The 114,245-nt window shown below is 25.8% G+C and overlaps 9 protein-coding genes across 17 annotated transcripts; 4 read left to right on the top strand and 5 right to left on the bottom strand.

Annotated features, from left to right (window-relative positions):
* Positions 1-10,445: 10,445 nt before the first annotated feature.
* On the bottom strand, positions 10,446-27,890 carry LOC113551273. Of its 4 annotated transcripts, none has more exons than XM_026953425.1 (23): positions 27,625-27,890; positions 27,427-27,561; positions 25,847-25,885; positions 25,710-25,781; positions 25,075-25,236; positions 24,804-25,007; positions 24,628-24,735; positions 24,383-24,514; positions 20,914-21,637; positions 19,407-19,452; positions 18,442-19,334; positions 18,286-18,369; positions 16,923-16,973; positions 16,374-16,454; positions 15,966-16,300; positions 15,773-15,892; positions 15,208-15,384; positions 13,830-13,994; positions 13,655-13,762; positions 13,165-13,225; positions 12,886-13,004; positions 11,701-12,134; positions 10,446-10,801 (listed from the first exon to the last, which is right to left on the bottom strand). In XM_026953425.1, exons 2-22 carry the CDS (start codon positions 27,550-27,552, stop codon positions 11,994-11,996), a joined length of 3,948 nt encoding a protein of 1,315 aa, XP_026809226.1. In that variant the 5' UTR covers positions 27,553-27,561; positions 27,625-27,890; the 3' UTR covers positions 10,446-10,801; positions 11,701-11,993. The 4 variants fall into 4 exon arrangements, with proteins under 4 accessions (XP_026809226.1, XP_026809225.1, XP_026809227.1 ...); XM_026953424.1 differs by having other exon boundaries at positions 25,069-25,236; positions 27,625-27,873; XM_026953426.1 differs by lacking the exons at positions 11,701-12,134; positions 12,886-13,004; positions 13,165-13,225 and having other exon boundaries at positions 10,446-10,819; positions 25,069-25,236; positions 27,625-27,873.
* LOC113551274 lies at positions 10,818-11,694 on the top strand. 2 transcript variants are annotated; one of them, XM_026953429.1, is made up of 3 exons: positions 10,818-11,010; positions 11,205-11,295; positions 11,496-11,694. In XM_026953429.1, the coding sequence occupies exons 1-3, from the start codon at positions 10,892-10,894 to the stop codon at positions 11,649-11,651; spliced, it is 366 nt and encodes a 121-aa protein (XP_026809230.1). In that variant the 5' UTR covers positions 10,818-10,891; the 3' UTR covers positions 11,652-11,694. The 2 variants fall into 2 exon arrangements, with proteins under 2 accessions (XP_026809230.1, XP_026809229.1); XM_026953428.1 differs by having other exon boundaries at positions 11,190-11,295.
* A 3,684-nt stretch (positions 27,891-31,574) lies between the features above and the next one.
* LOC113553411 lies at positions 31,575-37,120 on the top strand. Its single transcript, XM_026956725.1, has 8 exons — positions 31,575-31,789; positions 31,873-32,007; positions 33,680-33,896; positions 33,975-34,161; positions 34,236-34,345; positions 35,646-35,787; positions 35,857-36,148; positions 37,020-37,120. Exons 1-7 carry the CDS (start codon positions 31,727-31,729, stop codon positions 36,146-36,148), a joined length of 1,146 nt encoding a protein of 381 aa, XP_026812526.1. The 5' UTR covers positions 31,575-31,726; the 3' UTR covers positions 37,020-37,120.
* A 994-nt stretch (positions 37,121-38,114) lies between these two features.
* Positions 38,115-52,153, bottom strand: LOC113554284 ((E3-independent) E2 ubiquitin-conjugating enzyme-like). The gene is made up of 21 exons (XM_026958050.1): positions 51,775-52,153; positions 51,517-51,690; positions 49,027-49,179; positions 48,698-48,853; positions 48,498-48,631; positions 47,319-47,572; positions 45,499-45,621; positions 44,986-45,158; positions 44,430-44,629; positions 44,204-44,369; positions 43,949-44,139; positions 43,611-43,769; positions 43,426-43,544; positions 43,046-43,101; positions 42,686-42,965; positions 41,078-41,238; positions 40,633-40,897; positions 40,419-40,575; positions 39,097-39,162; positions 38,963-39,018; positions 38,115-38,408 (listed from the first exon to the last, which is right to left on the bottom strand). The coding sequence occupies exons 1-21, from the start codon at positions 51,979-51,981 to the stop codon at positions 38,287-38,289; spliced, it is 3,372 nt and encodes a 1,123-aa protein (XP_026813851.1). The 5' UTR covers positions 51,982-52,153; the 3' UTR covers positions 38,115-38,286.
* A 3,188-nt stretch (positions 52,154-55,341) lies between these two features.
* LOC113554253 (pre-mRNA-processing factor 6) lies at positions 55,342-59,028 on the bottom strand. The gene is given in 3 exon segments (XM_026958007.2): positions 55,342-57,821; positions 58,384-58,654; positions 58,657-59,028. Coding segments are annotated over 3 exon segments (2,790 nt in total). The 5' UTR covers positions 58,832-59,028; the 3' UTR covers positions 55,342-55,477.
* Positions 59,029-59,236: 208 nt separating this feature from the next.
* On the top strand, positions 59,237-72,010 carry LOC113555186 (protein HGV2-like). 2 transcript variants are annotated; one of them, XM_026959557.1, is made up of 3 exons: positions 59,237-59,493; positions 70,462-71,387; positions 71,444-72,009. In XM_026959557.1, exons 2-3 carry the CDS (start codon positions 70,468-70,470, stop codon positions 71,889-71,891), a joined length of 1,368 nt encoding a protein of 455 aa, XP_026815358.1. In that variant the 5' UTR covers positions 59,237-59,493; positions 70,462-70,467; the 3' UTR covers positions 71,892-72,009. The 2 variants fall into 2 exon arrangements, with proteins under 2 accessions (XP_026815358.1, XP_026815359.1); XM_026959558.1 differs by lacking the exon at positions 59,237-59,493 and adding an exon at positions 70,193-70,318 and having other exon boundaries at positions 71,444-72,010.
* On the bottom strand, positions 62,768-69,947 carry LOC113555187. Of its 4 annotated transcripts, none has more exons than XM_026959563.1 (6): positions 69,770-69,947; positions 68,365-68,504; positions 68,014-68,296; positions 66,424-66,549; positions 64,219-64,356; positions 62,768-63,184 (listed from the first exon to the last, which is right to left on the bottom strand). In XM_026959563.1, exons 2-6 carry the CDS (start codon positions 68,422-68,424, stop codon positions 62,901-62,903), a joined length of 891 nt encoding a protein of 296 aa, XP_026815364.1. In that variant the 5' UTR covers positions 68,425-68,504; positions 69,770-69,947; the 3' UTR covers positions 62,768-62,900. The 4 variants fall into 4 exon arrangements, with proteins under 4 accessions (XP_026815364.1, XP_026815360.1, XP_026815362.1 ...); XM_026959559.1 differs by having other exon boundaries at positions 62,772-63,184; positions 68,365-68,555; XM_026959561.1 differs by having other exon boundaries at positions 62,901-63,184; positions 68,365-68,559.
* A 987-nt stretch (positions 72,011-72,997) lies between the features above and the next one.
* Positions 72,998-79,880, top strand: LOC113555188 (glutaminyl-peptide cyclotransferase-like). Its single transcript, XM_026959564.1, has 6 exons — positions 72,998-73,592; positions 76,097-76,228; positions 76,310-76,576; positions 79,083-79,238; positions 79,329-79,539; positions 79,604-79,880. Exons 1-6 carry the CDS (start codon positions 73,509-73,511, stop codon positions 79,750-79,752), a joined length of 999 nt encoding a protein of 332 aa, XP_026815365.1. The 5' UTR covers positions 72,998-73,508; the 3' UTR covers positions 79,753-79,880.
* Positions 79,881-80,214: 334 nt separating this feature from the next.
* Positions 80,215-111,082, bottom strand: LOC113552780 (dynein heavy chain 7, axonemal-like). Its single transcript, XM_026955705.1, has 47 exons — positions 111,017-111,082; positions 109,244-109,476; positions 107,715-107,871; positions 107,015-107,164; positions 106,760-106,945; positions 106,325-106,695; positions 105,478-105,997; positions 105,216-105,419; positions 104,852-105,141; positions 104,661-104,783; positions 104,418-104,571; positions 103,695-104,358; positions 103,521-103,636; positions 103,187-103,465; positions 102,881-103,111; positions 102,618-102,783; positions 102,414-102,559; positions 101,736-101,984; positions 101,112-101,444; positions 100,850-101,029; positions 100,662-100,793; positions 100,174-100,602; positions 99,650-100,098; positions 99,419-99,566; positions 99,140-99,352; positions 98,753-99,067; positions 98,581-98,697; positions 95,866-96,006; positions 95,359-95,517; positions 94,874-95,103; positions 93,839-94,815; positions 93,549-93,777; positions 93,304-93,457; positions 93,107-93,240; positions 92,595-92,786; positions 92,113-92,518; positions 91,865-92,047; positions 89,413-89,596; positions 89,202-89,353; positions 88,259-88,408; positions 87,661-87,812; positions 87,206-87,585; positions 86,969-87,135; positions 83,299-83,533; positions 82,807-82,958; positions 82,602-82,739; positions 80,215-80,633 (listed from the first exon to the last, which is right to left on the bottom strand). The coding sequence occupies exons 2-47, from the start codon at positions 109,456-109,458 to the stop codon at positions 80,280-80,282; spliced, it is 11,406 nt and encodes a 3,801-aa protein (XP_026811506.1). The 5' UTR covers positions 109,459-109,476; positions 111,017-111,082; the 3' UTR covers positions 80,215-80,279.
* Positions 111,083-114,245: the final 3,163 nt, after the last annotated feature.

The following is a 114,245-nucleotide window of genomic DNA, read 5'->3' as shown; positions in this document are numbered from 1 at the left end:
TCAAGGGTTAATTTAGGCATGAAATTAGTTTATGATACATTTCAATAAGTATATTATACTAAAAAATCTATACTTATTTTTAAAATATTCCGGACAAAAAGTACTACAAGTATTTTTTTTTAACCTAAGATCGGTAGTATCGTTAGTACCAAATTGTTATTGTTGTAAGTGGGTAGTTTTTCACTTTGCACAACAATAATATTATCAGTCATTTATTTTTAATCTGAAATTCACAATTTTACCGTTAGGTAGATGTACACTACATCAAAATGTTCGCCTTTTTGTGTCGAACGGCTGACTTTATTTTCAACAATAGAAACTACGAAAACTAATTTGTGCCTTTTTTGGGATTTGGTAAACCATTTTTTTATGTGGAAATGTGCAGTTTGTGTATACGTCTTGGGATTTAGATTAACAAATAAACTTGTTTAGAATATTGTCGCTCATTGCCATGGCAAATGATTTCGAAATCACCCGGACGACGAGCACAGCGTTGTTTATTACAAGCCAGCAAGTACCTGTATGTCCATCAATTCTAATCGCGGTCGACATTAGGATTTTGTGGGCCCGTTTATTTTTCCGAACATTATTATTTATCGATAAATTATTATATTATCTAGCAATATCATAATAATTGATTGTGGTAATTTAGTATATGATATTACTTTTCATACAGATCTCGAAATAGTCGAAAAAGTACCAATATAAATAATGGTATACTCATATTTATTTTTATTACATATGCTAATGTGAATTATAAGTTTAAATTTTTACATGAAATGTTATTAAATATCAAACTGCCATATTAAGTTAAACATAAATCTGTAATAATTTAATTTTTCACTCCAAACTTATTACTAAAAGGTCCATTTTTCATTCATGATTTTTATTTCACGCGTGCAGATTGGTAATAATATTATATATGCTAACCGTTCCTCTAATTATTAATATATTGTTTAACGATTTTCTGCAACTATTTGTACATAATTGCATTATTTAAATTCAAATGCAGTAAAAATATATTAAAACAATTGAACATTAGTACTTACGAATAACGTATTCCTACAAATGACTGTTTATCGCATAACACGGAAACAAAAAAAAATATGTATTAACGCAAATATTTAATATAGATCTGATGTGACGATCAGTGTTCGCTCAAACGCAACAAACCAACCACTGACGCACTGCCCGAACGGTATCAGACTTATATCACTATTTAATAATACATACGAGTACAAGTAATGTTATGTGCAGGCAACATAATATGTTAAAGATCAAAAAATATGGATACCTGATGCCTTCCCTAATCGCGGAAGTCTGCCTGGGGTGGGTCTTGCTACGACAGAGAAAAGACAGTGAATGTCAATGCTGGTCGTTTCGCCGGGCCTTTTATACCCGATTCATTATCGATTACACAGGACCGGTATCGTGTTCTGTGATTGATAACAAGAAACCGTAGAAACCCCAATAGTGCAATCGCCGATAAATGCACAATTTAAATAAAAGTTATTATAAGAATAAAATAATTATAGTAATAATAAAAATAGTAATATTAATAATAATAATAAGATTAGGAATAAGAATAATAAAAATGATAATAATAAAAAGGAAAAGAAGAATCTAGAACCTTACCCGTGCATCTCCCCACACCGAACGGAAAAATCCCCCCTCTCGGACAAAAAATTAAAAGTTAAAATATTAAACAAATAAACAATTATTTATTATCACTTTTCACGTATTGGTGTTTATATGTAATAATACATGATAAGTTTTTGTAGGTGTATTGATGAGTTATTATAATAACATGTTATATATCTATATAAATCGTAATTTAAATTATAATATCATTGGATGATGTGTTATAAATAAATAAGTGTTTCTTTATTTTAAAATATTTTTATATAATAAATTTAATGAATTTTGGAGATTATGGATGGCTGAAGGTGATGTGGGGGGCTTTGTTCCGCGTAGTAATGTGATATTGAATTTTGTATGGAACGCTCGTTCATCCAACATCCACAGAGTCCCTCTTCTAGTTTTTTTTCAAATCAAGCACTGTATAACACTAATGATATAAATTACAGAAAGTGGCCAATGACTAATATAGTCGAAGCCTTGTATTTATAATAAAAAAAGTAAAAATAAATTATAGAAAACCAAAAAGTATCAAAGAACAATATTCAAGTAGAATATCCATCCTGTATACAGATACAAAATAATTTATTAAATTTAGAAATATAATAACCTAACCTTTTTTTTTTTTCTAAAATTCTATGATAAACATTTACATTAGTTTAAAAAATAACATACATGTTTAATAAAAACAAGTGAAATTTAACGCTCGAATGTGCATGGAATTGACTTATTCGGTGATTAAAACAAGTCTATAGTTTTATGTGTGTGTAAATTGTGTTAATGTTAATAAATAATCCCGATAGGCGATAATAGTTAGATATTAATTTATCAAATTCGTGGTACATTTTATATATGAATTTAACCCCGGCGTTGATGTCAGTTCAACTACAAGACTTAGCCTTAGCTCAAAATAGACGTTCAAATGTGTATAACATTGATAATCGTTGTATAGTTAAAACAACTCCAAGTTTCTATGCGTGCGTAAATGTAAAAATACTTCCTTAATTTTTTTTTTCGTGTTAACCTGATCATTTTATGTAAGTACTTGGAATTTAAATTCTAACTTCCCACCAATACCAATAATTATTAAGTATTAATTATTGATATGCATTATAGAAATATACTTAAATGTTTTATTTATAACGAAACATGTCTTTATTTTACAATTTTTAGTTATGAAATCATATTAATATAATATTATAGATTATAAAGTATTTATTTTATTGTCTTTAATGTATAGGATTTTTAAATGTTGTTTACAAAGTTCGAATTTTAAAAGTTTTAATAAAAATTATTTTTAGGCACTTTCATTTCTTTAAGGTATAACTTTTAATTTAAAAGTGAATTCAACACTATTTAATTTGCTTCACGATAAAACATCGGTGTAGTGTAGACTTTGACTTTATAGAGACAACATATTATATGATAATTGATAGGTTTGAATTTTTTTAATCTGATTTGGAATTTTTGTTCATAAGATATTTTATCAATGAAATCATTTCTGAATACCTATATTTATTAACTGCATCGGACGAGCACAACATTTTTCTAGCAATATAATCTTCAATGCCGTTTGTTTGACAGACTTTCATATTATTTTGTTTCTGCTAATAGTTAAAATTATAGACAATTTTATTAACTATTCTTTATAGATTGCTACAACATATTTTGAAAAACTAAATTTTTCATTTTTAATTAATCATTATAATTTATAGTTTTTATTAATTTATATAAATTAAAAATCGAAGTACTCATTTTGATATATAATATAGTAGTGTCAAAATGCATATTAACATTGAGTATAAGTCACTTTAATATAAATATGTTAGATTACATACATCAATCCAAAACTAAAATCATTGCCTACGAAAAACGCTTCTGAGAGGGAATATATACATTACTTGCATATAAAAATATTTTATCGCATATTTTTATTGGCAATATGCTATATTTGTAATATAGCGGCTAAAATTAATTTTTGCATAAAACAAATTTCAATAGCTGTATACAATACATATTATAATATAATACTTAATTTATTATTATAACATTATTTCGTATAATATGTTATTTTTATCTCAATGACTATAGCAGTTATTAAATTATAAGTCAACACCGACGTATTATAGACCAATAAATAAACCAAACTACCAAATAGATAAGCAATTTTTTTTATTATTAAAAAGAATAATATACATTTGTTTGTACAATAAGTAATTTTTATATTAAATTAAATAGCGAGAAATTACAGGTGGTTACTAGTTGCGTCCTGCGGTAAAAATTTCTTCCGAACTGCGGCCCGAGTTTTTTTGGGGTACATACGAATTGTGGCCCAACTTTTTTTGGGTTACATATGAACTGCGGCCCGAAATTTAAATTTAAATTAATTGAAGTATGTAAATTAAATTAAAATTAAAAAGGCTTCATTTTCCTAATTTCCTTCACATTTGTATACAGACTAAGAATTGTCTGTAGCATCAGTAGATACTACAGGTGAGTTAAAAATGATGTTTTGTTTTTTTTTAAATGTAAACATATATGATATTTATTGAAGTTAAAAATATAACTTATAAATTATAAATATAATTTAGAAAAATTCATATCATTCGTAGGTATTAAGGTACTGGTAAAAACTTGTATGATAGTATTTGTATAAATTCAAGTTTGTCAATTTGGTTTTCTTCTAACGTTCCAACCGTTTTATAGCATTTCTAATAAATATTTCTTTTCCAATTATATTTTTTAAGTAAGTGCTTTTTAATTTTATATAGGTATCCTTTTGTTTCAGAACATTGATGAATATAAAACTATTAGGATGAGCGCTATAGAACAAAGTGTTGAATTTCGAATGATCTAGAATTTAAAAAAAACTTAGGCCACAACTCATCTGTACCCAAAATAAACACGGGCCGCAATTCGGATTAGACCTTTTTTTGTTGATATCTCTGGGACGCAACTAGTATGCAGCCGAAATTATAAGGTGAGATAAGTTACTCATATAGCACAACCTCACAGATAAAATAAGTATAGGTCTCTAGGCCAAGACCCTTTTAATCTTCTTAGGAGATTGTCAGGAATTACAAGGGAAGATAATCGAGTTATTAGTGGATTTTTACGGTGAATTAGCTTTGAATGGAATGAGAGGAAGTGAAATTTAGTCAATTGAGATAGTATTGGGATTTTTAGATCGTTATGAAGATTGGCGTTTTTGATGTAACATATAGAACAGAAATGATTTGATGAAGACATATAGACCATATGTCTATCTAAGCTTTTTGATCTAAAAAGCTTAGATAGTTTTCAGGTTGTTGAAATCTTAACTTGAAATACTCATATAAAAATAATTACGCATTTGTAATTTGTAATTTTTTATATTTTTAGTTTTGTTTTAGAATAACTTATTAAAAGCGTTTAAATAAATATCGAGCCTTTTAGTTATTATTTAAATTAAAAATGTTAATGATTTTTAACTAAAAAATAATTCGTGTAATATTACATAATATTATATATTTTAATATTTTTAGATCACGTGGTATATCATATATGAAATCTGCGCACGGATATGTATATTGTGTATAAATAAATAATAAAATCTTCTGCATTAATCTCCACCGAAATTAATATAAATTTAAGATACTTAATTCATTTTCTCAGTTTATCGTATACTTGCATGAAATACGTAAATATAATAAATATAATTGAAACGAAATAATCGAGTTATTAAACCGTGCAGTAACTGTAGCTGTAATCAAATGTTAATAATCCTAAAACTCGGTAGGTCGCTACAATAATTTGCCAATCCGGCACTGACTGTCTAAGTATATAACTGCTGTATTTTTAATAAAAACAACATAAATTTGGTAAATTTCTCTTACGCTAAACTAAAAATAAATCGAAATTAAAGACTTAAAAAAGAATAGGTATTATTTTAGTATAGTTATCGCTTAACCGTGGGAAAGAATATTCATTTCTAAATATACTCTAAAAAAATTGTAAAAGTAAGTACCAGAAGTACCTACTTTATACTTACGAACAATTTATTTACACCCAATACATCTAAAACACGATTTTCCAAGAAATCTTGAGCATCAGTTGAATTAGTAACCTAATAAATATTATATAGATTAATACAAAAAAAAATATTTATATTAAAATAAGAACTAATTTCGATTCAATGTTATATGTAAAATCTACCAAATCATATAAATAATATTATTTTTCAACAAACTATTATAGCATATCAATTATATTATATAATACTTTTATGGTGTTGAAATAAGTTTGTCTGAATACTGGATTTAAGCTATCGCGTACTATTTCCGTGATTGAAGTAGCAATTATCTGGCAAAGTTCTCCATCATTTTTTTTTTTTTTTTTAGAAAATAACTTAGACATTTTATTTATTTTTACAGTATTAAAAGCACATTAGTTGTACAAAACAAATTACTTATTAAATTTGTTTATATAAATTATAACATATAAAAAAAACTAAGTAGTTATGGCTAATTTAAATGCATTGATTTATGATTTTATTAAAATATATCTTATTCCTTTAACACGGTTATGGTTCATCAGACACTAACCACAATATAATGTAAGTGCACCAAATTAACCGCTATCAAATACAATTTGTATTACTTATCCTAACCTAACCTTAACTACAAAAACCATAATATCGAATACCTAATTATTACCGGTAATCGGTAGCTGACAAATTGATTTTGGGTTATCAACTATTCCATTCTGATAAGATTTTAAACTAGATACGTCCAACGTCCAAGACATATTTTAGATTTTAGATCTTAAAAAAATATGATCCCTAATCAGTAATCATACAATTAAATTGCAATTTATAGATGTATTTCGTGTTGGATCACGAAAATCAAATAGGTACGTTGTTTTGTTTATATATTATTTAGGATTGTCATTGGTTATAGAAAAAATATTTTAAAAAAATGGTATGAATTAGCCGACTCACTTTGAATTACTACTATAGGATCGTTTTTAAATTAAAAGAAATAATATTTCATTAATTGTTTGTCATAAAAATTTACAATAATAGTAAATATTCATATGTTTATAGATTATTGACTGAAAACTACTACACCAATGTTGACAGAGATTGTTCTCAGAGATATCAGTGTTAAGAAAGTTATTTAGAGGGTATTTTGAACTACGTTTGACAATACACCAAGTTTTATACCTATTTTATATAGTTATATCTTGTATCCTACCTCTTATCTGCCACAGGCGTGTTAGTTAGATTGGTTCACAAAGCAAAGTATACTGATGCCGATGGCGATTTACCCGTGAACTGAGATAGGTAGAACCTACACTGAAATCGACTACACCAATAATGTGCCATATTTTATATGTTTGATTATTTTATTCCAAGGAAGTCGGGTAATACAGCTAATATTTAAAATATTTTAGTACATTATACATGCTTTAATGCATTTATATATTTGTGCTCTAGTATACTTTTCCTCATATTATGCATTTGTGCTCTAGTGCAAAATGTCCACCACAACAATACAACAAAGCCAAGTACAATACCTACTGATTACATGATGGTAACATGGTAAAGAAATCGCTAGAAAAATTTCATGATGGTCCACATTACACTTTGAAATGAGTACCTACCAAAAACATTGAACATTTCATTTTACTACATAATGACCAAAACAATATATCTATTGATAGGTTACTATAATAATCGTTTTCCAAGGGACTTGTAGAACTATTTTACTAATAGTTAATATGGTATTATGTCCTATACATAAATTATATAGTATAAGACATTCGTTATTCCAAAAACAAAAAAAAAAGCAAGCAAGTGGGTATTGCTCTGCTGTATAGTATAGAGGTGGAGAGTAGGTCACTATAATGAATGTGTTAAATTTGAATGCAATTATGACAGGTATCATAGTATACGAATCTGAACGTATACGAGTTGTCAGTCTAGAATAATTAGTAGGATTTATTATATTATTAACTATATTTAAATTGTAATATATCGTTATTTTACGCGATTTCGTAAAAAGTTAAATTTCATACGCTCATAAATTTTTTTTTGTATTGACGCTAAAATTTTTCTTGACAGTTTGAAGAAAATGATATGGAAAACCTTGTGTTGGGTTTTTTAACCTTAGGTATAAATCACAAAATGTTATTAATTTTCAATTTCAACATTCCTTGCAAATTTTCGCGATTTTGACATATTTCGTAAACATTTTAACTTTAAATGCTTATAAATAAAAATTATGACTAACGATTTTTAATTTATTTTTAATATGAGAAGTACAATAAACTTTGTACTAAATTTTAAAAGTTTACAATAAGATCATAAAGTAAAAAGTTACATTTGTACATAATTTCTAGTAGAATTAAAAACAAAATATAGATTAAATTAAACAGGTAATATTGATTGGTACTTGACTAAATAAATGGGAATAGAATAATTATAGTCTATAGGCCCAAAGACAGCTCACGGATACCTTTACATTGCATTGCATTTATAAATGATTTAAAATCCTATCTTCGGATTTAGTTTGAAGGCACTCTAAGTCTATGTGTTTCATTGGTTGTTTTGTGTTGTCTAACTGAACACCGAAGGTCCTATTTAGTTTGTCTTAAAATAACAAGGTTAGTTGTCGTGTCCGTTATATCTATCTTTAAATGAAGTGATTCGCTTGTCTCCCAAATGTTAAGACGGAAAGCTATAATTATATAGCCTTATTCGTAGGTATTTAGGGTTAAATATCATTATTCACTTGTAACAGCATAGGCGTGCGCAGCCTCCGGCTTCAGGGGCAGCAAAAGATTAATTCAGCTATCTTCAAATTCACTATTAAAACCGGTCTATAGTTTTACTTTTTTTACTATTGAGTACTGGGTTTAGGTATCAAAATTAAAATTGTATTAGTTATTTGTTTTTTTGGATAAAAAGTTGTACAGTAAGATACTAAGCCACTAAAAGGTGTACTTTTCCACAAGCCCATAATTAATATTTATTATTTATAATATAATAAATATTTACGATTAAAAATCATGGCTATTTTATCTTAATAGTAGACTGCAGGTCTATTAGTTTTATACTAATAAATTCTATAATCATAAAATATTTATCTATACTTTACCAAAAAAAAAAAAAAAAATCATTTGTGGAAATATAATTTTACTGAGGCCCATTATTGAATATTTGCCGGCCCCGGTACCCCCAAAGAAAGTCCAGGAGTAGCATATGCTACCTCTGTTGCCCCCGTGCGCACGCCTATGTGTAACAGTACCTCTTTAATTTGGTTAATTCTATAAAAGACTGCCTTATCTTACCTCTTTATTTGACTTGATAGTTGATTTGTGATATAAGATCGATATGTATATCGCATAAATAAAATTGTTTAAGGTTTTTTTTTGTTGGTATAATTGCTGTGTATATATATTGAGGAGAAATGACAATGAACTTCGAAAGAGATTGTAATCTATAATTTTATTGTACTCCTAATTTTTTATCTACATAACAGATAAGTCAATCTGTATAATCAGTATTGGATAGTATAATCGACCTGATATATCTTTTGATTCTCCTCGTACATGGTACATCTACATACTAATACTTTAGTATATTCAATTTATTAATTATACATAATTATTTACTAATTTATAAATTCATGAAGTCATTGACCCCATTACCTATGGCAGTCAAATTGTATGCAGTGGTTAGTGGTATGGATTTTAACCTAAAGGGGCTGAAAAATAAAAACGTATAATAAGGGAGGCTAAAAGTGTCGATGGTAGGTTATGCCCTTCATCTAGTTGGACCTACTACTTCTGCAAGTCTATGAAGATTTATACTATTACAATCTAACCCAGGGGCGTCATTTAGGGGGAGGGTGCAGGAATAGCATTTGCCCGACCGGTGGCCGAATATAAACGGGTCGGGTTTTCTATAATCTTAATTCAACTGACTATTCTAAAATATACTATATATTATAGAAGTCTGTGTTATATCATAATATAATTAATACATACGTACTTAATACCTATAAGGACTGAGCCTTAAAAAAAAAGTAAAAAGGGCTAAATCGGTTTTTTTTTTGGTAGAAGTTTTCGGATCGGGCTTGGGCTTTTTCTCCAGAAATATTTTAAATTAGACCAAACCGGGATTTTTTTTTATGAAAAAATGTTTTGGACTGGATCGGACCAGACTAATAAAAATATATTTTTGGACCGAAACGGATTTTTTAAGAACAGGATGATTTTTGGCCTTTTCGGGCCGGGCAGTAAATTTATGACCTTTGCAGATCTATAGTTGATGTGAGTAAGATTTTTATGTTTTAATAAGTAATATGTTAACAAAATTGGATACAGTTTGTGTTATATAAATTATAAAAAAAATATGTGAAAATGAGAGTTGGGTTACCTAGCGAGCGCCTTCATTTTTATATTTACTTTTTTATAGTTATGATACACGCCAAATATACTCAATAGATGGCAACGTTGCACAATTTTCACATTTCACCTGATCTGAATCGGGTGCATACGGGCTATGATTTGGAGCGCAAATGTGCTACGATAAATAGGTTCGGGCGCAAATGAGTTGCGTCGTTTTGTACGAGACACAGACGTACTTTTCAAGTTAGTATTTATAAATTATAAGTATTAAACAAAATATTTTATTACTTTATATTTACTTAGAAATTGTAAACATTTAATAAAACAAATTTACTATAAATTTGCACTTTATCAAGGCATCAACGCATGTGCTGAAACAATTTAAGGTAAAATTGTAAAAAAAAAAAAACAAATTACGAAATGAAATATTTTTTTACTTAAATAATAATAACACAAATTGTCAAGAAATAAACATATTCACAGACTAAGTCGGTACAATTAAAATTTAGCTGAAAAAAAAAATAAAGCTAACGGTTTATAATAAGACTATTATTATAATTGGGAACATAATTAAGAAGACACCATTCGGCATACTTTACAGTCATGGCTGTTGACTCTTTAAATTGCATACACCTGCGCAAGTGCAACGCATAAAAATAATATGTAGTTATTGTGCCGGAGATGTTCGAAAGTCCGTCAAGATTATCTTATTCACCCAGCGACAAGCTTTGAACTCGTCGGGTCCCAGATATTTTTCAATAATCTTTTTCTGAAACAAAACAAAAAACTGCACCGATTAGTATAATAATACAAATAAAAAAGTGTTCATCAGACCAGCAGACTCGTAGAATCCACTGTTATGTCGTTGTCAACTACCAATTCACATAATATTTCAAACAGTCAAGGAACAGAAGGAACTTACAATGTCAACTACGGTTATTTATTGCCGCTGAACATGGGGCACGCGTATAGTACCAAGTAAGCAACATAAATTATATAATATAATACCTATATTTTATTTTAAGATAAAGTAACTATTAATAATATTTTCAATAGTCAGTACGAATATTAGTAGTAGTAATAATAATAATAATAATAATAATAATAATAATAACTATATATTATAATGTATTAATCACATATATTAATATAAATAGTAATTTTTCCAAAAGAAAACAAAATCGAAGCATTCGGCGTTCGACATCAACAACGTCATCTGCATTAGCGTTGCTGGCTTTTCTATTTTTTTTGAACATACTACAGGTAATACCAATAATAATAATAATAATCATACCTAATAAAAATTATACGCAACTGATCTGCTTATTTTATAATAATATGGATATGTAAAATATATAATATATTAAATACATATATATATATATATATATATATATAAGTGTGATAAATGCGTAACAGAAGTGGAAACTTGAATAGTTTTATTTTTTTGGTTTGGGCTTTAGAGATCGTTGGATGACAATAAACAAGGACCAGTGTTGATGACGCGCATAACAAAGCAGGCAGTAATACGACCGCGCAATGATTTCATTGAAGACAAACAAACATTTACTCATGATAATGTTATGGTTACAAAATTTGAAAACATTTATAATAAGTAGGTATTTTAAATAAAAATTATATTAATGGAATGAAATTGTGTATACTTACTGGTGTTAAGTTATAAGGTGATTAAATTTAATCCATTGTTTGATTTCTTGATTTCTTTATTTTATAGTATTGTTACAACTCAAACGAATATAATATAAAGTATGTAATATATATTTTTATATATACTATTGTATTCAGTATACCAAATAAAAGTAGATTAACAAAGGCATACAAATAGGTCTTAAATAATTTTTTTTTCAGTTATAAACAATAAAATATATACATTTAAAAATAATAAAAATAAATTTTGTTTAAAAAGTTAAACACATTAAAATATTTACATAATGAATTGATTATATATATTTTGTTTGTGTTAATTTGCTTTCACCTTGATCTCGGCCTAACATCCGATTCCAATCTGTTTGCCCAACAACAAAGCCTATAGCACGCATTTTTTCCTGTTCGCGCCGTTCTTCCATATCAGCCCAACGAACCTACACAGAAGTAAATGTTGAAGCAAGTAAAAAATGTATTAGCATTATATAGTTATCAGTTTATTTCTGTAAACATTGAGTAAAGATTACTTTGAAAAATTTAAGCGGTGTGTCTATTGATTAGAAATTGAATCTAATTTATCCCTTAAAACAGATTACTACTTGTAAAATTGTCTTACAGTTAAATTATTAAATTATGTACATATAACAAAATATAAATTATTGTAATTTAGGTTTATGGGATTCAAATTAAAATATTAATTATAAAAAATTCCCTTTTGTTCAAGTCATTGTGGTCCAAATTTGCAACACACAGACTACTTCCAGCCCTCGGAATTATAAACATGTATATTTTAATATTTAAAAAATTAAATAAATATTAAAGTTACATTGAGAATGACAATTAGAATAAATTAAAATTTCAAAATATTTATATATTATGAATAAGCAGGTATATAGGGGGGGAAGTTTCAGTCACTTCCCCGCATAAAAATAAATAACAATGATTAATGTCAGTTTTTGTTATTAACCCCCTCACAAATTTTATTTGTACGCGAGTTTGATTATGAATATATAATTAACAAAGTATTAGTAATTATGTACATAATATTTATATTGTTTACATACAAATAAAAATATTAATAATTTCATAATACAATTAAAATGAATGTATGAATTGATCAATTAAAATTTAAAATTATTGAACTAATGTGGTCGAAGTTATATAAATATTAAATTACATGATACATACCCTTTTTTTTCCATCATTTACGACTACTTGTTCACTAACGGAGTCATTATCTTCAGGTATTTGCAGCCATTCTTTAATTGAACTTTCTGCTTTTTTCTTACATAGACCATCCAATCTTTCTATAATACATTTATAATTTAAGTATTCAAATTGAATGTTCAATAATTGTAAAAGAGTAATTTGAATTATATTACTAATGCTTTTAATATATTTAAAAAAAAAAACATAAATGTTAAATTCATAAAGAAATGACAAAAAAAATAAAATAATGAAACGTACTCATCTTTTCTTCTTGTGGAATAGTATCAGTCCATTTGCAAGACAATAATTTCATGACGTCCTGTAGAAATATTAGCAACCAAAAAAAATAGTATAATATAAATGGTATCTTCTTGTTTTACAGTTTTTACAAGATGCCATGTTTTTAACAAACATTTTTATGTATTTTATTTATACAAATAAAAATAAACACTAATTTGAAACTAATTATGATATTCTTATGAAAATAAATATTTGGGGATACGTACACGAATGGTTAAATATAATTGTTCACACATTACAAGTGAAATTTTTTTTTATTTATTATTATTATTATTATTATTATTATTATAATAAACATGAACATTTGACGCAATTAATATTTTTGTTATTTAGCTTAGTAAAACATAAAATTTAGAATAGTACTCATGATTTTTCTTCTTCAATAATATTTTGTACATTATCATAATAAATGTTTTATTTTTAATAAATTTTATAAAATAGTAGTTACCTCTTCTTCAAATTCAATATTTCTATTCTCTTCAGAACTTCTGTCGTCAATGGCCTCATCGCCTTTATCCACTTCCATTTCAATATCTGAGACATCTTCCATTTCCATCTAAATTAATAATAGATTATGTCTTTAATACATTAAAGATATAAAATAGTATTTTAAATTTTAGTACCTCGTTTTCTGAAGGTGAAAGTAATGACCTTATATCCAACAGTATTTGATCAGAAGGTGTTTTAACCCAAGATCTCATTATACTATTAATATCATGAGCTGTTCTATTATGAATATTATGTTTGATACACAAATCAATATCAGATTCTAATTCAATAATATAGACCTAAATAGGTATATTGAATTAATAAGAATATAATTTTATCACTAAACACTTACAACAATGATAAAATATTTCAAATTTGATCATTTTTGTAGAAAAAAAATAAAATAATAAGAGATTATTAAATTATGTACCTAAGGAATTTTTTATTCTAAAATAAATCTAATAGATTTCTATAGGTACACAAATATATTATACTTAAGATTAGTTTTGTTTTAAAAATAGGTCTGGGACAGGGGCGTGCTCACAAGGGGTTTACCTCCCCCCATCATAGGATGATTTATACCAAGGTGTTACTAATAAATAACAATATACATAACTAATATACAATTTTTTTTTAAACAAAATTAATGATTTAATATTATAATAATTAACAAGCACTTGCAGGTAAATGCAAGAATATATACATATATATATTATTAAATCATCTGAGTATTAGTCAAAAATACATATCCTCTCTCCTCTTTCAAAAAAGTTGAGCACACCACTGAGGCAAGATGTATAAAAACCACGGTACAACATAATAAGAAATAATATTTAAGGGTTAGGCCGATATAACCTTTTAACGATACTCTGATATACTTAAAAATAATATAATTAGCAAAAACTGTAAATTTATGTTAAAATAAAACTGAAACCAATAAATGATATCTGATAACAATTATGTTGCATATTTGCCTTGATTATTGATAAAAATATATAAATTAGTCATTATTAATTAAATATTCTTTACATATCAGTTTATAATAATTCCCTTTAAAGTACTAACAAAAATAATAAAATAATATTAATAATAAATAATTATTTTCCTTATTAATCAAATTATTAATTAAATAATGAACATATAGAAACTTTCAAAATAAATATTTTTCAAATAAATAAAAAACAAATAACAAATAAGTAATAACTATGTCCATCTTAACAGTTTTAAACATAGCACAATTAAAAATAAGAAAAAAGGTAAAAACCAATTAAAACAATTAATATTGTAAACTAAAAAAATGTAAGTTATTTATATAAAAAATATAGGTAGTTTAAATATTTTGTTTAATTGTGATATATTGCTATCAGACTTATCAATAAATAATTGTAAGCATAAATATTTATGATATTATAATATTGGTTTTGGAAACAACTAATAACAATAAGACCAATACCACTAATATTGAGTATCGCTTCAAGAATCGGCCCATCCCTAAATGAATAATACACTTACAGTAAACCCATTCATTCGGGAAATCTCTATTATTTCTTTATAATATGACACTTTATTATTAATGGCATCAATAATATAAAATGAAAAATAATTTTCCAAAATTTTTTTTTTAAATGCTTTTATAAAGGACGTTCGGTATAAATTTTCATTGGCAGAATCATGTTCATATTCCATAACCTAAAAAATTAGAATGCACATAATCAATAAAAAAATATTTGTTATTGTTTTTATATTATCATTAATCATTATTAGTTATTAGTAAAATATATAAATTACATTTTGCTGTAGTTGTGATGTTTTTTTATTAATTTAAAAACACAAAACAAAATCATTTTAAATTTAATTAAATATAAGTATATTACAAAATATAGAGTAGATTAATTTTTAAACATAGGGTAATTTAAATGTGATAGCTATATAATTATTTGTGACATTCCCAGCTGAAATAAGTAAAACCATACAAATATGCTCTAAAAAATAGCAAAAAATGCCCTAATACTTTTTTTGTTTTTTACATAATTTGGTAATTTATTACTAAAAACAGTTCTTATACTAATTATATTACCTTTCTTTCTACTTTTTTGTTGGTTTCTGGATCAATTTCAATTTTTGTTACTTCTGTCATGAAATAATCGTCTAATGATAATATTCTAGGAGCTTGACCTCCCATTGCTAGTTCTTTCTCCTACAAAAGAAAAAATCAAAAAATTTAAAAAACTTAATAATATAATAATATAATAAATTCATAATTTACAAACTTTGATTAGTTTTGCAACGTGTGATTTTCCTGAGCCGGGTAAACCTCTTAGTATTATAACTATTTTAGATGGTCTATTAAATCGACCAGGTGGACATAATAATGTCTCAATGGTTAATAACTGTCGATTAGATGATTTTTCTATTTCATTGACCTGAGACACTTTAGGTGGAGATGACGCACATTTATCAATAATTTCAATATTAGGCTGCCGTTCTTTTTCCTTATCCTTCTCATCATCCAAAATTGTTGTAGTATCTCTTGTAATAGATGTTTCTTCAATAATTTCATCTTTTTTATTATCAACATTTGATTCCACTTTATCTGAAGAAATATCTAAAAATTATATAATACAAATTATTTTTATTTCATTTCGTAGTTTATATTTTTATAAGATATATCAACAGACCATTTACGCTCACTGTTGGGTTCATAACTAATGTTTCTTTATTTTTATTTAAATCATCATCAGTATGATCTTGGATAGAATCTAAGAAAAAAAAAAATACTTAAATCTTATTAAGTCATGGGTAATATTGCTTATTTCAATTATAATATTATACTATAATAACCGTATATTTATCACAAATATATAGACTGCTAGTAATAAAACTTAAACCATTTTAAAGCAATTTTATATTGATAGGATGTAACTACATAAAATATTAATTTTGAAAATCAAAATATCTTTATAATAGTATTAAGAAGACACTATTCTCCTACGTATCTATGTCTTACAAAAGTAGAACATAGCAAATTTGTGTTTAATTTGTGAATTGGATAATGTTCAAACTTAAAGGTAAAATCATATGTAATCACTTGTAGATGGTTTTTTTTATATTTTAGAATTATAGCCTATAGGTATGTAAAAAATTAAAATATAAAAATGCTAATAATTCATTTAAAGACTATAAATTTGTAGATTATTTGTTTTAAATTTGAAATTAACAAAAATTACCTTCTTGTTCAATTAAATCCCTTGTACGATTTGAATTTCTTCTGCTATAACCTGAAATTTTTTTTTTATTATATTGTTTAACATACCAATAATATTTTTACTTAATTTTATTAAATAATTAGATAGAATTAATAGAAATGGATAAAACCAGTCATATATATATATACTCACATTCAATATGTATTAAGTTGTAAAAATAAGTTTAATAGAACATCTTTTCCATCATGAAACTCATTTGATTTGTGAAAATTTAATTATCAACTAAGTCCTACCTGTTTGAGTTTGAGCTAATACAATTATGTCCAAATAAGTGTTAAATTAGTAGACTTGCCTAAATAGTTATGGTAGGCACGGCAAAAAATTTTAAGACCTTTGTTAAAGTGATTTATCTGATGATATTTTATGATAGCCACATTAAAAAAGCCCTTCTCCCCTAAGTTTTAAGAAAAATAACTATACAATAATTAATAATTTGCAACCCTCATATCAATGTTTGTCAACAATTAAACGAATGCTTCATTTTTATGATATTTCACTTAGATATATATACATAGATCAATGATTCCCAACGTGGGCGCTACCGCCCCCTTGTGGTCATTTTATATTTTGAAGGGGGCGTTTTTATGAGGGGTCGCTAATCTATCATTTAAATTTTTTTTGTTTATAACTGATTGTAATGAAATATATAACTGTGTAGAATAAAAACTCATTTAAAATACCAAATGTAATCCACAAAATTATGTAGGTATAATATGTATAGAATATAGACACTTAAATAACATCAAAATAATTATCTTATATTCTTATCGGACTATAGATTCTAGATACTAGGCAGGTACTTGACGTTATTATTGTCTTATCGGAGTTAACGTATAGATTCCGATTAGCGGCTAATCAATAGTCAGATATCATTTCGTTAGCAGGAAACCATCAACCTCAAGGCAGTCATTAGTCACATAAGTATTTATCAAATTATATAATTCATATTATTAGTAGGTATTTAAATTTAAAATTAACTAAATTGTAGCGTTAAAATGTTAAATGATATTTTGTCTTAAATTAAATAGCTTATTAAAAAAATAAAACGTTTATAATTTTAAAAAATTGATGGGGAGGAGGGGCGGTGTGAGATTTTTGAAACCTAAAAGGGGCGTCGAGTAAAAAAAGGTTGGAACACTGACATAGATGATGAGACTTATGTCTTTTACAGATTTATACATAATATACTACTGTTATATATACAAGAATTATATGCATTTGCTATAAAATAATAGGAGTTGAATTCATAAGCAGTCTAGATTTTTAATTTATCCATTTCTATACTAACTTTTTATTTAATATGTTAAATGATAGTTGTACAAACCTCTATCTTGCCATGGTAGTATGCGTTTACCTCCATGTTTATAATCATAAATTCTAATGGGAACCACAGTTTCCATTGATAACCCTAAGCATAAATATATTTAAAAAAGTACACTAATTAGTTAATATATAAATATTAAATTTAATGTAACATTACCTGGAATTACTTTTAATGTAGGTAAATGACGATAATCAAATATTTTAACTGGATCGATTGGCTGTGCTTCTTCATATAGTTGTTTTGTAGTAGGAAGTGGAACTATTAAATCTTTAATTGGTTCTTCACTTTTAGTATAGTTGTCATCCCATTCTATATTGGGTTTATTGGTATTGTTACCGAAATGTCCTCTTGAAAGTGATCCATCTCTGAATGAATTAAAATTTCCCCTTGAGAAGGGTGCCCCTCTAGAAGAATTATAATTACCTCTTGAAGGTGGCCCACCTCTAAATGAGTCATAATTTCCTCTTGAGGATGGCCTACCTCTGAAGGAGTCAAAATTTCCTCTTGAGAGAGGCCTATCTTGAGATGATTCATAATTTTCTCTTGGAGGTGGCCCACTTTTAGTTAGTTCATAATTACCTTTTTGCGAAATAAAATTATTTTCATCAATAATGGGTTTATTTGAATACTCTTCAATATTATTATTTGAAAGTGATGTTCCCATGGAAAATCTTTGATCTGTATTTCTTGTATTAATTTGAGTTTTAAAGTAATCATCTTCATTATTTTTTAATGTTGGCATTTCTTGAGAATAATTTTGATTAATATTCCTAGAAAATTGGGAATTTGATAGGACATATTTATTTTCAGTATTTCTCATGATTTGAGATTCTCTTGATTGACGTAAGTAATCATCATTAAAATGTCTTGTATCTGATTGTTCTCTAGAATAATGATTTTCATTATACATATTTTTGTGTTGTTTATTTGAAAACTGTTCGTCTTCATTTTGATCATCAAATGATTCTGAACTAAATTTTTTATGTGCCTCCATATATTCATTTTCTGGATCATCTTCTTCGTCAGCAATATTCCAGTTTCTTTCATATCTAACAAATCAAAAATAAACATCAACTTATTAGATATTATTTCATTATTTTACTAAATATTTAAATTAATACCTATCTGGTGCATCATTCTTAGTTTCCGAAAAGTTTCCTGTGTCATCTAAAATAATTAAAGAATAAATAATTATTTTAAAATTACTTAACAACAGTGGCGTGTTTACAGGGTATGCCGACTAGGCCCGGGCCTATTCAATTTTTATTTGACTGTTTGGTTTTTTTTTTTTTATCAAAAATAAAAATGTTACTATTAAATATTAATTATTCAACATTATTATCATACCCATATCCCATACAATAAGATAAATCTTCCCTAATAAACAGTAATAGTTATAAACACACTAACACGCTACAGAACAAAACTGGCCTACTCAATTATTTTTTTTTTTTTATTTTCAAATAATTATAATTTTTGTACTTAATAATTTTCCTGTTATTTGATAAATTCATAAAAAATATAAGGTAACTATATAATATTAAAGCATTATGATTTATAAATGTTATAGAAAAATCTGCTTCATTCATGTTTTAATAATATTATTAATTAAAAAGAAGATGTTATTTTAAAACAAAAAATTATTATATTTACCAAATCTATAAATAATATAATAAAATATATAAATATTAGATTCTGAACTAAGTGAGAAATGTATTGATTTTACAATGATGTATGTTTTTTTTTTTGTGCCTGTAATCACGTTTTAGAGTAGAAATAATGCTTTGATTTTTGACTTCAGCCAGCCCCTCTTTGAAAAGAAAAAAATTTCCAGTAATTTTCAAAAGAGTTCAGAAAAACCTAAAAAAGTGATAGAAAAACGAGAATTTTTAGGCATAATCAGTTTTTGACAAAATCAATTTTTTTTATTTTGCTGTAACTCGAAAACGAATCATTATATATACTTAACATTTTCACAAAATGTTTATATAAGTGTTATCTATTTATGATTAAATATTTCAATTTTTATTTATTAATTTATATTAAAATTTTATATCAAAATATTTTGACCTTTTTTAAGCTATTCATAGACAATTGAAATTTTTGATGTTTCTAAGTTTTTTTTTTTTAATACCAAAGTCAAAAATGAAAGCACTAAAATTAATACATCCATCACTCTGACCTCTGACTCTGTTCAGAATCTAAAATAATGACATTGAAATTTTAGAGTTATATTATTATCCATGTTTGATTAAAAAAAAAACAATAATTATTATGTATTAAAAAAAATAATATGGAGGTTGAATCAATATTTGGAATTCAAAAATATCCATGTAAAAAATGTCTAACTATTGTTACTATTGTAACTCGACTATTTTTAGGCTTAGAGAGTTGGTTTAACCTCTTTACACTGTAGTGTAAGCAGTATATAACGTTGGCAATATTTGATTAGAATAATAAATTTTAAATCTAAATGCATGATTTATACATAAAATGTAATAGTAGTCTAATCACTTTTTCATACTAATATCTAATTATATTCAACATGACATTTTTCTAACATAAATTATTTAGAACAAACTATAAATGCATAATTTTTAATTTTATCTATTACAATATACATCTTACCTAATGAAATGGGTTTAACTAAGTTCAGGCTCAACAAAGAAGGTGGCTTTGAAGGTGTTGTGTTCAAACATGGTTTTGATTGTTGATAAGGAGTGTTAGATTTTTCTGGTAATCTGCTGAAATTGTTAAAGTCGGAGACATTTCCTTGGTTATAACCGTGGAAGTTACTTGATGATGAATTAAAATTTCTGTTATATGATTGATCATCGGGGAGTTTATTACACAGTGAACTAGTTTCGCTTGATAGTTTATTATAGGATCCTTCCAATAATGGTCTTCTATAATTAATACTAGATGAATTTTGTGAACTGTTATAATTTGAATTAGGCTTATCTCCATCATATGATAGTCGAGAATCAACATCAGTTTGTTGACTAAAGCTAGATATTGAGCTGTTATCAACATCTGGTGGTAATTGATTATGATATGCTCCAGGATTATTATATTTTGACCAATTAGAAGAATTTTGGTACATAGATATAGGTGGTTGATTCATTTTGTCATGAGATATATTAATTGGATGTGAGTTTAATGTTGAAAGGTTTATAATACTTTTTGGAAAATTAAATGGCTTGTCATCTGGTGTTTGAATTGGTCTAATTTGATTTTGTGGAAGAATTCTTGATACATTTAGAAATCCCTTTGATGAATTTTCATTATTACTAGCTAAATCCAATCCAGGTATTTGATTTTCAGATTTTGATGATGTTGTTAAATTATTATGCTATACAAAAAAATTAAAAATACATTATTTATGAACTGTTTTAAGTTTTCAAGCATTTTAACTTATGCAGGCCATAAAATATATTACAGATCTTGTTTAAGATTTATTTATTTATATCAAAAATTAATTGTAAGCAATGATTTATCATAGAAAAAGTACAAAATAAAATTTTGTGTTTGTAAAAGTTCAAATGTATTTTTGAAATATTTCCCTCAGTTAGTTTTCACTTTGCAAAATAAAATATACATTGCTAGAAAAACCAAAAACTATTCTATTTTTTGTTACAACATTTTTTTATCCTCCCCCCTGCATAAAAAAATACATCAATGTCAAAATACAGACATTATTCATTAAAAAGTGGTAACAACATGAAATAAGGTGATAATCATCCCCTCTTAACTAACTATTAATTGTTTCATAATTTTCAATTTTTTTAATAAAAAAAAAAAGTTATTTATGAGTCATCAGAATGTTTAACTTGAAAATAATTTACAACTAAAAGTTGAATAGGCTTTTACATTTATGTATACTCATATATTCTACTCGTATTTCCTATAACTATACTTCTCATAGCCCTACAATAATGGGCAGTAATATAGAGTAACCATAAAAATAAAATAAAAATATGGAACATTTTAATTACCCATCTAAATATAATAATATAAAATTTTCAATCATGTTTTGATGCAGCTGATAATGCCAATAAATAGTTTTTCACTGTTTTAGTATGTTTTTTTTTTATCTAAACATTTACCATGTTCTATAAAAAATACTGATTCACATATTGTACCAAATATTTACCCAACTTCATCAGCATCTTTTAAAAAAGATATTATAGTCCACAACACGTACACATTTGATAATAAACTGACTGCGGCAGGTGGGATTGTACTTAATTAGATGATGACCAGTATAATAATAATAATATTATGTACGTTTTACGTTTTGAATAACAATATGATATTAAGTTTTATATTTTCTACCCGCAACAATTATAGTCAAAACAAGAATACAAAAATATCATCAAGAAATATTAAATTTGAATATTCTATTGAATATTGACATACAAAATATCATAGAAAAAAACGATTTTTTTAAAAACGGAATTAACATGGGACAGGCTTAAAAAAATGTGAAGAAAATGTGTCTAGTATAATTTTTGTCAAGGGGTAAAGGGGACACAAAATTGAAATACGGGACATATGGTCACCCTATAGAAATACAACATATAAAAAAGTTTAGAAAAAACAAAATTTTAATCTAACTAAATAAATTTGATAAATATAACTATTTGATTAGTTCTGCAACTTGGTATATATTGGTGGGTGTGCAAGCAAATAATATAGGGCCCATAGCCAAGGACCTAATAGTTATACCTAATAGTTCCTTAAAAAAATATAACTTGCTGTTTGTAGCTATGTACATGATTATATACAGATGGACGAGGAGCAAAATTAGCTGAAGCTCCTAAAGCCTATAGGTTTGGTTTTTTTATCTCATTGGGATAAAATTGAGAATTTAGGAAATATCAATGTTTTGTATAAAACTATTAATATGAAAATATCTTTCATGTACCATTATTTTTTAAGCATAATGCTCACCCAGTTTTTATGCTTAAATTATGCATATATTCAAATTCTGATTTTTTGAATTTTTAAATGTTATTAAAGACAATATTTTTGAGTACTTAGATTTTTCACAACATTTAAGGAGTATCCTGTGGCGATAACAACTTAATTTTTTTAAATGAGAACATAATACATGTTTTATGTTTTAAAACAAAATGTGATCGGGTAATTTTTCTGAAAATGTTTATGTATTGTACTTGTAATTAGAACAAAAACTTCTAGAGTTACCTATTTTACTTTAAATACTAAGAAATAAAGATAAATGATAATTGTCCATGTTTTTAAAATTGTCAGGTTGCAAAATTAATCCATAAGCATTTAGTAATAAGCAAAAATTATTAACGAATATTTTATATTGCATACCAAATTATTTTTAGTATAATAGATTATTATCTTTATTCCTTAGTATTTAAAGTAGAATAATTCCGGAAGTTTTCGTTCATATTTTGGTTACAATACGTCAACATTTTCAAAAAAATTACCTGACTCACATTTTGCTTTAAAACATAATTTATGCTCTCATTTGAAAAACCAATGTTTTTATCCCCATAGGATATTCTTTAAATGTTGTGAAAAATCTAAGTACTCAAAACTATCATCTTTAATTACATTTAAAAATTCCAATAATCAGAATTTGAAAGTATACATCGTTTAAGCATAAAAATGGGGTGAGCATATTTAAAAAGTTACCTTATTATTATTATATAGCATACTTAAATGAAACGTGTTGTGGCGGGTAGCGCGGTGCGATAAACTATTAGACATACGTTAATTTTATACAAAATCCTTCTATTTTTAGATAATAAATAAATAATTGAATAATAAAAACACAAAATTTTTATTATTAATATTATTAAATAATAATGCTCCTATAGTCTAAAAATTTCTTATTCTGATGAGACATTATATATAATAAATTGTAACTATAATAAAATATAGAAAAACAGTTCCAAATAGTTCAGCCACAGACCTATTGTAATAAATTAATTTGGAGCCCGGGGGTATTTTACATCCCTAGCATCCCCAGTAGTTGCGGCACTGTGTTTGTCATTAAACAAAAAAATGAATATTATATTTAAACTAAAAAATATAATAAAAATTGTAATTTAATAATTACTGATTGATGTAATGGAGGTGGTGGTCCTGGAGGTGGTTCATTAGTTAAATTTGAAACATTTGACATCGTGGGATTGTAACCTAATCTTTGCTGGGGTAGTAATTTATTTTCTTCCACTTGAATAGCTTCTTTCTATTATATACAAAAAAATATTGTTAAATACTATTTAAAAATTGTAGTGAGTTTTATCAATATCATAATAATAATTACATTATTTTAGTATTAATAGTAACTAATAAGTTTACCTTCTTTTCAACTAATTTTAGTTCCCTCTTTTTTTTTAATACTTCACACTTCTGTTTTAAATGATCACGCCAATTTATCCATTTTTTTTCATACTCTAAATACTGAACCTAATTAAACACAATTATATTAGTATAAATTTAAATACAATTTCAAAACACGATTAAAAACATTTTACTTTATCTGGATGGTTTTTATTTTGTTCTTTCCACTTAAGAAATTGTTCTTCCCATGATTTAAACTGTTCCTCAAATAAAGCCTCAGTTTCATCACTTAATTCAATTTCTTTTTTATTGTTGCCTATATCAATTTTTATTTTTTTTTCACTTTGAAATTCAGGTTCTAATCCTCGTTTCATTCCAACTTCATTATTTATTGTGTTCTAATAATAACATTTATTATCATTATAGTTCTTAAAAAAAAAAATATGCCATGGTGTTTACGATTACTTGTAGAGATTGATTAGATAGTGGTAAGGGTGGTCCTGGTTGATGATAAGAATAGTGTTGATTTTGAAATGCAATTGGAGGGGGTTGTGACAGTGGTAATGATTGACTTGGAGGCATTGGAGGAGGCACTGGTTGTGTAGTTGCTGAAGAAATTTGTCCAGTCTAGTAAAAATTGAATAAATAAAATACTATAGAAAAATAAAATATTGTCAATATTAAAAAGATTAAATTAATTAAATAATGTATGGGCCTGGCTTTTAACAACATATAAGATACATATAAAATATTTTATTATTTTAACTGTATCCCATATAACAATTAATAAATAAGCAGATAAATATGTAATAATTACATTGTTTATGTATAATAATATGTTGGTTAAACAAAAATATAATGCTAGTAATTTGAAAAACTATTGTATTTTTAAATTATCTATAATTAAAAGCACATTTTCATTTAAATTTATTTATATATAGTATAAAATAAATAATGTAACAAAGTAGATACTTCAAAAACAAAACAACCGTTTTCAGAAATGATATACTGATATTGATTCATGTATATACAATTTTAAAATACTTTACAAAACCTATTTGAGAAATAAATGATTGATAATATATTTTTAAATAACAAACCTGTTGTTGCCATTGTTGAAATTGTTGTTGCCATACCTCCCATCTTTTCCATTCTTGCCATTTTTGCACCATCTGAAATAAAATAATAAAACAAACTAATTAATTGTAAGGTTTAAAAATTAGTATATCTAACTTACAGCAGGATCTATTGCATTTGGTTGAAGTGGTTGATTCATCTATAAATTGGAATACATAATATATTTTTGTACTTATACAATTAAAGAATTAAATACTATTTAAGTATATATGACCTTTAGATTGATACAAGCAACTAGTTTAATTTTTGTAGTATATAAAATGGAAGTTTTATAAGTTTAGATACCACAAAAAAAAAAAATTGTTTTTATTTTCTATTTGATAATTAAATCTACAATTAATAGGTATAAGATAAGAAAGTATGTGGATCAATAGTGAGATATGGGAGATTGCCTAATATTAGACCTAGGGACCAAAGTATGAATATGAGTGCTAATGTAAGCTAATTATGTTTTATTTTAATTTATGATATAATCAAAGCCAGAGGCGCAACTAGAAAAAAAAATTGGGTGTAGGGAGTAGTTATAACCCCTTAACTTTCCCTGATTGTACCACTGGCTTTAACTATATCATAAAAATTAAAATTAAATATAATAAGAGATTTCTGCACAATGTTAGTTATTTGTCAATATTTTTTCTAATTATGCTCATATTTGTATTAAATATCTATAAATATCAAATACTAAGTAAATTTGTTTTAGAAATAATGTAAAATCATTATTTTATTTCATTTAAATATAAACTAAATATGGCAAAAACCTATAGGTGCACAACTAAAAATTCTGCAATACAAACAACAAAACATAAGGACTTAGATAATACTTTTATAATTTATTCTAATATTAAAAATAACAGAATGGATTATTCTAAACGTAAAATTTTCTATGATAGTGACAACATAAGCAGGTATAAATATATTAAATTGATATGATAGTAAATGTAATACTTATGTTAGTCTTAACATATAATGTAATATATATTATTATATATCAGTATTTTTTTTTTTGTAAAGATATTAAACAATTATTATTTAAGCAAGAAAGAACTTAATTAAAAAAAAACATTACTTTAATAGGTATTCATAAAATATTACCTATTATATAAGCGCAAGTGTAGAGGAGCAGGGGGGGGCAACTACCCTCTTCATTTGGTGGTGCTTTTTTGAAAATGTATTTTAGAGAAGTAAATGGTTATTTTTTAAAAAAAAATTTGGTGAATACTGTTATCTCACAATGTAAATTATATTTTCTATTTTTATTTGATATATTTTATTATACTTTATATATGTGAGCACAACGTAAATTTTTTTTTTAATATGTGGGTATTGAATGCTTTTGTTTTGCTCCCCTATAATTTGAATTAGTTTGCGCCTCTGTGTATAAGTTGGAATTTTTACATAAATTTGCTAGCTTTTTGATCACATAAAAAGTGTTTATAATGTTTTGAAATGTAAGCTATACGTCTATACTTCTATCTGAAGACCATAGAAAATGAAAATTATTGAGTATTAGACCACCACCCTTTTTAACAAATTTCTGAATAGGTCAATATATAAATAATCTAATATATAAATAAGAAAGAAATTAGAATAAACCATCTTTTTTTGTTTTAATTTTACTAAATAAAGTGTAAGCAATATAATGAATAACATTTGTTGTATAATTAAAGAACTATTACTTACAGAAATATTTTGCATAGTATTTGCACCAAAAAATGAATAAGTCTGCATATTGTTTTCATAACTGTTAACTATAGGCTTAGTAGATGTAGGCGGTGGAACTGAAGTAGTCCATGGCGTTGGATACATTTTGTTTTACTATAAATACATATTGATACATTTAAAATATAAATAAAATAATTATTATTGGAAGATACTTACAATAATTATTGTCTGTTATAATTTTTGTAGTCTGACAGTCTAGGTATAACTTAAATATTTTAGATTAGTATTTGTTTAGTACACATTCATTATTGAAAATAAACGTCATAATATTTGACGTTTGTATATGTAATAGAAGACTAGCTATGTAATTTCCATTATTTATTATCTAAAAATCAAAATTTGGAAAACTTTATTCAGCGATTTATGATGTACACTATAACTAAACAGTAAACGAACGACAATTAATAAGAATGAAAAACCAAGTACCAAGATGAATAAATTCAATGTTTGTGTTTAAAAGTAAGATACCTATAACCACATCTACCAGGATTTTGGTTTTCTATAAATTTGATAACAGAAAATAATAAACCCATAGAGGCATAGGCCCACAAATCTATAAAATATTTTATATATCTGTGCATACACCATAGAAAAGATATACACCTTATACATTATAGTACGGTCTTATATTAGGTCTCATATGATCTAAGGGTCTATGAATATATATAAGAACAAACCATAGATAATAAATAATAATAATTTATTATCTACGGAATAAATAGAAAAATTAAACAGTGATATCGTAATAATATTAAAATTTATTATAATAATTGTTGTGTTAAAAAAGGAGCGCCGCGCTAGAATTTAAATTTTTTAAAGGGGAAAAAAGGACGCCAATATATTTTTGCACCTAGGGCGCCAAAATTGTAAATACGCCTGTGTACACATCAAACTGTATTGAAGTATCCAGTAATATTACTTTATTGGAATTTATCTAGTTTAGCGCCAACTAACTTTTCAATTTTTTTTTATTGAGATCTACGTAAATCAACGTTTTAAAAATGATGATGCAAAAAATATTTTTTCAATAATCATTATTATAATCTTATGAAGTTCATGATTTATAGGTTTTTATTACGCATGCGTACAACGCTCTAGTTTACCTACTGCGTATTTTATGATATTTTTTGTTATAGAACATACCTACTATATACCTACATATTATTTTGACCTATAAAAGATGATGATGCTAATGATGCAATCAAAATTTGTCAATCGAACTTTATTGTTTCGAAGCTATATAGTATTTAGCAGATCCCTATTTTACGTTTTTTTACGTATGCGCTAAGAAGTCACTCTCTAAGCTTTCCGACTCTAAACTTTAATTATCGCAAATTAATTTTAAATTGTTCGCATTATTTAAAAACTAACCATCTTGAGTAAAGTATAATAAACAGTCACTCCTTACGCCTACCGGCTTCATTCACTATATTCGAGATGTATTGACTATATATTTTCGGTATTAATATTAAAAAAAAAAAAATTGTTGGATTTTTTAATTCCCGCTTTTACCCATGAAATAATTGCTCTAAAACATTGTAGTGATACAAACATGACAATTACCCTATCCTCATGCCTCAAATGTATACTTTAAAATTTAAACCAATTAAACTACTCTTTCAACAGTTTCAACTCTTTTCTTCTTACAAAAAAAGACGGTTCTCTCTAGAATGCAATTCACCGGTGCCTAAAGCAAAAATCTAAATGCTCTCCCCTAAAAAATAGGACGGTACTGGATGCAAGCCTTATAAGGAGAAAGCGTATGTTTATCATAATTGCAAAGCAGTTTAATATAGTTTAAATAGGTGTACAGACATACAGTGAAAACTTAAACTCTTTATAACGAATTTAAAGGGACCAAGAGATTTCTTACGTTATAGAGACTAGAGAGTTTTCGTAATAAAGAGGGTATAAGTATTTTATAATAGGTTATAAATCAAACCAACCATTATAATTTAATATTTACGTTATATAGAGTTTTTCGTTGTAACGAATTTCGTTATAAAGTTTTTTCTGTAATTGATAAATAACGGTAAGGTTTTCGCGCGCAGGGCGCAGATAGCAGTTATTTTCAGTACTTATAATCTTTCTATAACCGATGAAAAGGACGAATCATCACATTATAAGGTCACGTATAGAACGCAGAACTCATACGTATTTGTGACAGCGTGGCACAAGACGACAAGACGTATAACTTTCTTGTGTGCCCTGCCAGAGATAAAGGATAGCCAGATAATAGTCTCTGCTACCAAGGATAAAGCTAATTTCTTATAGAAATGTAAAGGCCTTTGATAAAGTCGCCAACCACTCTGATCAGCACGACCTGACGTCTTTTTAACCAATGCATGCTCACATTGCTCATCAGTGACATTAGCAACACCTTTGAATACTATAGATCCTGCCATGCAGTGACTACTGAGCCTTTTTTTTAACGAGTTAAAACTGTGTTGTATTTTTTTGAATTCAAGTGTTTAGAGAGGTTCTTATTTGTGTCCAGTGGCGAACACTCAAGTATAAATAGGGGTAGCTAGCACGTTCAATGGAAAATATGCCACTCACCCACGACCCACCAAATCGCTTTCAAAAACTAAAAATAAATTGAAATTAGTACAATAATGCTTTTTCTAATATTCTGCTATTATTGGCAAATATATTAGGTAATTATTACCGTGTCTGCTGTGTCAATTTAAGTATCATTTTTGCACGAAAGTACCATTACACTTTCAAGCCAAACAATTTAGAGGTAGCACTCAGTAGCAAATGCTACCCTAGAACCCTCTAGTGTGCGCCACTGTTTTTGTCCCCTTACTATATTATTACTTAACATATTATACACAGCTACGACTCTACGACCTATGAGTTAGGTAAGGTGCATCATGATTATTATATACTATATACATATACTTTATATTATTATAATTTTAATTTTTTTTAACTATACTATATTTTTAACTATAAATATATTATACATAAAAAAAATAGTCACAGGATAAAATATTTTTGTATTCTTGAAGTGATGAAATTTTATCGACTATTTATATTACAAGACATAATTCGACTATAGGTGATGCCGGTGATACAAATTTGTTGAATATTTTTACAATTTCAATATCGCGCGCTAATTATCAATATTATTCACAGTGATTTATTATAATATTGTATGTTTATAAAATAAATGTCATTACTTTTTTTAAATTTCAATTACAAGACTAATTATTTGGTATTTTAATTAACAATTTTATTAATTATTATGGCAACTTTTAATGAGATAGCATGGGAATAATCTCCCAGACTTGCAGACGCTATTATACTTGGCTTTGACTTTATTTTAGACATTTTAATTTTGTGTTTTTTTTTTTTATTTATTTTTACCAAAATTATAACAATAATAAGTATTAAATATTAATGAATTGAAAAAAAAAGGAATAAAAATCCCCAAACAACATTCATTGGAAAAAAAAGCCCCATCATAGGAAAATAAGTCCAGTACCAGCTAAGTACATTATTCGTTATTTTATTATGATTTACATAATTAAATATAATCATTAATCATTACATTTATCTATGTAACACTTCTTTAGCATATCTAAGTATATAGCTGCAATCTGCATTTAATATTGTCGTTAATATTGTCATTTGTACCTACATAATTTAAAAAAAAATTGAGGATAAAAATTTAAAATAATTGTTTATCATTTGTATTATAAAATTAAAAAATGATTATTAATAATAAATTATTAAAAATAAATTATTTAAATTATATATATACAAATGACGAATGAGCAATGGCAATTATCGACAATGTTAAATACAGACTGCAGCTATTATACTTATGGATATGTTAGAAGTGTAAAGTATAAATAAGTGTTACATAGATAAATGTAATGATTATACTTAATTATGTAAATCATAATAAAATAACAAATAATGTATTTAGTTGGTACGGGGCTTTTTTTCCGAATACCAATGAATTAAAGACTAAAGTTACTAATAAACTAATGTTGGGCACGAATAATATCGTGATGTTGGGTAAAATTATCTTATCACTAAGCTATTATTTACTTATATATTTGTGATAACTGATAGATGATAGCAGATGGCGATGGGCTATTGCCTATTTGTTATTTGCTAATGTAACTACCTATATAAGATTCATTTTTCTTAATTCTTTGGGTTACATAAATTATTTTTTTTGAATTTAATTTTTTTTGTTTTAAATAGTTGATACTTGAACACAATTAACTCCCTTTATTTAAAAATGGCTGGGTGTTCTAGAGACAGTCAAAATGTTGATTCTGACAATATTCAAACCAATTTGCAGGTAAATTATTATTTTCCTATTCCAGTGTTCAGTGTTCTTGAAATTAAAAAAAATATTACCATTTTTTTATGCTTATAATATAGAGATCATCTTGTTGTTATGTGTGCAATGGTTACTATGGATCATGTTTTGACGAACAAATTTGTCAAACATGTCATTTGTTTCTTTTTTCTGAAGAGCTCACACAAGCTGTCCAAGAAGATGTGCATAATACGATGGTAATAAAGTTTTTTATAATAATAATATTAATTTATGAGTAAAATAAGTACAGATTAAATGTGTTTGTTAGGTAAATAACAAAATAAGTTATATTATTTAACTTTTGTTTATTGTCGTGTAATGTGTATTACTTCTATGGTAAATGAGTGTTTTGTCCCCATCGTTTTGAGTATAATACTGTTCCATTCCCAAATTATGTGATACAATTATTTGTCTTAATATATTTTTATGTATTGTAAAACTATAGATGTACTACTGTAAAACTGATAATAAATATCAATTTTTCATAGAAGTTTATAATGTACACAATACACAAATATAAAAATCACAGATATATATATATATATATTTATATATCTGTGATAAAAATACAGTAGCCTTTGTTAATTCCATATACATGTGACTAGAGAATTACCTAATTGAAGCTAAATATAAACTGATAAAAATGTGCTATGTTACATTGTTATGTACTAATAAGACGCAAAGGATAAATTCGGGCATGGTGTGCTCTCAAAAAAATCTGAAGAAGATCTCACATACAATAATCTTTTTTGATGATAACAAATCCAAATAAAAAAAAGAGTACTTTTATTTGCTTCAGAAGCATTTATTGGTATTCTATCTATCTATTAATAAGTATAAGTGTATTGATGGAACCTTTAATATGTGCCCCAAACAATTCTACCAAAATATCTTTTACATACCATTAAGATCGCTAATATGCCAATAGTATATGCTTTATAGACTTAAAGTTTACAACTTTATTTATTATTATCAATTTACTTATTTACAACTAATTTAATATTATTAATATTTATTAAAATAACGTATATTTTATTTATTTAAAAATTTGAGGATAAAACAGTAAATGTAGTAGTGATAAAAATACGTAGATGTACATAATCTAAAACACTAGTGAAATTATGTATTTTTAATTATGAGATAGATGGAATTAGTATTATAATATTTTAAATAATATATTAACTTTTTTAAAGAATAAAAACTTGTCTATTATGAATATGTGTATAAAAAACATTATAAAGAAAATCTGAAATATGTTTTGAAGTAACCAAAAATGTATCACTTTTTTGGTGTTATTCATACTTCTTAATGGATATTAGGCACGAATAGTATATTAAGTTTTGAAACAAGCTTTTATAAATCACTTTATTCTTGTAAGTGTATCCATGAAAGGGTAGTTAGTAAGTAATTTGTAAAACCAATTAAAAATTAATATTTGAAATAGGATCAAGTACTTTAAGACTTGAAGTGTTCTAAACTAACTACCTGGTAGTTAAGTGCATATTCATAAAAGCATATTTATGTATTTTTGGAAGTGAAACTTCTTTACAGAGGGTACAAATAAAAAGATAACGGTCGGCATCATGGTTATTATTATTATTATTTTATTAGTTACAAATAAATAATAAAAAATTACTTATCATAATAAATTATAAAATTAAAAAATTAAAAAATATACAGTTCTATTGAAAATAAAATTGTAAAATGTGTTATTTTTATTTTATTCCAATACACACCTAATATCAGTTCCATGACTGAAAGAAGTTTTACTTCATCGCACGTACTTGTTACATGCACAGTTTTTTAAAATTAATTTTTGATTTTTTGTTAAATGTTTTCTTTAAAATAAATGTTTGATTAAATATTAAGGGAGTTGAGGATGGAGATAGTGGAAATGATGAACCAGCAGATATATTTTATAATGGTTTTCAACGACCAGTTCAAGATGTACCACTTGACGCGCGTGAACAAGCTGCTCCTTCACAAGATCTTGCACGACGAATTCAGTTATTATCAGAATTATCAGCTCTACGTACTCAACCCTTTGATGATGATAGTGATTATTTCCAAGAACTTCCTCCAGAAGGTAAATTTTTCATAGTCTATATCCTTATTATAATATTTATTTATTTAATAATGTTTATGATATTATTATTTTTGACAGTGTTATTAACTGTATTTTCATATTTGGATGACTTTAGTCTGTGGTGTGTAAGTAAGGTATGTACTCGTTGGAATCAATTGTTACGTTCACATATTCCACAAACATGGCGTAGGTTTGTAGTTAATTGTTGGCCTCTTTACCAGCCATTAAAACCTGTTGATGATTGGCTTTCAGTTAGTTCAGCTTTGTAAGTATGCCTCTTTGTTGTGTATATCAAAAAATAAATTAGTTTTAGTGAATGTTTATTTGTTAATTTAATAGATTTGCTAGTTCATCATGCTTATTATGTATTCGTCGAATGTATTATCGCCCACATGCTGAATGTCAAGAAAATTCATGGAGAAGAAGACGATTACGGCATGAAGTTAAAAGTTAGTATTTATTAGTTATATTTATATTAAACTAATAAACCATAAAGTTATTTTATGGATATTGTAATTTTTGTCAATGAATTGTTGATAAGAAAAACAAAAATAATGTAAATACAATACTAAAATTATAACATAATAAATTAATAATTGATTAAAGTTTTTGAATTCCTTACGACCATAATTATTGAAAGTACCTTTTGTATAAAATATATTAATTTTTAGTATTTTTTTTTTAATACTTAATAAAACTAACACATATAATTATTCTTTATATATTTAATTTATTTAGTCATTAAAATCCTCTGTTAAATATTTAAAATACAGTGAAAACTCTTTATAATGATTCTGAAGGGAATCTCTTTCGTTTAAAGAGAGTTTTCGTAATATAGAGGGTTAAAAAAAAACCAAAATTTTTGTTAGAAATTACGTCGATAATAAAATAATGGTATTATTATGATATTAAAAGTAGATAATAAAAGAATGTAATCGTTCTTGGAAATGTCAGCATTTTTGCTGATTATTTTTATAATTTATAATATTTAACAGGAAATTATGTTATGAAACATAAAAAAATTGTTTCATCACTGAGAGTGACTATACATTATAGAGAATGAATTGACTAATGGATTATAAAGCAAACCAACCATTATTATGTAATGTTTACATTATTCAGAGTTTTTCGTTTTAAAGAGTTTTCACTGTATATGTATAAAATATGTATAGTACAAAAATTTAATTTGAGAATTTGTATCAAAGTTATATTGTTTAATATACTCCTAAAATACGTTGGGAGTGCTAATTTTGTTAGTAGGTTGACCTGTTACCAATATTTCATATTTCTTATTGAAAATTCTTTTCTTCTTATAGTCTTCATTATGTTAATACGCTTTCATATAAATTCCACATTGTCTGAGGGAATCACGCAACACTGATTTTCTGACCAAAATATGAATCTTCTAATGTTTAAACTAAATCAATAAGTTCGGTAAGTTCTGAAAAAATATTTAGTGCATTTTCAAGATCTTTAATAGGAACAAAAGCTAATGTAATACATACACATGTAAGGAAAATAAGTTACATATTTTATTATTGAAACATCCATGTATACTTAACATGAACAAACTAATATTATTAAAACTAAGTTTACTTTATGTAAGGTACATTTCTATTGTGTTATAAAATTATAAACAAAAATAATTTTCACCATAACATGTATTTTTTGTTTTATTGCTGAAACGTTCCTATTCTTACATTTTATATTTTTTGAAATAAAATGAATCTTATTTTTATTTTTGTTCAGATTTAAAGACTGATCCACCTGAAGGTATTAGAGCAATATCTCTGGATAATCATTGGTGTCACTGGCAAGCCACAATTTTAGGACCGGCTGGTAGCCCTTTTGAAGGAGGAAAATTTTTTCTATACATACAAATACCTTATGGGTAAGTTGAGGTAATCTTACTAAAATATTATTGAAAATTACTAGTAATTTTAATTGTTATTTGTTTTAGTTATCCAATGACTCCTCCAGTGGTTAGATTTTTAACTAAAATATTTCATCCTAATATTTCTCGTCATGGAGACATTGGTATAGATTCACTCCATTATAATTGGAGTTTAGCATTGACTATTGCTAAAGTATTGATTTCTATTCAGTCACTGCTAACTGATCCATTTTGTGATGTATGTATGGAACCTGACATTGCACGTCTCTACAACAATGATCGACAGACATACAATACTATTGCACGATATTGGACTCATCGATTTGCTATGAACGATATATTAACATGGACTAATTAAGTAATTAATTTTAATTTTTAATTTTATTTTTATCACATATTAAGATCTGGTTGCCAATTACCATACTAAAATTATGATCATAGCTTGTAAAGCAGTGTTAAACAAGTTACATTAAATTTTAAGAATGGATAAATATCAGTGAAGTAATTTAATATGTTATAAATATATGGAAAAATGTAAGCTTCTTGATTAAATTTGTTATAATTTTTATTTTTATGTCTAAACTAATGTATTATAAATTATAATGTTATAGTGTAAAATTAAATAGCTTTAAAGATATTAATATGACAGGTTAATTAAATTAGATGTCACAGTTAAAATTGATCAATATTTCAATCTATGTAACGTAAGAAAGATATAAAATGTAATTATTTTTATTTTCTGATGATATATTTTAATTTTTAATACATATTTTGTATGAAATATACCAATATATAAATTGATTATGAATGATACTTAATTATTAATCATAGAGTTAATTATATGATTATTTATATGTTCCTCCTCCAAAACTCACTTCTTTAACATTGTTAGGTAAATGAATAATATTATCAAATATTATTGATAATATTGTGTCATACATATAAGTAAATCTAATAGTAAGCCATTATTTGCTAACTTTTTTTCGTACACTTAATTGTTTTGATGAGAAAATATAATACATGGGCTAAATTTTTTTCATTAACAAGCCTTCTAGGAGTGTACATGAAAGAAGACCACTCTCTGGTTCTGACTAATGGTAGTTGTTTTTTTTTTTTTTTTGACGCTGTTAACTGGAATAGCTTATTCTTACTTGATGGGTGAATTTTTAGTCGTTATATAGGTTTCTGGCATGAATGCATGATGGTAATTAGTTTTCTCTGTGTTTTAGGTTTGACCAGATTGAGAGACTAGTTCAATGACTGGGTATTTAAAATTTATAACTGAAGTAAATTTTCAAATAAAGTTTTCATTTATAAATTCTAGGTTCAAAGTATAATTGTTGAATTATATATATATAAATGTATATTGCAATAATAATAAATATGCAATTAAGATTATTAACATTAAAAAACAACTGTACTCAATAATATTTTTTTTTGCAATTATTATCCATAACAATAATAATTATGTATTCAAAAGTTAACAAAATTCACAACATTCAATTCAAACTCATGTATTTAATATATATATATGTATATAAAATATAAATAAGATGTTCAAAGAAAAATGTATTTTGTAGTTGTATTGATATTTAAGCTCTAACAAAGATATAAATTATTACAATAATATATATATACAGTGTTAACTGTAAAGGGTTAAGGTATATTCATAGCCCATAGGTGTAGTCTGGGGTAAATTTTTGGGGAAGAAAAGATTGTGGCTAAAATAAGTCTGTTAGGCATTAAAAAAAGGGAGCTTTACCCTCATTCCACAGTAGTATTCCTTCTAATATATAATCAGTATATCAGTGAATGATATTATTGATATTTTTAATATTAATGAAAAAAGAAATTATACAATAATATTACAATGCATTGTGCTTTTTTATTGTTTATGTTAAAAAAAATTTAATTTTAATGTATACCAGGAGGAGGGAAAAATTCTATTGCCCCCTAAGTCAAAAATTGGAGAGGCAGTTGCTTCTCTTGTCTCCTAAAAATTACACCAATAGCTAAATGAAAAAAAAAAACAATTTGGGAGTTTAGTATTTATACGTTACTATAATTAAGTAAAAAAAATATTTAATTTTACATATTTCAAAAGCCTATAATGTAATATATTTAAGGCATAAAACAAAATTAACAATAGTTTACAAATAATGTACATGACAAAATAAAAAAAAAATTTAAACAATACAACAAATGGAATAAAAATATTTAACAATATTTATTTTACTATAGTTAAAAACTGTTATACATGTAGTATACATTTTCTATAATCACATATTATTTGTTTTCTCATCTAAATATGAAATAGTTGGAGAATAACAGGCAATATAACTTTTAATAAATAATACATAAATATGTTGAAAGCTAGAGAAGTTGAACATAAAAAAAAATAAGTTTAAAAATAGTAGGTATATAGAAACAATAATTTTAATATGAAACTCATATGTTTTCCTTTAAATAGGATAAAGCAATAAGAATTACTTATAATTAATTAAACATGATATTCATAGAAATCAATACTTCTTTGTAATCTTTCAGTGCTTTGATGATTGATAAGCAGAAACCCTTGGAAAGAGGTAATAATGGATATCCAGGAACAAGTTTTTCATCTATAAATTCATTAAAAAAAAATATTGATATGATTATACAAATATTAAATAGCATAATTTGAAGTAAACTACAGTATTAATAAATACTGAACAAATCATTTTTTGTAAATGGAGATCTAAAATTCCAAAATTCTAAGAATGAGGGGGGGTATTTTATGTGATGTTACTAAATTTTATGGAATTTACAGTAAAACATTACATGATAAAAAACTCGTTTTTATGATATTATTTACTTAAAAAAAAAAAATGTTATGTGAAATACTTTTTGATTTTGAATGTAAAAACATTACATTAAACATCATATTTTAAATTATAATGTCTTAAAATCATAAATCATAAATAAAAATAGGAACTATTTTAGAAATAGATTTAGATAATATTTGTTGGGAGTTGGGACTATTACTACTGTTTAATATTTTGTGATATTAGAATATTACAAAAGTCTGTTTTACAATAAGTGACCATTATTCATAGTTAAACACTATAAGGGTCTTATTTAAACACATCTGTTGTGAAAAAATAATATTATTGATGAAAATTAGCTATTACATTACCTTCTGTTAATTCTCTTTCAGACATTTTAATCCAATTTTCAATTGTATTAATTAATCTAAAAATGTTCATAAATATATCATAAAAAAATTATTTAAATAATTTTATTATAAAGTTTAAACATATAAAAACATACTTTGGACCATGTGTTTTTACGTGTTCCAGTATTTCTTCTTTAAAATACCCTGTATTTTTAATATCCCTAAAATACAAAATAAAAATAATATTAAAATTAATAATGATAATTTTATGTTGATATAAAAATAATAGGTGTTCTCTAAAGAGGATCTTTTTTTGTAATCTCAAATAACTGGTAATTATTATTTTGGAGTGATTTTTAGTTTTTCATGCACTTACTTGTATCAAATGTTAAATTTTTTATGATAATTGATTAGTTAATTTTATTTTTAATTGAATATTAATCATTTGAAAAATGTATTATATTTCACATTGGCTCAAACATTAAAACCGAAAGAATTATAAATTTCCAAAAATAGCCATAGATGCTTATGTTTATTAAATATTTTTCAAAACTAACAATAACTTAAAGCAAGGTTGCCAACCTATTCAAACAAGTGGACTACTTTCAAAATTAGAAGTCTCTGGTGATCAACATCTAGGATAATTTAGGTCTTTAGAAGGAGATTTATTTGATAAGCAAAAAAAAGATCTAAATTTATAACAATAATCCAATATTCTAATAGAACAGATAAAAAGTAAAAAAAAAAAAATGGATGTTTAGTTTGATGTTTGAAAATTAAAAGCGTGTCTCGGCATAATCATAACACTTATCTTTCATGTCATTAAAAAAAAACTCCTATTTCAAATTAAAATTATAAATTTTGAATTCATTTTAAAGTTGTAAAAATTTAAAATCCTAAATAAAATCAGTAAAAACAAAAATTTATGAAATATACAATACATGAGACTAATTGACAGTCATGTTATAAGTTATAACAGACAATAATAAATTATTGACTATCCTGATTGACCGATAATAGTAAATTTTTAGAATACAATATAGCAATTTGTATTATTCATTTATTTATTACCCAATTGACCGATAGTAGTAAAATTAATTTTTATTAAGATTGATCAGTAGATAGCAATCAACTGTTTGGCGATCACTGATTTAAAATATTATGCAACATATCAATGTCTATTTTGACTCCTAAGAGTGATTATTTATAATAATTTTATTTTCACATAACTTTAATCTAATCTTTACCTTAACTTAATAAAAAATTAAAATAATATTTAATCCTTTGATTATGGCTGTTGCATATATACAAAATCAAAAAAAACATCACTAAGATTCCACTGTCGCATAGCTTTTTTTTTTTTATTAAAAATTTATAGAATAGAAATATCCAATAAAATTAATTTAATGCAGTACAGCCAGGTATAGTCATATTTTAATATAGAAGTCAAAAGGTTAAATTTTTTTAATAAACTTACGAATAATGCATTAAGTTTAACATATTTGTCATTGATTGCACTACTTTGATCAGAGCCATTTCATTGTAAACACGAGAGTTTTCTTTTGCAAGCTTTTGACCACGTTGAGAATCAAATCCAGCTTCATTATAATATGGCTCACTCACCAATATCAGTCCTGAAACAATTATATAATATTAATATTGAAGTAGGTATAAAATTGCATTTTTATCACCTTGTATTGATACTAGAAGCTGTAATAAATTAGAATCATTAGGTGACCATAATTCAACACCATGACCAGACCAAGTACCTAAAAGACTAAGGCATACTTTTCCATCTTCGTATAGATTTGGATTCAATCGGTCATCACAATAACTATAATAATGACAGAGAGGAGGTTGAATTGGATAGGTAGGTGGAATTTTGACATCAAATAAAAACAAACCACCAGCATATGGAGTTTTTTCTGGTCCTCTAATCATTATAGAAAACAAATCCTAAAATAACAAAATAATTAAGGTACACATTAAAAGAATATACTATTATATTTTTAACTTCATCTAATAATTATTATTCCTATTATTTAAATAATAATTAACAATGCTAAAAATAATAAGCTTATTTATTTTTGTATAGTTTTTTTTTTCTACACATAATAATAAAATATTATTAATTACCACGCGATTTTCAAAAGTTTTCACCCAAATTCCTGCTGGTAAACTTTTTTGAAGTATTTGGATGTCTTTGGCAATAACTTTTGGTAATGATGAATGTAAATTATCCTTATCATTTATATATTTGTGTGAATTATCCCTAAGTGTATCAACCACATCAAAAACTATAAAAAAAATTAATAAAATTGAAAAACAGCCAATTTAATTTTCTACTTCAGATTTTATTATTTGAATAACAAACATAGAATCATTTTATATAATGTCTAATAGGATGCTAACCATGCATGTGTTGTCCTACCTTAAAAACCCTGCATTTAACATTATTTTATTCCAATTTAAAGAATATTAACTACAGACATAAATTTTACCGCTATCACTAACATTATTAATTTCTATATGCAATGTAATTTTCATATAATTCAACAGCATAAGAAATGTATGGGAAAAATTAATTTAAAATTACCAAATTAGGAAATTATTAATAACATTAACCACAAATTTTATACTTAGAAAAATAGAAACTGATGAATTTCGCTTTAAACACTTATGATTGGTTTTATAAATGGGTTAATGATTTATCATTGCATTAAAATTTAATACTCCTACCATATTGCATATTTGAAACTTTATTTAAAGCTGAGTTTTTGTGTTTTATAATTTTACTAAGGTAAACAATATTTTCTTTAATTTTTTAGTCATATTAATAGAAATAATCAAAATGTTTTAGATCTAATGAATGAAGCAAATATTAACACACTTAATTTATTTTTTAGAACATTTTTATGATAGAGTTTATGTTGTAGCCTAGTTGTAACCTCTCAGCTGAACGGAGTATATTCAAATTTATCTTTAATTTTCACTAAAATTAAAATGTAATTGGTTGTGGTAAATCATGGAAATGTTCTAATGTGTACAGTAGAAGTTGCTTAATGGGAACAAATAGCTTATTTGTTATTTGACTGCTTGTCCTAAACAAATTTATTCATTACATTATATGTATATCAGTTTATTGGGATAGTCAGATAATGGAAACAGATAGATCACTGCCTAATATGTCCCAATTAAGCGGACACTACACTCGCATGTATTGTCTACATCTTACACAAGTAAAACAGAAAAAGCTGTTTTACGCGGGATAGAACCACTCAGGATGTAGTGTTAAGAATACAAATTGATATACAATATAGTTGAGAAAATTATCTATGAAATATTTTTTTTATTTTTTCAATATTGGTATAAAAAAAAAATTATTCAAATTTAAAAATAATGGATTTTGAAACAATAAGAACTTCTTTTCATATAAGTGATATCAAAAAATAAAAATGATGTAATAATAATATAATAATATTATATTGTATATTAATTTGGAATCTTAAATATTAATATAGCCCGAGTGGTTCTATTTCGCACAAAACAGTTTATGCTATGTTTTACATGTGTAAGACGGAGACAACACATGTGTGCGTAGCTTCTTCTTAGTCTAATGTTAATTGAGAAGTAATGTTTTTGTTTGATACACATAAAAAATTATACATGAAAAGTAAAAAACAAAACATGTTCTATTTTAAGTTTGAATTTATGTATAATATAGGTATTTTCAGTTATACAAACCTCCAGCTTCTTCGGGTTTGGTTATAACTTGGAAAACTGGTTCTGTAACTGTTTCTACTTTAATAATACGACATTCGGTAGAATCGAATTCAATTACAGGAAGTGCTGACGTTGGCTCAGTTATATCCATTATTTCAATACCAAAATCATCATGTTCATTTTGGTTTTTTGTATCATAATTTTTTTGTACTACTTCATATAAACCATATGATTCATTGAAAGCTCGATTAACTTTCTTTATGAAATCTGATACAAATTGTTTTAATTTAGTTACACTGTCCTACAAATAAATAAGTTATTATAAAAATTAAACATAAAATACTAAATAGCATGAACTTAAATATTATTTAATTTACTTACTTTAATTAAAGTCTCATATGATAGCTCTTCTTCTTCAGCTCTTTCACTTTTATTATCTATAAATACAGTAACGTACATTTAAATATAAGAAAACTTAGATAATGTATCAAGAATGGAGCCATTATTTATCATGTTTTGTAAATATGCAACTTTTAATAATCTGACTTATTATTACACAATAGTTAGGTATGAACAATACACAAATTATCTATCAATCATTTTGAAATTATTTAATTTTATGTCAAAATTACTTGCGCATGCCTGTACAGTAATAATGCTATCAATCTAGTTCTGTCAGCTAATTATGGCTCCATCTATATAATATCATATATAATATAAATAACGTGATCTAAGAAATTAAAAACAATAAAATACAATACCTATTCTTGAGATTATTTTGTTTATTAATTTGGAGATATTATCCATGAGATCCTTATACCATGTTTCTATTTCTTTATATTCTGAAGTTGGTAAACACGAACTAATGTTAAATCCTAACCTATGTATCAGTATACCGTTTTTATATTTAAAATTGTAAAATAATTTTAAGATCCAATGACATTACCTATATTGTTCCAAAGCTTTTTTTAATTTAATAACTTTATCCATGTCACAATTTTGTTCAACAGCATCTAAGAATAAATTTATACTTGTAGCAGATTGTTTTAGTAATTGTAGTAATAATTTTGGATATCTCTGATCATCTTCTCGGTCACAGCTTTTACTATATTACATAAACAAATATAATATGAAAACAAAATTACTTGGAAAATTTATTAATTAGAATATATATTAATGAGATACTTATAATTAAATTCTGTGTTTAAAATTAATTTATGCAAATAGATAGTAATGTTATTTAGGTTGTTATAACTTAGGTAAATATAAGTTTAATTTAATTACTTAGATGACCCAGGACTGGTTACAGACATCCAATCTTCAGATAAGTCATCTTCGACAGCAAGAGGTGCATCATCATCTTCATCCTCATATTCTTCATCTTGAAAACTGAAGCCATCATCATTCACTTTGACAACAAACAATTCTTGAGGCCAACATTCGGTTTTTTCACCATTCACCCACATCACTAAAATCTAAATATTTAAAATAATACATAAATAATAAATATAAATAAATGAATAATATGAAAAAAATTACCCTGCCATCAGGCCCTGCACTTAAAACTTGTCCGGCAGTTAAGGTATTTAAACCAGGGTTCATATCAGGATTAATGTGTATAATAAGACAACCAGATTTAAAATGAAAATCAGGATGATCTCGTAAGTCATATACACTAAAATAAGTTTTTTCAATAGGATTTGGCCTACAAAAACAGTTTGATTAAGTATTGATTTTAAAAAATATTATTATAATTAATTCATACAATGAAGGATTTTCAGGATAAACTTTAAACCATTGTATATGAGCAGTGCGTTCTGCGTGGTCAACAGATTCTACAACACCATAAACATCAGATGAAGGATTTTTATCAGTAACAAAATCGCCAGGAAAAAACTCAAGATCATCAAGAGTTTGTACTGGGTAGAGATCAGTAGAAGAAACTCCAGTTTCTCTAGTACCATCCTATAAACAAATAGGTTCAGTATTATAAAAATTTTATCTAAATAAAAAAATACTAGATACATATATAAATAAACTGAGCATTAGAAATTATCCCATTTCCTATACTTGTTATCCAGTTTCCCCTTTATATTGGGATTTATCACATAGTGATGTTCTGCAATTTAATTTGATATGTTGTACTCCAAGTAGATCTCCAATCTAAGATATTATGTTCTGTGACTAGTGATTAGTTATCTTTGGTTGGTATTAATTATAGTTGGGAATCTCTATGTTAAGATTGTACAAATCAAAAACTGAATTTGGTTAGTGCTCAGTATATTATTGTTTGGAGTATAAAAATGAATTTATTTACATACCTGCCATATAACATCTACCATAGATTTTGTGTAACAAATCTCAACTACAACTTTGGAATTCGGTTTAGTTTTTACTTTGGGTACATTGAATTGTTTACTTTTTTTAATTAATGATTTCCACATACGGTTTCTCTTTAGTCGGTTTGATTTTAATATATGTACACAATTATTGCCTAAAGAACATATTAGTAATTGGTTATAATTTAAAAAAAAAAACAGTATAGTATGTAATAGATAATAAATGTGTATTATATCTTATTATAAAAAACAAAATATATATTATAAAATATGATTTTTTAAAACATGCATGTAATGCTTGTCCATAACTGAAAGTCTGTTACAGATAGGTCAAAATACATGGGAATACTTTTTACCGTGAAACTATCATATAATTTATTAATAAAAATGTTGTTTTTTAACAACTTGAAACTATATAAAAATCAAAATTTGAATATATACATAATTTAAGCATAATATATATTACCAAATAGTTTTATAATTATAATTTTTTACCTGTTGTACTTGTGGATGATTTAAATTCACATTTTTTGGATAATATTGCTAATTTATTTACGAATCTATTATTTCTTTGTAATTGCATTGTTGGCACATTTCTATTAGATACATTTTGTGTACCTATAAAACATTCAACACTATATTAATTATTCTGATATATACTCTATAACAGGGGTAGCCAAACCGCAGCTCGCGTCATAGACTTTTGCAACTCGCATCGCATCTTATCATAACATTTTTACAAAAAAAATTTTTTAATATGAATTTATGTAAATGAAAGTATAATTTACAATATCATATATATATATAAATTATATAATAATAGGATCTTATTTTTTTACATTTTGGCTTTTCCATGTTTATTAATATATTTGGTGGCCCGAGTCTCTTCTCGCTGGCCACCCCTGCTCTATAATATATTATATCAAGGTGTCTTTGAAAAATATAATTCATTGTTTAGTTAATTAATGTTAATTGGCAGTCATTTTAATTAAATATGAAAATAACAAGCCAAATAATTATAATAGTTATTAGTTAATACCTTAACTCAGTGTTTCTCAACCGGTGTGCTGCAAGTCGCAACCGTGGTACACGCGTTAAGTATAATTAGGTGTTAAAAATACAAATTTCTCAGTAAAAATGTTGTTTTTTGAGTTCCATCAAAATGTATGGTTATAAGAAATGTGCCGTGAGCATAAAAAGGCTGAGAAACACTGCCTTAATTATTACAATTTTAGCGTTATTTACAATAATAAAATAAAATATTTAATTAATTTAAGGTGCAAAAAATGTTGATGGATCATTGAGATTAATTAAGCAAGTTTCAAAAATGTCACTTCATTTTTTTGAAAAATTCTAGATTCTGAATAAAGTAAAGGGTGTATGAATTTTACCTTAGCATAAGATAGCAATCTAATCGTATATATTGTACAAATTTGAAGACAATAAAAATTATGTTGAGCAAAGCTCAGAAATTTTATATTTTAAATAGGTATTTGTATAGAAATAACAATAACATACCAAGAATCATAAATAATAAAATATAATATAATAACAACAAAAGTGTATAATTAAAATAAAATTTAAATATAGATTAAAATAATAGTTTTGCGAAATGAGCTGAAATTATTATTATATCAAGCAAATTACGTTTAAAATTGAAGAGGAGAGAAAATTGCAGATTGAGGTTATATTTATTGTGATTTAAAATACTAAAAGCTACTGATAGGATATGTATGGTTGATTCGAAATTATAGATGAATTCAAAAAATTTAATTATAGTGGGATAAAAAAATGATAAAAAGTATAGTTAAGTTAAAAACTCAGTTTTTTCAATCTTTAAATTTTTTTTTTTTTGTATTAGTGAATCAATGAGAAAATAAAAAAGTACATTATATATTTTTACTTGCATTTGTAAAAATTTTTATTTTTACTCAATTAATAAATAGTGGTATAATACTTTAATCTTAAGAGACTTGGAAAAGTTACAAAGTTTATATGCTCCGGCCCACGAGAGAGCACTACTCCTTTATGCATACAAATGATTGATATCCGGGGTTTTGTACCCACATTTCTCCCACTCTACCACCTAGTTCTGCCGTAAATACGTGGGAATTCGCGAGAACGGACGAATTTTGGTCGCCGCCCAGAAGTGATCTCTCGTGAGCCGGAGTGTGGTCTAATTTTGATAATTTTTTTTATACTAAAAAATATAAATTTTTAAATAATTATCAAATATTAACTGAAAACTACCATCAAAATAAAAAATAAACACCAATATTATATAAATTTAATATATTATAAAGTATAATACATACTTAATAAGTCATCTATATGATCCAACTCATTACAATTTGTATTTTTTAATGATTTTTTGGAACCTAACAGTTTGTTGTAATGCTTATCTTTATTTGTTTTACTATTCAATGAACCTGGTCCAATATTAAAAGCTTCCATACATTTAGATCGCCACTGTTTCATTGTCATTAAATTATCTGTATCTTTAATTGTATACCAATGTGTATCTCCCACTTGAATTGAACATGACTCAAATAAATCAATTGTTTTTAGTCTATAAATATAAAAACAGTTAAAAAGACCTAAAACACTTAAAATAATAAGATTTTCTAATTTTTATGATGATTAAAATAAATAACTAAAATATTAGTCATAATAAAATTTAAATTAATCTAAGGATATCATAAATATTTCAAACAAGACATCAACTATAAATAATCATATTATAATAAAGAATAAGTTATATTTTGTAATCATTAATCCAACATAACCTTACAAAGTGCATACAATTTTATTTTCTATAATAGCCTATAATTATATCTTATACTGCAGTAAACAGTATACAACAAAATAATCTGGTACTTATTATATAATACTCTGGGGTAGAGCTATACAGAGATAAGGATGGACAAGTGCCCCTTAAAAATTTGATTTTGCTCCTCTATTACCCCCCTATAAATAAATGTTAAAAATATGTAAGTAAATAAAGAAATTTTAAATCATTATTATTCATTTAAAGAGTTTTTAGACTTAAGAGTCTCAAGTTATATTATTTTAAGTTGAACTTATTTTCAAATTAAATATGCTTTTTTTGCACATTTAGAAGTAAAAATACTCAATTAAGTTAATACTAACTACACACCTTCTAAAATCTCATACAAATAAAAAAATAAAATGGAGGAAAATTCAAAGTTTTACTATAGTACTTTTGTGATAATAATATAGTAGGTATATTTTTTGATTATTTATTTAGAAATATAACATATTATACTCAAAACATTTTTAGCAATACTTTCCTGAAAATATGATATAAAAAATTAATGGGTGATCGAGTTTGACTATACATAAATGCCTCAATAAAAAAAAATATTGGTCTGGTATCCCCCTCTCCAATAAAAAATATCTGGCGTCGCCACTGGTAAAACTTAATACATTTATAAGACAATATATAATAAATATTAATCTTCTTTAGTACTCACTTTTTCAAATCATCACCAGAAAATACTCTTTCTGGCCAAGTTCCTACACGTGGCTTTGTTTTACTTGATGTTTGACAGTACCATTCAACTTCAACTGATGATACAATAAGATCTTGAACATAAACTTTGACCCACTACAATTTATGAATATAGTATAATTAGAACATCAAAATTAATTTATATAATTACTATTTTATTACCTTGGTTCCAAATTTATAGCTGATTTTCTTCTTATAATTATGCCATAGACATTTCATTAAGTTACTGATGGTTAAAAATTTTGCACTTTCTAGGGAATCTAGACACATTTTTAATTTTTGCCCATGATAAAATACATTGTCATCAATGGAAAAACTCTAAAATTTTATGAACATTAGAATTAAAATAAATTTGTTTTTATACTCTTTTATAAATGGTAATAACATAATGAACAATAAAAGGGAAATGTAAAAAATTGTATAATTTTAAGTATTCTGCAATTTTAATTTTTCTATAATATACTAAATTATTAATACAAATTTTGACTTACATCACTTGAAGATAGACTTATAAAGTCTCTTCGATATGGATCCTCTAACGTAAAAATAGATCCATCTTGTGAAACAAATGTAACTTTACATTTGATATCATAAATTCCACCGACCCATGATTCATAAAAAACTGAGGAATCAATTCCAAAGGGCTATAAATAAAATGTATTAGTCAATAATAGGTACTTCTAAAATTTGTATTAGTGAATTAACCAAGAACTATTATTTTTTATTAAAATAATAATTAATGATATCAATAAAAAAATTGCTTCCATAATATATTGTGTATCTTAAAAATATATACTACAAACATCTAGGTATCGAAATGTGTCACAATATGAAATCGAAAAATAAAATAAAAACTAGCATCAATAAACAAAAAAAGATTATTTATATAATGAACCAATTACGAGAGATAATAAAATACAAAAATATAAGAACGATATATTTAACTTTCTTTGAGTTCCTAATTACTTATGGAATAATTAGTTTGGGCGGAGTTTATGGTAATGCTCTAACACAGCTTCAAAAATGCCATAATACAATTATAAAAGTAACAAGTAAAAGAGATTGAAGATATTTTACTAAGAAATTATTTGAAGAGTTTAATATTTTCAATACAAATATTTTTCTAAAACATATACCATATATCTAATAAAACATTAACTATTAACCCCATAAAACATACTACACAATATTAGACATGTAACTATTAAATTCTATGTTGAATGCCTAAAAAAAACCAGCTATTGCAAGACATTAGAATTTGAAGACACAAATACACAAGTGATGTTTGAAATATGACTTTTCATATGTTCAAAAAATACCTTAATCACTGGCTTCAATGTGAATTTGATGCAACAAACACTATGCTTTATATTCATATACCTAAATTATTTAGCTTATATTATCATATTTGTTAAAATTATTTCTCTTTTTTAAATTATAATTGATAATATTTTAATATGTATTTAATAACAACATTTGAAAACAATTTACTTCTGGACCTCCGCATGAGTATCCACTCAGTGAGGCCAAGTAATCTTTTTTGATACTACATAAAATAAAAAGATGGGCAAATGGGTATCGCTCTGCTGTATAATAGAGATGGAGAGTAGGTCACTATAATGGATATGTTAAATTTGAATGCAATAACAGGTATCATTGTATACGAAAAACGATTCTGAACGGAGATGATTTGTCAGTCTAGGATAATTAGTAGGATATATAGTATTACTTATATTTAAATTGTAATATATCGTTGTTTTACTTGATTTTGTAAAAAAATAAATTTCATACTCTCATAAATTTTTTTCTATATTGACGCTGGAGTTTTTTTGTAGTTATTTGAAGAAAAAGTTATGGAGAACTTGTGTTGGTTTTCTTAACCTTAGATATAAATTACAAAAATGTTATGAATTTTCAACTTCAAAATTCCTTGCAAATTTTCACAATTTTGAATTTTGACATTTATTTTCTAAACATTTGAACTTTAAATGCTTATAAACAAAAATTGTGACTAACGATTTTTGATTTGTTTTTACTACGATAATATAATATGTATAACTTATAATAAACCGTCTATTAAATTTTAAATATTTTTTGGAAAGTTAATTTTTTTTTTAATCGGCATTTCAAGAAAAAAATTTTAGAGAAAAATCGAAAATTTCAATGGTCTATAAATAGTTTAAAATTCTAAATATTTTGAAAATTTATTCGTAAATAGACAACGCTAATATAAACATTTTGTAAAAATTTCAAGTATTTACAATGATTCATTTTTGAGTTACAGCAAAATCAAAAAATTGATTTTGTCAAAAAGTGGTAATGCGTAACAATTCCATTACTTTTTCAGTGTTTTTTTTTAACGTTTTTGAAAACTTATTGGACATTTTTTACTTTAGACCCCCCAAAGTACCAACTAGATTCAATTTCTTTTTCAAAGAGGGGCTAAAGTCAAAAATAAAAGCACTATAACTATTCTACAACGTCATGACAGATAAAAAAAAAACAAATACATCGTTGTAAAATCAATACATTTATCATCCCGTTCAGAATCTAAAATATTCTTTTCACAGAAAATATAAATAAGACCTATAAAATAATTATAATAAATATACTAATGGGATGGTTGGAAAATTTAAGGAATACAATAATTGATTTTATTATTTTATAAAGTTAATGATTAACATTTATGATAATATAAAGTTATTGTCTGTCACAAGTTGATATAAATATAAGAGAAGTATAAGAAGAGGTTAGTATTGAGTTGTGTAGGTTACTAAAATTGAAAATTAATTCATAATTTGTTTTTGAAAGACAGTTATAAAAAAGATAATCACTTAAAAAGAATTTATACTTATGATAAAGAAAAAGACTTAGTCTTAGTCTAATAATAAAATAGTACTTCTTAAAGCTAAATACTCCAGTAAAATCAAAAAACTTTAATAGGTATGTGATAATATTTAAAATATAAAATAGGTACATACTTTAGTGTGAGTAAAGTTTCGGGAATTGACATTTTCTATTATTTTGTTAGTATTAAGTATTTTTACTGTGGCATATATATCAATGTTTTCACAATATCCAAACTGACTAGGTTTGCCTTCACTAACTTTACGTACTACATCACCAGGCATTAATGATCGATCCATCAACACAACCTAGGAAATTAAAAAAAAAAAGTAAGGCTCTAGTTTCACTAGTTTCAACACTTAAATTGTTGATATATAAAAAAAATAATTTACTTTATCATCAGAAATAATTTCTTCAGCACCACTTGGATGCCAGATCACTTTGATCTCACTATGATTTTTGTATGAGCTCTTCTTCAACTCGGTTTCAGATCTCGATCTGTTTGTCGTTAAAACTAAACCATACTTGACTAGACCAGATTTTGAAGAAACCATGGCCACTTCATCTTCGTAAAAGAATTTTTCATCATCTTTTTCCATTATTTTATTATACGTAAATAAAAGCGGGTTGGATGAAAGTCCTAAACCGGCTTACATCAACGCACAATGTTTGTTATTACTTTTATAAAATAAAAGTAGGAGACATACGACTTAATTAGTAAAATATATAGAAATCCCTGATTGCCAATCTAAAAACAATTTTGGGTCTAAATCTAAATGATTTTATGATTCAGAAATACTGATAAACGTTACTATTATTATTTTTGAGTGATGCAATGAATAATCATATGGTCACATTGATTTGACATTTTCCACCAATCATATCGAACTACAAGGATACTGCATGCTATTTATTATGAATATATTTTTGGCGCTCAATTTTAAAATATAATAAGTCATCATTTTACTCTCAGTCTAGTTTTTTACTTTCAATTAATTCCATTTATGTGTTACACTGATCTTTATTAAATTATGTAACTGTTTTTTATTATTATCTAATAACAATTGTATTTGGCACTTCAAGACTATTAAAAAAAAAATCTGCTGTATAATTTTGGAACCTAGGACATTTTCTCTGCCATCCCCGTACATCCCTTCCATAAACAAACAGAACAATTTCCCACTGGATAAAAAGCTAAAAGTAAAAATATTAAACAATAATATACAATCAATAAATGTACAAATTAATTTTACATTATAATTATGTTTATTTTATTATATATATTATATTAAATTAGTATATAAATATAATTCAAAAATAAGGCCTAATAACAGTATTGCCAAATGGCCCAAATACCAATACAAAACTTACTAATGTAAAATATATATAATAAAAATATTAATCAATATACAATCACAAATGCAAAAAAATACACTTGATATTAAAATACAAAGTTAAATACCTAATATAAATCAAAAAACGGTAAAACCTAACTAATATGTTTTATTATGGTAAGATAGGACAAGGAAATCAAAAAATTTAGAGTATAATTATTGGAAAAACTTTGGCATAACTTTTTTAAACTGTCATCATTAGCAAAATTATTACGAAAATCTCCTACTCTACAATTTAAAATATTTTAGTAATGCATTTGAGTTGCTCATCTGTAGAGTTTCAATAAAAAACCAAATATTTGGATGATTAATTCGCATTACCTAGTGTAGTAAATTTATTATTCCACTTTTCCGAAATATTGTTTGTTCTACCTATATCTGTTTTAGATTACTTCCTTTAGATACGTTCCACGTGGAACGCGAATGACGATAGTTGATACTTTGATAGATGCCCGTATACTTCGGGTAAAACCAAAGAATCTATTTTCCAACCCAATATTTATATACCCTATATATTATTAATTGTTATGAATACTATATAAATATATAATGCATTAATGCGTAGGTTGTAGGTATAAAATATAAATGTATAATATATTATTATTATGTATGTAGATAGGTAATAAATAATAATGCATAATATTTATTATTTCTAAATTTTTATTAGATTATACCATGAAATATACGTCTAAAATCATTGATCAAAGCTATTTCCAACTTCCCAGATAATGTTTTTTTCGTTAGTAGGTATAATAAAACATATTATAAATATAGTTATATATAAATATATAATAGGTACGTATCGGCGTATGTGGGTATTCAATTATACAATTATGCTTGTAATTCAGAATAATTCTATATTTCTTACATTTCTATGATGTCGTTATAGATTACCTACGGTTACACTTAGTACAATATTTTATAATATTATATCTTCAATGGATGACAAACGATTAAGTAATTTAATGGTCATAGCGATAGAAAAAGAAGATAACAAAATAAATTTAGACGAAGTAGCAGATAGATTTTCTAAAATAAAAACTAGATGATATAAGCAGTATACTAGAATAGCATAATTAATTTTAAAAAACTAATGTATTTTGTATAAAATATTGTATTATTATTTATTATAATATGTTATAATAAATAAATAAAATATATTAATTTTATTTGGAATAAATTGCATTGATTAAATATAAGTACCTATACTAAATATTTTTGTATCTACTTATAATTCCAAAAGGCAAATAAATTATTAATGAATAATTTGAATTTATTAAAATATACCCTTCTGTATTTAATATTTAGAAAAAATTGGCCTGCTTAAATTTTGGCACCCTATTATAAAACTCAAATGGTGCCATTGAGTTCTTGTAACACTTTTTAATACTACATATTAGTTTAACTTTTTGGATATAAGCACCTAAACTTGATCTACAAAATGATACTATAACACTAAACAGTTCACAGTAATGTGTACCATCTAAAAGTATAAACACAACTTTGTTGAAGCACAGAAATATACCTTATATTGGTGTGTTCAAGATATGGGTAAATCCAGATATCTGAGATATCATTACTGGTAGCATTGGTTTATAAATATATAGTATTTTCCTCATCAAAAGTATTTCAACAAGTGTCTATTCCATTTTGTAATTTTTAAATGTTAATAAGTTAGATTAACAGAAATAATAACATATTTAAAACTTAAAACACAAAAATGTTGTAAAATAATATTTTTCAAATATCTATATTATATGCAATGTATTCATATGTATGACGTATGTTGTATGTATAATAATTATATAATACACAGATTATCCCATAAGGATTTACCCATAGCAACAGCTTTTTATTATTATTTTTTTGGGCTGGGAGAGGGTGAAAAATTTATGTAAACGAAATCAAGCTTTTTGTTCTTATTTGCTAAATCATCAATCCCTTTGATGGGTGGGTGGAAACCCCCAACTATTTGAACTATATCAAAATAACGGAGACATCATAATTATGTTTGTTTTTCTGAAATTTTTGATATTTCAACATTTTATTTTCATAAGCACAATGATTTTAAGTATTTTTTTTATTTTGTACTATTATATGGACACAAACCTGCGGGCCACATGTTTGATAACATTGGCACTTATATGGTATTAAATAGTTCACAATGATTTTCAAAACTACAAAAAAATATTAAAAATCATGAGATTAATGAAAATAAAATGTTGAAATGTCGAAATGTTCAGAAAAATAAACTACAAAATAGCTCTTTGTTTTTAAAAAAAAAAAAATTTTAAATGAAAATTATTTTTTTAGCTTTATCACCAAAACATTAAATTAAATCAGAATATTAAAAACTTGTAGCCCTTATCATTATGAGTTTCTTAAAATAAAAACAAAATTATGATATCTCCATTATTTTAGGAGATATAGATATAGCAATAGGTTAAATCCTCACGAGAAATTGTATATACATATATTATTAAATAATTTTGTTTAAAGTTGATAAAATTGTTAATTACATTATTCAAATGTTATACTCATTTTTATTTTTATAATTTTCTACACAATTATTTCAAACTGAATATAATCTCACTCTTTAATAACATCAGAATAACTTAATAAAAAAATTAATTTTTAGTAATTATTTACATTTTACATACTAATCCAGTCTATAAAAGAACAAATATTAAAATTATGTTACTTAAATAGGGATAGGTAAATCTTTAGCAACTAACATTAAAACATTTTCAGTTGTAAGTCTCCAGTTATCAATGTTTTTTGATACAATACACCATGCTTCACCATGATGAGGTTCTGCTGCAATACACCTCTTTTTAATATCCTGTTGTACTTCTTCAGTTCCATGTAATACTTCAAATCTATAGAAATATGCCCAAGCATCTCCAAAATCTGGATCAATTTTCACAGTTCTATTAAACCATTCACGGCATTTTTGTAATTTACGTTCACTCCAAAATAATTTGGAGACAGCCAAAAGTACATTTACATCATGTTCGCATTTCTTTAAAGCATCTACACTTTTTGTTTTACGTTGTGGTCTTGCTTCTAAAAATATAGCTTCTGACCATAGTATACCTGCATTTGGACATTCTTGTAATGCTTTGGCCATCATTGTGTTTGCTATATCTCTCATACCTGCACGAAATTCTATACGTATAGCTTCTAACCATAGTTCTGGATTATGTGGATTTTTCAAACGACCTTTTTCCAATACTGATCTTGCTTTGGTTAACATTTTTCTTTTCTCATCTAATCTGGCTAACCAGATCCATAAAGGAATAGAACTAGGACATTTCTTCAATGCAGAATTAAAAGTTTCATGTGCTCTATCTACATCTTCTTGTTGTTCTTCAATCTGGCCTTTCATTAACCATAATTTAGCATAATCTGGAAATTTAACAAGAGCTTCCTCAAGAATTTGTAAAGCTGTATCTAAATTGTTCAAACACCATTCAAGTTTAGCAGATTTCATCATTACTCTTGGAGTTGGGGCTGAAGCTCTGGCTTTAGATAATAAACGTCTTGCACGATCAAATTCTGAATTCTCAGACTCTAATTTGACAGCAGCAAGCCAAATTTCTTCTGAGTTTGGATTTGCTTGAAATGCTAAAGATAAAATACCACGAGCAGCTGGTACGTCACCAGCTAACCATTTTGATTTGGCTCCCATCAACCATAATACTTCAGATTTTGGACAATGAGCAACAGCTTTTTGTAACAATGTTTCTAAAGAATCTCTTGTGCCATGATTTTTTTCAAAATAAGCAGCTCTCAACCAAATAGATTTTTTACTAGGAAACGCAGCTAATGAATGAGAAAAAATGGCTCTTGCACACTCATAAGCAAATTGACTAGCGCAAGAATCAGCATCCTCCATCCAAGTATGTTTACGATCTTCATCTTCTATTCCATATCCAATTATAGCTTTAATAAGAGCTTGACAAGTTTTTACTGAACCACATTTTTCAGCTTCTATAGCTTCTTTAATCCATTGTTCTCTGTTAATTTCAACACCATTAGCACTTAATGAAGATATAGCGCGGTCTATGATTTTTTCTACCATATTGATATTACCATTAGCTTCTTCTAATTTAGCAGCAGTAGTCCAAATTTGTCTGTCAGTAGGAATATTTTCACGAGCTTTATTTAAAACTTTACGTGCATTTTCATATGTTTCTAATCGAGCTAAAGCTAACCATAGATCAACACTAGTAGGACAACATTCAACAGCACGACTTAATAAAATCCGAGCATCTTCTGGATCTTCCAACTCAATAGCTGCTTTCCATAATCTAACTGAATTTGGAATATGTTCTAAGGCTTTTCTGTAAACTTTTCTTTTACCTTTAGTTTCAGATTCTAAGTCAGCAGCTTTAATCCAAATACGAACTGATGTTGGAATGTGCCTAACAGCTTGGGCGATAACAGCTTTGGCAGTTTCTGGAGGTTGTAAACGAGCAGCTTCGAGCCATAGATCTTCAGATTTTGGATTATCTTCACAACCTTTCATTATAACGTTACGGGCAGCTTGAATTTTTCCTGTTACTTCTTCAAGACGAGCTGATGCTATCCAAGCTGGTGGATGATTAGGATTAGTCTCTCGAACAGACTTTAACAATAATCTAGCTTTTTTTATGTCATTAATATCTCCCCCATATGTTGGTATCATACTATGTAAATCAGTCAAATACCCTTTAGGATCAACAACTGTTTGTCCTTCAACAGAGTCAGATACTTGGTTGAGTTTTACATTCATTAAAGTATTACGAGCTTGTCCCATTTTTCTTAAATCTAAGTCTCCAGATGGAGTTAACATTCCAGGTGTAACGGTACCATGTGGATATTGACTCATCAGACCACTTGCTGAATCAATAGAAGAAGTACTTTCACCACCAAGACTTCTTGAAAGTACAGTATCAGGTAGAGGTGTGAATTTTTCAGCCCTAGGGTTCCTTTGTTTACGATTTCTAGCATCACCAACCTCTGGAATATTGCGCCATTCGTCTTCACTAACCATAGTTAATCTAAAAAATAATACAGTCTTAGAAAGTTATAAAAACAAAGTTTTAAATATATGGCTTATAATGCTGGAAGAGTTAAACCAACAAAAACAAAAAAAATATTTTATTAAAATACATATAATAGAATAGAATATTTTAAAACAAAATAAAGCCCACTATCTATTATCGTATGCCAGTTGATAGCAAATTATTTTATCAAACATAAAAATGTAATTATTAATTTCAAGACTGAAATAGTTAATTCAAAAAATTATTAATTAGTGAGTTAAAGTGCTTTTAAACTATACCAACGTATTAATTATTATACATATGAATATATAATCAGTTGTGGTTAAGAATTTTTTCTATGAAGCAATTATTTATCCAATCACCAATTGTTCTCATGAATATGTAGAGGGCTAATTCCCACTCAACCTCAATTCATAAAAGTACACAAATTATAAACGAGTCTTGGATTATTAAGATACCTACCCCATATTTTTTTTTTTTTGTCACTTCATAAGAAGGCTATTCTTGCCACCATTGAATATAGTTATTTATATAATATATACATATATTAATTTACCCTCTTTTTAAATCACTGAATTGTTGTTGAATCTTTGGTCGTTCTTGTCGATATTTCTCTAATTCTTCTTTTAATCGTTTTTCTCTGTATTCTTTACGTTTCTCGTCCATTCGTTTATCAATTTCTTCATAAATCATATCTGCTTCTTCGTCATCTTTATCGTACGGATCCTTACTGAATAATGAACCACCATAACCACTAAATTCATCATAGTTAGAATCATTCAAATCTTCATCATCGTCTTCTTCTTCATCTTTTTTTTTTTTTTTGTGGGTGGTGCATGTCGATCGTCGGAAACATCATTGGCATCTCGTGCTGGACCGATATCAGACCGTGTTGTAAATCCTGTAGCACCTCGACCAACACCAGCAACATATCCAAGAGGCGCAGGAATACCAATAAAATGTTTTTTTACCTTACTCACTAATGCGGCTGGTGGTGCTGCCATTATAATAATTTAATTTAAAGTTTTTTTAACCTTAGAGTTTTAACCGACAAACATTCAGATTTCAAAATTTAGAACTAAGATTTTAGTAATTCTAGTGATTCCACTATTCCAGTATCCTACTATTACAATTCTTGCTGTTAATTTTCACTAAATTCTGTCTTGGTGTTGGTCGTATTCATTATCCACTGACCACTATAAAAATTGATACTTCAATACTATCAAACTATGAGTTTTGTTGTTGTTGATAAAATAAACTAACTATTGGTTTTTAATCCAAGAATAAAGGCTTATTCCATGATTCTTTAACCTTGAATTGAAAAGTTTATAAATTATCTTTAGTTAATCCCGCATTTTTTCATTCGTTAAATTATGTTAGGTTATCCGACATCCGTTATCTTTTTCATTTAACTTTGATCTAATTCATAGTGATATAGCGGGTTTTTCCTTCTTTAAAATTTCGTTGGTTTAGCGATTATCATTATCGTAATATCCGTTATTATTAATATTTATTTTATTTATTCTGTTATAGACACTGGCCACTGGGCGCTATTCTTATAATTCTTACTTGCAGTGTACCTTTTTGTGGTAAACTCCTTTTAAGTTTAAACTTAATATTTATTGTTCAAGTAATATATTTTTGTCAAAGGATCTTCTCTTGATTGGTAAGTCACTTATTAGTTTTTCAATCATCAACAGATAGTTAGCTTTTAAAATAACTACCTATATTAAATATCTAGTAATAAAATACGTACTCTGATATTAAACATGTGGTTTTGTAGTTAGTAGATTCATCAATTTTCCATATTTTTTTTTGGCTTAATTCAACAAAAAATTAACATAACTATTATATTTAGCGTAATACCAATTTTAGTTTTCTTAATTTTTTCACAATATTAATAGGACGTTATACTCGCAATTCGCATGTGTTTTCTCTGTCTTACTAACGTGCATTATAGCAAATTTGTGTTCAGCAGAACACATTTTGCAATGTTAGTTTTAATATTAGAATAAATTTACCTATTATAAAATTTAAAGGTAAAAATATAACTTAGAAAATGTCATATTATGATTTTTAAGTGTGTTATAGCTATGTAAAATACTACAACTTTAAGATGATAATATCAATAATTGTATATGACCTTTTCCAGTAAATATTCTTAATTTTAAATCTGATAATAGGTCAATTTATTTTAATATTCAAGCTAACATCTCAAAATGTGTTTTACTGAATGCAAATTTCCTGATGTACGTTAGTAAGATAGAGACAATACATGCATGGGTATAACGTCCTTTTAGGCAAATTTTTATACTTAGGTAAGTACTTACTATTATTTTACTTCAAAATCTCATTTGTAGTAAAAGATTTATACCTTTCTCATATACTTTTATGTTGCTATTTACAAATAATAATTTGTGAACCAATATGTTTTTGTGTTATTGTATAAAATATATTATTCCATTTGCATATACTTATGACTCAATCAATTTAGCGACATAAGTTCTTACCCATTAATTGATTTTCTTCATAATGAGTGGTAAGTGTAATAAATATTGGTTTTAATTTAGCTTTTGATTTACCAATTTAGAATGATAAATATATAATAATGATAATAGTAGGTATATACAGTGTTTACTAAAATGTTATTAATATTAAAAAATAATATTAGATTATAGCTTGGGACTTGATTCCTCTATAAATATTTAAAAAAATCCATGTGAACATAAATAAATGTAAATGCTCAAAAATATGCTGCTTAAATTTTGCAGAAGAAAAGAACAATAAAAATATGACAAAACTGCTAAGTTAAACTTAGTATTATTATTCATCACTTAAATAAAAATGAATTAAATCTCACCTAAAATATTCTACAAATCTTAAAGAAAATAAAATGTAAATGCAAGAAGCCGAGAAGTTCCAATCCTTAGTTATAATAAATACCACATCAACAAATTAAAGGATTTGTGACAAAAAATATCTGTTGTGAATGTTTTATAGATAATTTTAATTCTGTCAAAATAAATCATTAGATGTTTTGTAAGCAAATAAATATGTAAGCACTCAAAAATAAACTACGTATTGCACAGAAATATCGGATTGAATATTGTGATTTTTTAATGTAAAATAAAATCAATTTATCATAAGGATAACTACCTGTAGCACTTAATATTTTAATAAAAATACCCAAACTTCAGGGGACGCTTCACACATTCACCATGCAGGTTGTTTCCATTCTATTAATGTGCCAAACTAGCATTTGAGCAGATCATTTTGTGTTTGTTTCTTATTAAATATAGTAAGTTGATTTTTAGTAGAGGTCTTCAATCTTTTTTGTGGCAGATCAAATCTGAGATGTGCTTGGGAATCGCAGGCTTAGTTTTTATTTTAATCTTTTAGTAGGAAATTAATAACTTAAAAACAAAATATTAATTAGCTTGGTGGGTTTTGTAGGTTGGAGTCTCCTAATTTATAGTAGGTCTCAGTCACAAAATATGAAAGTGGCCTTTGCAGCTGATTCATACATACCATTTGCAACTATTTGTACTTAAAATTGTACTGTCACACTGTGTCCTATTTGCTCATACAAAAAAATAGTGCTGACCTAATAGGTGTTCACAATAGTACCTTAAGCATTCAGAGGTACAATTTTTTTATTTTTTTATTCAATTGCCACTACTAAAAAACGGCCATTCGGTGTATGACAGGTGGGATCATTTCTTATATCCATAATTATAGTATTAAAAATGTATAAACTTGTGATGCTCTTTTAGAACTAAAATTTACTGAAATTACATTTCCCCAATTCATACCAAGACTAATCATAAGGCAAACAAAACCAATTTCACCAGAAATCTTAAGTAAGTGAGATATAACTTATAGGCAGGGGTGTTCCCATAGGGTATAATACATATATGCTGTATACTTTCAAGATTTTTTTTCAATATTATGGGTATACTGCGTATGCTTTTAATTTCAATATTTTCCCATATTATTGACACGCCTTTTACCATCTTAACTTCTATAGACCATAAGAAAAATATTATTGTATTAAATGTTTATATTTGATGATATAGTATACTCTCAAAAAAATAAATGGCAACACCACTGCTTTTAGCTTTGTAAAATATTACAATTTTAGTATGTTTATTTCTCATTTAAAAATAACTAAAAGTAATTTCACAAGTCTTTTATTACCTTATATTATTTGAGATATTATAAAATGTTATAGTACATACAATGTATTCTTTATCATATGAGAGTAACCTCACGCAAAGATTGATTTTTGTCCAATTTGGTTAGACCATACCTTTAGATAAATTGGTTGTTAGCTTTCATTTGTTACGATCTATTGCAGTCAAAAATTGTAATGTTCATTTTAGAAAAATGCATTATTTGAATATTTAAATTTTATTTCCTTATAAGACTTAAAATAAATAATCCATTTGCCTCATCTTCAAGTCAGTGTTAACGATAAAAAGGATAACAAAAAGCATTCTATTAAAATGTTAAGAATAGAAAGTAAAACTTTGTCTTTATAATTTGTCTTTATTTTTTGATTCAGTAAATTAAATTAAAATTGTACTTGTTTAAAAATCCTTAAGTAGTACTAACTTTTAAATTATTCTAAATCAAAAAATTATAATAGCATTGTATTAAGTTCAAATATTCTGTTGATTGGCAATTCTAATTTATGAATTAAAGCTTGTACGCAAATCTCATAAGATTTCATATTTGAATAAAGTACTATATAATTATAAAATACAGTATCAATAACTAATAAATATTAATTAATTTAATATAATATTATATTATGCTTTATGTTTTCAAATAGATAATAAAAAATATATATTTGTATTAATAATTTTGGACAATAAATTATTGTTATAGATGAAAATGTACGATAATGCAGAATCCAAGTATATATAACTTCAATATTTAAAAAAAAATAGCCTAACCATGGTTATTTTATAAATATATAAAATACATTAAATATAATAATTATTAATTATCCGATTAATATGTTTAATAAGTAAGTTATTTGAATATGGATTGAACATAATAGTATCAGTACTATTTTATGGTAGATCTCATTATCTTAGATAAAATAATCCACAGACAGCTAGTTAAAATACATAAAATAACAGCTACCCATCCTATATTTACACTCCAGCCTAGTGAATATATTCTAGCAGTTAGTAATTGTTCCCAAAAATGTATTGTTTGACACATATTTCCACTGGCATTGATCATACCATCTATAAGTGCTAGTGATTGATTGCAATTATTCTGGCTATGTGTTTTTCTTGAATGATGTTTATTGTGCATTATTCCCAATGTGAACAAACCAAATGTTGCTATAAAATAACAATTTATAATTTTACATTAAATACTTAATAATTCTTTTACTGTAAAACACTCATTATTTCAAAAACATAAGAATTATTTGATAATATTTTTTTATATATATTTAGAATTTTAAATCTTCAAAATAGTATGATACTTACAAAGATTATGTTTAAATTAAAATGTTTTAATAGAAGTATGAATACTGGAAAACCTAATTTTTACTGATTAAAGTAACATTATTCTATCTTTTACCGATTTATATTGGTAAGTATTTTAACAAAATTTTAGTATGGTTAGTATATTAAAAAAATAACCTTACTTTTATACAATATATTGTATTATAACTTAGAAAATATAATTCAAATCAAACGAAAGTGAAATAACTAAATCTTATACAAATTTTTTCTATAATATTTATTGATCATAATATTTTTTTTTTTTAATTATAAAAATTATTTCATTTTTCATTTAAGTTATGAATAAATTATTATTATATATTTTCATTTCAACATACTTAAAAATTTTAGAAAAATATAATCCAACAATTGTATAATTCATTTTTACTGATTTGTTATGAGATTCCCTTACATTTACAATATAATATTTAATTTTTATTAACATTTGAGAAGATATATAGTTGTATCATATCATCAAAAGTATTTATTGAAATAGTTTTTTATTTAATTTTGGTTTATTATGTTATTATTTTTGCTCTTCTTATTTAAATACTTACATACAAAATTGAATTATAGAACATTCAGATTTTATTTATATATCTTTTACATTTATCATAGAAATTTGTTTATCTTAATATTCACATTTTTACCTATTGTTACATCCTAAAATTTAACTTTATAAAACTATGAAAGTCTTTAATTTAGACATAGTGATAAATAACAGTGTTTTAATAACTTAGATTTTACTTAATCATACTTTTACCAAAACATTGTATTCTTTAAATTCTTTTTTCAATATATTTTAGAGTGTAACTTGAAATTTTATAATTTACGTGAAATGTATGAGTTGACATTTTAAATATTACCTGCTAATAAATACATTACAGCAGTGATTAACATAGCACTAATTTGATGACGAAAAATTGAAAAAAGTCCAATCAATGATGCAGAAATAACTATTATAATGCATACCAGTGCACATGATATTGACACATTTTGCATTCCTTAAACATAATATAATAAGTACTTCATAAAATATTTCATAACAATCTTTATTAGATAATAATAGATAATATTTTGTTTTTCATTAATGAAATAATATTACAAATTATAATTTATAATCTTTTTTTTTAACATTTGTCTATTTGCAAGAAGTTTCTGTCCATACTTTAGGTAGAAAAATGTCTTGTTTGTTAATGTCTACATATTTTTTTTATTGCCCAATCATAAAATTTATCTGGGTGATCATTGTTTGGTTGTGTTGTACAACATTTTGGGTTTAAATATATCAAGCTAAAACAGTAATGCATCCACTTCACACACACAATTTCTTTATCAATTTGGAGCACAAGTCTCTCAATTATGCACCTCTATGCCTGCAATAATGACAATCGTCTATAATTTAATTTTAATCACAAGTATTTTTCAACCTTTTCTAAGTGAGTAACAATTTGTTTTGTTTGAATTAAATACCAACTTCATTACATCATATAATGACAATTATAGGTAGTCAAACCATAAAATTTAATTTAATTTGGCGACAAAAGTTATAAAATCATCAAATGAGCATGTCGATTAATTAATAAGTGTATGAATTTTTTAAAATATAATATATGAATAAATTTAAATTGTCTCTATTAAGAAATTTTTTTCGAGGAATTAATATAAATGTATTATAGTACCGAAATGTTTCTAGTGGAATTTACATTTTATGTAAATGTAATACGGAATATAATATGGTAGCTAAGTGCTTTTAGACGAATTAACATTTGCTCATTTTTAGTTCCAGTATGAACTATTTGTGAATAACATCGTATTGCATATAATATAAAAAAATTTGCCTATGTATTATGTGTTATGTTTGATATTTTTACACGGATATAAGAACAACTTATGTGGGATATTGTATTACATTTTGATCAGTGAATAATTATTATCGTTATTTATAGAAGAAAAAGATGAAAATTGAAAACTAAATAGTTTAAATAGAAAAGGTCAAAATATTTTGAAAATTTTACAATGTGTAAGAAACGCTAACATTAATAACATTTGTTAAAATTTCAAGTTCCTAAGTTTCTTTGAGTTTTTCACTCAAAAAACAAAATCAATTGATTTCGTCAAAAGTGGGTCTTCTTGAAAATTCCCATTTTTATTTAATATTTTGTTCATTCTCCAATTATTTTGAAAACTATTGGGAATTTTTAGTTTTGACCTCTCCGATGTATAAACTACATCCAATTTTCTATCAGAAATCATAATTTGAAGATCGAAGTATTTTAATAACTACTATTGTGTACACAAACACATCATTGTAAAATCTAAAAATGTATGAGCGCATTAATCGTGTTTTCTGTGTTTACATAGACTATTTTTTATTAGATAGCTTAAATTATATTTATCTTAGTTCTTTAATTTCAATTATTGATTTTTTTATAAAATTAATAAAAAAAAGTTCTTAATAAAATTGTCATATTTTGAAATTCCAAATTATTATATAATTGACCTACATTGTAACTTGATTAGCATTATGTATGAACACAAAAATAATTAAATCTAAGTCTTCAAAATCCTATCTCCGAGAATCTTAAATAGTGAAATGCTAGGTTTTTATATATATATATCATTGTTTTAAATTTGTACCTTTTTTTAATTAAAAATATGTACATAACTCAGAGTATTTATTGAAATTCAAGTAATAAAATATTATTTAATCTGTGTATGTATGTTTGTATTTTTTTGCGTGAATAATTAATATGCATGGACTATTCTGTTGTACCAATTAAAGCATGATATTTATTAACAAACACATAATTTAAATGTGTATATATATTTATTTAGGTATACGGTATACCTGAGTAAACTTAATAGTTGCGTGACTTATTTACTTCACTATTTTTTTTTCATGTAACGATTTTTATATTTATACATATGTATATAATACAAAAAGTATGAATTTTAAAACTATTAATTTTACTATAAATTTAACTTTTTATTTATTTTATTTAGCTTGAAAACAAAAATAATTTTGTATATTTGATACACTTAAAAAAATTAAAGGTATTGTTACTTACTATGATGCCAGTCTGGTTTAAAATATTCTTCTTCTGGAGGTTCTTCCGCTAAATAATTTACACATTTGGGTAACACCGATCCCTTTTTATTGTTCGATTCTTGATACAGTTGTACCAACTGATCTTCTAATTATTGACAAAATTGTTAATTCTAAATTCTCATAAAAATTTAGATGAATATTTTAAAATTAGATTGAATAGTTGAGGTACATAATAATATATCGTTGTATTATTATATTGCAATATATTTACGGAAGTTTTTATGATTTGAGTGCTTGGTACCTTAGTCATAGGCGTGTGCAGGATTTTGTGTCTGGTGCAGCATACATTTTTAACCGGTCCTAAAGAACAGTAAGCAGCCCACTTATTCTCTTTATATAGCCTCCCCCTTGAATTCTGTTTAGCCCCACTGTGTAAAAATTTAATATTTTATAAGTTCATATAATCACTTGTGTACCCAAATCATTATAGGATATTCCCCCTCCCACCCATATAAATTCATCACTCTATGACTGCCTATTATAGTTATAAGAAATATAGTAAATTGTAAATAAAAATTAATAATATTTTTATGTAATTTAATAATATATTACTCTATTCTTTTATAAATATATTTAACATCACATAGGTAATAAATTAATATTTACAAGCATATAGTAATTAATAATAGGTATTACATTACTCATAATATTGGAACTCTTAGAAGTTAGATACGTAAAATAAAAATAAATAATAAACTCAATGTGTTTAAAATTATTAATTCTATGTATACCTTTCAAATAAATATCTACTAGCCCACTAAATCCAAAATAAATTGTCAGGTGCAGCGATAGCAGTATTCGCTGCACCCGTGCGCACGCCTATGACCTTAGTTAACAATATAAGAAATTAATTATATATTAATCAATATAAGAAGAATTGGTTACAATATAATATGTTATAAATTATGATGTATATTTATTTGTGCTACAACTGCTATTGCACGACATTCCGTGACCTTGCAATCTATCTATACTTTGACTAGCGTTAAATATTTTAATTATTGTACCCGAAAAAATATTAATATTATACGATGTTAACGAATTTATTTTAGATTTTAATTAAAGTGAATTATGTGTTGATGTTGCATTGTGACTATTATTTTTTATTAGAAAAAAGAAAAACATAATTTTTTTTTTTGAAATTTGCGCTTTTAATTTCATTTGATTATCAAAATTAAAAAGAGACTTAACTTGACTTAAAACATTCGTTGAATATCAATTTGTCATTTTGGTACTGCAAGTATAATTTAGCTATCATATATTATAGCACAATTAAGAGAATTAGCTCAAAATAATACTAAAATTGGCCCCTGCGGTTTTATTTCATTAATACTCTTAATTGTATTTCTTACGGTTTAACAAGTAATCAATATAAATTGTTTAAAAACTGCAAAACCCAGAGATCTTGTTAGAAAATAATAAAAAGGAGTATTGTTGTTTATAAATCCATTAAGTGGCGCTATCTTGTCCTATCCTTCATTTCTTTTCAAATTTGTTTTAATAGTTTCAATGTATACGTGTGTTATACTCTGATTATTAGGCAAAGTACCTGTTAGAGAAATACATAAAGTCCAAATTCCACCATACATTGGCGCAAGTATAACTGTAGTTGTTTCTTCCGTTAGATGTAATAGTGAGTGTATGTCGTACAAATCCGTTTGATGATATTGATTTGCTGTAGCCAAAACTAATAAGGCATCTCCATTATTTACCGGAGATGGCTTTGTCGCATTAATTGTTATTTTTAATGTGTTTCCATTTACTAGCCATTCGGTATTGACATTATTAAACCATTTAGACGATTTATTTTGTGTTTTCAACACTGATATTGCCTAAAAATAAATTTATATTATATTTCGAGTAAATTAAATTAGTTAACATTAAATTCTTGAAAACTTGCCTCTTGAAAATCCCATTCCATATTTTCCCAGTGGTTAGTCCAAATTGATGTGCATAACATAAATGTTGTACACGATGAAAGTATGAGCGTGATTGTGAGGAAAAGTGTGACTGGTTGTACAGATAAGCATCCTTGTGCTTCTGTTGGCCAATAATGAACCGTCACAGTATCCATATTCTATATTTTTAAAACTACCTTTATGTATCAGTACGATATCCGTATTTTATACTTTTAAAACTACATTTTGTAGCAATGTATCATATCTTAATTGATTTTATAAAATTATTGTTTAAAATAACGAACTTGAATGGTATTTAAATACAAATAAACCTATTAAAAGTAATTTTTTGTGTGATTTACATTATCGTGAATTTTATTATGGCCTGCAGGAACATGTTAATTTAAGGACTGCCTAGCAAATCAAAAAAAAAAAATAACCGAATAATCAAGAAATTAATTCAATTTTACGTAAAGTACTTGTATTTTGCCTTTAAATAAATATAAAGATTGTTTCTCTAACCTATATATTATTTTAAATGTTAGGTTAGGCTATATGAGCTAAATATAGAGTACTATAATATGTTAATATATCTGCTTAAATATTAAGTACAGACACGTGACATGTATTTTTATTTTAAAACTTATCACAAGCGACTTATCATGTTCTATCACATTGTTAAACATCTTTATTATTATATTGTATATAATATACAATTACAAGTAGAGCACCACTATAGGTTCGTTTCTTTACTTCATCATTTATTAACGATTTGTACATTTTTAAATATATATTATTCGTGCTGTAGGATATATTATTTTGAAAAAATTACTGTTTAATAATATTTGTTTCATTACTAAAACATTTCTTAATAGGTAAATATGATATATTATATACCATTATACTTAAATAGAGTTTAGTTCGGTATTGTAATTTCCACTTCCCGTGAAATAATTAAAAAAAAAAAAAATATGTGCCAGCTCCATATTATCCCTCAATTAATTAAACTTACAAACCGTAGGTCTACTAAGATTAGATTAAAATTGTAATATAGATAATCATAGATTTTACTGTTCACTTTTTTCATTCTTAAAATATACGTTAATAATATAAAATGTTGTTATGATAAGTATCTGAACTTAATGTAAGTAATTCTGTCGTATAAATAATTGAATGCTTACTCGATTATATGCGCGAATGCCAGATTTTTGTATAACTTTAAAAGCTTGTAAATAATGAATGTGTTAAAATAAATATATTTATAAATAACATGTACGCATATACCTTAAATGTGAGTTTGTATTTTAATTTATGAGGTTTGAATGTTCGATATTAAATATCGTTTTTATTGTTTTCTAGCGGTCTTTTGAATGAAATTAATAATATTTATGAAAAACGTGGCCTTACCAATTAATATAATTTCGTTATTATTAATACATTGGACGTAGGTTTATCTGTATCAATCCAAATTTTAAATTAAATTGCGCTCCTGAAAAGGATTTTAAAACTATATAATGCACGAACTAAGCAATAATAACTAAATGCTGAGTAGACTGTTAGACTCCAGTGTGCGTGAAAGCACGTTTGACCCGATCTATAATATCTGGAACTGGGGTATAAAGGGCGCCAAGCTCTAATAAACATTTTCGACTACAAGTATAGCCAACATAAAAAAAAATGTATACAATAAAAATGTATTTATTGGTCAAAACATTTTTAAGGTACACCGTGTACGTTAGATTAAAGTTTTATAAACTGAGTAACTATATAATCTTACCTCAGAATATCACTTAACTTATATTTTATATAATTAATTAATGTATATAAATCATAATACAGTTCTAAATACTTTTAAGATTTGTAATAAATTAACGAGCTTAAATTTAAGCGAATTATAAATGGCTGTAAAAGTATTAAATTACGTTAGCTGTTATTAAATATATTAAATAATTTTAGGTAGGTTATTTATCCTTCAAAATAAATATATTATTACAATTATTATAAAAATAACTTGTCATATCTATATTGATTAATGATTATGAAATTATAGAATAATATTTTAACAGATTACTAAGCACATTTTTTTTTTTTTTTTTTAGATTAAAATGCCTTCTGAAGTAGTACAGAAAGAAGCTGAGATTGGTGTTGAAGAGAAAGATATTATTGAAAAAATCGATACAAAAACGGAGACAAAAGAAAATGGTTCGCAAGAAACCAAAACTGATGAAATTCAAACAATTGATAAATCAGAAGAATCTAAAATCAATGAAGAAGAATTATCTGAAAGTGAAAACAAAGAAAACGAAGAACCTACTGCTGAAGATATTGAGTTGCAAAAAAAGCGTGCTGAACAACTTTTAACTGATGGAAAACGTCATTTAATAATTAAAGATTTCCAAGTAGCTGTTGATGTTTTAAGCGAAGCGTGCAGTTTATTTGGAACCATATATAGTGAATTGGATGAAAAATGTGCAGAAGCTTATTTCAATTATGGATGTGCCCTTCTTGAACTTAGTAAGAATCAAATAAGTCCTGTTGGACTAGAAGAAAAAGACGAGGAAGAAAATGACGATGAAACTTCAACTGAAGAAATGGATTCAAATAATGTGACAAACGAGGATAATAAAGTTTCTATAACTGATGTCATTAATGAAGTAGAAAAAGAAGAAACGGACAATGTTGATGACAACAAATCAACTGAAAAAAAAGAAAATTTACCTGAGGAAACATTGGTTGATGTAAAAGAAAATGAAGTTGGAGAAGAACAGTCCATTGAAAAAGAAAATTTGTCTGTCGATGAAGGAGAAAAACCAGATGAAGAAGATGTTGGAGAAGATGATGTTAATGATTTACAGATTGCTTGGGAAATGCTTGATTTGGCAAAAGTGATTTATAAAAACAAAGATACAGAAGAATCAAAACTTAAACTTGCTGAAGTATTAATGAAATGTGGAGAAGTAAGCATTGAAGATGAAAAATTTGATACAGCTATTCAAGACATGACGGAGTCCTTGGAAATCCGAAGGTGAGTTGTTTTTAAAAATTATTAGAAAGATAAAATAATAAGTTACATTTTTATAGGTTATTATTACCAGAGGACAGTCGTATCATTGCTGAGACTTTATTTCAATTGGGTATAGCACAGGAGTTAGGTGGAAGTGGTGAACAAGCAATTGAGTTGTTATCTGAAGCTGTAACCGTTTTAAATCATAAAATTAAAACTTTGGAAAATATGAACAATGACAGTGACATAATCAAAGCAGAAATTGCTGAAGTTAAATCTATTATTCCCGAAATACAAGAAAAAATTGTAGATATCAAAGAACGTAAAAAGGCTGCTGTAAGTGCATTGTTAGCTGCTGTAGGTGCTTCCAACTTGGCTACAACAAATGGTGAAACATCATCAACAATCAAACAGGCATCCAATATCAGTCATTTGGTACGCAAAAGACCTAAACAGGAAGAAACAGCAGATGCAGCTCCAAATAAGGTTCCTAAACTTGAAGAATCCTCAAATGTCAAGCAATAATTTGGAATCTATATATTTATTTAATTTATTATAATATTCCTCCAGTTTTAAATCGTTGGATTAATTTTTATTTTTTAACACTCAAAATTAAGTACTTTGTATTTTAATTAATTAAGTGAATTATTTTTGTATTTTTTTTTCTTTAAATTAAGGTTACTTTACAAACAAATAAAAATCAAGACTGTCCTATCATTTTTTTTAAGTACTCTTTATTTTCCTAAGCACTTTAAAAATTACAATTCAGCTTAATATTATTTACAGATATCTTAAATTGTTTATAAACGTTCTATGATTCTACCAATAGCCTATCTATTTTTGAATTTGACATCAACAAAAAATTTATGTAAATCTAATTATATTAGTTCCATTTCCACTCATCTCATATGCATACATTCATTACTATTACAATTTTAATTTCACTTTTGGATATTATTTTACACTACTTTAAAAATAACACCATTTTTCAAGATTTAGTAGTAGTTACATTTACGATATTTTCTAATAACCAATTATCTTTTGCAATTATTTTTTTTTAATCTGATTATTTTTTTAAAAGCAAATATTTTTAGTTTTTCAGATTTATATCTGCCTTAGATTATCTAATATGTGATAAATTCCTGTTTCCCAAGTCATTTGATAAATTTAATTAGAATAAATTTTCTATTGGTTAACGTTCAACATCTATTAAATGTTAGAATAAATTTCTTAGTGTATAAAAATGTTGTCTTAAAAACGTGCATACTTCTAAAGTATTTAATTAAAATATAAGAATTACAGACAAACTGCGTAAATAGGTGCAAATAGGTATTATAAGTACATGCACTTTACTCCTTAGTCATTATAAAAAAATTAAGCTAATTCGGTAGATTAGTGGAACCAATATTTAATGAACTTTAAGGTAACTCATTTTAATTGTAAAACCTGATTGCTAACTGATACAACTAATTTTATTATTGATAGATTGTCTATTTGTCTCTTATACATAAGAAATACAATATATAATTTTTAAGGGGCGAAGCCCCCCCTTATTTGCGCCACTGTATAAATTATAATTCTTTTAATAAATATTTGAAATTTGAATATTTTCATGAATTTTTCTAGTAATTTAGATCCCGAAACAACTTGGTCCCCTATGGTCAACTAGTTCCTCGTGGTTACTTAGATCTTGAGGATCTAGTTAACCGAGGATCTAGATGGCCGTTCACCATTTTTTGGTGTAGGTGGTTGTAGGCGCGTGACGTAATGCGCAGACTTGGACTAAATCCGAATATTTACGATATACCATATTGCATATGATATGAGTTATCAGTGATGCGATTATTGTGTAACAATTTCCTCTTCCGAAATCTGGGTTTCGCAATTCAATATGTTGAATCTGTTGAGAGGTACCTTATTTACCTTTTGCCTATCTAATTTCAAATTAACAATGGTACACCGTTCATTGTACACTTTTATTTTTTGCCTTATGAGTTGTGGACTTATGGTTGTACTCACTCGAACGAAATCATAGTATCTTACTGCGAACGTTCATTACTGTTGTTTAGTATTAATGTCCAAAACGAGTGTTGATTTTGTAATTTATATTATTAACTAACTATATTTTCTTTTTATTTGAAAATGTCATTGTTCAGATTTACTTTCGTAGTAATTCAAATCATTGCAATTGTATCGTCACAGAAAGTCAGTTCCAGAAATAAGCAAGTAAGATTGGTGATCCAATTTTTCATTGCTAATATTTGTATTTTATTGTTCTATTTTATAATTATATACTAATATAAGTATTAATTTGTTTTAATATTCCTATTATAATTTTTTTTTTTTTTAATTATTTAAATAATCTATTTTCTCTTTTTTTAATAACATAGATAATAGACTATTATACAGTATGATTGAGCATTAACAATTATATATTAACACTTCGCTGTGCTATTATACTTAATAATTATAATTATATATACATTCTTAATATTTTAATATTGGGTTATATAAAAAATTGATATATTTAATGGACCTATACCAACCATGGGTTATTAAATTGTGTTTAATAGACTATTAACTCACTATTAATTTATTAAATATTCAGTGATTGTTCATGTAACCTAGAATAATTTAAAATAAGTAATAACCAATGTTAACGATAATAAAATAAATATTTGGTTGGAATAAGTTGTACAACAACTGAAAACTGTCCATACAACTAAACAGTAGGTATAATTATCAGAAAACTTACTTACATTTGTAAATTATAATAATATTTAATATATATAATAATTATATATATTTTATACCATTCTATAGTTATTTTTATCACTATTAGCTTCAATATCAAATAATACCTACACAATAAATACATACATAATTTTATTTATGATTAACTTAACCAATCAATTAAGTTTTAAGTAGACAGATATAATGTTTATTTAATATGCCTGATTGTGTATTATTGGATTAATTAAAAATAGATACCTACCATTGATTATAGTTCATTATTTATAACTTTTACATGTATAACTGGTATTCAAAAAAAGTCTAGATAATAAAGACCAATTTTTTCTTGTGCTTTTTTATTTATTTATTTATATATCAAATTAAACTTCCATATCTAATCCATAAAAATTCAGTGACAGTTTATACATGTTATATTAGGAACAAAAAAGCCTAAAATGTCATTAATTGAAGTTGACCAATAAATCACAAAATAACAAATACATGGTTATATATTTTATGTTTTTATTTTGAGCCACTTGTTAATTTAAAAAAATGTTGAAATGAAGTGTATTAGTTTTTTAAGCAGGTGATTATTTTTAGTAATTGATAAGTGAACATTTAAATCAAAAACAAACATGATTATTATATAACTGATATATGTGTATGCTTTCAGAATTTGTGATTTAATGAATTGTTAATTAAAAAAAAAAATCATAAATTTAGATACAAATTAAAATATATTGCAAACAAAGCTATGGCTGGTAACAGTTAGTAATACTTATAAAATATTATTTGTTGGTTATGTAAATGTTTTCTAAAAAAACCAGTATTTTTTTATTAAAATTAATTTATATTCATAATGCAGTACTTCAGTGTTTGTAAAATTTATTATACAATTGTTATTTACACATTTTTTTTTTTATATTAGTTTACTATACCTTTTATTATATTAATACAGAATAATTTTATAAATTATGCAGAAATGATAATTTTTTGATTGGAAAACTGCAGAAAAATGAAGTTAATAATTGATATTAAGAGGACGCCATACCCGTATGTGTTGTCTCTGTCTTACTAACGTACATCATAACAAATTTTTGTTCAGTAGAATACATTTTGTGGCGTTAGCTTTAATATTAGAGTAAATTTACCTATTATCAAATGTAAAGGTAAGAATATTATCTAGACAAAGACATATGCTTTTAATGATATTATTATTTTAAAGTGAGTTAAAGCTATGTAAAATATAACAAATTTAAAATGTTCATAACTCACTTTAAAATGATAATATCATTAAAATCATTTGTCATTGTTTAGATAATATTCTTACCTTTAAATTTGATAATAGGTAAATTTACTCTAATATTAAAGCTAACGTCACAAAATGTATTTTACTGAATGAAAATTTGTTATGATGTACGTTAATAAGACAGAGACAACACATGCGGGTATGGTGTCTTCTTAATAGAAAATAAACAAATAATACTTCTACTTATATTTTTGTGGGTTGATGCTTTTATAGATAAAACTATTTTAGTGTAAATTACCTACTGTATGTTTCTTGGAATTCAATTTAAAAATTTCATATTATTTGAAAATATAAATTATTGTTCTTAACATCCCAGTAGTCAGTTTTCAGTGTTGTGTAAGTTACTTTACTCAGTATTCAAGGAAAAGATTAATAAAGTTACTTTACTTGTTACTTAGGGATAATAATAATGAAATAATTTTACTTGTTTTCTCAATTACAACTGTAATAAAATTACTTTACCTTTCAACATTACATTTATAATATATGAAAAAAAAAATCTGAAAATATTATTTATTAGGTACAAATTAAAATTAAATAATTTATTGATCAACAAATTGTGATAATAAGGACTAAAAATGTTAAAATTTGCTAAATTTTTTGCAAGTTTAACACTCAACCAAAATATATTATTAATTAGCATAAAATTATTAGGTTAACTTAATATTATGAGTTTTTAAAAATTTAGAGCACTGCTATTTCTCAAGATACTACTTATAAATTATGTCACATGGGAATTGAACAACATTTTAAGCCAATCTTAGATGAAATGTTAATTGAAAGAGTAGTTGGGACAAATAATCACGAATTTATAAAAACGGTAAATTAAAACAATAAATAATTAATTACATCATATTATGAAGTTTATTTGAATTTTTTTTATTTTACTAAATATTTATAGTACATCGCAGAAGAAATGAAGATTAATGGTTGGGCAGTGGAACTAGATGAATTTAAAGCCTTTACACCAAAAGGTGTGTACAATATGACTAATGTTGTAGCTACTCTAAACCCTATGGCTGATCGGTATATAGTTATTGCTTGCCATTACGATTCAAAATTAATGGATTTTTATTTTGTCGGCGCTACTGATTCAGCAGTACCTTGTGCTATGATGATATATATGGCAAAATCATTAAATCAACGACTTGAAACCTTTAAAAACACTGTGAGTATATACAAGTTAAAAATATAACTACAGAGAAACATATATTATCAATCTCATAAGTAACAAAAAAAATTCATATTGTAAAGAAATTCATAGAAGAAATGAAATTAATTTGGTTCTAATTTAGTTCAGTTTTCAAAAATATTTTGTTTAACAGAAAATTTTACTGTATTATAATTTATATTTATACAAATAAACAATTATCGTCCAAATTTTAAATTAGTACCTAGGTACTTCAGTTAAATAATTTTAGAATTTTATGTATTTTATGAAATTATTCAAATTAGGTCTTATTTTTGTTATTAATCTAACTGTAACTAATGCATATGATTGGTAATAATAAAATACATTTAGCAAATATTCAATTGCCTGTAAATTAAGGAAGCACTGCAACTGTGGATATACAAATTCTACAGTTAAACTATTAAATGATTGAAAAAAAAAATATAAAATGAAACACAAATATTATAATAATTATATTATTATAAAAATATATACGTATACAAAAAAAAAAATTGTACCACTAAGAAAAAGAAATAATTTTACTTTCAAAAGTATATTATTAAGACTTGAGGATGTCACATCCGCATGTGTTGTCTCTATCTTACAAGTACGTAACATAGCGAATTTACGCTCAGCAGATTACATTTAGCTCCATCAGTTCAAAAATTAGAGTGAATCGACCTATTATGAAACACATGTACACATGTTGATTTTTTACGATAGTTCAATTTTTAGCAAATTATACGTGTATAACATAGCGTAAATTAAAAATGCTTATAACTCACTATTAAAAACTTAATAATCGTAGTATGCATGTCTATTCATTTAAATAATAAATAAAATTTAAAAAAAAATTTTAATTTATATAATACCTTCTTTACAATATTTAAATATAAATACCAGCAAAAATTTGTCACATATAAATAATTAAAATTTTCTTGCATATTTTCCGCGTATTTGCATATTTGTTGCATTTTTTTTACGATTTTGACTGCTTATTATATATGGCATATATTGATACATTTTAGTGCATAAAGATCCACGCTCTACTTATAACCATGTAAATTATAATATTAATAAAATAACCCTATAAGAAGCCCTAGGTTGTATTCTTACCTTTAAGTTTAGTAGATAATTGGAAAATTTACTCTAATATTAAAGCTAACAACATAAAATGGTTCTGCTAAACGCAAGTTTACTATGTTTTGCATTAGTAAGACAGACAATACATGTGGATGTAGAATTGTCTTACTAATATACTATTGAAAATAAATTATTTTCTTTTTAGAAATTCTTATGTAGCGTTCGGAAGTCTGTTTTATTTATATTCAAAAAAAAGAAAGTATTTATTTCATATTTTTTAGTTGGTTAAGTTTAATAGGAAAAGCTTTGGTAGACTTATTAAACATGCTGCTCGTAAAAGTCATCAAAGATTAGTTAACGACCAGTGTAAACAAAATACTAACAAAAATATTCAAAGTAAATTCCAAAATGAAAGCTTGGAATATTGTGCTCTGCTCATTATCTTAGTTTGATACGTATACATTTTTATTATATATTCTTTTATTTATCGGTTCAAAAATGGTAAAGTTATAAATAAATAATCTTTCTACTTTTTTGAATTCAATATGTTCTATAAAAAAATGCATCAAGTATATAGTATTTTTATTTTTACATGTATTTACTAGTATATGTTCATAAAAAAATTGTTGTCAAATATTTTTATTATTTGTAGTATTATGTATTGTATATCATATGTAATTTCATAGATTATTGAGAGTTTACTGTTTACCCTTATTTTTTTTTTACAGAGAATTATAAGTTAGTATTCAAATAACCAAAAGTAAGTAGTCAATTTCAGACTGGTTAGGCTTTAAAACTGTTTAGAGCTAGTGTATATTATGTTACAGTTAAAACCCGAAATCCGTCATAACTATAATTTCCACAAATCCCTTTAATCAATTCTGGTTTTGACTAGCTAAAACTAGAAATAACAAAGTCCATCACTATTAAAACTATAGTTCTAACTTACCATGAGCGCCCACGGGAAATTTATCAGGGAGGAGCATAATAAAATCAAATACCAAAAAATACATTAAAAAAAATTTAATCCTTGTAAACTACAAAATGTATTAGAATTATGTGAAATCAAGTACCAACCTCACATACTTAAGTAAAAATATTGATGAAATGTTTATAAATCAAAATAAAAGTTAAAATATTCAATATTATATTTGAATTTAAGGGAAGGGGCAAATGCCCCGTCTTGCCTCCCCCCTCCGAGCGCCCATGTAACTTTTGTTTTATTAGAACTAGTTATTTCGAAAATATATTGGTGAAAAATATAATTATCAAGTGAAAATCTGTAATTTTTATATTGATAGCTTAAACTAGTTTTAAATAGGGAAAATTTTTTTTAAAAGTATATATTATTAATATACATATATAATAATAAATTGATATTTTAGTTTACATTTTAAGTATGTTATTTAAAATATTTTAGCCTTTAAGCTTGATGATGGTATTTTTTGATGGGGAAGAAGCTTTTGTAGAATGGTCAGATTCAGATTCTCTTTATGGTTCACGACATTTAGCTTCAAAGATGGAAAATACCAAGTTTCTACATAATGGTCGACAATTAAATCAATTATATAGAATAGTAAGTTATTTATTATTTTCATCACTTAATAAGTATGTGGTTAAACATTTTATTGAACTCTTCTATTATTATATATATTTATTTTTTCAGGAATTTTTAATGCTATTAGATTTGTTAGGTACCAAAAATCCAAAATTCTATAACTATTTTCTAGAAACTGCTGATCTATATCGATCTTTGATAAAATCTGAAACAATTTTAAACAAGACTGGTTGTCTAAATGAACATACTGATACCTATTTCCGTCCAATGTCTGCATTCGTTCAAATTGATGATGATCATATGCCATTTTATCAAAGAGGTAAATACTAAAATATAAATACATCTCTAAAGTAATATGTTCTAATCAGATGTTTGTTTTTTAGGAATTGAAGTGGTTCATATGATTCCAAATCCATTTCCAAATGTTTGGCATAAAAAAAGTGATAATAAAGATGCATTACACATGCCAACAATATTGAATTTAATAAAAATTGTTCAAGTATTTATAGTTAGTTATTTGGAAAATCAATGAAAATATTATTTTGGGTTTCTTCCTAGTATCTCATTTATACATCTTTTTTATATTTTTTGACTGTTGAATATTTGTTTTTATTAATTTTTTTTATATTATTTTTAATTTTACATTCATAATACATTTATTTAATATAATATACCTACTTATCTGTATAATTGTTGGAAATTAAAATATTATTTTAAAAATTGTTTGTCATTTATCAGTCATGAAATCTAATATACACATTTTAATCTTATTTTATACAAATTCAATGATAAACATTATGTCATTATAACAACAAATAATGATTTTGAGCGAAAACAGTATAAACAGATGGTAACATAGGTTATCAAACAATTATATTGATAATAATATCATTTTCTATGTAGTTCCAAGTTATTTTTAAAGTACTGTTTATTTTTTACTTTTGACCCCCCCCCACACAAAAAAAAAAGTACCAACTAAATCAATTTTGCTACTGTATTTAGACAAAAAACTCAACATATATCATTATAATATCAATACATTCATGGCTATTTATAGATTTATTGTGATAGTTGACATAATAGAGCAACTCCTCTCATTATCCAGTGTTCTGGTTGTTTAATTGTTGGTATCAATAAAGCAATAACAAAGTTAGTTGAATGCCCTGTAGTAGATAATGTGCCTTTTCTTTCAGCTGTTTTGTACATAGGACACAAATAAACAGTATCAAATTTCAAATGTTCTTTTTTTATTGGTATCATATGAATGATGGGCATTTTGTAGTAAAGTTGTTTTGACTTTGATTCTTTGAGACTCGATTTTTTATTACTCCACCTTGCTCCATCCAAAAATAGACCATATACATAAACACCATTTTCTGGAGCTGAATTTACAATCAATTTTCTGTCCATTATCTAGAAACATAATTTATACGTATAATTAAATCGTAAAAACAATACTACCGGTACTTAAAATGCAAGAAGTGATATTCTATATTATTACTCCACAATATGAGTATCATAATTCATAATTTAAAAAAATTTAAAAACTTTTATACTTGAATATTGCCATTAATTAATCAGGTATCTAATTTATGACAAACAAATCTGTCACAAATCATAATAAACTTTAACTTATATTCACTACTATAAACCTTGTTAACTGTACTACCAATTCAAAGTATTTAATAATTTAATCATGTTCTATTTATAATACTCAAATAAGAATTACTTCAGGCGACAGGTTGGTACATAGCAGTTAAATAAGTGTGGCTAACACGTGCCAAGTGTTATGCCCTCGGGAATGACTATTATTCTCACAACTGTCTAGTTTACATCTTACACAGTTAAGACATTTATCGGTTGCAGGTAAATGTTGGGTTAAGTATAGTAACAAAAAACAATTTGAAAATACTTTATTGCTGAATTAAGTTATTGTTATTTAAGTTAAGGATATAGTATATGCAATATGCATATGTTGAATTATTTGAGACTAATTTTACCCTATGACCTATTACAGAAATGAGAGATCTTGATATTCTTATATCAGTTATATCTTGTATTTAGATACTTTTTTTTAGGTATAGGTAATTTAGTTGCATTAACCCTTTTTGACAAAAACTTATTTTTTCATAGTAATAACAGAAAGTTACATCTTAATTTTGCCAAAAAAAGCAAAGATAGATAATTTTATTATGTAGAAACTAGATACAATAATATCTATAGATTATTTCAGTGGTTTAAACCGTATGCAGGCGGAAGTGGAAAGGTAATGGTGATAAATTTGGTGAATTTTTGTGGTGTATATCGATGTTATCGGTGTATATTGTTTGTTTATTTATTATTTTATTGAAATGTCTATATCCTAATGAGTTATGATATTCCAAAAAATAAAAGTTATTACTTATTACCTACCTACTTGAAAATTTGATGTTGTTCAATTTGATTTTTCATTCATCTTCAATAGTTCAAGTTTGTGACCTACCTACATTATAACTAATTTATGTAATATATTAAATTTGAAAAAACTCGTTTTTTAAATTTATATTTTAAAATAATAAAAATTAACTTGTATTCTAATTTAGTTTGTTTTTGTATTCAAATAACATAACTTTAACTAGTTGAAAAAATGACTAAATTGCACAGCTTTGAGAAATCTGTTTTGTATAAAACAAATTATTTTTGTATTTTGTAACAAAAAAAGATTATTCTATAATTTAACGCAGAAAATGGTATACTTCTCTATGTTATTGGTCTTTTAGATATAAATAATTGTTTTTATAATATGGAATTTTGACAAAGATATATTGTCAGTAGTAGTCTCTCTAAGACCTAAGTTGTAATATTATAATTTATAAGTATGTGTAACTAAAAAGTATAGTAAATTTAAATGAATTATATTGAAATATTTTACACGATAATAATTTTATTTACAAAAAAAATCTATTTTGTATTTAAAGATAAGCATTGATGTGTCTAGTATGTATCTTAATAGTTACACATTTTTCAAGTATTTTATCTATTCCTTCTTTATGATAAATTTTGATTTAATTTGAAATTATTTGAAATACTACCACCAGAAGTAGTGTAGCCATGAGGGAAGGGCCATTCCTCAACCCCCCTTCATCGGCTGTATCAACTTAATACAAAAATGAACTGTTATTGTTAATTATTATTTTTTTTTTAGTATTTTTGTTTGCTCCCCCTAATTTTAAAATACTGGCTATGCCACTGACTACCAGTACCAACAGTTTATAATTATCAACTTCAGATTCTAAGCTTGTAAGCGCTTTTGGTATTAAAACTATGTGTTTCATATGTACATTCAGCTTTTTATTTAGTTACATCTTCAATATGCCTTTAAGTTTAAAAGTGTGTATTTACCTTATAATCAAAGGTCAGCAAATCTATAGGTATTTGAAATTTTCTTGCAAAATTTTGTTGAGATCCGGTTAAAAATGCTTGTGTAAAATAGAAGCCGGAAATCCAAAATGAATTTGGAATACCGTTAATATACCATTTCTAAAATAAATTTAATTTTTAATTTTCAAAATAATAAAATAATGATATAATCATTAATTTGACTTACCTGCAAAAATGCCATTCGCTGCAAAAAATCTTTAATATAACTTCCCAGTGGTTTTAGTGATGGATACGAACTGTTAGCCCAAACCACTGGAATTTTGCCTATTAAGATACTATGATAAACTTCTTCTAGTTCATTAGACATTAAAATTAATCCTAGACATAAAATAATGATTTAAGTTTTATACTTCAAAAACTAAGAATTTTTATTCTGTAAATATTAATGCTAGATATAATATTAATTACCTATTGATATTGAATTACTCTAAATAGATGTATCTAATATTTTTATTGATAACCAAATATTTTTAAATATTAAACAAGAAATTGTAGATTTATTTTGTTTTTAAATGGTTACTATTCCGATAAAAATGTTTTTTAATAAAAATAATGGAAAAATATGATTTAAGTAAAATAATTTTAAATATACATAATAAAAAAAAATCAATAGGTAAATAAAATTAAACAGTAACGTAAATATCAAGTTCAATAGTACCTTTTACACTTCTTTGCAAGTTTGTCAAGCTGAATTTAATAACGTCCAATAATTTATTAAACCGACCCATTTCCTGTACCAGAACTGTATTCATAGACTGATTGTAAGTGGTAGGATATTTTTCCAGAGCGAGTGTTACATCAAATTTGTTTGGTAATTTATTAAGTATGTCCATAGAAAATGTTAAAATCAGATCTTCGGACGATACTCCTTTGGCGCCGGTAGTTTTCGAATTCTAAAACCACAAAACTTAAATATAAATATATACATAACGATCTTAATATCAATTATTCTTATCTGCGGCTTTCTTTACAAGGAAGTACGTTATTAAATATTTAGTAATCTAATTAATTTATTAAAATATTGAATAAGCCATCCATCTTCTTCGTGTAACACATTTTTGGGTATGGAATAGCAATACACGAACGAGTGGAATTTTAAAAATGTTTTATTATTAATGTTACATTAATTAAATCGTACAGTTTTGTCATAGTGGAACCGATCTTGATAGCTGGATTTCGTGGAAAGATGTGCAGAAAGATCGATATTTTTTGTGCCGCGAAGCGTCCATTAATATAGAAACGTGCTGAAGAAGTGGTGTATATATTATTAGACATTCTTACAACTTTTAGTGCGCCTTCAATTTTACTAAATGATAACGGCCGAGAATTTGCGAATACAGTTGTTAAAGAACTTTGTGCCATGTGGCCAGAACTCAAAATAGTCAACGGTAAACTATGCCATTCACAACGTCAAGGTTCAATTGAAAGAACCAACAAAGACATAGAAAATATTTTAAATCAAAAAATGGAAGGAAGGAATTAAGTTAATGCAGTTTATGTGAACCGTGGTTTTCAACAGGTATATATGCAGGTATGTAATTATTAAATGTTAAAATAATATCACCGTGTTTAATGTTTAAACTATTATGTATTGTACATTATTTATTATTATTATTTTTTATCTAATAGTTTAAAAACTTTAGTTTTAATAATTAAAATTTAAATAATTTAATGATAATAATATATCATTGATTAAATTTACATTTATTCTATATTTTGATATATAATGAGTGATTCGCTTAACAAACAACACTCATTATATCAAAATTTATTAACATCTTTGAAAAAAAAATGTATACTTTATTTCCAGTTAAAATAAAATTTTTATCGCTATTAATTGTTTTATTTTTTGAATGACAGCCTACATTTTTAATTTCATATTTTGAAGCTTTATACTTTTTCTTTTTGGAGTATTTCTATTCATAAAAATTGAAATTCAGAGAGTAATTTATAAATTATAACTGTTAAAATAATTTTAAGTTAGGTTTTAATTTCACTGTTAAACATAACAATTCTTACTCTCCTTACTATAAAAGAAAAGCGGGAGTACCTTTACTCTATAATATTTACATTTTACACATCAAATATTCCCAAAACAAACCTTACAACTCTAGCGACATATGCAGACGATACCGCTATACTAGCATCAAACAAAGACTCTAACATAGCCACCTAAGATATACAATGTCATTTAAATCAAATTTCCCACTGGACTCAAAAATGGAAAATTTAGATAAATTAATCTAAATATGTTCAAATAAAAGTTTCTCTTTGTAAAAACGAATGCTCACAACTGTCGCTCAATAATGTATCAATTCCTATCCAAAATGCAACTAAATACCTAGGAGTTCATCTAGATAAAATACATACTTGGGCCCAACACATTAAACACAAAAGAAAACAATCAAACACACGCCTATATCTCTTTCGTCCTTTATTGTCTCTTTCAATGTGTTTAAAAAACAAAATATTAATATACAAGACGATTATTACCCCCTTCAAATCTGGGGCCAAGCCAAACCATCTAATATAAGACCCATTCAAGTTTTCCAGTCTGTATGTCTTAGACAAATAACTGGAGCCCCATGGTATATGACCAATGACGTACTTCACAAGGATCTTCAAATGACAACAGTAAATGAAATAGCAACTCGACAGTTCGACACTACAAGACATTCTATTCCAAACTCCATTCAAACCAAACCCCTCTTATTTCCCGCATGTCCTCTATAACTATCCCCAGCAACTCTCCATGGATATTAAAAAGAAAATGGCCAAGAGAAAAAAAAAATGGTCCTTGCCTAACAAATAAAAAAATTGGACTTATTAAATAATACGTCCGAATTTCGATTTTTATGTATTGAAATATTTCAAAAAATATTCTGTTTTAAAAAATAAAATAAAAAATGTGAGTTGTTATTTAAAAAAGGAAAAACTTTAAAAAAATGTCTGGAAAGAAATTATACCAAAAAATATTTTCAAAAACATTAATATATTTCAAAATAATGAGTGTTTTTTGATAAAAGAATCACTCTATATATCTTTTAATCAATGCACCATTAATACATACTGATATAGTGATATTAATAAAATTACAATTTTAACAAAGAATTAAAATTATAAAGTAAGTTTTGGGTAATGCGTACGCTACAATATGGCCAATATTATGTTTAATAAGGTAAAAAACAGGAGTACAGGATTGTATTTTATTAGCAGCCAACAACTAAGTATCGTCCCTTAAGCCTTTAGAGGTCTAAATCTGAGCTAGTAGAATTTGATGTAAAAAAACTAACCTAGACATTATATAAGTAAAAGAAAAACATGTACAAAACATATTTTAAATAATACAGAAATAATAGGTATAGTGAACAAAATTACAGTTAAATATTGTCATATTGAAACCAAAGTCAAAACCAAATTAAAAGTTATAAATTAAACATTATAAGCAGCAGTTTTTTATAACGAGCGTCGAAATGATGACGATCAAGTATTAGCGATAATCGCATGTCATAGTGTATTAGCGTATAGATACCTATTATAATAAAAATTATTGATACCTACGTGTAATATTATGACCTTCCGCGGCTTCCCCTATTATACAAGTCACCTATTACCTAACTATAACAACCGCATTATCTATTTATCTCTAAAATATTTTTAAAAATAAAATCTTTACATAAAATATACTTTTAGTTAAATTAATTTTGTTCCATTTTAATTTTCATAAATATGATACTATTGATACTCTTGAACTATTAGGCAGATCAGTTGCGAAATATGAGACAAGAGTAAAATATTTTAATTTAAAATTAAATGCATAGTAGTTAATACTTACGTTTCTACATTTTTCCCATAAATCCTAAGATATAAAGCAGCATAGTAAAATAAAATAGGTAAGTAATACAATGTTTAGGAAAAACTAAGTGATGTGCTCACGGGGGGGGGGTGAGGGTGTTATATCCCCCCTTTTGATTTTTTTGTAATGATATATTATTTACATAAAAAAAATTTAGGGTCTGCGACAAATCAAAAATGAATATCCCCCCTTAAATAAAGCTGAGCACGCCACTGAAAAACACTACAGTAAATAATTATAACAGATGATGGTTAAAAATATTATCTATACCGATTACTCTAATAATACAATTATTATTAATTATACTTTTCGTTGTGACTAAATGAACAATCTTATATAGATTAATATTTAATAGTTAATAATGTTGATTTTACTTACAACTCGGTCCTTTATAGCAATTCAAATAATTTAAAAAAATAAAAATTATAGTTTATCTTACATTAATTAAATTATTAACTATTAAATAATTTACTTCTGTCTTTAGAACGGAACTAAGAAGTAATTCGCTTTCTTGACGTTCTCTAATGAGATCAGCATTATCATGCAGACCAAAAATTTCAGGTTTTGTAACCAACGGAAATCCTTGAATATGTTCTAAGATTTGATCGTATTCTTTTAAATCAGGACAGTAATAAATTCCTAGAATAATAAAAGTACACAGGCAACAATAAAAAATTCTCGTCATATTGAAATTTAATAATTGTCTTACCAGTCTTATCAAATTTAAAATTGTTCGTTTTAATAACAGATTTAGTGTAAAATTTGTGTAGACATGTAGTCAAACAACGACGATCCCAATCATCTGTTACACGTCCACCGTAGTTGCATTCACCGGTGAGATAACGCAAGGCATCAAACTGGACATTTGGATATTCATTCAAAAAATTTTGTAATTGTACAACGCTGATTCTAAGATCAGTTTCGTTAAACTCGTACAGTCTATTCCATCCGATTGGACCGTAATTGCGACGTTCTTGAACCAAAGCATGAAAGAAGCACAAACTGAAAACCAGTTTCTTAAAACCTACGCTTTGCAGTTTACAGCCCTCGAAAAATTCTTCATTTGCAATCGGATCACTAGTAAATGACCTGAAAATATATGTTAAATACTAATTTAGAAAACATAATTATTAAAAAAAAGTATCTAAATATATCTAGTAATACCTATATATATTAGCCCGAAGTCCTTTTGGTGGTTCATTAGTCATCTTAACACTATTTTGAAGTACAGACACAGAAAAATATTCCACAGGGTAAGATGTTAACCAGAGTCTAAACTCAGAATTAGTATGTTCCATCGAAAAACTTTCACAAATCTAAGTAGGTAAATGTGTAGGTAAAATAATAAACAGTAATTATAATTAGACACAGGGGGCAACGCTCCCAGGCCTGTATTTCTAAAAAATTGTATATTGTATTGAAAAAAAAAATTATAAACTAAAAACATATTATACCATCGACTATCATAGACACATACAAGTATGTAGATATGACGGTATGTAACTGCTATCTATACACAATTATATATATTATGAAGAACCTATATTGTCCTATAATCATAAGAAAAATTAAAACTAAGGCCCCCCCTTAACCAAGTCTCTGGAGCCGCCCCCGATTTAGACAAGCTATAATAACCCACTATTAATGTTATTATTTATATTTTATAAACTCATAAACTCATAAGTCATTTCAATGTAACATAAATTGAAAATATACACGATATAAATTATATTTTTCATATAAAAATAGATGATAGACTAACCTTTTCAAGCTCTGGCATCCAACTTTTAGCTAAATGACAATTTTGCAACAATACCCAATTGCCTGTTCTTGTTGCTTCTTCAATTAATCTAGTAGCTATGGGACCTTGACCCTGACCTAAAGACAATGATGTTAAACGATATCCAAAGCCCTGAAAATAACAACCGCTTAAATTATGAAGTGTATAAAATTCAGAATATTGAATTTAATAATTACAAAGGCGTGTATACCAAACCAAAAATTTAGAATTTACTTTTTTCGGTATAATTTAAGATTCTTAGTGGAAAAATTTAAATTTTAATGAAGTACTGTGTTTTTGTTTTAATATTATTTTTTTTGTACGTCTAGTTTTTAGAACTATTATCATTTATTATTACTTTTTAAAAGTACTTTAATCTTCGACTTAACATTTTCTGATAGGAATATGTTGTTTTTTGGGAAGAGAGGGGAATTTTGAGTTTTTAATTCTTTTTGTCTTCTAAATTTACAAATTATTTTCTAATTAAAATTGTTTAATATTTACACCTAAACTTTGAAGCCAAGTTTTTATAAAATGTAAAAACGCAATTCTTTTATAGACATTTGAAGTTAAAATTTTGAAAAAATCGTATAATATTTAAGTTAAGCTAGACCCAGCGGTTCGGTCTGATTGTTGATGAGGGAATAGGGGCGGTTCCTATATGTATATATTTTGTAATTTAGACTAACAAATCGTTTCCACTTAGAACCGTTTTTCGTGTGTAAATAATAAATATCACCAATTATGATTTATCATTTAATTCAAATTTAACATGTCAATTACAGTGAATTACTTAATGACGAGAAACACTCGACATCTATTAACTTGCAGCAGAGCTATTACCTACATTCCTTTATTTTTGTTACTTTTACACCACATTTGTAAGGTTTATTGTAAAACAATCATTGTACTCAATTCAATTTACCATTTTATCAGCATATTTAATTAACATTGTTGTAGGATCAGCGCCAGGGGTTAATACAAATATTAAAGGAGTTATACAATTTGAACTTTCAAAAGATGCCGCCAAATCAAACGGCGGCGGTTCAATAAATTTACTTTCCAAAATTGATTTATCTAAAAATAAGAATAAAACGTAAATATTTTAAAAAATAATTAAATTTCCATATAAGTACTTGATATAAAGTATTGAATTGCAGGCAATATTTTATCATATCTAATGATACGTAATATTATACATTTTTGAAAATAATTCAAATCCGTGTTCCAAGGTTCCGGAAAATTAATTAAATGTGGTTCAGTTGAATCATAAATTTGTTTCCATTTATCTTCATTGTTCTCAAAATCAGCTCTTATATTCTTTAATTTTGAAATTTAAAATTAAAAAATGGTCGTGGTCAGTGTTTTGAACAAATAATTTAAACTAAATGCAAATTGACTAGAATGATTAGATAAGCCGAAATTTAAAAAACAGTCTTAACAGTCTTCACAAAATATAATATTAAAATTAATTTGTGATTTTCTCTAAATCAACACATTCCAGGAGTTGGCTTATTATATTCAAATTAACCAAATTCATTATTATAATATTTATATAAATAAATGTTAGAAAACATTATTACTAAAATAAAATAGTGTGAATTTAATTAAATTAAAATAAGTTTTATTATAGGTACATACCCTTCAGTCAAGGTAGAAGTTTCAAGTTATTAAATATTAATTAAATTAAGTATTGAAACATTATGCTGATATAATATAATAATATTAGATTTACCACAGTCTCATAGGCCATAGATATAACCAAGGTCAGATTAAGGACTTATTAGATCCCGGGGCTGAAATTTCATATGGGCTCTATTGACAAAAAGAAAAAACATGCTTTATAAAGCTGCTCACTTTGCTCACAGAAAAAACATTTTTCTAACTTCCACAAATTCACAATTATATTATAAAATTATTAATAAATGTAATGTATATATCTATAAAATTACTATAGCATAACAAAAGGTAATACATCTTCATATTTTATTAATTTAGATATAAATTGTAATAATAAAATTTAAATTTATTAACAGTATATAGAAAAAAAAATGATATAAAATGAACAATAAATGAAAATTACAGTACAATTTTACTTAACATTTTACAATAAGTATCAATAAAAGTTAAGATATAAAACAAAAACTATTTTATTAAATAAATTATTTTTCTTGCTTTACTACTTGAAACCAACTCTCTTAGTACTTAATTTAAGTCTAATGATTTTAACAAATCATTCTCAGTATATAAAATCATTTGTATGTCTAAGTTTCATTAGGTTTGACTGTTTCAATATTTATTTTTTATTATAGTTAATTTTGAAAAGCTCATTCAGCAGAACAATTAGCCATAAGAATTGTCAAACATATTTTTAAACGTAATTTCTTTTTTAACAAATGGCCAAGTAAAGGGTCAAAATATTATTGACTTATATTACCTTCTATATTATATACTAAGTTTAGCTTTCAAAAAAAAAAATCAGAATATCTTGAAATTTTTTTAGCTCAACTTTAAGTTAAAATATTTTAAACTAACAGAAATTTGTTCCTAATAACAGATTGCATATGAAAAAATTGTTAATTTTTTTATTTGTTCGTAAAATATTTTTTTCCTTCTTTTCACTGAACCACTTAAAACTTTTGTTTTCATCATTTCGGAAAAAAATAAAGATTGTCAACCGGCTTTTTTTATTTTAACACAACAATATAATAAATAATACAATACAAAATAGCAGTGAGCCAGTGTGAATTGTAACAATATTTAAATACATTATTATTATTAGTTCGTAGATAATTTTATTTTATTTGCATGAGATTTTTAATTATAAAATGATACTAAGTCAATATATTATAAACACCACGGGTCACTGTAAATAACTAACATGCATCTAAATAAGATATACAAATACTATAGTGCAAGTAATTTACCATGCTTTTGTAGATATTTAGTTAATTTTTGTCAATAAAAAAAATAATTTTTAAAAACATAGAAAAACTATACGTTAATATCACAGGAAAATGTATCATCCTAAAATTGTATGGGCATCTTTCACTTTGGTACCTGAGAAGGGTCTGGGGTTTCCACTCCAGCTAGACCCCCCTCCTTAATCTGGTCTTGGATATAACAAACCTTTTAAAAACAAAATTAAAAGAATGATGACGATGGTCTATTTAATATTTATTTTACTCTATTTAATTATTATCTGTTAAAGATTATGCTACTGGTATTGCTTATCAATAATCGGCATCATTAGTAATTTAAATTAAAGACATTTTTTAAAATATTTTTTTTTGTTTCCTGAAATAAACAATTTGTTTTGTTAGTAAAGTTACTTTGTTTGTATTCATAATTCAATTCACATAATACTGTTTTACTGTTTAAATTTAAAAAAAAAATTTGAAGATAAATATACCTAAATAAACAATTTAAAAGACAAATAATAATACATTTAGGACATAAGTACTAATACTTAATAGTATTTATCTAATGATATATTAAGTAAACAATTTTTAATATATCAATAGAATGAGTTTAAATATTTAATTAGTAAATACTGCTTAAATAATCAGCCTGAAACACACAACATACTTTAAATTTTGGTAGGTTATCAAGTCTGCAAAGTTCATCCCAGCTTATATCTTGTAGCCAACTAATTTTATTTATCATTTGATTATCTAAGTTTATACCTCCAGTCAAAAAGAAAAGCCACTCCTCTGGATTGATTTCTGTTGATAGTCTAACAGCCATAATTAATGAAAATAGAAGTTTATCCTAAAAAATATAATTAATTAATAATTTTAAATAGTTTTAAATTTAAAATAAAACTGAATAATAACTTTTTCAAATAAACTTCTGCATATATTGACATACAAAGAATAAGTGAAATAGTTTATTAGTGATTTTGTACGTTCTTCAATTTTTTCATGTTTAGGACTATTTTCTACAGCCATTACAAATAAATGTATAAACCATGTTAATGAATATTGATACATCGGATCAATGTTAGTTAATGAATCAATTATGAAAAACAGTGTTGTAGAATATATAGCAACAGTTTTGTATTGATGTCTAGTTTTATCAATAGTTCGTTCAGTAATTTTGGCCTTAGATTGTTTAACTTCGATTTCATTAGCAAGAGTTTTTGACGAACTTAATATATTTACAGCTTCTTCGTCTTCTAAAATGTTACCCTCAGAAGAACTTAAAACTTGCAAAATCTTATCTTCAATATCTTTTAATGATCTATAAACAGTACAAACACAATGCTTATTAATTTATAATCATTGCAAGTGGAATATTAAAATGATTTATTTTTTACTTGGCATTTTCAGCTCCTTGTATTATAAGTTGATTTTTTTCTGCTTCTAAATCAGGTCTATCTTTAGCAACAACTACACCTAATAACTGATCTTCAAGACCAATTGGAGTTATCATAAAGTTTAAAAGAACTACTTTCACTGATATATCTGGCAAATAGTGAGGATTTCTAAGCTTTGTTGTAATGTAAAGCCTAAATGTAATCATTATAATAATGTTATATATAAATATATATTATATTAATAGGGCCCAGAAGCAGTGGCGTGCTCATGGGGGGGATCAGGGTGTAATATCCCACCTTTTGGATTTTTTTTAATGATACATTATCTACATGAAAAAAAAATGTAGGGTCTGTGACAAGTCAAAAATAAATATCCCCCTTCCCTTTCAAAAAAAGCTGAGCACGCCGCTGCCTGAAAGTTCATGCATTTGCATGTTTTTACTGAGTGCATCAAGAAGTTACTGGATGCGAAAATAAAAGTGTATAATGATACATGATATTATTGTTATTACCTGAATCGATCGTTAAACTCAATAATTGTTTCCCCTAATTTTAAACAATATGTACCTCCACATATAAACACTTGAGATAATAACACAGGATCTAAAACGGGATCTAATTCTTCATAAATATTTTCCAACAATACCTGTTTTTATGATAGATATGTAACTATTTTAATGGTAGTATTTGTTTTCAAATATATTATTACTGGTGTTCCATTGGTTATAGCATGTTCTAATATTTTTGTATAATTTGGAGTAGTGAAACGTATAATACTTAATGAATTATCTGCTTCCATATTTTTTATCCATTTATTTGCTTGGCATTGAGGATCAATCATAAGTGCTGATCGTCTAGAATTTCTATGATAAAAAAATTAAATCTATTATAAATTATAATACATCCTTAATTTTGTAATAATAATTACTTATTTTTAATAAGGAATTAACTTACAAGACAATGATTCCATTATCTGTGGAGAATGAGTCTGTAGGTAGTCCAGCTATGTTCCATGCTCTAATGTCAACTGGATTCCCTAACACAGTACTTAATTGAAAATTTTTAGCACACACTAAATCATTATTAACAATTTCTTGAACCCATTCTTTGATTTGTTTATTTCTAAAATCCATTGTAAATGGACCCAAATATGCAATGATACCAGAACTTAATAATATATCTCCTAAAAATAAGTTTAATTATAATTTTTCTAAAACAATTATCTTGTGAATTATCTTATTAACCTGTAAGATTTAGATATGACTTTCCAAGATCTATTGCCATAAGTCCCCATCGTTGTTTTTCACCACCTAAACCACCAATTAACTCTTCGGCTCGCTGAAGTTTTGTTTGCACAGAATTAGCTTCATCTTGAAATGCTTTCATTTTTTTTTCATTTTCTTCAAGATCATCTTGGACAGCTTTCATTTTTTTTTCAACTTCGGTAAGTTGTTCACGTTTATTATTTAGTGCGCTCATAGCATTATTATACACTGCCTCAGCTTCTGCAAGTGCTAATTTTTTTGGTGCAACTTCTTTTGCTACGACATCATAACTTGACATGGCTCTTACCCATTTACATAATCCTTCAGCAGCTACCGAAGCATATTTTATTTTTTCTGGGTCAAATTCCGGGTTATTTATATATTTTTCATTGAGAACTTTCATTATTTTCGGAGGAATATTATCTTTATCAAAATGTATTAAGTGCTCTAAAAACTTAAGATCATTTAGTAGTTTTTTTGATGCTACCCAATAATCATCTGATGTTTTTCCAGTAGTTGGATCCATGATTTTTTCAGGTTTCACGTCTTTAATAATGCAAACAGCTTCCATAGTTAATTTTACCGGTCTTGGTGGATTTTTCATAGACTTTACAAAAGTAATGTCATTAGGTGTCAAGGTATTCAATGCTGCTAAAGCAATATTTAATGCAGGTCTTGCAGCTTCCATGTGAGCATCACACTCATCCTTGATCTTTTGTGCTCCTTCTGCTGTTTCCTGAGCTTCTTCTTCGTCTTTTTTAATTATTTGTTTCACTTTAGAAATTTCTTGATTTTCTTTTTCAACTTTTTGCATTATAACTTTCACTTCTGCTGCTGCAACCATAATTTTTGGTTGTAAATCTTTTAATTCTTCTTGCATTATTGATATATCATCAGCAGCAGTTTGCAATTTTTCTAAACCTACTTCATATCGACGTTTTGCCATCAAAATTTCTCTAATAAAATTATTTTTGATAAAATAAATAATTAACTATTAAAATTAATAAAACTTACTGTCTTTTTTTCCCTAATAGATCTTTAAAAGTAGACATCAATTCTAAGTATAACGTAGGCGTAACATATGTCTTACGTTGTGATCTAATTTCAAATTCCATAGATAAATTTTGAGACGATAAATGAAACTTTTGACACATAGTAACGCAAATATTTCGTTCATGTTCAGTTAAATCAATTGCATCCAGAAAATTTGTTGCTACAGCCAACAAAGCATCTGATGGCCAATTCTGTAGATAAAAGTAATTTAGTAATTTAATCTAGCAATAAAGTAGAGTACACACACTCAAAATTTAAAGTAATTCGTATCTGCAGTAGGCATATATATAGTAAAACAGATTGATAAATATAGAGTAACAATAATAATTATTATATAATATATAATATAATATAATAATTATTATTATTATATTCAATAATTACAAAGTATAAAACTTATAGTTATATTAGTATGTGTAAAAATATTATCGAAATTAAATGTTTACTTGAAACCAATTAATTGTACAACATTGTACTAATGATGGAAATTTTCTTATTCTTGTACGAAAATCGTTTCCAATTGGACTGAATGCTAATACTACATGCAGTTGTTCTTTCACAATTTGTATAAAATAGTTAAATACAGCTGACATGCTACCATCAGTCTAACAAAAATAATAATTTTTAGTATTTAAAAAAATAAAACATTTAACATTCAAACAGTAGCAGTGGCAGTTTCTATACTATAAAGTGATGATTTTGCATTCGTAATAAAATAATATATAATATAATATTGATTATTGGATTGGATGGTTTCAGTTTTGTACATTCAAATTTGAATAGTTAGTTCTGAATATTATAAAATTATTAATTATTATTTAATATTAATTTAATAGTTTAAAAAAAGATGGCCTAAAAATTGTGAATAGAGCTCCAAAAATATTTTTAATACCATTTATATTTAGAATGGCAGCCACTAAATTCAAAGATAATAATATACAGTATACCTATACCTGTATAGATTTGTCACGTTGCTTATCAATAACAAGAATTTTATCGCACAATTCTATCTTTTCATCTGTTGTATACAAATTTGGTACTTCTCCTGAATTTAATAAGTTATTTATGTCTTCTACCATACTTTCCATTTTAATCTAAGTAAATTAAAACTATATTTTTAAAAATAACTTTTAAATTTAAAATTATTATTAAAAAGGTGAGCAAGTGGATTTCGTTCTACTTAATAGTAGTTATCAGGTTCAGAGTGGGTTACTATTTTTGGATGTGTTTAATTTGAATTCAAATAATTCAATAATTATATATCAAACACTTTTATCGTATAGAATAATTATGATTATGCAAACATTTGATGAAAATTCCGAGTATTTACAATGTAAGACCTAGATAATTTGTTTTTGAATTACAACAAAATATTAATAATATGGTGAATATTCAATGTTGTATTAACTTCAAACGCTCATAAAAAAAATAGAGGGAAATTATGAGGAATCTTGTATTATGTTTTTAAATAACTTGAACATTTTTTAGTTTTCACGAATTTCGTTAAATTTTAGAAATAAACGGCTATAAAAACATAGTAATTATGTATTTTTGATACTAGTTAATTTACTACTTATGACCATTGTATTATATTTTTAAATTAAATGCTAAAAAGTGAAAAATATTTTATCAAAATGTATAAAATAAAAAATGAAAAATAAGAAATTTCAAATGTTTATTTATAACTCAAAAAGAGTCAAAATATTTTGAAAATTATACTAAGTATAGGAAATTTAAGATGGAGACTCAGTTCACGTTACCATTAAATATATATTAATTATGAATACCTATTTAATTAAATAATATAATATACCTACTTCATTATATTATATACCTTGCCAGGTTTTCTTTTGTGTTATTTCGACATTTCGCCAATATAACACCATGCCGTGACCGGATTACAACCATACCAACTTAACGTGGACTATATCTTTTGTAGTGTATCCATATACCGACCACGGTGTGGTGTTATATTTATGAATTTACAAAAATGAAAAAAATAACACATAGTTATCATATTTTATACTGATGTGTGAATTATAAAAAATATTCATAGTAAATGACAGTTAAACCATTGCGTAAATTGTCATTATGTGGCACTATGTGTCATAAAAAAAATCTAACGGTCGCAACTGAAAAATAATTTAGGGTGGAGAGGTCCAATTTTTTTTTTATTTTAGATACTGACGGCTGCATCCGAATTGCGCGCGCAATTTTTTTGTGACAGCGTAGTTGCATGCGAGTATTTTCCGAATTGCGTGCGTATACGTAAAAGTTTGAGTAGACGACCAGTTTTCGCTAACTAGCACATAATGCACATATTATTAAGCCATAAAAGTACTATAACTACTATTGTAAATATAACTAGTAAATTCAATATACTGTATCTAGGGTTTTCTCCAAGGAATGAGGATAGCTGGATAGATAAGTACCTAAATGACGATTAGATATGATTGATATGAGTAAATAACTATAATATAAGTACCTATCACGGACTAAGATATATCATAGTCTGTGGTACCTATACATAGGTACTATAAAAAATAAAAATATAAAAACAGAAAAAATTTAATTATCACGTATTATTAATTATTTTGTCTAGAAAATGATAAAATAAACATTTGATGAAAATTTTAAATAAGTTAATTCGTTATATAACAAACGTTTAAATAATTTAACAACACCTATTAAAAATATCTTACCTATACAAATAAGTACGAAGTACCTATTGTAACTCATTATAATTTGAAAAAAATTAATTAATCTATTTATTAGTTTATAATATGTATTTTGTGTAATAAAGTACATTTTTTATTAAATTCATACTGCATTTTCAATTTTTTTTAATCTGACCGAACTAACTTGGTTAGTCATTCGACTAATCCCGCATGCAATTAGGCTCAGTCAATCAATCGTGAAAAAACTACGCACGCAACTCGACCTAGATAATGATTTTCGCACACTATTCGGAAACACCGATACTGACATTTTATAGTCAATAAACTATAGTCACTACTACTTTTAAAAATTTTGGGGGAGGGGATCTTGACTCCCTACACCCTCCCCTCAGTTACGGCCTTGATCGGATCAGCTGTTGTATTCAGCAGTCGGTGTTGATTCAGCACCGTGTAACAAAACGAAGAGCGAGGCCTTTTCCACCGTATCGTACGCCTCTCACAGTATAGTACTAAGTAGTATTAGGTAGGAAAGACGAAAGTCAACAGGTTACGTTGTCTGCCCCTGGTTATGGTGGCTGGAAAATGTGAGAATCAGCACTCAGCAGTACTATGTACTTGCGATTGCTATGTACCAAATTACCCTAAAGTTCTAAAAAGGTTAAACCTCTATTTTCATTCAAAGGATTCTGAACTAAACTTCATTAAGTTCTTATTAAAAATTATTCGATTGATGCTCCAGACATCTTTGTTAGTGTTTATTCAGTTTCTAAGCATCTCACTATCTCATTTATATCTTCACACTACTGAGGACGGGCGTAATTGCCATGTCACACATTTCTTAATCTTCAATTACTCATAAGTAAGCATTACTATATTATTATAGGTATTCATTATTCCATTATCTTATTTATCTTAATATTGTTATTAAAATTATGATTTTTATTAATTTCCACCTTAATAAATAAAACAAATAATGTAAATACAATTTACCTCGGAGTCGTTGAATAAAAATACAACATGCTGGTCTAAACTAGATACTGCACGCCCAAGTATGATTTTCAAATCTTCTTGCCATTCAAGAGTTCCATACAAACGTGTCATTTGTACCTAAATTTCAACATACATATTATCAAAAAAAAAAAAAAAATTAAAATTGTTGAACCTGAAACAAATCATATTCTGATATATGAGCAGCGAGCCTTGTTAATGACTGTCGGCCTGATCCTCCCAAACCAACTAGTAAAGCATGTCCTCGAGGTTGCTTGAGAATTCGACAAATTCTTGAAAGATGTTCAATAGCAAATCTAAATAAAACTAGATGCATGGGTTTTTTGCTCATATTATTAAATTCATTTAAGTATCCTTCAACGATTAATCGAAGATTATTTAAATTGTGTACTTCCATATAATTTCTAGTATCAGCTTTGGGATTGGAAAAATCACAGTAAATTAACTGTCGTAATTCGTTTTGACTAATCTATAATTTAAAAATATATTTTAGTTTTATTTTCAATTATACATTTAGTGATTAATTTCAAATTAAATTTACAGTTTCATTTGGTCCATTAATTAAATGACTGAATATATCATTAATATTTTCATTTAAAATATCTTTACTAACTGCACTTAGATTATTAAAAAACCACAAACAATCGGAGTCATCTACCAAACGATCATAATATACCCTAAGAATCTCATGAATCCAGAGTCTTTTCATAGCAATAGCATCTTCAATAGTTTCAGGAACAGAAAACATAACTCCCTTAAAATAATATTCTTGTCATTTATCTCAAGTTATTTTTATTAATAGATAGTTAAAATATTAAACCTGTATAACTTTTGAAAAATCTCTCAAATTGAATAAATAATGCGATTTAGAAGGTGTTGGAAGTAGATGAATGATACTTTTTTTATGTAGTTCCAATGTTGAATTAACTAATTGATGCATACATGAATCAAACTCTCTGCTAAAACCTCTAAATATAAAAAATAAAAGATTGTATGTAACAGCTTTAGTCATTTAGTTTTCTATTTTTATAGATATTTTAAACTTCCAAACCTTGTATCTAAATGCCATAATAGTATTTTACTAAATATTGATACCATTGTAGAATCATCAAATTCATTAATAACAAAAACATTAAAATGTCGACTAAACCTTGGAGAGACTGAATTTCCTGTCGACGGTGGACCCATAGCACAAATTAATAATACATCTTGAAGGGTCATTGGCACAAGCTCATTACGATCATACCATGGAAATTTATCTAAGAATTGCCTTAAAAGTTCAATGGGTGGCTGAGCTCCATAATATTCTTTTTGAGGCATGCTAATATCATCAATAAAGATAATACATTTTGTACCGACTGGAGGACCAAATATCCCTCGTCTTCTTTTGATTAGCTTATTCATAATTATATCTTGTGTTAAATTAGCTGATGTATGTGCTGAGAAATTAATAAATGATGACTGGTACATAGTTTTATCAATTTTTTTGAATAAGTAATTCTGAAATAATAATATAATAATATATATTATAAACAATATTAAAGAATATAATACATTTTTTAATTTATTTATTACCATAGTATATGTTGATTTTCCAGTTCCAGTTTTTCCTACAGTCATCATTGGTAAATGATGTGCAATCAACATTGACATAATCACTTGATGTCTAATTACATCAATTGTTGGTACTAAAATATCATTGAAAGGTATACCTTGAGGTATAGGTGGTGCTTCTGTTACATAATCTGACCACAATTTCCACTCTCCTTTTCCTTGACCTTCTAGAATATATCTATAATCGAAGACTGAATATTCTTTAGGTGGACAATTGATGTAAGATTTTTTTGGAGAAGAACATAATTCAATAGGTAGTTTGAAAGATCGGGTAACTTTATTAGGAAATTTGTTTTCCAATAACGCGCGAAACAAAATATTAAATTTAGCTCGACTTTGTGCATCAAGAGTGGCTCCCATTGACCAAACACATGAAAAAAAAAATATACCCTGAAAATATAATTTTTCTATTTAAACAAACCATTTAAGATAATATAATTTAAAATTACTTCAAGTTGAGCTCTAAGATCAGATTGTGAAACGGTCTTCATGTGTTCTTCATTATTAAATAAATCCATAAATGTTTCACAAATATTTGTTAATGATTTAATAAGATTTGAATCATTGGAGGGAAAAACTTCCTAAATAAAAATTATGACATAAACTACAAATGATAATTATTTTTTGTATATATTACTGTAATATTGCATCGTCTTATAAAGTATAAAATTGGATAACTAAATCTCAAAATAAGTGATTGCAACATTTGTTTGTAATGAGAAGTTATGTGTGATGATAATTGTCTAATCCAAGATTGCACTAAACATTCCCAACCTAATGCAGATGGTTCCATTAAAATCATTCCGCATCTAGATACCTATTTGAAAAATAATTTTAATGGTATTTTTTGAGAACAATTAAAACTTAACAAATTTAATTTGTTTTATAAAAATGTTTACCGTTGCCGGAGATGCTACATCTAAATCCATAGGTTCAAATATTAAATTAGTCGTACTAGCAAGTTGAATGATTTCACCTGATATAAGGCAAAGTTTTTTATTATCATCGAGTACTGTATTCATACTTTCAATCCATATTGCATCAACTGGACCATCAAACAATAGCCATTTTCTATTCAAGTTTTCAGATGAAGCAAATTGTCTGAATCCAACAGCTATAATACCATCAAACCACTCATGCGATATCATATCAAATTGACCATACAACTGACCCAAAGTTATTGACTTTGGATTAATAACCATAATTTCAACTTTATGTTCATCCATTAATTTCTAATAATAAAATAAAATTGTTAATCTAATATAGTCAATATTAAAAGCTATTTATAGATTATAGGCAACGGTATTAAAATTGTGAAGAAGATATCTATATAGGTTATAAGCTACTTGATTATTTTATCTACGTAAAACAGCATAATGAGAAATTTGGAATTATTAATTATGGCATAGTATTATCTTGATAACTAATTTTATAAGTACTGAATATTACTATATTATATTTTTGTGGTTTAAAATATTTAAAAAAGGGTAATTGTATACATAATTAAAATTTTGCTGAATTACCTTTTCTTCAATAATTGCTAATGCACCAGCAAGTACCCTATATGCCGAGGTTTTGCCACTAAATGGCAGTCCTACTATCATAAAACCATGCCTTACAATCATCATTTCATAAATTTGTTGTATTTTCTCTAAGAAGTATGATGTACACTGTAGATTTAATTTTGTACACGATTCTTCAATACATATATTCAATATTTCATAATCTGGTTGTGGTAATACAATACCGGGGAATAAATCTGATACTAATCCCTGAAAATAAATAGTAACTATAATTTTCATAACTTTTAAACCTGTATAGTTAAAAAAGAACTGTTTTATCATATACAATTTTAACATTAAATTATTCTAATCTATGCATAATAACTATTTAAATATAGTTAAAATAACTGAATCTTAAAGATTTAAAGAAAATCATATGTATATATAAGATGAATCATCTTAAAACACTAATTTTCTCGAACACTATTAACATATTTATAGAGGTTAAAGATATATTTATTTTTTATATATAATTTCAAGTCGTTACAAAACAAAATTAAAAAAAAAAACTATTTATTATTATAATTTTTAAGTTTTTGCTCAGTCTTCGATAAAAGAATCATCCAATATATTATACCATATATTTTATTATAAAATAATCAATTTGCAGTCTGCACACTTAAACTACATTTTTTTTACTTTAAAAAGAGGAATATCGTGTCCAAGAAATTTTGGTAAGTTGACATCATTGATAGAACGTAAAATAAGTATATTTTCATCTTCTTCTGGATACTTTAATTTTAAATTACCAGCTGCAGTTAAAACTGTTTTCACAGCTCTCATTCCTGCAATAAAAATTTATTTTAAAAATTTAATGAACTGTATTCTATTGATTTTACTAACCATAGTCATAATGGTTCTGTGATGAAAGTTGTTCAGAGCACAGTTTATAAGTTGCCACTATTTTCACGGATAACGATCGAGCTAAATTAAATCCTTGAGAATATAAGACAATTTCAGATATAAGTGCATAATCTGGTACCATCATAGCTACTGGACGAAATAATGCCTTTATAAAATAATTTTATATAATTAAAAATAAGTCATTTAAAAATGAAAAAATTACCTATTCATAACTCAACCAATTTATATAATTTGGTACCTACTTTTAGATTATCAGGCAATTCTGAACGTCCAGCATATCCAGGATTCATTGTAATAAATACAGCACAAGTTTTATCTAATATTAACGAAGAACCTTCAAAATATATTCTGGATAGATCTGCTTGTATGCCACGTTGAATGGTTAGTATTTGTTGAGCAACAACCGATAGAACTTCTAATTCAATACGATTGAATTCATCAAAACATGCCCAGGCACCACAAGACAACAAACCCTAAATGAAATAAAAATCATAAAATTTGTTCATCTTATTGAAATTTCTATTGTATTCTATATTTCTTCATCTTACTTTAAAAAACTTTCCTAAACCAATGTAATCCATGCTATCTGAACAATTAAATACCACACATTGTTTGGATACTGCTTTTGCTAAATCTTTAGTGGTCTCTGTTTTTCCAGTACCTGCCGGTCCTTCAGGAGCACCTCCCAAATTTAATTGTAAAGCACAAAATAAAGTACGATAACAACGATCAGTAAGTGGAGTAATTACTAATCTTGGAGAATTACCAAGATATTCGTAACCATATCTTAAAGAAGCGTTAATCATAAATGCATCCAAATTGTCTTCCTAAAATATTTACTATTATTTATAAATATATTTTGTTAAATTGATGCATTCTTACTATCCAATAATAGCGTAGTTGACAAAGCCAATTAAAATCATTTGTCTTATGAACATCTTTTCTAGCCATATCTTCTACGACATCTTTTGCGTGAACATCCATTACAACTAAAGCTCCTTTAATAAAAATAAAATAAATGTTGTATTCTCTTATTTATTTAATTAAAAATCTAACCTAAAGTTAAACGAGTTTGTACAGATAAAACGCCTCGAACTAATTTAACTATTTTGTCTATTTGATCATTGCACTTTATCAAATATCGAGGTAAACCTCGAGGATAGCGTAAAATAGCTTGTGTAACTTCAGATGTCCAATGTGTGCAAGAAATAGCTAAGACAGCTTGTCCAGGCCACTGAATGACCCATTCTTGCCTTACAGTATTTTTATATGCAATTAATGCTTTTTCGATTACTTCGCGTACAGTTAATTTCATAGATATTTCTAGATCTACGAGCCATTTTTCAACTTGACCTCTAGCTCTTGCAGTGTCCACAACCATTGATAAATGGACAATTTCTTCTTCACTAGATATCATGCTGATAACATCTTGATCAATAGTAAATTTTAACTTGGCAATTCCTTCGAAACATTTTTTTAAATGTGGTTGCACTCTTGTTGGATCTTTAGTTTCAGATAGGATTTCAAGAAGTTCATCATTAGATAAGAAAAAAAATCTTGGAAAATATAATCGTTTCTTTTCTAAATAATCATTAAGACCTTTTTGAATCAACTCTAACAAGCTATTGCTTTTCTTTAATTTATCTAAAATTTTATCAATATTTATAGACAATATAACTTTTTTTATTTTTTGTGCTTCTTTAATCATATCTCTCCAAACCTAAAATTATAATATTTAAAAAATGTATAAAATATATTACTATTAAAAAAAATAAATACTTTATCGACAACATTAAATCTCCTGGATTCTTCAGGCATTTGAGTTTGTATGTCTGGTGAAGAAAATATAGGCTCTAAATACATCCAAGTAATTTGGACTTTAATCCAGTAATCTAATATATCATTTAAGAGATGTAATTTTGATTCCCAATTTCTAATTAAAAAGGAAATAAATAATAAAATAAAATATTTTGTTAAATAAGTAGGTAACTCATCAATATTTATTAAAAAAAAAAAGTTTACTTGATATTCTCTTCAAATGGTTTTATGAATGGTGAATTTTTCATGGTTGTAGTTTTTAGTATATGATCATCAAGCAGCAGTTGCACATCATCTACACCGGATAATATATGAGTACCCGAATCTCTAAAAGTATAAAATATTGTTAGTAATATTTGTTGAATACAACCATAATCAAAAATAAATAAATTAACCGATGTGTCATTAGAGTAAAGTTCAAGTCTTTCCATTCTTCTTCCATTGCATGCAATTTTTTTTCTAAAGCTGTTTCTTTGGATGCACCATCGCTGACTACTTCAAATTTTGGAACAAATTCATCCAAGTTATAATCCATAATTTTTGCTAATGTAAGATTTTGATTTGGATGCAAGGGAAACCCAATTATTTCAGAAATTTTTTCCCAATGGCGATCTTTTAAACCTAAATTTCCCAACGTCAGAACTACTGCAATATGTTCTTTAAATGCTTCAACAGATTGTTTTACCTATTTTAAATGTATTTTTTGTATACACTAGGAGTTGTAGTTTATTGAAAAATTAAGAAAATATTTTTAATTACCGCTATAGCAATTGCTAAAGGTGCAGGACAATCCACAAAAGTACGTTCTAATTTTACAATGTTACGGTAATACATAGTGACATCTTGTTCAATTTGTTCTGGATCATAAGTACATATTTTAGCATTCATCCATTTATCATAGTTCTCTAAAAACTCTGAGCAATTATCATAAAGTTTTTTATATGGAGCTAAAGCTTCTGCCACCTTAATTACAAAATTTCATTAGACAACTATTTACAAATGAACATATAAGTAACTAAACTGTTTTCCGTAGAGGATATGAACTTTCTTTCCATCCAAAATGTTTTTCTTCTTCATTAAATCCATCGATAGTACTTAAAGCACTACTCAACTTATTATCTAGACTATTTGCCTTGTCTAAGTATACAGATAACAGTTCTACGTTTCCAAATTGTTTGAATTCGGCAACTTGATTTTGATAATTTTCCAGTTCAATTTTAAATTTATAGATACGATTTAATAAGAAGTCTTGTAATTGTTTTGTTTTCTGTTCAATCATTTTTGTATTTTCCGCAAAAACAAAATTAATAAGTTCTACCCACTGAAAAGTTTTTCCATTTTGCTTTAATTCTACACCCGTCAATAGAGTGTAATCTGATAAAAATAATTCATAAGATAGCACCACTTTAGCCCGTTCTTCCATCTCAGGAATTATATTATTTTTTACTTCCTTTATATATTTTTTTAAATTCACTAGCTCTCTAGTATTTTTGGGTGGTGTAAGAGCTACAGTTTGTAAAGTTGCATATTCTTCATTTAATCTAAAATAATGTAATCATATTTAACTCAAATATTACAAACAATATTTTGTATTAAATTTAAAAAAAATAATATATTCACACATAATAATTATGTAAAAATAAATTATCATGATACTCAAAAAGAATTCTGAGCTAAAAGGAAACAACTAACCTCTAAGACAATAATAAAATGTCCAATTAATCACACTAAGTATTTGCAATTTTAAAACACTCTTTCTGCCCAAAAGATTATAGACAAAAATGTATGATATAAAAAACAAATACATTGCTTTATTTGCTCAGAATCATAAATTCATAAATACAAATAATAGATATTATTAAAATTACTTTTTTCCTATTGCTAAATAAGTGCTTGTCATTTGACTAACTATCATATTTTTCAATTTTTCTGCTTGCTTACATAAAGCCTTTATTGTATCATTACGATGTACTTCAAAGATTCCAACTTCTATTTCTGTACTTACATCGACTGGAATATCTAAAGAAATTGTATGATACTTAATAACATATTTCTTATACTCTTCAATTGTATGTTCAGTAGATAGAAATTTATCGATTTCGTATTGAGCTTGTCCATTAATTAAATAAAGATGTTCATCTAAATCATGTACAACTAATTCTGGCAATACCCAATAATCATCCAAAACTAAAGTTAATTTTGTACGATGTTTATTTACAACATTCATATCTATATTAACCTATATTTTAAGGAACATAATATGGTTAAAAATGTACCTAAAATGTTTTTATATTTAAAAATACTTGTAAAATTTTGTTAGTATATGGATAATCCTTATATAATCTATGCTCAAGTCGTTCCAAATTCATAACCATATCCCTAATTTGTTCATAAATAGACATAATAAAATCACGAATTTTTCTGTAAGTGGGATAAAATTGTAACATCGAATTTCTGTATATTAGATCTGTTACAAATCCAGGGTTAGTCTAAATTAAAAATTAATAAAATAGTTAACCATATATATATATATAAAACTAAAATAGATGGTTCTATACTTTAGGGTTGCACATAACATTGGTAAATTCTTCCATTATTTTGTACACATACTCTTGATATTTTACTTTCATAATATATGCAACACAATTGAAAAACGAAGTTTGCTTTTTAATATTATCTTTCTTAGGAATGAAACGGCTAAGTTTGGTCTAGAAAAAAAAATGTATGTAATATTCAGTATGTATCATTTAGTATGAGTAATTGATGTTACCTAGTTAATAAAAATTATTTAAATTAATAATATAAATTACTTTCACTGACCATCAAAATAATACATTTACAAGTTATACATTAAGCAAATAATAACTAAAATCCAACATTTATTTTGTATTTACTATTTAATATTATGTATAAAAAGTTAATTTTAAAAATTTACAATAATAAAAATAAAATAAAATTTATGTGTAATAATATTAAAATAGTGGGTCTATAAATATTTTAAAAAGAATAACATATTCTGAAAAATGTATTCATATATATAAAATCAGGGCCGTATTTGGAAATTTTTCTCCCTGGGGCAACAAAAAAAAAATGCTCCATTATAATATAATGTAATTATTTATTATCTATACATAAAATATTTAGCCGCCCCCTCATAATCAGCCGCCTGGAGCAACAGCCCCCGGTTGCCCCCCCCCTAAATACGACCCTGTATAAAATACTGACATAAAAACAACTTAAGAATTGATAGTTAGGTACTTGTTGGAATAGTTGTTGTACACTATCGAACCATTTAATCCTCATAAAAACACTGGCATCAGCAATACATTTTCGTACATGTTTCATATAATCGGGTAAAGTGTATTTCAAAATACCTCTGGCCGCCATTTCTGCATAATCAAATACTTGGGTTGGCCTGTTAATAATAAATATAAATTTATTTAAAATGATGTAAGTAACATTAAGTAAATTTGTTTTGAAAAAAATATGTTGATATTTTTACTTAGTCTATAATTTTATATTATAAATAGGGTTAGGATGTTTATGACTTTTTTTTTTTTAGTTGTACACATTTCAAACTCCGTAAGAAATTCATTTTGTATGACATAGAATCAAATGCATTCATTTTTAGTTAGCATATTTTTGCATTTTAGGCATTTTTATGAATAAATGCATATTTTGAAAAAAAAATTGTAAATAAATTCATATATCGCCAAAAAATAACTTAAATATAATATGAACCCATTAGGTAGGCATTGTTGGTATAACAACTTAAGAGAAAAACTTATACTTTATACTATTAACTTATCTTTATAACTTATTTATCTTCACTATAACTCTATGTTTATTAATCAATACAACCATGTTTATAAACGATGATCGCGATAGTGTGGTGATACCAATAGGACATAATGACTTACATTATAAAATCTTTAGTTTAGTGTATGGTGCGCCACAGGCAGTGTTATTGAATTATTTTAGTATATACGTTTTATTTTCACTAAAAATGCCAAACATTAAATGTTCCAATACTGCTCGACTACACAAATTTATTTGAGTAAAAACAAAATTATATTTAAGTACCTATATTTTTAATTTCAAAAATCTTGTATATATTAAATTTGTATTTAAGTTTAAAATAATAAAAATAAATGTAAATTAATTAAAAATACATTTTGGATTAGTAAAATAAACTAATTTTAAAAAGACATATTTAATTTTTTTTTTTTAGGGCATATTTGCATGCATTTTTTAGTAATTTTAAGGTCATAAACATCTTAATCTTAATTATAAGTATACTTTAGCGTACCTATTGTATGCATTTAAAAATGTTTCATCACTCTTTTGATCTAACAACTAAATGAGATATTAAACAATTAAACATTAGTGATTCTTCAATATTAATTGCTAATAAACAGCTATTATAAACAGTAAACACTATATTCTGTCCCATTATCCAACAAATTAAAAAAGATAAAAAATGGCACCAACAAGTGGCACATTTCTCAAAATTTAAATAAACAAAAAATCACTTTAACCAGACCAAGAATTTGATAATGATTTTTAACACAAGCATTCTTAATTAATAAAGATTATATAGAATAAATGTCAAGAAGACTTAACAGTTCAACACATCATCCAAAACTACCCAGATTTTCAAAACATTCCAAACAAGCTAATAACCTTGGATATTAAAGCCTTTCTTTCTTTTCAATAACAAAAAAAAAAAAAATAACAATGTTAAATCTTTAACCAGTTATATAATAATATATTTTATACAGACATACTCAAAATTCTTGTGCCAAATTTTGATCATTTCAGCTATCAAAGGATTAGCTTGGTGCAAATTATCTCGAAGGAATGACGCAGCACGTCCCATTGACTTCTTCCATAACGCACTATCTTTTCGAAGTTCTTTTCGCAATGGAGTATCTAGTATCGGTAATTTATTATGTTTTGCATATACATCATGTAATGAATATGCTACCACAGCTTCTTTCATTGCTTTCAAATAACATTCCTGTGTAAACCAATATTTGTGAAAAATTGTGTTTATTAAAAAAAATTTTTTTTGTTTTAGAAATGAGGAGAGAGAGAGGAGTAATTCTGTGAAACCAATGCAGTTTTATGAAATGGTGTAGTTTTATACCTATCATTTCCTTTAAAAGAAATAATAGCCAATATGTAATATTTCAATCATCAATTTAAAGGGTAGTTTCTAATAGAAAATTGGATTAGTTGAACCATTGGGAAAAAAAAGTAAAAAATTCAAATTAATTTTCAAAATTCTGAAAACTGGCAATATTTACTCAATTCCTTCTTTTAGACAAAAGCATTGTTATTATTTAGATGGAATTAAAAAAAAATTTATCATATCAGATAATTGATAATTTTCAAATATTGTAGGATATAGGCCATTTTAAGAAATTTATAGAGATTTAAAATTTTAAAATGTATTTTATAAGCACACTGCGCAACAGTATTTAACAAGACTTGAGAATTTATTATAATTTGTGTACTCATTAGTTTGTCTTACTAGAATTAAAAAATATATATATTAAGCTACATTTATTAATAATGAGCTTTTAAATGATATTGGTAATTGCAAAAATTCAAAAGTATAGGTGTAATAACTAAATAATAATAATACAAAAATAATTATGATTTAAAATATATTTATCGTCAAAACTTAAAACATTCCACCATTACTTAAATTGTAATTTCCTATATCTACACAGTTAAATTTACAAAATATTTAAAATAATTTTAAGCTATTTATATTTTCTTAGTTTTTTTTCTTTGTTAAAAAATTTTAATTTTAATAAAAGACTTCTTATTACTTTTCTTTGCAAGAATTTTTTTACAGCCGTTTAGAAATATTATAAATGCATCAACATTTTTGTCAGTTAATGTTAAATTTTCTAATATTAATGAAGTTGAATAATAAAAAAAAAAAACTATTTTTATTCTCTAATCTTTATTATTTAAATAGGTACTCTTCAAAAAAAATGATTTTAGATAATGTCTAAACTTAAGGACTGTAATTCATTTAAAACTCTAATTTTTCCTTTCAAATTTTGTTCATACAATCTTTAGGTTGTGGTAATTGATTATGCATTCATTACGAAAATATTATGAAGCAAAGTGAGAACATATAAAAATTAAATTAAGCTTCATATATTTTAATTAATTTGATAAACACAACAAATTATTTATATAAAAAATATTAATATACTTTAATGTATAATTTAACTAACTTAAAAGAAATAAAAATATAAATTGAAACTTTTTAAACGTAATAAAACTTAGAAACAATTTTAGGAGCAAAATTCAGTAAAATAGTTTCTTAATCTTTTTCTTTGATCTCAGCACAAAGAAAATGAGCCCATTGTTACATAATAGACACTGAATCCATCCATTGACAGAATTTGAGTTTAACTCATCACATTACAGGCAATTTTCATAATTTTCATTAGTAGTGATTTTTTACTATTATTTTGATGTCCCTACATTTTCCCAGACAGATGTATAAGCCACTTTGACCCAATTAATTAACTTACTTAGAGCCTTTGATTTGATTATATTCAAATATCTAAACTCAAAACGCTTTAATTGTGGACCTAACAGCATACACTTTTTAATAAAAAAAAAAAATATATTTAAAGCAAAGCATAAAATAATTGAATATATCAATAAAAATAACAAATTATAACATTAATTAATAAATAATAACAGGCACTTTTAAGTTTTTCATCAATAAATTAATTACAAAACAATCAATAGTTTGATTCAAAACTTTTATCACGTAATATCAAACGATCAAGAAAGCTATAAAAGTATAAATCTAATAATAATAATAATATAATATTATTATCAATTTTATACATTAAATAAATAAATATTATGATGTCCCCACTTTCCTCCATTGCACCATAACCCCTTATTTGAAACCACGGTTCAAGATTCTATCTAAAGCCATGTTTGAAACTTTACAATTGCCTCATTTTTATGTGATTTCTATTAATAATAATGTATTTTGTTGAATATTGAGAACAATTTTAAGATATTTATTCCATGATTCTATTCACATACTAATGTATCTCCGTCGGCATTGATTAAAGATTAAAATGTTAATACACGGACTAAGATATATAGGTCTATATATCTTAGTCCATGGTTAATAACAATAATACATTTCACAATTAGTCTCCAAAAAAGGAGAGCCGGAAGCGCATTTGAAGGTGTTAAAAAAATTGTAAAAACTTTACTTTTACTTTTTTATAAAATTAATTTTTTTTTGTAAATAATAACAATGTGTAATAATAATACTAAAACATTCATCTATAATAATTAATTTTATAAAACAATAAAAATGTTATGTAAGCTATATTTTTAAGGGCACCTTTTAAAAATATGCCCGGAGCGCCAAATATCTCGGGGAAGCACTGCATATCATAACATAAATAAATTATTGAATATTCTTTGAAATAGATGCTAACCGCACATTGTTTCTGCTCAGAGTCGTACTTCTTGTGAATTTATTTCTTCATTGAATTCAAATTTAATATAATGACTAGGTAACTAGGTAGTAGGTACACTCGAAATTTACTAATTATAGTAGACTGACTCACATTTTTATTTTTAAATGTACAATCAGTAAATTAAGTAAATAACAAATTAGCAAATATTAGCTAAAATAAAAAAACTTTTTTCAATACACTAATAATTCGATTAAATACATAAATGATAAATCTATTAAGTTCTATGTAACCTTACGTTAAGTATTTCATTTTGAAATTCCGGTAAAAATGGTGATTTTTGGTACTCGATTGACAGTCTACCAAGTATACCATTTACTATTCGTGGATCGATGGGAGCCAAATAATTAGCATCAGCTTCAGCACCGTGAGTAATGAAAAAATAATATTTTAAAAATGTATTCTCGTCCGATACTGCATTGTCTTTTAGATCTAAGTATTTAGAGTACTCGTCCACTAAATTTGTACGAAATACTTCACGACATTCACGGTCTTTTTTTGCTTCTTTCTAATAAATAAACAAAGTAACCTTTTACTATCAACTACGATAAAAGCAAACAATAAAACAAGTTACGAATAAATTTAATAAATATGTTTGTTACCATTTTTCTAGATTTCTCAGTAAACCCGTGATGGACATTTGTTTTTTTTGTTGATTTATTCCGAATTTTGACTGAATTTTTCGATAACGAAAAACAGTCTTTATCCATTAAGTGTTCTTTCTTAGACATAGTAAATGTTGTTAACTGAACGTTTAACTAAAATTATTAAATCTGTAATTTGTAAATAGATACTATTATATTATATAGTAAATACTTTTTTTGTAGATTAACATACAACATAGTTCCTAAATAATCAAAGTACGTAACTATCTGTAATATAAGTAGAGAATAATATTTCAAATTATATATTTTATTAGTTGTAACTTTATTGTTTAATCGATAGGTATTATAATAATATATGAAACTGAAAGCGTAACTAATGGATACCTACATGGCTACACGCTAAACTTCTAAATATCTGAATTTATATTAACCCATCTTGTACAGAGTTAAAAGGTCAGCGGAAGAAGGTTTACGAGGTGTTACGACCCTTTACCCATTGTTGGATTGTACCTATATATTTTTACAATCTTCAGTACATTTCTAAATTAGTTATACGAATTAATTAGTAAATTTAATGATATATCATTGAATACGAAAAACAGTTCTATAAGCGTAGAGACCGTTTATTACAGGGATGACCTTAATTTCGGGAAACGCAAATTTATGCAGCTAATTCGAAGCGAGCCACATTGTTAAATGATATGTTTTTAAAATAATTAATATTTGTATTAAACTTAATATCAAGAGCCGCATGCGGTTCGTGAGCCTCGTTCTAGCCACCCCTGGTCTATTATTAGGCAGTTTACCAATTGCGCCTAAAATTACTTTTTTATGTATCAATTGCACTCAAAACATTTTACAATACCTAAGGAAAATGTATTAGTTTAATAATATATAACATAATATATATAAATAAATAATTTTTTTTCACATTTTACAAGTTATTTTTTGATCGTTAATTAATCAAAATTGAATACCACATATCTAGAACTCGTTTCATAAAGTTTCCGATACTGTTAAAAAATATATTATAGTATTATACCCTGTCACTTTAACCAGTAATCAATTGATCAATAAATTGTTTTAATTTTCAAGTATTTTAGTATATGATGTTATACATTAAAGCGCAATTGGTATACTGATCCTAAACGAACATTTTGAGTAATTGGTCCATGCAACCATGCCCTATTGTTTGTATCATTAAGTGTATTAACTACAAGCAATTTATTTATTTTTTTAATATTGCTGTAAGGTATTTTACTATATTAATAATATAATAGAATAAATTAATTTTTGCTAAAAAATTGTATTTGAAAGTATCATTATGTACATAAAGTCATAAAATATAATAATACGAATATACATTATAGTTTTATTTCCACACGACCACAGCACGAATAATGTTTTTGACAATTACAAAACAACAAAATATATTTGTAATTCGTAATTCAAATTTGAAATTAAAAATTAAAATGTATGTACGTGAAGAAATTGTGCAGCACAATTTGTGCTTACTTATTTTTTAAATTTTTTGTTTCAGTATGAATTATTGTCTATTTCTGAGGAACTTAGTATTACATTTTTAAGTTATTAATATTATAGAAATTGCACATTTTATAAATTTTCAATTGTAAAATAATTTACCT

This window comes from Rhopalosiphum maidis, chromosome 2 (genome assembly GCF_003676215.2).
Source record: "Rhopalosiphum maidis isolate BTI-1 chromosome 2, ASM367621v3, whole genome shotgun sequence".
Lineage (NCBI taxonomy): Eukaryota > Metazoa > Arthropoda > Insecta > Hemiptera > Aphididae > Rhopalosiphum > Rhopalosiphum maidis.
The sequence above is the reverse complement of the archived record's forward strand: the minus strand, read 5'-3'. Positions and strand labels throughout refer to the sequence as shown.

What these genes read in the sequence shown, in the direction of transcription:
- LOC113553411 (XM_026956725.1), top strand. Translation starts at nt 31,727, where the DNA reads ATGGCTGGGTGTTCTAGAGACAGTCAAAATGTTGATTCTGACAATATT. An exon ending in ATATTCAAACCAATTTGCAG is followed by an intron (nt 31,790 to 31,872) that starts GTAAATTATTAT and finishes CTTATAATATAG; the next exon opens with AGATCATCTTGTTGTTATGT. An exon ending in AAGATGTGCATAATACGATG is followed by an intron (nt 32,008 to 33,679) that starts GTAATAAAGTTT and finishes TTAAATATTAAG; the next exon opens with GGAGTTGAGGATGGAGATAG.
- LOC113555188 (XM_026959564.1), top strand. Translation starts at nt 73,509, where the DNA reads ATGTCATTGTTCAGATTTACTTTCGTAGTAATTCAAATCATTGCAATT. An exon ending in TTGAAACCTTTAAAAACACT is followed by an intron (nt 76,577 to 79,082) that starts GTGAGTATATAC and finishes AAAATATTTTAG; the next exon opens with CCTTTAAGCTTGATGATGGT. An exon ending in TATGCCATTTTATCAAAGAG is followed by an intron (nt 79,540 to 79,603) that starts GTAAATACTAAA and finishes TTTGTTTTTTAG; the next exon opens with GAATTGAAGTGGTTCATATG.
- LOC113554284 (XM_026958050.1), bottom strand. Translation starts at nt 51,981, where the DNA reads ATGGAAAAAGATGATGAAAAATTCTTTTACGAAGATGAAGTGGCCATG. An exon ending in GTGCAGGGCCTGATGGCAGG is followed by an intron (nt 44,140 to 44,203) that starts GTAATTTTTTTC and finishes TTAAATATTTAG; the next exon opens with ATTTTAGTGATGTGGGTGAA. An exon ending in CAAAATAATCTCAAGAATAG is followed by an intron (nt 43,102 to 43,425) that starts GTATTGTATTTT and finishes CTGTATTTATAG; the next exon opens with ATAATAAAAGTGAAAGAGCT.
- LOC113552780 (XM_026955705.1), bottom strand. Translation starts at nt 109,458, where the DNA reads ATGAAAGAAGCTGTGGTAGCATATTCATTACATGATGTATATGCAAAA. An exon ending in CAGAATATGATTTGTTTCAG is followed by an intron (nt 98,698 to 98,752) that starts GTTCAACAATTT and finishes GTTGAAATTTAG; the next exon opens with GTACAAATGACACGTTTGTA. An exon ending in GGATGCCAGAGCTTGAAAAG is followed by an intron (nt 87,813 to 88,258) that starts GTTAGTCTATCA and finishes TTACCTACTTAG; the next exon opens with ATTTGTGAAAGTTTTTCGAT.
- LOC113555187 (XM_026959559.1), bottom strand. Translation starts at nt 68,538, where the DNA reads ATGGATACTGTGACGGTTCATTATTGGCCAACAGAAGCACAAGGATGC. An exon ending in TTTATGTATTTCTCTAACAG is followed by an intron (nt 66,550 to 68,013) that starts GTACTTTGCCTA and finishes GTCAATAATTAG; the next exon opens with AAGATCAGTTGGTACAACTG. An exon ending in TAAACCAGACTGGCATCATA is followed by an intron (nt 64,357 to 66,423) that starts GTAAGTAACAAT and finishes ATTATGTTTAAG; the next exon opens with GAATGCAAAATGTGTCAATA.
- LOC113555186 (XM_026959558.1), top strand. Translation starts at nt 70,468, where the DNA reads ATGCCTTCTGAAGTAGTACAGAAAGAAGCTGAGATTGGTGTTGAAGAG. An exon ending in GAGTCCTTGGAAATCCGAAG is followed by an intron (nt 71,388 to 71,443) that starts GTGAGTTGTTTT and finishes ACATTTTTATAG; the next exon opens with GTTATTATTACCAGAGGACA.
- LOC113551274 (XM_026953428.1), top strand. Translation starts at nt 10,892, where the DNA reads ATGTCGTTGTCAACTACCAATTCACATAATATTTCAAACAGTCAAGGA. An exon ending in GGGCACGCGTATAGTACCAA is followed by an intron (nt 11,011 to 11,189) that starts GTAAGCAACATA and finishes TAATATAAATAG; the next exon opens with TAATTTTTCCAAAAGAAAAC. An exon ending in TTTTTTTGAACATACTACAG is followed by an intron (nt 11,296 to 11,495) that starts GTAATACCAATA and finishes TTTGGGCTTTAG; the next exon opens with AGATCGTTGGATGACAATAA.
- LOC113551273 (XM_026953424.1), bottom strand. Translation starts at nt 27,552, where the DNA reads ATGTATCCAACGCCATGGACTACTTCAGTTCCACCGCCTACATCTACT. An exon ending in TACATTAAAAGTAATTCCAG is followed by an intron (nt 18,370 to 18,441) that starts GTAATGTTACAT and finishes ATTTATGCTTAG; the next exon opens with GGTTATCAATGGAAACTGTG. An exon ending in ACGTTGCAAAACTAATCAAA is followed by an intron (nt 15,893 to 15,965) that starts GTTTGTAAATTA and finishes TTTCTTTTGTAG; the next exon opens with GAGAAAGAACTAGCAATGGG.